At 35.7% G+C, this 144,179-nt stretch overlaps 1 protein-coding gene and 2 pseudogenes across 1 annotated transcript; 1 reads left to right on the top strand and 2 right to left on the bottom strand.

Annotated features, from left to right (window-relative positions):
• Nucleotides 1–49,842: 49,842 nt before the first annotated feature.
• Nucleotides 49,843–116,589, bottom strand: LOC102916121 (60 kDa heat shock protein, mitochondrial pseudogene; annotated as a pseudogene).
• A 14,628-nt stretch (nt 116,590–131,217) lies between these two features.
• LOC102915807 (26S proteasome regulatory subunit 8 pseudogene) lies at nt 131,218–134,240 on the top strand (annotated as a pseudogene).
• A 1,622-nt stretch (nt 134,241–135,862) lies between these two features.
• On the bottom strand, nt 135,863–138,668 carry LOC102915501 (melanoma-associated antigen B5-like). The gene is made up of 2 exons (XM_016008391.3): nt 138,548–138,668; nt 135,863–137,213 (listed from the first exon to the last, which is right to left on the bottom strand). The coding sequence occupies exon 2, from the start codon at nt 137,025–137,027 to the stop codon at nt 135,942–135,944; it is 1,086 nt and encodes a 361-aa protein (XP_015863877.1). The 5' UTR covers nt 137,028–137,213; nt 138,548–138,668; the 3' UTR covers nt 135,863–135,941.
• Nucleotides 138,669–144,179: the final 5,511 nt, after the last annotated feature.

Genomic DNA, 144,179 nt, shown 5'->3' with positions numbered 1-144,179 from the left:
AGGGGAACTATGGTACTCTACAGTTTATTTATAACCTAAATGTTTCTAAATCTATAAAACTCACTAATAGATTTTTTTTCAGTGTTTTAAACTGAATCCCTTGTAGTTACATTTTGGTTTTTATTTATTTATTTATTTATTTTACAATACTATTCAGTTCTACATAATAGCCACAGATTCCCTTGTTCTCTCCCTTCCTGTCCCCCTCCCCTTCCCCCCAGCCCACTCCTCATTCCCACCTCCTGTTAGTTATTTAGCTGCGTTGTATTCTTACCCTGCAAGGAAGTGTCATGAAACACGACAGAATCTGCTTATAAGAGTTTATTAGAGATAAAGGGATAGAGTGCGCAGGCCTGTGGGAGAGACACGTGCATGGAGAAGAGGGAGAGAGAGAGAACCAGGAATATGGCGCTACGCTTTAAAACCGGCTGGGGGCGTGGCCAGGTCACATCACTACTCCACACGTGTGCGTAGATCACATGGTAATGTTGCGCGCTTACGTGGCCATGTAACGTCACGGATCCTGTTTACACGAGACACCTTGACCCGGAACTTGCTAGGCGGAGGTGTCCAGGTCCGCCAGGTATCCTGGTTACAAGAGACGCCCTGACCCGGAAATGCCTATCCTGACCTGGAATTGGCTAGGCAGAAGTGTCCGCCTGGTATATGCGACCGTGGGGGCGTGTTGTGAACCCTTCACCTCCAGCAGATCAAGGTCTTTTGGGAGGCATCTAGGCAGTGGCACCAGGTCCTGGGCTCATTGCATGAGTTAGCTGTTTGAAACCTGGGACTTGTGCAGGGACGCTTGGCTCAGTCTGGGAGGAGGGGACTGGACCTGCTTGGACTGAGTCTAACAGGTCGATCCCAGTCCTCGGGGGAGACTAATAGATTTTTTGTGCAAGGATTCACCAATAACAATTTGTGAAATAAACCAATGTAGTAACACCAATAAATTCCCATTTAAAAACTAAAAATACCTTTTAAAAATGCATCATTACCAGTTATTTGATTTTATAATTTTTTTATATACTGTGTACATAATACTTCATTTTATTGAAACATTTCATTTATTGAGACATAAACTAAGGATATGGTATTGTAGATTTTATTTTACATATTATTGATGTTGTTGTTGCATGGCAAACAGTAATTTTCAGATAAAAATTCAAACTTCATAATCAATTTTCTGATTAAATAAACTAAGCCTGACTCTATCTACCAGCTCTTATATCAACAAAAATGTTGACAAATAAAAGTTCCCCATGGGAGAACTTACCCTTTTAGAGGAGGGGAGGAGGGGTGGGTTGGGGAGGGGAAGGCAGGGGGGAGAGCAGGAGGTGGGATGAGAGATGGATCTGTAGTTGGTATGTACAATGAATAAAAAATAAATTAAAAAATAATGATCCGAGGCTCAGAAGACAGGATTGATTCAAATATTTAATAGCCAAATGTGCAACACAAAACAGAGAAAGGTCTACAGGCTAAAAGAAAGACCTGTTTGTACTTTGACTAATTATCTTTCCTAACTCTTGTCAATTTGTAGACTTCAGACCACTTTTGTCTCTGTCCCTAAAGAATTTGTTACAAATGTAAACTATTCACCTACATCCTAGACCAACTGAATCAAAACTTTTTGATGATAGGGCTCCAAGAATTGAATTCTTACAAATATGTGGAATTGCAATGCAAGATAAAATCAGATAACTAATACTTTCACCCATTTGTAATTGTATATTTTTTCATTCATCCATCACATATTGCTGAGTTTTTATCATGTTCTGTGTGCTAGGAAAATAATAGGAGCATGAATAAAAAAATAAAGGTTTTAAGAGCAACCATTTCCCATGACAAGAAATTTTTATAACTAAGGTCATAGTATAAGCATTATAACTCACAAATTATTTTCACCATATTATAGCTGGAAGATTTTTTTCCACCCAGCTCCCTGATTTCACATTCCTCTGGTCCCGCCTGGCCCCACAGCTCCTCAGCCACCTATAAAATAATCATTCAGAGGCTTAATATTAATTACCAATTGTATGGCCTATGGCAGGCTTCTTGCTAGCTAGCTCTTATAACTTAACCCATTTCTATTAACCCATAAGTTGCCATATAGCAGTGACATTACCAGTCTGATGGCAGCTTGCTGCTCCTTTGGCAGCAGATGGCATCTCTTCTGACTCTACCTTTCTCTTTACCATCTCTGTCCTTAGATTTCCCACCTGCCTCTAAGCTGCCTTGCCATAGACCAAAGCAGCTTTTTTTTTAATCAACCAATCAGAGGAACACATATTCACAGCATGCAGAAAGACATCCCACAGCACAGTACTGTTTAAAACCCCACTTCCATATAATATAAATACATAACAGTAGTCAACTTTGTTAGAAAAGTGCCTAGTTCTGCTTCAGACAATCTAGTATGGTTGTCTGGTGGAAGAAATATGAATTATCTTAAAATTTTAATTGTACTTTTCAAGAAAAATCAAGTTAAAAAAAAGCAAGAGAGAATAGATATCTGATTAAGTTTGACCTAACTTCAGTCATTTAAGTTGGAGCTGTTTTAGAAAAACTCAGTCCTAATATAGGAGGTAGGACCATCATGAACGTGTTATGAGTCTGATGAAAGAGAGACAAAGAGATTCAACATTGCATAGAGTATATTTTGAGTGATTTGCAAGAGAATGTTTCTCAATGGCATCAATAGCATTTGGATTCATACAAGTGGGATCAATTAGATGTGTTAGAACAAAAGTGGCTTCATCAGTGCTGGAACTCACCTAATTTGTCTTAAAAATGGGAGAATCAGTTTGACAGAGGATTACGAAAACTCTAACTACATATATGGGGGAGTTTAAGCATTAAGAAGAGAGAAAGAGAAAACAGAGCTTTTGAATAATAGTAATGCGGAGCCTTGGAATTAGTAAGATTTTACAAGATGGAGGAAGGGAAAAGTTGATGAGCTGAGCAGTCCATTTCCTATTCCACTTCAGACAAATTCAGCACCAATCAAAATCTTACATGAGGATCTAAGTCAGGCCCACTGAGTAAAACTGAGTTAAAATTCCTAACCAATGGAAATTGTTAAGAAAAAAAAAGACTGCTGAATCAATTTCTGGTGTTTGAGGTGATTAGTTATCCAGCATCTAGGGACTGCGACAAATTGAAAATTTGGAAATACAAACTAGTTTTGTTTCCATGTTAAAGCTTTCAGTGACCCCTATTTGATTGCTCTTAGAAATCTCACCATCTTAGGCATACGTTGTTTCATCCCTGAACAAATTTTGCTCCACACATACAGGCTTACACATATAGGTGCCTGTGTATGATATTCTTATTTGTACTTTGGTAAAACTCTTGTTTTTACTTATTGGACTATCTATATGAGCTTATCTACCTAAGCTATATTATGCACATGTATCACCATTTCTTTGTAGTTCTTTTGGATTTCACCTTTAAGTTTTTGCTATACCGTACACATATCCACTAGTATAATAAATATCATATTCAAAATAATGTGTATCTGTCTATGCTTTATACTTTCTACTAATAAACTTAAGACATTTAGAATCATAATTAATACTTAATAAATTTCAATAAATAGTTGCTGAGAAGTTGAATTTAAAAATTGTCTTTGATAAAAAGTTTCTCTGAAGGAATCAAAACAATTATGTAATTCTGTCTTTTAAAATAATATATTTATTTTTCATTTTATGTGTATGTGTATGAGTGTTTTGTGTGCATGTATGTACATATCTGCATACAGTTGTTGGCATGGCCAGGAGAGGGAACCTGATTCCGATGGAGCTGAAGTTACTGAGAGTGTGTGCTGTCGTGTGTGGTGGGAACTGAACCCTCATCCTCTGTAAGAACAGCAAGTGCTCTTAGCCGCTTAGCTATCTCTCCAGCTCACCAGTTTTCAACCATTGAATTATATCTTCAGTTTCAACAATATACATCTCCATGTGAGAGAGAATCTTATGTGAGATAGAGTAATCCTCTCCCTCTCTATCTATCTCTCTATATATGTATATATACACACATATATAAACATATATGTATGTAAAGAATATATATATATATATATATATATTGAACAAAATTCTTGACATTGACCCTTGGGTTCTAACAAATTCCCATTGCTTAAGATTAGAGACAAAGTTAAATCATATTTCAATTTCATTTCTTCACTCTATAATATAATATGTCAGTGTTTGGAGGTTCTCATTAGTTCACTATATTTGATTTTCCCCATGGAACTTAGCTATTTTGGTGTTGGCAGAGGTTTTTATGAAACTTCACAGCTAATTCATAGCAGGCAATTTGTAAGCTAGAAAAGAGAATACTAGCCAGAATTTGGAATGTTTTTCATTTTATTGCATATCACTGATTTAAAATATTTAATTTCCTCTAATGTAAGTGACATGAAGAAGTATCACAACTGTTATAAAAACAAAATGGACAATTATACTAAATGTTTTTAAAAGTTTATTAGAAAAAAATTTGATTAAATTGATATAAGTGTGCTTCCAACATAATTTAGATTAAAAATGAAATTTTGCTTCAGTCAAGATATTTAAATACTCATAAAGCTCTTATTTAATGACTCCAAGCTACTTAAAATTTTAACTCATTCATTAACATGTTCCTTCTCAGAAATACTTGAACTAAAATCTTCAATGAAAAGTGGCTTTTCAAATAGTTAAACAAAATTATCATTGTTTACAGCAGATATATTAAAAGTTTATTTACTAAGAAAATAAAAGAGTTTTGAAGTAGAATGTTTCTCTCAGAGCATAATTCAAATTGGACTTTTTCAAAACATTGGAAATTAGCAAACATGTCTTATGAGATCTTACAGTAATAATCAAAATCCTGTCAGAAATTGAAATAGAAGAATATTATCTTCATTAAATGTCTTTTGTTGTTATTTTAAATATCTTGCATATATGTTTATTTGGTTAATTTTGTTTGCAAAATGTACCTACAAATCAATCTAATGTTGAATGTAAGAAACATATGAGTTAAAAGCTATTCTTACACAGAATATATTTAATAGAAATCAATAAATAGTTACTGAACACTTGAATACATATATCTTAAATGTCTATATAATTTCAAGCCAGACATATGTGTATTCAAACTCAAGTTCCACCATATAGTAGTGAATCATTCAAAAAATAGTTCTGGGACCTGAACAGAATTATCAAAAAAGAAAAAATGGCTAATAAATACCTCAGAAATGTTATTCACCCCTAATAATTAGAGAAATGCAAATCAAGACAACCTTGAGATTTCATTGTACCCTCTCTTACAGAATGGCAAAGATCAATGGAATATTTGACAACAAATACTGGGTTGGAAGTGTGGGGAAAAACAAAACCTTATCACTGTTTGTGGAATCACAACTTGTGTAACCACCATAGAAATCTACAAAAGCTAAACATAAATCTAGAGTAAGACCAACTACACTACTTGGCATTTTCCCAAGACTTGGAATCCTACTCCATAGATACTTACTCAGCCATTTTGATTGCTGCTCTATTCACAGTAGCTAGAAAGTGGAAACAACCTAAATGTCCTTCAACTGCTGAATGGATAATGAAAATGTGCCACATAAATACTATGGAACTCTATTCAGCTCTAAAGAAAAATAAAATCATGAACTTTGCAGGTAAATGAATGAAAGTAGAATAGATGATAATGGGTAACATAATACAGACCTAGAAAGACAAACATCACATTTTCTCTATAGTCTGAGTCTCCTAGCTCCAAATCTTAATATATGGGTGGAATAACTGTACAAACAAGGAATCTAAAATGTGCTGGTGTAGAAAAGTAATAAAGAGTGAAATACCAGGATACAAAGAATCTGATGGAGGAAATGAGGAAGATGGGTGGGCTGTAATTAAGGAGGACAGAGGAAAAAATACAAAAGAAGGAGGGAAGAGGGTAAAATAAAGTAAAAATGTCTAAAAAATGTCATAAGGAATCATACTATTGACTATCTACCCCAAAATATTTATAGTACACTTAAGTCAGTGTATACATATGCACATACATATTCAATTACACATACACATAAATATATAGTTTAAGTGAAATTTTCTCATCTGGGCTGACAATACTCCTTCCAAGGGCCAAAGATCATCTAACAAAAACTCCATCACCAGGCATGAGAAGGCCTCTTTCAAGGTATTATTCAAGGTTGTCTAATGGATTCCCAAAACATTAGAGGCTATTGCTATTGTCTTTATTGATCCTCAGAAATGGAAGGTAATTCCCTACTGCTAAAGACATCATGCACTTCAGAAGTAGGGCCCAGAAGTTCCTGAGCTAGAACTGACCCAAAATCCTCTTCCCTAGCTTTCATGTTATCAGAAGGCAACACACAAGCTTTTAAAGGAGAGAAGCAACCAACAGTCTTACCCAACAAGCATATTTTTTATTATTAAGGATTTTTTTATTCATTTTACATACCAATCACAGATCCCCCTCTTCCCTCCTCCTGCCCCTCCTGCATCCCCTACAACCCACCTCCCATTCCCACTTCCTCCAAGGTGGAGCCTCCCATGGGGAGTCAGCAGAGCCTGGTACATTCAGTAGAGGCAGGGCCAAGCCCCTCCCCTTGCATCAAGGCTGTGCAAGGTGTCCTACAATAGGTAATGGGCTCCAAAAAGCCAGCTCATGCACCAGGGATGGACCCTGATCATACTGCCAGGGGTCCCCTGAAGCAGATAAAGCTACACAACTGTCTCACTTATGCAGAGAGCCTAGTCCAGTCTCATGGAGGTTCTGAAGGTGTTGGTCTAAATTTCATGAGTTCCCACTAGTTTGACTTGGTTGTCTCTATAGGTTTCTCCATCATAATCTTGAATACACATCCTTAAATTAAATGAGAGGTATTTAATTTAAACTATTTCAACAACAAATGATAGTTTTGTGCTGACTATGTGCCAGGAAAACTGAGTAGACTATGATTTCTAGAAAAATAGGATCCAAATTCAAATTATCCCAATATCCTCAGAAACTTCAACAACAAAAATAAGATAGATTTTATTCAAGAAATATATGTGTCCTGGTTATATTTGGTGTTAACTTGACAAGCTAAAGTCATCTGGGAAGAGGAAACTTCAATTGAGAAAATTCCTCCATGATATTGGCCTGTAGGCAAGACTCTGGGACATTTTTTTGATTAATGATTGTTGTGGAAGAGCTTGGCCTACTGTGGCTGGTACCACCCCTGAGTAGGTGGTATTCGGTGATACAAGAAAGCAAACTGAGCAAGCCATGAAGAGCAAATCAGTAATCAACATTCCTTAATGGTCTGTTCTTCAGTTCTTGACTAGAGGTTCCTGCCTTAAGTTCTTCCTGCATTGACTTCCCTTCATGATGAACTATAAGCTGTAAAATGTGTAAACTGCTTCCTCCTCAAGTTGCTTTTGGTCACAGTCTTCACCATGTGATAGAAAAACTAGAACAATCTCCAAGTATATAATTGAGTAAGAATAACTTGTAGTAACCCACTAACTTCAACACAGATACCTAAAAGACATAAATTAGCTGATTTCTAAATCAGATGGTGTATGTACAATGACTTCCATGATGATATACACTATAGAAATGGATATATGGTTTGAATCACATTCTCCAGATAGCTCAATTCAAATAATGTTAAGAGGAAATTTCACAGACTTTGTACAATATACTGTCAGAGTTTCTTTGAGAAATACCTTGAGCCAAATAAAGCCCCAAAGGCTTGCCTCACACCGCTGTGTACAGTGAGAAGAAACAAATCTAGAAGAGGGTCCTGCTGGGATCAATACCACAAAATTTCCTCTTATCATTGGGCAAGTTTTAGATAGTATACACCTAGCTTATTCAACCTGGCTGCCTCTTCTGCCTCTAAACTCAAGGTTCTGAGAAAGCCACCTAAAGTTATACACAAAAGAAAGCGATGAAAGTGTCATTGTAGAATGCCCTGAGGTCTTATTCATTTTGATAGGAGCATAGAAGAGATGCCTCTATACAACATATCATATTTCCTCACCCCAATGTTTTCCAAGATGGTATCCAAAGACCTTAACTTGACTACTTTTTTGTTCTTAATAAATAGGATCTTTTTGACCATTATTGTTTCTTCCTGTCAGAAGGGTTGACTTACTTTCTGGCAACAACTGTAGGTATAAAACATAATTATTGTATAAAATTGATAATGTTAGAACATCACAAATTGTTTTCATTGGAATAGACATCAACAGTAAACTTAACTTTTAATCACTATCTCAGTTCAACATTCTAAACAATTGACTGTTGACTGATTTTTTTTCACTATACCATACTGGTCAATTACACAGTTTTCACTATCTTCTAATTATCAGCTTCAAAACGGCACACATATAGGTAGAATCTTCATAGCTCTTTTTCCTTCTGGCTTAGTTTAGTAGTAAAATTGAAGCTATTTCAATCACCATGACATTGCTCTACTTGATGCCAAAGCTTCATCCATCCTTTTAGACTGCATTGCTCACAAGTCTATCTTAACACCATATTCATCCACACTTATTTTTCTCTTTCCAGAGTAAGATTATTCCATTCATTGTTCTTAGTACAGACTTAGTTGAAAATTGAGCTTTTGAAAACATTTCAAATTAGCATAGATATTCACAGATAAGAAAGGAACAAAATAAATAGTTCTACTGAGTAGCTATAAATGAGTTTACATGCTTGTGCATCCTAGTTGGAGATATAAAAGGGGACCTTCTATATGCATTTGTATATTTGTATGTTATACAAAGACTTTTACTATTAAAAAGTACAATTCATGTTTTAAATAGGTGTGTGCTTAATCTATATTTAGAGACAAAGGCTCATTTATAAAAAATAGTCTGAAATTATCAGTAATCTGAAATTTATCAAATTGGCTTTTTCTAAAGCCAATTTGTATGGGAATCATTACTTTTACATTTCTTGTCACCATCATAAACAAACATGTTTTACCAACACATTCAAAGAATTTGGGCTATTGTTACATTCAAAATGTGAGTGACCTACCATTGAAGATTAACATTTGTTTCACAAATGGGAAATATCACTTAGCAATATTTAGGAAGCACATATAAACTGCTGGGCAAAATTAACACTGATGCACAGATACAGTAAAGACAAAAACACCTTTTCATAAAATAACAGCTTCAAACAAATTCCCTATCTTCCTCCCTCTTCCCCTCTAACAAAGTGCTGAAAGTCTGGGTACATTGACTCTATTTAATCTTTGGCATCTTTACTGTCCATATTCTTGTTGATCACTTTAATTCACTTAAGCAGCTTAGTAGCCTATTTGTCTCTAAAAATTAAAAAAAACAAAGCCTTTCCCTTATGAATAATTCAAAACTTTGCTGGTTATGAAATTGCCTCTTTGGCTCTTACCACATCCAACTGCTTCTTTCAAGCAGCAGATTTCAACCCTCTAGTTTTATCATGGGTCTAACATCTGGGAGAAAAGAAAACCCAAGATTTGTTTTAAACAAACTTTCATTTTCTTTTCACAGATGCCAAGATTTGCTTTGTCAGAAAACAACATAGATAATATTATCTACAGAGGTGCTGGAGTTCTTTTTGTGTGCTAAAATTTAAAGAGGAACAAAGCAGGGTTAGGGAGATGTAAATAAATGACATAGGATGGAGAACATCTGCAAGATTTGGATGATGCTATATCTGTTATTTTATTGTCCCATATAAAAAAAAAGAACTGTTAATTTTCACAAATTGGACAGTATCATATTGAAAATGTACTTAGAAAACTAATTTTGCAAAGATGAGAAACATTCTTACTCTCAAGGTAACAATTTTATTTCTAAATTCTTTAAAGATATTATTGATTTGAATATAAAGCATGTGTAAATTTCTAAAAATTTGTATTTTTATCATCACATTACTTGATTATTTTAGTTACAAAGTCTATATGCCTTGACACTTGAAATTCTAGTGTATGTGGATGGTTTAGTATTCATTTTTCATAAGAGTAAGTAAATAAAGTACTTACATTTTTTAGCACAATATTTCATATTTAAACTTTCAGAGTTGTCTGACATTGCCCCACTATCTAGTCCAGTAACAATTTACTTAAAAATGGATTTTAAATTTCTCTATTTCCATTTTAATACATTCTGCTTTATCCCTTTAAAGCATATTTGTCAAGACCAAGGTTAATCTCATTTTATCTTCATGAAGGAGATCAGTAATGACTCATTCTGCAAAGGAAATATTGGATGGCATGTCCCATAATAGTACTCAAAATTATACTAGTGTGTAGGGAGGCTCTGCTGCTCAGAGATTTCAGTCTACCATAGCCTGGCAGCTTTCTTTAAGCTCGACAACATGGAGGACTCCCTCCCCACCACACACACACACACACACACACACACAGTGATACTTCCTTTTCTCTACCTGCCTTTATCTAGAGAATGTCTCTGGGCCCAGAGGAGGCCTAGCCTTATCTGAAAGCTGTCTCTAAAGCAGGATGCCTGATTTATCTTTAGTGTGACCCTTGGCACAGTTTCCTTCTAGAAGCCTCTCCCCTGCTGCACATATGGTAACTAAGACTCGCACTAGGTACTTTGCTATAGGACCTAGCTGTCACTTATGAAGCCTTATAATACGGGTGTGCCACTTAATGCAAATTAGGGTTTATCCCTGGGCTTCCTAATCCTATATATTCCCTATACTCTGGAATAAAGCTAATTCACCAAAGAAGTCAACTCCCAGAGGACTGTCTCCATTGTACCCTCAGCCATCCAAACCCTGTTCCCTGCTTCTACTCCCTCCACCCTCGTGGACCAATGCACCAACGATCTGGAGGAAGAAGCAGAACCTATACTAGTGAAGTGTCAGTATATGTAAAAACCTTAATTATTTTATTTTTTTAGCCGTTCCTCCACAATTCCTATATTTCTGTTCTACTAACCGTAAGTTACAGTTAGTAATGAAATTAAACTATATTATACATTATGTTAGAACCAATAGCTTCTGACTTATTGCCATATGAATTGTGTTCAACTCTGCCTTTAAAATATATCTTCCACTTGTACAAGCATATTCAAAGCAGATTTATTTGCTGTAAGGCAATTACAACCAAAAGATCCTTGCAAAGGCATTGTTTTCATTCTTATTTTGGAAAAAGAAGGCTTATCTTTGTGTGATATTTTTTATCACTTTGGTAAATAGCCCATTTGATTCCATTTTTATTGCTATATGTAGAAGAGAAAAGAATTAATTCCTCTGGGCACAACAAAAATGTTCTTTGTAGCATGTGTTTCTTGACAAAAGCAAAGCTTTGGGGACATGGGTGTAGAATAGTGTCAAGAACATCATGACATTAAGAGGTAATACTATCTATATAGCAAGTCTTCTTTTGAGACACTGTAAATTTCCAATTGGGTTGTATTTTTAATTCCCCTTTATGTTTTACATTGTGATAAAATAATAACAGCTTCCAAAATATTAATATTTATATGTGTTCTGACTGCTAATTTCAGTTATAAACTTGATTGATTAGAAGATGCCAAATGAGACATATCTTTAGGTGTATATGTGAGGGCACTTCCAGATAGGATTAGCTGAATATGGGCAGCACCATGCCATGGGCTGGAGTCTTGGACTGAATAAAAAGTGAAAAAAAAAAAAAGCTGCCTGAGTACCAACACTCATCTTTCTGTTTCCTCATCTGCCAAAGTATGAGCAGGCAGCTTCTCTTTCCTCCAAAATAGCCTTGAGCTACTCCTAATGTTATGCAGTCCCACCACAATCTATGAATCAATGATTCTATCCTCAGATATGTTGCTTCTTGGTCACAACAATGAGAAATGTATGTAACATGAATGCATATAGCTATGCTCTGGTGTCCCATGGTCCAAGATCCACTTTCTGCCTTTTAAACTAAAGCAAATGAAAATTCTAAAATAAAGGCAAATCAAACAAGTAATATGCACATTTTTTGTTGTAGAAGCAAATTCAGGTTTAAAAAACCTGTGATATTAACTTGCACAATATATTGATGTAAAATTCTGTTACTTAGGGTGGTGATCACATTTTCTAAGCCAATTAAGGCAACATTTGGAAGAATAATAACAATGACTTACATGGGAGTGGTTTGTATAAGGCAATGAAGAATGAAGGGAACTTCATTGCACCTGAACTTTAATAAATTAAGACAAATAATAATTATTATTATTTGGAGCAAGTAGGTAGTATGGTGCTTATTCTTCTGTTACTTGTCTTCCTGTGATAGTATTTCCCAAGTCCACTAGTGTCCACAGTGATAGGATTAATGGTGAAAACAGTGAGGCATGGAGGTCAATTACTTTAGTTTGTATTGGAGTAGCTGTTGTATAGCAATAGTCAAGTTTTATAAATTCAGAGCACTCTTCTTATGTTTTGTTTCCAATCTCTAAATGAGGTACTATATTTACCATACTCCAAACAACATAGGTCCAAGGACCTCAAGCAATAGCTCTTGACCAAAAATATTGACATGTCTTTAAGGTTCAAATGTTATGAAACTAAATGACTTTTATCCACTTGTACTTATGTGACATGACCTATTTATTGCTATCAACAAAGATAGTGATGTCCTTAAGGAATCTCTACTTCCATATTATCAGCACTAATATGTTAAATTTAGTACATGGCAGGATAACTTACATTATTCGTTCCTTGTGAGAATTAAGATATTGTTGAAACTCAGTAAATTTTCTTTTTGGATTTGGACTATTAATTAATGTAGTAGCTCATTTGGGGAAGATAAGTTTAAGCATGTGGAATGGTCAAATTAGAAAGCCCTTAGTCTACTTAGTTGCTGCCTTTTCCTCCTCCTCTACCTCCTTCTTTTTCTCTTCTTCATTCTTCCTTGTGGTGTTTATTTTGTATCTAGAGTTACATTGCCAGGGGGAGCATCTTAATCCATGTGCTTCCAAATAATTAGATGATTGTAAACAAGATAATTAGTATTTGCCTTATTTTTCATACAGAATTGGAAGCAATATGATTATAAAAATAGAATGATATTTGCAGTTTTATGTACTCCACATGTTGTTATATTTGCAAATGAGGACATGCATCAGTAACTTTTAAAAACAGTTTCAAAGAAAATAGAACAATATAAACTGGTACAAATGAATTTAGATGGTTGCATAATTTAAATTTAATCCACTGTTTGATAAAGATATATTAACTCTAGTCTAATCCTGGAAGCATCAAATTCTACTTGGCCACTGCCTTTCTTATGCATTTTTTTCTAAGCAGAAAATGTATTTAAAGCATTCTATTCATTTTCTTTCCAATAATACAATAATGAGCCTTATGATTCCCTACTGAAAAAACCCTTTGGGTATGGTTAGAGCTATATGGGAAGAACAGTTTCATTCTGCTAGTATATTTATTATTTTGTGTATGTCTGTATATGAATGAGTGTGCATGCAACTTTTGAGAGTCAGTCAGTAATATTCTTCCACCATGTTTTTCCTAGGTCAGGAGCCAATATGTCTTTACTCATTGAGCCATCTCAACAGTCCTAAGAAAAGAATTTCATATTCTTTACTAATTGAGACATGGTATTTGTATGTCTTCATTGAGATAAATTATGAGCATGTGTGTGTGTGTGTGTGTGTGTGTGTGTGTGTGTGTGTGTGTGTGTACTGTACTGTACTGCACTGTACTGTAGTGTAGTAGGGTGTAAAAATCACTTCAGGATAAGAATCATTTGTATCTCTGCAAACATTCTTGATTTTTTTGTGTTGGGAATTTTATATGCTGCTTTCCCATTCATTTTAAAATGTATTGTGTTTTGATATAACCTCTAGTTATATTATTGTGCTAATGAAGAGTCAAGACTGGATAGCCCAGAGACCTAGGGTAGAACCAAGCATGTCTGAAAAAAAAAGGATAAGATTCCTAATGACAGTTTGCAATACTCATAGTATTCATAGATTGATGCCTTGTCCAGTCATCATCATCAGATGGGAACAGGTGCAGAAACTCACAGTCAGACATTATGAAGAAAGAAAATCTAAATTGGAGTTCTCCATTGGGTCCCTCCCATTGAAGAATGGGGAACCCCACAGAAGAGGGGGAGGAAAGACTATGGGAGTCAGAAGAGACAGAGTATACGAGGAAAACATAGCCCACAGAATCACCTAGACAGATACAGAAGAGGCAAGCATGGGGCCTGCATGGATCTGCCCAGGTCCTCTGCATATATGTTACACCTGTGAGTTCGGTGTTCTTGTGAGACCCCTAATAGTGGGAGCTGGTGTATCTCTGACTCTTTTGCCCATTCTTGGGCCTCTTTTCTTCCTATAGGGTTGCCTCACCCAGCCTCCATATGAGGTCTTTTGTCTTGCTTATATCTGGTTTTATCCCATTTTAACTGCTGTCTCTTGAAGGCCCACTATTTCTGGAGAGGAAATGGAAGAGGGGTGGATCTGGGGTAAGGGTAAAGGAGAGTTGGAGGGTAGCTGGGAGGAGTGGAGGGAGGGGAAACTGTGGTCAGAATGTGTGTATTAGAGAAGAATCTATTTTCAATAAAAGAGACAAATGCACAGAAAGATGTGCATAGGTAATATGTAAACACTACAGTATTTTATATATGGGAATTGCACATGTGTTCATCTTGGTGTCTGTGGGGGTTCCTGAAGTCAGTCTCTCATGAAAGCCAATGTATTACTATATGTACTGACAGGAAAAACCTTTCATGAAACATCAAACAGAATAAAGGCATAATATTACATATAGAGTGTTCTATTTAAAATATGTTCTAAAGCACTTAGCTGTAGATGAATTTGTTTTAATTAACCTCCTCCCATCCAAGGCTCAGAGAACTCTGCTGAAGAATGAGCAGAAAGAATATAAGACTTGGAGGATAAGGAGGAAAGCTATGAAATGTTGAATTCTATACAAGACCTGGTGGTTGCACACATCAACTCACAGAAACTTTGGTTACACCATGTACATATAGGTATCACCAGTTGGATTCATGGGGTTATCAATACTATAAACGGAAAATAATAATTTGAGTGGTAAATGGATAGGGAGCATTAGTAGGGGGATTTTGAGGGAGGTACTAAAAGATGGATATGATCAAAATACATTATACATATTTGTGGAATTTCTAAGAACAAATAAAAAATATTATTAAGTATGTGTGTTCTATATTTTTACATTTATATGCTTAAACAAAACTAGAGAAATTCTAGGAAAAAAATGCCCCAAAAATAAGTCAGAAGTAATTCCTTCATTCTGTGCATTCCATTGTATTTTCTCTTACTGAACTTCTTTTCCACACTCCCACTGGATCAAGCCTCTAGAAAGCAATTAAGAAAGAAATTTTGTAATCAACCTTGTTACATGATAAAAATATCACTAACAATTGATCTAGGACACTTCATTTGCTCAAAATCAATGTAATATTTCAGAGAGAAAAAGAGAGATTTCTCTATGGTACAAAGATATAAATAGTGAATAATACTAATACTAATAGTGACTAATGTAAAGGAGGAAATTCCCATCATACAAGGGCTTGTCATTTTGGAATTAACTATTCAATGAATTGAGTGTTCTACATCAGGACAGAGACATGGGCAAGCTGTAGTTATACCACAGAAAGGAAGCTGAATTCATTTAGAAAGAAAGATGTGTTCGTACTTTGTTCTAAGAGAAGTAAAAGGGGAGAAAATACAACCAGTTAAAACTATTACATTATTCAAAAGTATGTACACTATTGAAAAAAACTCTAGTTGATTGGAAGCTAGATTGCTAGGGGATTATAATGGTAAATGACAGGTTTGTGTCATAGTCTTTTTTCCCTATAATTAAAAGCTATATCAATTTTTCCAACATACAGTTAATGACCATTATAAATAAGGCACTGGGTCATGCTGTAGGGACCATGTAGAGAGTGATTAGATAGCTACAGGTGCTGCTTTCATGTTCCTTATGCCTACTACAATTATCTATTAGTATTGTATTATATAGCAAGAGAAAGCTACAAGACAAAGATAGTAAGTCTGTACTGATAAGAAACAGTGACTCCAAATATCCTTGTATTTCCATAACATTATCATATATGTTACAGTTTTCTAATATATCTAATGAGCATATAGTAGGGAATATTAGATTGCAGAGTTTAAGGGAAATTTAAAATTACCTAAGTCTTCTTATACCTGGGGTCCAAATGAACTGTGCCCAACTGGGCAGTGGATTGTTGTCATTCTCAAGTAAGGAATCCTCTAACACTTTACAGTTCATGTAAAGCCAGTTATCCTACTTCCCTCAGAGCTAAATACACTAGTCATCAAAGCAGACATATACTTTGTCTTCATGAGGTTCAGTATCCAGTTGGAAAAAACACTATAATCTATAGAATAAAACAGTGTCGTTTGTTTTGCTTATGTTTTTTAAAACACACTGCATGCCATCTTACACTCTAATTGGGGAGAGAATAAAACAAATATTAAGAGAAAACATTTCTATAGATGCTGTCCTTTGGAATGTACTAACAGCTACTGACACTAAGGGTCTCTCTCTCTCTCCCTGTGAGTGTGTGTGTGTGTGTGTAATAGCCTTGATGTTGTCGTCATTTTATAGAATATATATGAATGGTGGAATTAAAAGAACTGATTGCAAGTTGTCCTCTGTGCTCTGATACACACACTAAACAAAATGAAATGAAATGTGTTTAAAATTAACCCGCATGAAATCACATATTTTTATTTCTGGCCCATCTCCACTCTCTCCTACCATCAAAAATACCTACTTTTAATTTTAAATATCATAAAAAAAAATTGGTGTTAGTTGTTGTTTAATGGTATTGAAGTGTTCCTTAGCAAAGTCTGCTTTTCAAAATATAAAAGATTAATAAGAACATACATTAACTTAAATTGTTCTCAAACTCTAGTGGTATTTAAACTTAGACTTTAGATTGAGATACAATGCTGAAAAAATAAACCTTTTAGCCATATTGTATTTTATATAGTTTAATGTATTTTAATAGCAAACTTACAGGAACAGCACAGAAGACATACAACATTAAAAACATGTGCTTGCATGAAGGATGACTCAGAAAAGTACAGTGAATGAATGGAATGTACATATAATAAAAATGCTACAAACACCATTTAGTTGCCGCAAATAAGAAATTTTCTTATTTTTTAAACTTCAAAATGCTGGCATTGTCCAGAAAATTTTAAGAGGTCTATTTATAATTGCTATAAAATTGAACTTTTGGAATGTGTTCACTGAAACATTTTGCTTGTGTTAATATTAATATTAAAAATTCACACATGAATAAAAAAAGCTGCCAATACCTGATTTCTGTCCTCTATTTTTCCACTTGTAGTAATATACTGAGGAATCTTTTGACCACATGAACTCTAATATTCAGAACTACTAATAACATGAAGAAGAGGATGTAGTTGGAGTTTTCTCCAGTACTGCTCAGACCCACACTCAGACCCAAATAAACACACAGACGCTCATATTATTTAAACTGTTTGGCCTGATGGTTCAGAATTCTTGCTATCCAGTTCTTATGTCTTAAATTAACCCATTTCTATCAATTTATAAGTTGCCACGTGGCTTATGGTTTACTGGTACTTTCACCTCATGCTTCCTCTGTCTCTGACTGGAGATTCCTGACTCAGCCTTCCTGTTCCAAGTATTCTCTTCTTTGCTTATCCTGCCTATACTGTACTTCATGCTTGGCTACTGGCCAATCAGAGTTTATTTATCAATCAGTAAGAGCAACACACACACAGCATCCCCAGCACTTTAACTTTTCTTATTTTTCAAAAGGGAAGGTTTTAACTTTAGCATAGTAAAATTACATATAACAGAAAAATTATCAAGCAAGAAGTACAGTTACAATATCTAGTCTATTTATAATTACTAGTCTATTTGTATTTGGCAAAATTAAAGGAGATATTCTATCTGTCCTATATTTGTGAGTCCAAGGTTTCATATCTTATTTTTTAATCATGATGAAGAATATTATAACTATCTAGTCTTCAACTACATCAAAGACCTCAGAAGGATATAATATTACCCGAGAAATGGGAGAAAGATGCTAGCAACTTTAAGGAGTCTTGAGAGAGTAGACAGAGACAGCAGGCAGCCTGGCCAGTCATCCAAAGTTCCTCTGTAAAGTTGGGGCATCTGTAGTTGGAGTTTTCTCCAGTCCTGCTCAGACCCGTAGCCCCTCAGACCCAAATAAGCACACAAATGCTTATATTATTAAAACTGCTTGGCCTAATGGCTCAGGCTTCATGCTATCCAGTTCTTATATCTTAAATTAACCTATTTCTATCAATCTATTAAGTTGTTACGTGGCTTGTGGCTTCACATCATGCTTCCTCTCTCTCTGGCTGGCCACTCCTGACTCAGCCTTCCTGTTCTCAGAATTCTCTTCTCTGCTAATCCCACCTACACTATACTTCCTGCTTGGATACTGGCCAATCAGTATTTTATTTATCAGTCAATTAGAGCAACATACAGCATCCTCAGCAAGATGAAAAAAAATATTTTTGAGAATGCAACATTTCCCCTCACAGTGGACTCTTAAACATATTCTCTGTGTCTGTAGCATGCTAGCTGGGTATCTTTTGACATAATTGTTACACATTTGGCATGGATAGACCACATGCTGATATCTTCAAAAATGCTAACCAGGTAGGTCTCATTTGCATCCTGCAAAGCACCAATAGCTGCACTCTGGAAACGTAGATCTGTCTAGAAGTCTCACATCAGATGTTGGAAGAGGAGCTTGTAAATGAGAAGTTCAGTGGACTTCTGGTTTCAGGGAGTGTCATATCAGGCCTGTAAGAATGAGATTTCTTCACCCCTCCAGTAGATAGCATGCTCTTGTGAGGAGCTTTTGTAGCCAGTTGTTTCCTGGGCACTTTACCACCAGTGGATTTGTGGGCAGTCGGCCTTGTACAAGCCATGGAACAGGCACCTTCTTACATACCCCTTTCTTCTTGGAGCTTGGAGAGGCAGGGGTGGTGCTGGGTCTAGAGAGCAGCAGCGACTTGGTGGTGGCTCCAAACACCATATTGTATTTTTATTAAATGAATAAAAGTCTGCTAAATGACTTACTGAAACTAAGTGAAAATGTGTTCCTACTAGAACTGGCTAAATATATGTAAGAAAGTAGACCATTGGTAGAGGACAGAAAGAAAGAATTGGTATTTTGTTCTCTATTTTCTTGTACAAATATTCTTTAGTACATGATTTTTTTTAATCCTGAAGAGAAATAAAGAAACAAAGACTCTCAGATTTTAGGCAGTTATTGCTGCATTCAAGTGTCTAAATTGCTTCAGGATAGAAAGGTTACCAAAGACACGTAGACTAACACTATGGTTCCTGCATAACATGTGCTGAGAGTTACAGGTTGCTGTAGAAAAGATGATACAGCAAAGAATTATTACAATACAATTAATAATGCCTATCTGACAATGCTAAATGCCATCTAGAAGGCTCAGTACAAATACTTAGTGTCAAGATATCATACAGATTGCTGCTACTGGCAATCTATGCCATGGAAAGAGCAAAAAAAGTCAGAAGTTTGAAACCTGCTGCAGTAAAACTAAATCGACTGGCAATGTCTAAATCTTTGAGGCAATTGAAATTAGATGTAATATTTTCTACTTGCCACAAAAGACTATGTTCAGAGGGAAGATTTCTGCTGACTGAGCAGTGGGTAAGTTAACAAGTAGATGAATGGTATGTGATATTTAACATTATTCTTGTGCAAATTGTACTTGTACATCCCAACCAGTTTTCTCTTCTTTCACTCCTCCTAGCTCTTCCTATCTCCCTTCTCCAACAGATCCACTTCTCCTCCATTTTCTCTTCAGCAAAAAGCAGGTCTCCAAGAGAAGACAGCCAGACTGGACAAAACAAGATACAATAATACAATGGAAAAGATCTAATATTGAGTCTGGATAAGGCAACCCATTAGGAGTAAAGGAGTCTCAAGAGCAGGCAAAAGCATCAGAGACACACCTGCTCTCCTACTGCCAGGAGTCCCGTGAGATAAACAAGTTAACAGCCATAATAAATTTATATATTGCCTGGTACAGACCCTGACAGGCCCATGCTTGCTGTTTCAGTCTCAGTGAGCCCATATGAGTCCTGCTAAAATTTTTTCATACAACATTATTTTAATGATATTATCAAAACAGATCTTTAAAATTTCCTGAAAGTTTCTCATGATTCTGTGAAGCAAATGCCAATAAAATTACAAAACTCCAAAGCCCAAGACAAACCACAGACCAACTTAATTAAAAGTTTGAATGAGAATCTAAGCTTCCTTACATTTTAGAGGATCCTGGGGATTTCCAATATTGCATTGATGTCTGAGATCCATGATCTAGTACCAAAAAATTTGTCTTTGTCCTTGATGAAATTTATAATTGAAATGTATCCTTTTACTTGTTTCACGTAACATTTACCCTTTACTTTTCTATAATAATCACATGGAAGTAACTTTTATTGTAGTAGTTTCTACACCAGTAGACTGGGATTTCTTGAAAGCAAGACACCATTTCATTAATCTGTGTGTCACCAGCACTTACTATGTATAAATATCTGTTCAGGGATATAAATAATGAGTTGTTTTAAAATATGAATCAGTGTGAACAGGTTTTCTTCATCTAGGCATGATAGAAAAATTAAAGCTAGAATAAATAACTATAAAACAGAAAAATACATGGAAGAACTGTTTTGTAAATTAATTTATTCATTCATGTATTAATGTGTGCCATTTTGCAAGTATGGAGGTCAGAGGACAACTTGCAGTAGTTTGTTCTCTTTTAACTCAATTCATCAGGTTTGGCAAATGCCCTTACCTACTGAGCTCCCTCTCTCTCGTCTCTTGAAAGTATGGTTTATAGACATTGTACAGACTGAAAAGGGCTATGCAGCCTGGTCTACATACATATTTAGTTGCAGGACAGCCAGGGCTATCCTGTCTCAAAAAGAATCTGAGGGAAGAAAAATATATGAATATTGGCTTAATATCTAAAAACATCCTGAAAATGATGACATGGAAATGGTAATGGCCCTTGGTTAATCATTGGACATTGTATACATGAATTATCATCCTGTACACCACTGTATTTGTAATTTTTAAAGTAAAATAATTTGAATGAAAAAAGTGGAGATTCCTTTCTGAGGTGGTAAAATAGGAAATTGCATTTCAGGGCTACTGAAGCAGGATTTTAGAAAGGAAGACATTACAAAAAATCAGCTTAAATCTTTGGCTAAATATTAGCTTTACATATTCGCACATAGTATATTCTAGGCCAAGAAAAGAAGTACAAAAATGTGACCTGCAATCAGGCAAGTTAGTCCATATAAATAGATGTGGAAGTAGAATTAGCAAAATAGTACAAAGAAACATTTAAATTTATTTTAAAAGTTTTCCTAAGTTAATGAAATGTCAAGAACATATTCTCATGGAGAAGCAAAAAGTATGAGGAAAAATATTATACTAATCCTCTAACAGAAAGATACATTATCTGAAATGAAAAATGAGTGGAACAGACTCACAGAAGATAAGAAAAATTTGGCACACATGAAAAGATGTGTTAACCAGAGATAGAGATTAGAAATTATCCAAGCTGGAACACAGAAAGATGTTGGGCAACCAATTATCATGTACAAAGATATAAGCACATGAACATATGCATAAATATTGTAGCGGAATAGCCAAGAGCAACACTTATATAAGAAATATATAGATATCATGTTCTTGCATAATATATGAAGTTAAATAATATTTTTATAAATTATAATATATGAAGGTTACATATTACAAACAACATAGAAAGAAGGAAAATTACAAAAGTGATTATAATATTATTTTTATAGGGAATAAAATAAAATTTAAGAAAATCCAAAAGCTATGATAAAAGAGGAAATAAGAGAAAAATAAAATAAATAAGAGCATTGTATAATGAAGCATAACTTTATTGACTACTAAGATAAATATATGTAGACTAAAAATTTCAAATAAAAGACAGAAATTACAAAACAGTGTGGCCTAATTATGGAGCTAAAATATAAAAGAGAAACTACCAAAACTAAAAGCAGTAAAAAAATCCCCTGATTATATTTACAATGTTGACACTTCTCTTTAACATTTTAGAGAACAACTGAATATACAATTTCTAAGGACATAAAATATTATAATTCTAAATAAATTATCCAACATTGTCAAATTAATATTTCATAGGAACAGTATATACAACAGTTATAGAACACTCATTCTTCTCAAGTACACATGGCATACCCACCTAGATGTGTTATTCTTGGAGACACAAAATAAGCATTAAGAAATTCTGATAAATTTTGAAAAATTACAAGACATAATTGATGACCAAACAGAAACAAATTGAATGCAATAGTAAAAGAGAGCAAAAAAAAAAAAACAAAAAACAAAAACAAAAACAAAACAAAGAAGTTAGTCAAAATTAAGCAGTAAATATCTACATGGCACATAAATAAAAGAGGTTATCATGAATAAAGTTTTAAAAATTCAACATCATTAAAATAAACTAAACACTAAAATTTTTGGAATATAATAAAGCAATGATTAAAGAACAATGTAGAGCACTAGATACTTATGTTAGAAGCTGCAAAATAAAGTGTATATGAAATATTAGAGACTTAATACCAATTCAACGTAAATTCTTCCTGAAAAAATATTTTAAAATTGTTAATTATTTCTGTTAGCCAAACAAAATGAACATATAATGAGCAAGGAAAAGCACAAATACATTTACCTAGTGAATAAATATAAATAGGGATAGAAAATATTAGCATCATTCATTTTGAAATATGGACCTTAATATAAGATATTAAAGCAAGTTTCACCACAAAATTAAGGTTTATATATCATTGGAATTTTAAGGGATATAATTCCTATAACATTAGAAATATATCCAAAAATTATGATTATTTCTCTAACTTCAGTAAAGCATTTGATGATACAGAAATAGTAATGTGTCAGCAGTGTAAGAACAATTAGAATATAATCCTTAACCTGGTAAAAAGTACTTAAGAAAAATGGAAAGCTACCATATTTGATGATGAAAACTATAAAATTGTATCCTTAACACTGGCACTTGAGTCCCACAGTTTATAGTCATCTTTTCATCGTAGGTCCTAGCTCTTCAATAAGTCAAAAGTAAGACATAAAAATTCCTGACAGTTTTGGAGGATAAAGTAAAAGTGTCTTTATTTGCAGACATCATAATAACATTTGTGCAACACCCTAGAGAATCTAAACTTAACTAAAATAAAAAGTGAATATAGTGGTCACAGAACACAAAATATTTTTTTATTTATTACAAATATAGATATACATATTTCCAATAATATAAGTATTTCCATATGTATAGTATAACACAAATGTTATTACTAATATATGTCCATGTCCTAAATGAAGAATTTAGAACTAAATTTAGAAGTTCATGTTTAATGTAACTTCATTGATGTTAAGCAAAGCATTGAAGTAAAAACTTTAAAAGATCCTAAATAATCTTTTAAAGACACTACTATCCCATATTGCCATATGCATGGACTATAGTAATCAATTTTCTATAGATGTAAGTTGTTTACAAATTGATCTGCAGTTTCTATCTGAACTCAGTCAAAATCTTAGTACTATATACATAAAATAATTGATTCTAAAGTCAATACAGAGTGCATGTGTTCTATGATAATAGAAATATGAATGTAAAGGAAAAACTAAACCAAAGAACTTACAAAGCTTCATCTAAATTCATACTAACTATGAAAGGATTGTATTGGCATCAAAACAAAGAAAAATATCAACCAAATATAATACAGACTGTAAAGCCACAGGCAAATTTTCATAGCAAATTGATATTTTGGCAAAAACCTCAAAACAATATACTGTAGAAATAATTTTTGAACAAATAGTGCTGCAGCAAATGTATAATAAATATATGAATAAAAATGAATGTAAATATATTCCAAATACTTCAGACATAAAATATTCAGAGATATCATATACATCTACAACAAAACCCCTACATGTAAGGTTCAGAGAACATTTTAGAAGAGAGAAGAGGAAATACTAAGAGCCAGAGTACCAAGTTGTCTGCTGGGAGGTGGCATACCAATGTGGTGGGGAAAATCTCACAAGGTTCCACACTTAGATGAATTATGTATATGTGTGTATGTATATGTATATATGTATGTGTCTATACGTGTATATTATATATTTCACCTATTTACCTCATTTAATGCTGCTTGTATGTATATGTTTAGGGCTGATCACTTGGGTTAGGATAACTCATTAAGTGCTCATCCCTAGAGACAGATTCTCCCTGTCTGAGCAGCCATTACATTCCTATAACTCTTCATCTAGGTGTGGACCTTCTGTGATTTCCTTCACCTGTATTGGCATATTACCTGATATTATGATTGTGCATGTCTTGTTTAGGAGGCATTATTGTCAAGATTTTGTAGGTTGAGCTCCACATCACGTATAGAAGACAGTACTTTATATGGAAGAAGTCATAAATTTGAGAAGTGGAGAGGGACACAGGAAGAGTTGGAGATAAAAAAGGGATTGAAATTAATGTAAGTAAATACAGTATTTGTTTATAAAATTCTTATAAATAAGTGTAAAAAAACAGGTCTCACAGAACTTCCAGGCATATTTTATTTTAAAATCCATCACATTGTTAATAAGAAAGCAGAATATATTAATTATCCTCTATGCAGGAATTTATTAGATGAAACTTAAGAGGCATTACAATAATAAACAAAGGACAGAGATGATGGCATATAACACCCACTCTAGAACTGGTAGATTCTCTGAGGCAGTGGTTCTCAACCCCTTTGACAAACCTCCATCTCCAAAAATATTTACATTAAGATTCAAGACAGTAACAAGATTATAGTTATGAAGGAGCAATGAAAGTAATTTTATAGTTGGATTCACCACAACATGAAGAAATGTATTAAATGGTCACAGCGTTAGGGCGGTTGAGAAGCACTGAGTCTGAGGGAAAAAACAGGGCTTGTAGGAGAACTGCTATACTGGGTAGAGAGTGATACCAAAGGTAAGTGAAGAAATGAAACTTTAGAAAGCAGAACAGGAGAGTCCAGACTCCATTCCTGAAGGTTGTGCTCAGTGATGGAGTAATGGCCTTCCCTTGTGTGGGCAGTATTTTATAGATCCTTGCCCTCAGATAAAGAGAAACCTTCAGGAAATTTTCACTCTGTTCTCAGTACCAGATCACCCATAGGAGCTATGGAAAGAAAGAGAGAGACGGAAAGAAGAGAGGGAAGAGGAGAGAGAGGGGAGGAGAGCTAGAGAGAAAGAGAGCAAGAGCTAGAGAGCTAGAGGGAGGGCAAAGCTGCTGTCTGTGTTAGATGCACCCAATAGAGGGTAGAACTTTTAAAAACCAAAGGGGTATATTAGAAAGCCAAAACCACAATCATGGAGTCCGTATACCATGTAGCTGCAGAACAGTACTTTTTTCTCCAACAATTAGCAAGAGCAGTAACAACGTGCTGTTTTAAAAAGAATGAATTTAAAGAGAATAAAAATAATGAACTGAATGAAACTGATTAAAAGGCATGAAAGAGCAATACTGCAAATATTCAAATGGAAAGTTTTGAAACTAATAACTATGTTAGCCAAATCAAAAGTCAATGGAAATCTTAAACAGCAAAGTGGATCAAGGGGAAGACAAAAGAAGCAAAAATAAAATATTAAAAAGGTATAAATAGAACATGAAATATATGTGTAAGATAGGATTAAAAGACAAAATTTACAGATTATAGGCTTTACCTATTTCTGGAGAGGTCATAGACCATTGAAGATAACCTGCTGCTGCCATTTTCCTAACCATTATTCTTAGTCCCACAGATATGTGTAGCTCTCAACTATCATCAAAGAGGAGTATTTTTGCAGCAGAGACCAACTGCTACAGAGATCCACACCTGGTCAAAATGCAGAAAACAACTGACTGGGGATCATCAATCCCCAATTGATACATTTGTAACACTTATCCTACATCCAAGGTTCAGAGAACATTTTGGAAGAGGAGGAAGAAACACTGTAAGCTGTAAGCGCTTGAAGACCAAGGCATCTGTTATGAGATAGTACCTCCTATATTTGACAGGGACCTGATAAGTGACAGCATGACTGGCATGCCAACATGGATTGGGGAAATCTCGTAAGACCCCACCAATAGATGAAGATCTACTGACAATGAATGATGGCTGAAAGAGGGAGAATCAATCTTTCCAGGGACAAAGTCACCAATAGTTTATCCAATCGCAAGAATCAGCTCTAAACTCAAGAGCTACACTAAATGAACTTAGCAGGTTGTATTTATAAATTTATATGTATCTGTAACAGTAATAAAGAATAATATGTCATGTATTTAAGAAGGAGTAATGGGGTACACATGAGAAGACAGAAGGAGAAAAGAGAAGATGGCAATTGTGTAAAAATACTGTACTTATAAAAAATGTTTAGGAGATAAAAAATGTTCAAAAATTATATCATACATAGCAACTCATTAAAAACTGCAGAAGTCTTTTCTCTATCACTTCCATACTGTTTTCTTTGGATAAAATTATAAATTTCTAAAAGTGAAATCAAGGTAATATTTGCATACACAAGTAACTGCAAATAACAGTTAAAATATTTTTACTTGAACATGAAACATACATGTATTTACATACAAAATAGAGTATTGAATTTATTTTCTTGTTGATCATAATATAACTTCAAATCAATATCTTTTTCATTCAGAATAAAATTTAATTTGGTGACAAAATGGTTATAGACTATTTTCTATGACTACTGAGACTACATGTTTTTGTTTGTTTGTTTTGAGGAGAAGTTGATTATTTTTGTTCATTAAAGTGCTTGAAGCAATCCATTGGTTGCCACTTCTCTCTTTTTGGCCCCATTTTACCAATATCCATCAGATCTGTCAAGAAAGAAAAAGTTAATCAAAAGATGCAAACCCAAAATGAGATTAGATTCACATTCAAGGAATGGAACACAAGTTTTAAAACTTGAAAAGAAGCCCTTCAAGGGTCATGCAATTACTAGGGTGTTATCAAAAAATTATTACTGCCACGCATTCCTCATTTGGAAGGCAGGTGCTGCAATGCCACAGGGAAGTGCAAAGTTATAAGTGGTGACATGCAAATGAGTCAGGAGAGCACATACATTGGTGTTCTGCTGCCCCATTTGTTAATGGAAAATGCAACATCAGACAGCATGCCTTTCATGGAGAATGACATATCTAGGACATTGGCTGGGATTTATAGTCAACCATCTTTATGCTGCCTCATTGGCTTTTACAATTCATTTCAATTTCCACTTATAGAAAAGAAATCATGGTGCATAGATTAGCATATTTCCCTGCAATGCTTCTTTTGGCTGCTTCTTTTACGTGTGATTAATTTTTTAAAATTTTTACTAATTTATTTATGTGGTGGTTCCTGAGATCATGACTTGCAAAATAATCTTGCCTTCCTCAAAACATCCTCATTGCAATATTCTTCTTAAGCAATTGATCTGCACTTTAAATTCTACCTTGACTTTAATACCCTCTCTCATTTTTAATTAAAGAGTCCAATTTTAGGGTTTTTTCATTACCTAGAGGAAGGTTTAAAAAGAGTAAATAAAAAATGACATGCTTCAGGGCTAATATCTAAAAGGCCTGAAAATTGAAAATCACTTTAGTGTTTCCTCTATTAGAAAATTAATTCTTAGGGAAAAAGGCATTATTCAGATTTAATCAGCATCTTAGAGATGTCATTTGAACCTTTTGAGTATTGCAGCCTTTATTCTGACCCAGTTTTAAATTTTTTTTAATTTTTCCTATGTTAATTAACTATTATTTTTTTTGCCTGTAAATAGGAATCAAAACCACTTTGGATAAGCTATCTGTTATTATTATTAGCCTAGTAGATTCAGGCATTTTATTTTACTTTTACCAGTAATAATAATGCCGTCACAAATTAGATGCCCTGAATCCAAATAATTAAAATATGAAGAGATAAATTTTATTTACAGGGGCTGGGTTTTTTTTTTTTTTTGCAAAACTCTAAGAAAGTGCAGGATGTGAAAATAAATTAAAAGGAGTTCTTTTTTTTTTTTTTTTTTTTTTTTGGTTTTTTCGAGACAGGGTTTCTCTGTGTAGCTTTTGCGCCTTTCCTGGAGCTCACTTGGTAGCCCAGGCTGGCCTCGAACTCACAAAGATCCGCCTGCCTCTGCCTCCCAAGTGCTGGGATTAAAGGCGTGCGCCACCACGCCCGGCGCAAAAGGAGTTCTTAATTGTTACATTTCTGAATATGATATCACAGCAAACTTTTAATAATTATTTTACATAAAATATAAGGCCAAATTCTATTAATCATTAAACAGCACTGAAACAAGTAATGGAAGCCGTTCTGCCCACTCCTTAAAGAGGAATATTTGGGAAACAGAGGTTAGTATGAAGGAATCAGGTTGACTCAAGGGAAGTTAATAATGAGAAGATAGAGGATCTGTCAAATCAAATCTCTATTCACGAACTTGCTGATGTACAGAAAAGGCTTTTATGGGGAGGGAAAGAAGGTACAGCAAGATAATGGGCCAAAAGTTCCATACTGAACAAGATCTTTCTCATTCAGAAGTTAGAGTCTCCTTTTCTCTTGCCCGTGGTGCAAGGAGCCTTGACCTTGTGTGGCTAATTTATTTACTTTCCAACAGATACATTTCCTTTCTGCAAGTTCATCCTTGTGTTAGCTGTTGCATGGAACTGAAAATGACGAAGAGTTATTACAAAGGTCATTAGATGTTTAAGGGCCCCAGATCATTTAGCTCTAGGTAGGCCCTCTCTATAATTTAGAATTCCAAGGAAACATACAAGGGTTAGAGAACACAGGCAGATATAGTTCTGTCCGATATAACTTCAAAAAAAAAAGCTACCCTGTACAAGCCACAAAGTATATTTGCTATTAAATGTCTAGTTTCAATAAATATAGTGCTAACATACTGCCTATTTTTTCAGTCTCAGAAACATTTTATTCTCTTTTCACTTTTTTTTAAAAACCTATAAACCGTCATATCTATTGTTTGCTCTACAAATTCTACAAAATCTTGCATTATAGTAATCAAATAATTCTTCTAGAAATAAACATAAAACAGAACATTTTCTCTATGCCAGGGATGAGAGGTGTTTGAGAAGCTATACTTTATCACTCTATACAAGAATCCATCTGTTATCATAGCCAGATCGTGTTAGGTTTTTAGACCAAAACTGCATGTTCTTTTAAAACAGAGGATTTGTTCAAGCACATTGTTGTCCTCTCTGCTAAACAGTTTGAATCAGAAAATCTGGCTGGTGTCCTAAGAATTTGCACCTGTTACAAGATCTTGTTGGTGCTGATGCTGGATCACATGTTTAAAAATTGATACATTGATGAAAATAAAATGGTAAGAGACTAAAATAACAATATGAAGGTATGGCTTTTTTAAGATTATTTTTATTTTTATGTATTTAAGAGTGTCTATATGTATATATGCAATGTGTGTGCAGGTATCCACAGAAACCTGAAGAGTGCATCAGATCCCCTGTAGCTACAGTTCTGAATTGTTGTAAGCCACTCAATGTGAGTGTTGGGAACCAAACTTGGGTTCTCTGAAAGAGCAGCACTTGTTCTTATCTACTGAGAAATATCCAGCTTCAAGGCGTAATCAGTAGTAAGGATAGAATTTTAAAAGTTTAGAGAGATTTTTTTTTACCATCTTGATGTTTCTACCTTAAGCAACACTTTATAAGAGACAGCATGCTTATTATATTTCTATTAAAGATAGGGAAATAATGAAAAGGAAACTTTGAAATATAACTTGGAATAAAAGAGTTCTCAGAATGGAGATGAGGAATAATTGAACAACACAAACTGTTCTTTTCTTTCTGATACTATGGTTTTATTGACTTGTGTCTGTGTGAGTGTGTGTGTGGGGGGGGTGTGGTGTGCATGCACTTTCCTCTCTATACTATTTTCCTTTTAGATTTTTCTGTTTTGCATGATCTTTCTTAAGAAATTTGTTCCTTTTCCAATTTTTTCAAACAGAAATTAACATTAAAAAGAAACTAAGAAATTTCATTTGGATTGCATATATATATATATGATATATATATATATATATATATATATATATATATATCATATATATATATTAGTTTTTCATGCTACCACTCAAATGCACTTAATTTTACCCTTTTCCTCCTACTGGGTTGCCTCATCAAGCCTTGATATGAGTACTTGTGCCTAGTCTTATTGTAAGTTGTTATGACATACTCAATTGATATCACTGGGAAACTTGCCTTTTTCTATAAAGGAAACAGAGGGTAAGTGTGTCTGTGGGGGAGGTGAGATGGGGGGAGCTGCAAGGAGTGGAGGGAAGGGAAACTGTGGTCATGATATAATATATGAGAGAAGAATAACTTGAAAAAAAAAGAAAGTCCTGGCTGAGCAAAGTGTGATTAGTACTTTAAATTCCTTTTGATAACATAAAAAAGGGAACTTGTAATAACAAATTAGAATCCTGGCTCTTCACTTGGGTCTCTATATGCTAATGGATAACTTCAAGCATGATATAATCATGGTATCTTTTGGGATAACTTTTCCCCAGCAATTACAGAGATAAAAATTGCAACCAAAACAAGGACATTCTGTCATGTCTTAATAGGAAGGAAAACAGAATTGAAGAAATGAGAAACAGCATTGATTGAGGGAGATCCACAATGTCCACTGACAGAAATGAACAGGTACTTTATCAGGTTGTTGGAGGTTGGCTAATTTTTGTTAGTCATGAGGATGGAATTGCCAAAAGTGGCCATAAGATAGACCTTAATGTAGTGGCCAGCAACCTGAGGAGTTTCTTCCTGTGAATCCTTGAGACAGTGGAATGAAGTTATGATAAAGAATTCATTAAATAGCCGGGCGTTGGTGGCGCACGCCTTTAATCCCAGCACTCGGGAGGCAGAGGCAGGCGGATCTCTGTGAGTTCGAGGCCAGCCTGGGCTACCAAGTGAGCTCCAGGAAAGGCGCAAAGCTACACAGAGAAACCCTGTCTCGAAAAAACCAAAAAAAAAAAAAAAAGAATTCATTAAATATTTAGAAAAAGAATAATATAGAAAAAGAATGGTATACAACCTAGATATGAATATGCCTTCTCGGGTCATTCTTAGGTGTCTTTACAATCTAGATGATCTTGTAGCTTTCTATATTACATTACTCAAAATATATCTTTCACAGCAAAACTTGAAGATTAAGTTTAAAATTTAAGTAAAATATATTTGAGATGGTGGCTAAGGAGGTAGCTCTCTCAGAAAAGTGCCTGCCATGAAAACATGAAGATCAGGGTACAGATTCATGATAAGCACGCATATCTATAACCCCAGAACTGAGGGATAGAGACAGGCAGATACCTACCAGTCATGAGCCAGCTAGCCTAACTAATCAGTGAGCTCTAGGTTCAGCAAGAGACTGTAACTCAATAAACAAAATAGAGAGTGGGAGTGAAAGGCATCAGACATTGACTTCTGACCTCCAAGTGTATGTGCACAAACATGTACAAGCATACACATGTGCATGTGCACACACACAAACACACACATACACACTCAGAGAGAGAGAGAGAGAGAGAGAGAGAGAGAGAGAGAGAGAGAGAGAGAGAGAGAGAGAGAGAGAGAATGAGAATGTGAGCTGACTTACTAGTTTTCTTAAGAATTTTTCTTTTGGCCGGGCGGTGGTGGCGCACACCTTTAATTCCAGCACTCCGGAAGCAGAGGCAGGCAGATCTCTGTGAGTTCGAGGCCAGCCTGGGCTACCAAGTGAGTTCCAGGAAAGGCGCAAAAGCTACACAGAGAAACCATGTCTCGAAAAAAAAAAAAGAATTTTTCTTTTGTAAATTAAATTGTAAGGTGGATTTATAAGCTGCTTAGATTAAGGGATGAGGTAGGAGTCCTAATATGATAAAACTCGATTACTAGCATTCTAGACCTATGTAAATATAGAAAATTTGCTTCTTTTCACATCTTTAGTGAGATATCTTTAGGAAAGCACACATCTCTTTAGACAAGTTTAGCATGATCAGCTGTCTAGAGGTTTCTTGGTTCTCAGTCAGCAAGAAAGGTAAAATAGATCCAAAGGTGGGGACCTGATTTCTCTTTTCATGCCCCCTTAATTTTCTTCACCTTTTTATCCTGCTTCAATCAGTATTATTTTAGATTTTTTTCCCTCAGGTGTTAAGGAAATTTTCCCATGTCATTGACCAATTTAACCTTAGAGATATCCTGACCTAATCCTACTCCTGGTGAGGTTTTTGTTTTGTGTTTTTCTTACAATAATATAGGAGGCAGGCATACTTCATGCAATTCTGAGGAAAGGGTAGAAACAAATTATGATAGAGTGGTTTCATGGAGTAAGAGCATAAAAAAGTTGTCATCTCTCACCCCCATTTTGCATTGGTCTTCTTGCTACATTAAATTTTGGGTCAGATCCTTGCTCAAATTTATATTCAAAAATGTGGACCATGTAAGGTGTGTCCATCTAAAGCTAGTGATTGTCCACTTTCAAGAAACCTCTAAGATAAAAATCGATAATGTATGTTCAGTATTTGCAATTACATCATCTATCAACATATTATAAGCCAGATTTTCCAGTGTCATTTTCCAGTGAGAGCTGGAAGTCTTCAGAGTCTGAATGAAACTGGTCCATCTTGCCTTTACAACTTATTTTTAATGAGAACTGGAGATAGAAAATGGTCAGTCAGTATCAGAACAGGGATGCTGAAAGTGGACACTCCTAATTCTTGTATTTGACCAGAAGCTGGAAATGCCCTTGGTTCTGTCTTGGCCAGAAGAGAGCTCTTGTTCCTGATTTGGTTTCTTGTTCCCTTTTTTCCATTTTACATAACTTGAGTAGGTACCTCTGCATCTGTGGCTCTTAAAGATCCCACTTTTTCTGTATCAATCTTCTTTGAATCTTTGTCTCTTAAAGGCACATTGCATTCTAGAAAAAATAAGTTTGATCAATACATATCTTGTGTCAAGAATGAAACTAATCCCCAAAAAGCAGCAACTTTCTTGCCATTGACAAAAATCCTTTGGTCTATCTTACAATAATGGTCAACCAGGATAATTTGGCAAGGCTGCCTAACTATGCATACATCTTGCTGTGCTCCATTCCATTTTCCTTTAGTTTCCTTGGCCGAGTGGCTGGATCTGGTCTGTCCTTTCTGCCTCTCATCACAAAATCAGGATCCTTGACTAGTACCATAATTATTCTGCTACTTAAGCATAATTTTTATAACCATACTTTCCTAGTTTCAGGTAAAGCAGGAACTTTTGCCATTAAACACTGGTTTTAAAAAGCCATTTTTTGCACCTTGATGTAGAGTCATGAGATATAGCTCAGGAAGTCTGTGAGTTTACCATCTAGAATTTATTTCTATAACACAAGGATTAGAAGTTACTTATAATTAGTAACTTAAAATTTTTGCTTCTGTAAGAATTAAAATTTAGCAAGACAGTGGTGGCCCCTACCTTTAATCCCAGCACTTGGAAGGCAGAGGCAGGCAGATCAGTGTGAGTTCAAGGCCAGCCTGGTCTACAGAGCTAGTTCCAGGACAGTTAGGGCTGTTACACAGAGAAATTTTGTCTCAAAAATAAAAAACAACAAAAGTATTGAAATTTAAAACATCAATCATCTTTGTGTGAACATTTAATCTTCAATTATATAAATCAACTGTAAGAATAATATAATACTAGTAAACATGGAAGATGTACTATGTTGCTCTTGAATAACAGTTTCTACTTGTTATTTTACTGTTACAACAATGCTGTAAGTTTAAAGTCATCTCCAAATTATTTATTATGAAATTGATGCTTAGTTTATAAGTATTGTCAAGATTCACACATAATAAGTATCAAAGGAGAAGCCATATTCATGTATTTCTGACTCGAAGTGTTGGCATTAGATTAATTTGTGGTATGCATTGTTTCCTTGGATAAAGAACTTGGCTTGATTCAACATCAAAGGGACTGACAGCTGTGTCATAACAGCTCTGTGATAGCATTTTTGTATTGCTAAAGTTAGGTTGTTACAGTAGAACCAAAAAATAGTTTGCTTATCACATGACTTGCTAATAGTGAATCCAATTCATAATATATATGTGTATATACATATATTGGAATATTAATAGAACTTTTATGAAAAGAAATATTTCATGAAAATTCAAGGGATATAAAAACTGAAGGAATTGCATGGGATTTAAGACTCATGACAAAGACAAATAGATTATTTCCAACCTTCTAGAAACGAACCATCATTTTTAAATGTCTATTTGGTGCAAAAAATACCTGATCCTATTTTTAGGGTTTTTGAAATAACTTGTCTCATCACTAATGTTCTTTCTTTATTACCACTATTTGTTTCAAAAACAAAGACATTTCCCCAGAGCTACATTATGCTGTACTATTCCCAGGTCTGTAAACTTATTTTTGAGCTAATACACACCATACATGATTTCCCATTAAATAGTTCAGTGACAGGGCACCTTAAAGCACTTGAAATATGTTCTAAAATCTATAACTAGGAGACATCCAATTCTTAATATAATTCTTTTCTCATTTGTTACATTTTCAGATCATTGAGATTATTGTTATTTTTAAGAAAGTAGAGGAAAAGAGTTTTTAGAGAGAGGTGTTGAGTCAAATCATCCTTGGTATTATGGGGTAGAGGTCTGAAAGAGAGATTCAGCTTTGCAAGGCAATTTATCTTAGATACTTTTAAAGGTTCATGAGAGAAGCTGAGGTTTTGTACTTTAAGAAAGCAGGTTAAGCCGGGCGGTGGTGGTGCACGCCCAGCACTCCGGAGGCAGAGGCAGGCGGATCTCTGTGAGTTCGAGGCCAGCCTGGGCTACCAAGTGAGTTCCAGGAAAGGCGCGCAAAGCTACACAGAGAAACCCTGTCTCGAAAAACCAAAAAAAAAAAAAAAAAAAAAAAAGAAAGCAGGTTAGTTATTTAGTATATGACCTGTGCTACATGACAGAGGTAGGAAAGTGAGACCTGTATAACTTAAGCTATGTGATAGAGGCCACTCTTTCTCAGGGTAGCAGATGAGGGTATTTTTTTACATATGACCCATATAAACATGACAGTGGTCAGGCTGGTTCTATACCCCATTGGGGAGGAGGAAGATATTAATGTGTTTTTGTCCTGCTTACAGCCCTCTCTGCTCAGGAACTGATAATCAGGAAGGTTATTTAATGGCAAAATAAGCACAGTGTAAGTAAGAACTCTGAATGGCAGATGAAAATCCTTTTCTTCTATTTTAATATTAAGTGATTTCTTTAATTGTATGTTTGTGGTTTTAAAATTGAAGCATCAGTGTGTACATTCAATTTTTCTTACTTATTGATCACTTACCACTTTTCTTTCATCCTTATTTCCTTCCTTCCTCCCATCATCACTTTCCTTATTTTCTAAATTAAAATTTTACTTTCAGACTAGCATCAAAAATAATACCTTTCATTATGGTGTCTTCATATAGACATAGTACACATAAAACTGTAGAAAACAATATTGATAAAATATCTATATGTGCTAGTAAATATTAATAGCTGAACTTTCCTAACCTAGGAATACATCTCAGTTACTATTTCATAGTTAAAATGGTATTTATTAATGGCCCAGCATATAGGATGGCTTTAGACCTCAAATGTATATAAGAGTCTTCCTTGTCACTGTCTATACAGACTTCCAGGTCTCTATGGTTGGCACTGGGATTAAAGGTGTGTGTTCAACCACCTTGGCTCTGTTCCCTAGTATGGCCTTGAACACATAGAGACCCTGCCTGATAAGTGATAAAATTAAAGGCATGTGCTGCCTGACTTTGTTTACTTAAAATGGTTGGCCTTTATCCCCTTGATCTCTAGGCAAGCTTTATTTATCAAAGCACAAATAAAATATCACCACATTTTAGCACAAATAAAATATCACCACATTTCCCCTTTTTTGTCTAATAAAAATAAAAAAAATTAAAAAGTTATAATTAATAAAAGAAAAACTATACACAATAAGTACAATAACTATATACAATATATATAAGCAATATGTCTAGTCCATTTGCATTGACCAATTCAGAGAAAATATTCCATTATCTATCCTATTTTGGTGAGTCCAAAATGTCACTAATTTACTTTCTAGAAGACAGGACTTATGAGAAAGAGAGAGAAAGAGTTCAGGGGTTAATAACACATGCTGCTCTTGGAGAAGGTTCTGATTCTGTTCCAAACATCCGTGTCAAGAGGCTCTATGAGGATCTGACACCTCTGTCTTCCACAGGTACCTGCACTCGTGTACGTATTGAAACACACACACACACACACACACACACACACACACTTTGAAGTAACAAAACAAACCTTTAAAAAGTATGTAAGATGGGGGCTGAGGAAGACATTAACTACAAGGAACTCTGGCACACTATTGATAGGAATGCAAATTTGTACTGCTATTGTGAAAAATAGTACAAAGTCCCTTCACAAAAAAAAATACAAACAGAACTACCATGTGATATAGCAATCCTACTTCTCTATATATTAGAGATTAGAGGTATTTGCACTATTCAGTTTGCTGAAGCTTTATTCTGAAAAACTAAGGCATGGGAAGAACATAAGTGTCCATAAAGGAACAATTAAATAAAATTTGCATCTTTATACAATAACATATTGTTTAGCTTTTAAAAAGAAAGAAGTCTTTTCATTTGTTACAGCATAAGTAGACATAGAGGAAAACATACTAAGTGAAATGAGCCAGCCAGACACAGGAAGATGGCCTTACCTATATATGTGATCTGAGCGAGGGAGACCTACAGTAACAAAGGCATGGAAGATAGATAAATGGTAAGGTGATGACAGAAGAGCCCAAGTTTGAGTTGTGCAAGATATATAAGACCTAGAGGTTGGTCATATAGCTTAGCTTCCATAACAATGATACAGTGTATATTTAAAATTTCCTAGGAGGGAAGATAATATATCAAAATAATGAGAACAAAAGAAGGAATATTGAATGATTATGAATATGTTATGGTTTCATACACATATTTTTATTCTCTAAGTAATAGAGACATATACATTAAATATGTACAGCTTTTGAGATATCAATCCCAGTTCTAAAATGGCTTTTAAAAAATGATGATTCTTGTTAACATTAAAGCAGTATGTTTATATATTCAGAATTCATTCTCAAATCAGTAGTAGACTCGCCCTTTCACTTTACCTTTAGCAAGAGGATTTAAAATTCTGCAGACTCTAATTTATTAAAATTTACTACTGAAGTGGGAATGACAGGGATTTCTTTTTACTTCTCGGTATGGGACTGCAGTTTTATTAGAATGCTTGCCCTGTGAGCTCAGCAAGGAGCACGTTATAATTAGATGAGTATTACAATGGAGACTCTGTTAATGGGATTTTTGAGAAACAGTACAAAGGAAAACCTACAAGAGTACCGCTATTAGACTCTGTATAAGTCAGGAAAACCTGTCTTATGGGACTACTAAAGAAACCAGCATAAATTAGTTAACTGAAGGTCAAATAAAATGACACGATATGCCGTTGGGAACACTATGAAAGTAATCATTGCAGATAGGGGACTGATGGTCATAGTTGCCTCTGCATAGTTCTAATATGAAAGTGAAGATGGCCATTGGAATATCAGAGAGTCTCTATTTTGGTATAAACTTGCATGCCACTTATCAACAAACACTATCAAAAATATACTTTTCTACATATTATAAGTATGAAATAATGAAACGTCTTATAAAGGAAATATTTCCTTACAGTGTATTTGATGTTACTTTGCTTTGAGATGAAATAAACAATGCATATTTCAAGCATTTACATTTTTCTGGATATATGTAAAATATGCTAATTGCTTTAAAAGTCAGAATATAAAGAAAATATAAGAATACAAATCATGTATAATGCCACAATTGAGAAAATTTTCTGGTTGTTGCTAATGTTTTTGCATTTGTATTCATTTATATAATATTAATGTACCTTTTATGTGTGCCTATTTTTCTGCCCATCAATTCCATTGACTATTTTTAGTTTGTCATTTTATTTCTGTAATTTACTTTTTTCCCATTATCTTGGAAAAATCATATAAAGCAGTCTTAGAAATAATTACAGAAACTTTCATCTAATCAGTTTGAATTTCCTCCAAGGGAAGTTAAAGAAAAGAAAGGGGTTTTTGTTGTTGTTTTTCTTCTTTATTCAGCACAAGTCTGTACTGACCTTGTTAGGATGCAAAAGATAATCAGGTTCCCAAAGAAGAATAAGAACAAATAACATGAGATGTGTCACACTAGATGCTTCATTTTCAGTGCCTGGTTTCTATTTAGGATGGCTCTACATGTCCTTTAGGGATGTGAGAGCAGGAAAAGTAAGAACAAAGGGTTGAGCAGGGAATTTAAATCTTCAGATTTTTTTTTATTTCAGCATGAGATTAATTTAGAGTCAGACTCTTAGCTCATACGTGGTAGTCACAACACACCTATCTATTCACCCCAGAAAGGGAACTTATGACAGACCAAAGTGATGATTGCAAGAAAATCCATCTTTGTGAACCAATGAACCCATATCAGGGTTGCTAACAGGAATATGAATGAGGGGCTGTTTAAAATGAGCAGGAATGACTCAAAATCAGCTGCATCACCAGAAAGCCCACATTAACACAGATGATGATTCACCAATCTGCCACCACGGAGCTCTCTGCACAGCTTGTGAACAGCTCAATAGTCAATCAGAATATCTTTTCTCTCTGCAGTTAGGCTGATCACAGTTCCCCAACCCTCAGCAATTGTTTACTCCTTTTACATTGCTGGAGAGAAATCTTAACAAATTTTTTATCTTGGACTTAGGAGGACCTTTGGTTTACCACCTGAGACTCATGAGCTTCTTTCTTCCCTCCCAAAGAAAATGTTTCAATTTAGAGGAGCAACACACGGTGAACTTCAAATTATCAATGCATACCCTAAGATGAAATGGGTTCCATGTGGATTTGAGGGTTCCTTACTGTTTATATTTGAGCAATCACAGGGTATTCAAAGTAACATAATTTTATTTTTTTCTGTTCAATATTTGTTGTTATTTACAGAAAAAGGAAAAAAAATGAATGGTACTGCTGCAGCACAAAAGTATTTTTTTTCTATTTCCTTGAGAAGAAAGCTGGTAACTAAGCTAGAGAAAATGACAGCTAGCACCTATGAGAGTGAAGAAATGTGGGAATGCTGTGTGTTTGTCCCCCAAACAGCAAGAAGGAAGGCTGCTAATTATTTTAAACTATTGTCTATTATCAATAGTACCTCTTCTTCTTCATTTGGAACTGCATGTCACCTAAGGAGTTGTTTGCATGGAAGTTATATGCAAACACTAAGAGATAAGTGGCTTATTATTTTTATTGTTATTGCTTCTTTAAGACAAGTCTCACTTGACTGGCCTGGAGCTTGCTATGTAGATCAGGCTGACCTCAGACTCAGACATATGCCTGTCTCTGCTTCATGAGTACTAGGATTAAATTAAAGGCATGCACCACCATTCCAAGCCCATACTTTTATTATTGTTAATGTTGAAATTAAAAGTACATTACAGGATATATGTATATAAATATGTATATATGTATGTATATGTATATGTTCAGATTTGTTGCCGAAACCTGTATGAATACATGAAATTGGTCTTAACTTTTAAGGATGTAATAGTTACTATGACTCTAGGGAATTTTGCTCTTCTATTTAAAGTGAAGATTTGAGCAATGTATTAGCTACTTTTCCTTTTGCTGTGACAAAAATACCTGACAAAGTCAGTTTAATGAATGATGGGGTTGTTTTAGTTCACAATTTAAGAAGATATAATCCATCATGGAAGATATGAGAAAATTCATGGTGGCAGGGACTGCTTTTAGGACTGCATACTCATAGAGCTTGTGAAGTGGAGATCAGGGAATCTTAGCATTCAGCACACTTTATCTTTTTTGTTGTTTTTCCTTTTTATTCATTCTGTGACCCAACCCATAGGATAACACACTCCACATTCAGGTTGTGTTCTCTGTCTTGCATTAAGACCCTCAGGAATTACCCTCATAGATATGTCAAAGATCTGGGTCCTAGGTGATTCCAAATCCAATCAAGCTTCACAAACTATCACATATATATTTATATATCCTCAAAGGGCTTTAAAAATACACCTGGGCATGGCTAGGGGGAGATGGCTCAGCAGTTAATATCATTAGCTGTTTATTCAGAGGAACAGGGCTCGTTTCCCAGCACCCACCTTATGCAGTTGACAACCATCTGTAACTCTAGCTCAAGGACTCTAATGCCGTCTTGTGATCTCCACAGGTACATTCCAGTGGTGCATATTTGTACATATGGACAAGACACGAGTATACATATATTTTTTAAATCACATTTTGATATATTTGTCGTGGTTATATCAAATAAAAACTTGGAAGCTTCTTGCAATATTATTATACATTTTGTTGTAACCAATATTAATAATTAAAATTATTTGCATTTATGCTATTCATGTTTAATTATTGGTACATGAATTTATACTTGCTGATACTTTCATACCACAGTGGACCTGTTTGTCAATATTAGAATCTATCTAACTTTTGTGCTTCACTTATGCTTTCCTCAAAATGCTTTGGGGTTTTCTTTGTGTCTGTTGAGCTTAGGGGTTCAGAATAGTGCTGGGGAAATATTTACTTCACAATTTTTTTTGACAGGGTTTCTCTGTGTATCTTTGTGCCTCACAGAGATCCGCCTGGCTCTGCCTCCTGAGTACTGGAATTAAAGGCCCGGCTATACAAATGTTTTAAGAGAAGTAATTTTAATGAAATCTGTCTGTCTAGATACCATCTAATTAATTTCCTTTACTTGAAAACTGAACTGAATCATAAGCACTATGAAAGAGAGGAATGGAGGGAGGGAGGGAGAGAGATACAGAGAAAGAGACAGAGACAGAGACAGAGAGATGGAACGTGAGAATTAAATATTCTTCCTTCTTCACATCATATCTGTTAGAAGCACACTCAAAGCAATTATTTGTCTGCACCTTTAAAAATGCAACTTCTCAGTCAGGAGGCAGAGGCAGATGATCTCTAAGTTCAAGGCCATCCTCATCTACAGAGTAAGTTCAGTACAGCCAGAGCTACACAAAGACAAACCCTGTTTCCACTCACCCCAAGAAAGGAATTTCTCTAGATGTCACCATGGTAGAACTGTCCTTCTCTTTTTCTTCCAAGTTGATGTACTTTTGACAGCTGACCCTTTAAAATTTGCTTTGGTTATAAAAATACTCCAGGTTATATGATTGTTTCATGGTATAGCACTTCTAGTTTTCTTCTGTTCTCACATTATAAAATGATAATACCTAATACTTTCTGATAAGCTAATTACCTTTGGTTGTGAATACAAACAGGAATCCTGGAATAGGGTTGCTGATGTCAAATTCTGGCTCTGCTAGTAACTCTTGAGAGCATGCTCCTAAACATCTCTGTATTAATGTCGACTACATGTTACAGTTTATGATAAGGGAAATAATTTTACCTACCTCTTATGGTTTTCATGAATATAAAGTAAGGTAAATATTCAGATTCTACAGTAAATAGTCACCATATATATTCAATACGTATTGAATATGAGACATGAAGAACAATACTTAAACACAGTACATATTTATAATCCCAAATCCTGACATAGGTGTAACTGTCACTTTCATTTTCATCCCTCATTCTGTCATTCATTCAGTTACAAAATTGGTGCTTTGTCTGATAAAATATTAGATGATTCTAGCCTTCAGTTTTTCAGAAATGAGCATGGTTGTGTGGCACTGAGTTTGATGATGGCAGCAGGCAGAAACAAATGTGTCAACAGTAGATGTTTATTTCATTTAATATTTCCATCAGTAATCTGAGATACTATTTTAAATATTCAGTAGAAGTTCCTAAAGCTCAGATGGGCCAACCACCCTGACCCAAATAACACAGTTAATAAGTGTAGTAGAAATTTCCTTTTAATATCAGATTATATACACTTTGTTTCAACAAGATGAAGGGAAAATACATTTGGAGGATTTTTTTTCAGGGAAAATTGAGTTCTATATGTGGTTTGAAAGGTCACAGGTACTGGCATTTCTCAAACTTCACAGCTTATGAAGAGATTTCTAGAAGCTGGATTAGACAAAATTGTAAACCTCCCTCAGTTCAACTGGACCTCTCCCGAAAAAAAAAAATAGTTTGAAACCATACCATTCTTTATATATCATGATATACACTGTTTCAATTTATTTACTTACAAATTTAATAAGTACAATTCTGCAAGGCAAGTACATTATGTACTACAGAAGTACACATTAATACCTGGCATAAAAAGATGTATTTAACATGGAATGCAATGCGAGGCACTGAACTTACTCTGCTTTGTCTTGATCACCAAATAGGCAGTCAGAATATAATCCAAATACTTAATTGCCAAATGAGATTTCATCTTACGATGTTCATAACATTAGAACTATGACATAAGGACCCAAATCTAGGAAATGACTACAAGGACTTCAGAAATATTTTTAGCAAAACTATGCCCTTATTTCACGAATAACACAGTTCATGGTGTTATTTTTTGCTTAGATATTTGAGGGTTTTATAAAAATAATTTTAAGAAATCACTAAAATGAACTATTTTCATAGAATTTTCCACATAAAAAGGAGAAATATAAATTCTTGAATATAGTGCATGTTATTAAATTAAAGTTAATATTTACTATTTAAATTTATTACAGCAGATGCCCTCAATTCCTATTATAGTACAAGTCATACATACATACATACATAATTTTAAAAGATCATGTACTCCTATCAAATTATCCCTTTAGAACATCATATTTGATTCCATGATGAAAAAGGAACAATTTTTTCCATATTTGCAGGAAACCTTAATAAACATATGGCACACTACAAAATGGAAATTTTTCATTTTTTGCATTGTGTGACCCAATTTTCTTTTTTTTTTCTTTTTTTTTTTGTGTAGTTTTAGTGCCTGTCCTGGTTCTTGCTCTGTAGACAAGATTGGCCTTGAACTCACAGAGATCCACTTGGCTCTGCTTCTCGAGTGCGATTAAAGGTGTGTGCCACCACCACCCAGCTCCAGTTTTCTTTATTACTGATCTTGTGTAGTTTTAGCAGCTGTGTACTATACTAATGCTTGTATAAATCTGTAGTTTTTCTGTTCCCTCATTTGGCACTAAAGATATGAAAAAAAAACTGCAATGCATATAAGTTGAACCACAATTTCATAGTTATATATGTAATGATATTCAATTTTTTTCAGTTTTCTCTTGTTAAATGGCAAATAGATAATAGGTGATTTTAATAATTATTTAATGAAAGTTAATGTGTCCTGGTTACTATTGCTGTGTACCAAACCACTGCATAACTTTTAAAATAAGTTTACAATTTTATTTTGTGCCCAGATTGTGTGAATTAGAAATTTAGATACCAGAGCAGACATGGTGTAACTTTGCTCTTTGAATTCTGGGAGCTAAGCTGTGAAACCCAAGACATCCCTCAAACATTTGTCTTACTTTAAGTTTCTCTATAGTTACATGCCACTTCAGCCACTATTCCAGGAAGCATAGATAAGAAAGTAAAGGAAATTATAAAACCTGACATTATGTTAATTGGCAGATTATCATTATGGACAGTTGGGAACAATCTGCTGGGGCCCATCTCTCTACAGAGGACTAAGAAGCTAGAATATTTAACCAAATACAATTTTTATCATTTGCGGACTGACACCAAGCTAGTTTGCAGCAAGCATTTGCTCCCGCTGGCAAGGAAACCTTCAAATAGAGAAGAGAGACTTTCCAAGCCCTTGAGGCAAGGAGCTGTCAAACTATGTGGGAATCATCTACCACAGCTGCCAATGGAGTCCATGTGGACCTGGGGAATATAGCATAGGATTCCAACAACATCTGTTCCATCTATTTTATTCTTTGATAATTATTTTTATGAATAGAATATTTGCACACATTTTATAATAAGCATATGATCTACAAGATTTACAAAAATGAATAACTTTTTTTATTCCACATATTTTGACCCCTAAACTTCATCCCTCTAGAGGTAATTTCCAACTCTTAGTATTGACATCTATTTACTTCCACATTTCTAAGCAATATAAACATTTTGATATCTCAGTTTTCTATCTCATGTGTTGCTCTGCTATTACAGCAATTAAGAATGGTAAATTGTTTTGAGAATAAATTGTTTCCAAGAAGAGGAAATATCATTTGATCATCCCAGTTAATTGCCAATTTGAATAATTATAACATTCTAGCTCAAATATAATCTTATCATAATTTCAAAGATAGTCTTTAATTGTCTTCTAGTTTACAGATGTGAGTATTGAGAATTAGTATGCCATTATAAGCACCACATCTTTTCAGTGTCTATATTCAACTGTTTTTGCTTATTTTAACATTCTTTGTTAGAGAATTTATGGTGTTCCCATTAATGCTCACATACTAGTACTTTCTGAATTTTGTAGTTGGTATGTTCAGTATTCTCTAATCTGGCCCATTGTGCCTATTAATCTTTATGTTTGTGCCCTTAATTTCTGGAAAAGTATTTTGTTTTGTTTTGATTTTTATGCTTATTGGAAAAATTTACTTCTAGTGATTTTCTCCTGTATACTCCTTCTATATAAGTTTCATGAATTAAATATAAACTTTCTGGCTTGAGCTTTTCCTTTATTCTCCTATTTTCCAGATCTTACTGATTTTCCTACTTATTGACTTTATTGAATCTGCATTTTGGTGTGGGTGGTTTTAATTTCAATGAAAATATTTTCAAACTATTATTCGAATTAGAATTTATTTTTCAGTTCCATTTATGTCATATTTCCATGAATACTATCACAGCAACATTTTGTTTAATTTCCTGAGTGCATTATTACAATTTACCAGAATTTTCTATTTCATTCATGAAGATTTCCTCTGCAATATCTTTTTGTACCTGTGTTTCATTTTCTTCCTTTCACATTAGAAGCTTTACTTCTAATTAGAAGTATTGCTGTCAACTCATATCAAGAAGAGATCAAGTATACATGCAATTGCTTCAGCATAATAACAGTTTCACTTAAGGCTGACCAGAGAGTAGGTGAGCAATCAGAAGAACAGTTCTGTGCTGTAGTCCTGAATGCCACAGAACTCTCCCCGTGGAATACATTATTCTGTATCATCCTGATATATGTGACTTCTGTGATATATGATTTTAGATTTAAAACTTTTTCCAAGAGTACTGCCCACATTTTCAGTTTTAATCTTTTCATTTATTTGCTTTGCTGCTTTGCTTTGCTTTCTTTGGGATTTTATAGAGAAGGCTTCCCCATATAGTTCAAATCAATTTGGAACTTGTTATACAGACCAAGTCAGCCTGTCGCAGCCTCCAAATTGCTGCCATTATAGGTGTGTGCCACAATACCCAGCTTAACTGATGCTTAAAAGGTAGTCTCATTCAAAAAATTAATGGCTCTGGAGATATGGTTCAGCATACAAAAACACTTGTTTCTCTTCCAAGAAGACCCAGGTCTGGTTTCTAGTACTCATATTAGTCAGATCACAACTACCTATAATCTTAGTTTGGAGAGACCCAACATCCTCCTCTGGCCTCTGTTGGCAACTTCAGGTAAGAAGTGCACTCAGGCCCATACATATACATATAAAATAATAAAATAAATGTTTTGAGTACCTATGAGTTATATGATGATAGATAAGTATCAACTGTGTTTTAATAATGCATTCATACAGAAGGTACCAGAAATAATCATCAGGGATTAGTTCTAATCATGAGATGGGAAATTGGTTTGGTATTCTTTAAAATTAGATATAAACGGTATATTAGGGACTATATGTATTTTTTTTAACCAAAACTAAAAAATATAAGAAAAAAAAGCAAAACAAAGAGAAATACTGATTTTTGAAGATACTGAACATGTAGCAAAAAGTACAATGATCCTTGAGAAGTGAGTAACAAATTTGGAGTTTCTGCTTTTATTTCAATTTCCAAGGCACAGTGCATGTGAGAAGATCCAGGCACATCTTCCAAGACTCCTTCAAATTAGACAAGAAGCTGAGAATACAATAAGGTATCTTAGTATTTAGGAGAGAGTAATAAAGGGGTAGTTTCATAGAAAGAAATAGGTATCTAAACACGAGAGGCACAAAGAACTCTAAATAAACATGATCAGATACGAAACTTTCCAAGACACATTAGAATCAGGATATCAAAAATGCAAAGTAAACAAATAACCCTAAAAATATCACAAGAAAAAACAACTTACATACAAAAGTATAAATATCAGAATAACTCCAGAGTTTGCAGCACAAAATAAATTATTTTAAGCTCTGAAAGTAAGCAGTGATGATCTAAGAATGTCACACCCTGCAAACTCTCTTTCAAAATTGATGAAGAAATAAAGGTATTTCAAGACAAACAAAATTAAAGCAATTCACAAATACCAAGACAACTTTGCGGATATTCTTTATTATTATTATTATTATTATTATTATTATTATCATCATCATCCTGAACACAGGATGTAAACTCCCTTCTTCCTCTCCTCCCAGTCCCCCCCCCCAACATCCCTCTGTCCCCTCATCCCTAGTTTCTCTTCAGAAAAGGGCAGGATTCCCATGGATATCAACCAATCATAGCATATCAAGTTACAGTAAGACTAGCACCTCCCCTAGTATTAAGGCTGGGCAAGGTGACCCAGTAGGAAGAATAGGGTCCCAAAAGCCAGCAGAAGAGTAAGAGACAGTCCTGGCTCCAACTACTAGGAGTCTTTCACAGGAACACCAAGCTACATAACCATAACATATATGCAGAATACCTAGGAGCCCCTAGGAGCCAAGGTTAGTTGATTCTGAGGGTTTACTTGTGGTGTCCTTGACCCCTCTGGCTCCTACAATCCTTCCTCCCTCCACAGGAATCTCCGTGCTAGGCCTATTGTCTCCCTGTGTGTCTCTGTGTCTGTTTCCATCAATTACTGGGTGAAGCCTCTTTGATGACAATTGGGATAGGCATTAGTAGAATACTTTATAGGGAGAAAAATGTTAAAATAGCTTAACTACAGCTAAACAAATTAGACTTGAAAAGAGAACAGCCAAATTTAACAAATCAACTTAGCAAAACTCTCAAAATTGTTATACAAGCAGAAAAAGAAATAACAATAATCCAGCAAAATAGAACATCACCTAACAAATTCATAGGAAATAACATGCCCCTTTATATAGTGACCTTATTTGTAAATTGACTCAATTTATCACTAAAATGGTACAAACTTATGGACTGGATTAAAAAACAAAACATAACAAAAAATAAGCAAAAACTAAACACACACACACACACACACACACACATACACACACAAACAAACTCAAGAGCTTGACTATATGCTATGTTCAAGAAACATAGCTAACCAGTAAAGGTACATGTCTTAGTTACTGTTCTATTGCTGTGAAGAGACATCATGACCAAGGCAACTCATAAAAGAGGACATTTAATTTGAGGTTTCCTTACAGTTTCAGAGGGTGAGTCTCTTATAATAGTGGGAAACAGACAGCAGGGCACTGAAATAGTAGCTGAGAGCTTTATATCCATATCCACAGGGAGTAAGCAGGGCAAGAGAGACACATGCCTAACATGGGCTTTTGAAACCTCAAATCTCAACCTCAGTGATATGCCTCCTCTAACAAGGCCATACCTCTTACTTCTTCCCAAATAGTTCATCAAGGGGGTCTAGGGGTTACTAAGCATGCAAATATATGAGCCTAAAAGGGCCATTCTAATTCAAGCAACCACAATATCCCAAAACTTAGTATTAAATGATGGAAAACAAACTATCAAGCTAATGGAAAAGGCAAACAAGTTGATGTAGCCAACCTTATATTAGCCAAAGTAAACTTCAAACCCAAACTAATTTGAAGAGCTAAAATGGGACACTACAGGAAATAACTACAGAAAGCCACAACCAATCAAAATGCAGTTTTGTGGAGCCTAGTCTCAATGGATACATTTACAAAACAAAAAATCCCCACCTAAGGCTCAGGGAACATTGCAGAAGATGGGGTAAAAATATTCTAAGAACCAGAAGATCAGGGAGTTTGTGAGATCATGTCTCCCAATAATGTCACCAGCTACACACATAAAATCTAACTAGCATGACTGCCTGAAAGTGAGTTTAACAAGGATGATTCCCATAGAGACACCAAAGTGTACAGGGGAAAGCCTATGAAACCTCAGTCCTACATAAAGAACTATGAGCTTTAAGGAATGCTGAGAGTAGGAGAAATAGTCTTCTAAGAAAAAAGTACAACCATTGGCTTTCCAATACCAAATGGTCAGCCCTGAAAATGTACATACAACTACATTATACAAACTGAATAGGTTATATTATATGTTATATTACATATTATTTTATATTATATAATTAAATATTGGGATTAATTCATGGAGTCTATTTCATGATAAAAGGGATTTATTTGGGGGTAAACTCACAACCATGGGTGATTTATCATAGGGTCATGGGAAAGCTGAACTATATCGCACACTGAATGGCTTAGTCCAAGATTTCAGCATCCAGAACCACGAGGTAGCCAAGAAGAAGAGCAAATGTACATCCCAGGTCTTCAGGGTCCCCAGTGGCCACACCCCAGAGGCCAGTACTTCAAGGTCATAGACAGGAGCATCAGCTTCAGCTGCCTTGCTAGGGGCGGTGCTTTAGAGCATGGCTCAATCAGCTACCCGCCATAATTACACATTATAAATTATATATTATTATATTATATATTATATATGTATGCAATAAAATTTAGTGAAAAAGAGGCCATGGTTTTGAAAGAGAGCAAGGGAGGATGAGGGAGAGTGTGGAAGGAGGCAAGAGAAAGAAAAAAGTTTGTAAATATTTTAAAATCCCCAAATTTAATGAAAATTAAGAAGGTACACTACATATTAATGAAAATAACAATTCATCACAAATATGTAACTATTATAAACCTTTATGCGCCAAATATTGGAGTCCATCATTGAATAAAACAAACACTAAAAGACAATAAATACTACATATATCCCAACACAATTACAGTAGGAAATTTTTTCTTTTTTTTAAACTTTAAACAAAATTTTGACTATAACAGAATCATAGTATAAGTATTCAAAAGTACAAGATCAATTGTCTACAGCAGTAAAACATTATACATTGTAAACATTATATAATGTCAAAGGAAACCAGTAATTGATGTGATCAGCCAGCCAGCCCCTTCTTCAGTCACAATTAATTGCTAAGGGCAAAACAATCTTCTTGGAGTTAGAACATACCACCTTCCCTATCCCCTCTCATCCCACACATTGCTTCCATTCCAGGGACATTCTCTTCTGTAGAATTTTCTGTCACTATAACTTCCACTGTACTTCTCAATTAGGCTGCCCCAGCAGCATCCAGTGTTGCAGTTCTTCCAAACATTGTGGGATCAATGATTCCCTTTTCCATCATGTGCACTAGAATCCAAGGCTTGGATTCACTGAAACAATCCCCTCCTAGAACAATGTCTTCTTCCAGAGCTGCTCTTGTAGAATTAGGGCATTTGTAACTCTGTCTTTTCTTTCACTTCAACATCACTTGTCCCTCCAACCTTAACACGGCTGCTCCATGGGAAGATTTAGCCAGTCGATCATTTAGCTTTTCCTTTTCACATTCAGTAGTTGTGATGTGTATCTGCCCAGTTATTTCTTGAATACAATTTTTAATTTGAGCTTTGTCATCCTTTCCTTTCAAAAGCATAGCATCATCTTTGATGACAATGACCTCTCCTACTTTTCTTAAGTCATGAGCTTGAACATCTTTAAGATTTAGATTCAACCTCTCTTCTTTAAATACTGCACCACCAGTAACTACAGCCATTATTTTTAAGCTGGTTCTTTTTACTGTTGTGCAAACCTGGAGCTTTGGCTGCTACAACTGAAGACCAGTGTTTAGCCTCTTTAATACCAGTGTGCTTTGGAGCTTCTGCACCAACAGCTTCAGTGTTTATGGCCAGGGGCTTCCCATGAGCACTAGCAATTTCAAAAGCAGGTACAATGTACTGAACACAGAAATTTTCTTTTCATTCAACAGAACATAGGCATCTTGGAATTCACAACTTAACCTTTTGATGCTTTAGAAAAATATGGATAAATACAGCATCCATCAAACTTCATTCCTTCAATTATTTGTAATTCATCATTCAGGGTTTTTCTGCACTTCACTGTGATGACACCTTTGCTTCCAACCATTTTCATTGCAGCAGAAATGATATTTCCAATGTCTTTGTCTCCATTCCCAGAAAACATATCAGCGAGAGCAATTTCTTTGGGGGTTGTCACAAATTTAGACTGTTTTTTGTTTGATTGTTTGTTTTAAATTTGGCGATTACAGCATCAACAGCCAACATCACACCTCTCCTGATTTCTGCTGGGTTATCAACTTGGTGATCTTCTCAAAGCATTCCTTAGCAATAGAACTTGCCAGAATAGTAGCAGTGACGGTGCCGTCAACAGCCTTTTCATTTCTGTTATTGACAACATCTTTAGCAACTTTAGTTGAGATTATTTTTATATTTATCTTGTAAATCAATTGATTTTGCAACAGTGACCCCATTTTTAGTAACTCTGAGACTTCCCCATCTCTGTTCAATAATCTTTGCTCGCACTTGAGAGACAGAGGCAGACAAATCTCAGTGGGTTCCAGGCCAGGCTAGTCTACAAAGGGAGATCCAGGACAGCCAGGACTGTTGCACAGAGAAACCCCATCTCAGAAAAAAAATCAGAGCTAAAATATATTATAGATGAATTGGAATTACAAACAGAGACAGACATAGACAGGGACACAGAAACAGGCATAGACATAGATATAGATGGTACAGATATATATATATATATAGATATAGATATAGATATAGATATAGATATAGATATATATATATAATATTTCACACAACAGAGAGGGAATCAACATTTTTTGCAGTAGCATATGTGTGCGGGCTAGTTTTATGTCAACTTGACTCAAGCTAGAATTGTCAGGGAGGAGGGAGCCTCAAATGAGAAAAGGTCACCGTAAGATCTGGCTGTAGGCAAACCTGTAGGGTATTTTCTTAATTAATTATTGATGGGATGGGCTAAATCCATTGTGGGTGGGGCCATCCCTGGGCTGGTGGTCCTGGGTTCTGAGAAGTAAGCTGAGTAAGGCAGGATAGCAAGCCAGTAAGCAGCACTCCTCCATGGTTTCTTTATCAATTCCTGCCTTCAGGGTTCTGCTGTGCTTGAGTTCCTGCCCCCATTGCTTTGATGATAAACTGTTATATGGAACTGTGAGTAAAATAAACCCATTCCTTACCAAGTTGCTTTTTGTCATGGTGTTTCATAATAGCAGTAGTAATCCTACAACAACATGAAACCTTCTCCAAAACTGAAAACAGCATAAGATACAGGTCAAGGCTTAGCAAATACAAAATATTGAGATGACTCCTTGTCTGCTATTAGGCCATAATACAACAAAACTAGAAATCAACAACAAAATAAGCTACAGAAGCCACAAAATACTTGGAGACTAAATGGCACGTTTTGAATGAACAGTGGGTCATCTAAGAAACTGGATAAGAAATTAAAAAATCCTAGAGACAAATAAATATCAAAACATGAACATCCTATCAGAACCTCTGGGATACAGCAAAGGTCATGACTAAAAAGAAAGTTTATGGAAATAAATACTCATATTTTAAAAACTGAGAAAATAAATCACCTAATGATACATCTAAAAGTTCTTGAAAAACAATAAGCAGCTAAACACAAACAATAGATGGCAAGAAATAATAAAGATTACATAATAAATTAATGAAATCAAGATTAAAATACTAATATAAAAAATAACCGGAGTTGGCTCATTCTAAAAGTTAATAACATAGACCAACCCTTATTTAATATGACAAAAAGAGAAAAGAAAACAAATTAATAAAATTAGAGATCAAAAGTGTGTCATTACAATTGAGTCCAGTGAAATTCAGAACATCACTAGAAATTACCATGAAAATTTTAAAGGAATGTCTCATACCAGTTCTTAACTTGCTCCATAAAATAGAATGTGAAGGAACACTGCCAAATTCATTCTATGAAAGCAATATCATCTTGATACCAAACCCAGTTAAAGACACTACAGTTTTTGTTTTTGTTTGTTTGTTTTTTAAAGAATATAGGTGCAAAAAAATCTAAACAAAATACTTACAAACTGAATTCAGGATTACATTAAGATTATACATTATGACCCAATGATCTCTTCATTTTAGAAATGCAAGGTTGGTACAACACATGAAAATCAATAAATCTAATACACCATGCATACAAAACTCAAGGAAAAGAACTACATAAATATTTCAATTTATGCTGAAAAAGCATGTGACAAAGTCCAACATGTTCTCATCATAAAAGTTCTAGAGACTTTAGGAATATATGTAATATACTTCAAATTAATAAAGCCTGCATACAACAATCCTATAGCAAATATTATGGAGAAAAATGAGAACCTATCCTTTAAAACTAGAAATGAATTAAGAATGTCCACTTCCCCTCTCTTTCTTGATATAGTGCTCAAACTCTTACCTAAAGTAATTAGACAAGAAAGACATAAAAGGGATAACAATAGGAAGGGGAGTAGTCAAATTACTCCTATTTGAATATGACATTATTCTTACTTAAAGACCCTAGTGAGTCTACTAAAAGCATTTGGACCTAATACACACTTACAGTTGAGCTACACTATACAAAATCAATACAAAAAATAGCCTTAATGTATTCTAATGGTCTATTCTCTGTGAAAGAAAGTAAGAAAAATATTCCATTCATAATAATCCCTTCCAAATAAAGTATTTAGGAATATTTCTAACTAAAGAAATGAAAATTTTCTGCAAAGAAAACTTCAAGATATTGAAAAAGGAATTCACATAAGTAACTAGATAATGGAAAATTATTCCATGTTTCTGGAAAGACAATATTAATATTGTAGAAATGTTTGTCCTACCAAAATCAATATATAGAATCAATGCAACACCTATCAAAATCCCTGCCATATTTTTCAGGTTTAGAAAACTAATAAAAGAATTCATATGAAACGACAAAAAATCAAACATAGCCAAAGCAATCTTAAGGATTAAGAACAGTGTTGGAGGTAACATAATATCCACCCTCAAATTATGTTATAGTGATGAAGAAAGCCTGGTAATGGTACAAAAATAGACAGGTAGAGAAAAAGAATATAATAGAGGACCTGGTAATAAAACAGCAATTTTTAACAAAGGTTTAAAAAAACATATTTTGGACAACTATAGCCTATTCAATAAATCGTTCTGACAAAAACTGGATTGCTACCTGCTGAATAACGAAATTAAATTTATATATTTCACATTGTATACAAATGCAGTCAGAATGGATCAAAGACCTCAACTTCAATCCTGGAACTCTGAAGCTTTTAGGTACCTTAAAGGATACCCTTCAAGATACTGAGGCAGGCAAGGGCTTTTAAAATACATCAACAGAAGATGAATTAACCTCCAGTATCAACAGATGAGTCTACATGAAAACACAGGTCTCTGTATAGCAAAAGAAACAATCAGCTGAGTAAATAGATAACCCACAGAATGGAAGAAAATCTTTACTAGCCACACCAGACAAAGGCCTAATACCCCAAATTTAGAAAGAATTACAGAAATTAAATCTCGAGGGAATAAAAAAATTGTCAATTAACAAATGGCCAAAAAGAAATACAAATGGGCAAAATATGGTTTAAAATGTGTTCATTATCCCTATCTATCAGGAAAATGCAAATTAAAACTGTATTGAAACACCACCTAGTTATAGAATGTGAAGAAGTGTATCTCTTATGTTGGTGCGGGTGCAAATAATACAGCCATTGTGGAAATGAGTTTGAAGTTTTATCAAAAAAATATATAATATAACCACCATATGACCCAGCAATTTCAAGCCTGGTCATAAGCACAGAAAACTCCATACCCTACCATAGAGATATTTGCATACCACATGCTTATTGTTGCTTTATTCACTATAGCAAAAAATTATAATCAACTTAGTTGTTCATCTATAGGTGAATGGATAACAATAATTTGGTATATATGTAACTGGAAGTTTTCCTGTGTTTCTGCCAGGGCCCTGCAGTCAGGACGAATCTCTCCCACCCATGTCCCTCAGCCACTTGGTTCCAAATAAACACACAGAGGCTTATATTATTTTCAAACTGTATAGTCTATGGCAGGCCTCTTGTTATCTAGTTCTTACATCTTAAATTAACCCAAAAATGTTCATCTATGTATCACCACATGTTCTGTAGGTTTATTGACATCCCATTACATCCCTCCCTGGGTGGCTGGCTTGCATCTATTCCCTTCTGCCTTTCTTCTTCTTGTCTATCTGCTTGTATTTCTTGCCTGCCTCTAAGCTGCCTCGCCATAGGCCAATACAGCTTTATTTATCAACCAATCAGAGCAACACATATTCACAGCATACAGAAAGACATCCTACAGCATATATATATATATATATATATATATATATATATATATATATCTGTATGTATCTATATCTATACCTATATTATATCATCTCTATCTCTTCTCTGTATCTATGAATATAACTTACTTTTAAAGAAGAATGAAGTTTAAGTTTTTTTCAAGAAAAAGGTGGAATTAAAATGTGTAATACTAAGCAAAGTTAAACCATCTCAGAAAAAAAGATGTATGTTCTCTCTCATATTCAGAGTCTAGACTATATGAATCTGGTTAATTAAGGTATGTAATGTTTTTATTTATTTTCAAGATTTTGTTCACTGTGAAATTCATAAAATTAAGAAAAAATAAAATGGTTTCTTACTTGAGAGAGAAAATCCAGAAGATCTGAAGATGGATCTCTTCAATGTTCCATAACTCAGATAACTCAGATGGCTACTAATGATTGCTGCTTCCTTAGCCACTATAAATCTAATCCTGTGTGTGTGTGTGTGTGTGTGTGTGTGTGTGTAATCTGTGTCTCATAACTTGATTTGAACACGGCAAATGTAATAGACTATTACATCTGCAATTAGTTTACAAAGGACTCTTCCTTCTGTCTTATTTGTGCTCTCTTTTGCTGTTTCTTTTTGTCTGTAACCATATGTCATTTTGTGAACTACCTAGTAAGGAAGCCCAAATAGCAGGGAATTAACTGAGGGAGACTGATAGCCAACAGGCAGTGAGAAACTGATCCCTGAAAACATCAGTGTGAATGAGATTGAAAGCATCTTTCCTTATTCAAGCCTTGAGTTGTTCACAGTTCTAGCTGACTGCAGATTTGTAAGAGTCCTTAAGTTCATGACACTTAGCTAAGATTTACCTGGGTTCCCATTCCACAGGAATTGTGAGATAATAAATGTTGTTTGAAGGCACTGAGAATAAATTTTTAAGCGAGAGTAGACAATTTGAAAAGAGCTGCCTGATACTTATTGAATGTGTCATTTTTGAGTAAAACAGAACAACAAATTGATAGATTGAAGAGTCAACAAACAAGAACATCCTTGAATTTGTGCTTCGAAGAATTACAATGTTACTCATTCTGCTAGGTGTTGGCATCTGCCACAAACTGTCACTAACTTCCTGTATGCTGTAAACATGCTATTCTCAAAACCAATTTTCTGAACTCTTGTTATATAACCTCACAGTGGAAATCAATAACCAAAGCAGTAGGTGACATACCAATATAGCATGTAGCAATTTTTAGGAAATTCCACAACTTGCACAAACTTAACATAGTGCCCATTCTTCCAAAACTCTCCATGGCAGCTAATTCTGACTACAAGGGCAGAAACTTCAAATTTACTCAAACTGAGATAAAATAATCTATCATGCACACACCTGTGTAGGATACAGAGTACTTTGGGAATCGCCCTGGAAGTAGTATAACCAGATAATATGGTAGATCTATTTCTAACTTTTTGAGGAATCCCCATGTTGATATCCATATTGACCATACCAGTTTGCACTCCCATCAGTGTTCACTAAGTGTTCTTATTTCCCCATATCCATGCCAGCATTTGTCATTTTTTAACAGCCATTTGAAACAGGTAACTTGGAATTACAGTCACTTTAGTTTGCATTTCACTGATTGCTAAGAAAGTTGAACATTAAAATAAATATTTATCAACCATTTTTATTTCTTCTTTTGAGAACTCTCTGGTTAATTACATGTTCCAATTTTAATTAGATTGTTTTCATACTATTTGTTTATTAGATTCTCTTTTTAGGGTTTTGTATATTTATATACTAACCTTCTGTTCGATGTCATAGTTTATTTTTCTGTTGCTGTGATAAAGACCATGACCAAAAGTAACTTGGGAAGGAAAGGATTTATTTCATCATAAAAGTTACAATCTATCTCTTAGGGAAGGCAAGGCAGGAACCTGGAGACAGGAACCAAAGCAGAGATCATTGTGGAACATTGCTTACTGGCTCTTTCCTTGGTTTGGTCAGCCTGTTTTCTTGTACAGTCCAGGACCACTTGCCAGCATTGAGCTCTCTCACACCAATCACCAATCAAGGAAATCCCCCATAGACTTGCCTACAAGTCAATGTAATGGAGGTATTTTCTCCACTAAGGTCAGCATCACAACAGAAAACAGACTAGTGTAGTTTTATATTCAGTACTTTGCTGGATGTGGTTATCAGTTGTAGCAGTTTTCTATTATTGATATGGACTTAAAACATCTTAACTCTTTAGACATACTCTGCAATTTAGGCAGATAGTAGACAAAGAATGTGTTAAGATTAGAAAGTGACTGCAGTTAGTGTAGCTATCCAAAGAAAAACAGTTTCTTTCTACAGTACGACTGGTTTTATTTTATTTTAAATATCTGAAGCTATGTTTTCTTGAGATATGTCTTCCAAAAATTTACTGCAGAAGTTAATTAATGATGTGATAAAAGAATATAACATAATGTGTTTTTATTTCATTTAGATTAATCCTTTGAGGCAATAGGTTAATTTAACTTCTCTTCTTTTTGGTTTTTATTAGAGTTGGGTTAAATAAAAAGGCATACATTTAAGGATGAGAACAATTGCACTGGATGTTGTGTTCTCATAAACTTTAAGAGAGTTTAAAAGGAAATATTTATGCTGCAAAGTGTAGAATTCTCATTATTATGTGATAAGTAATTTCATGTAACTAAAGATGCTATAATAAAGCATAAGCAATAATGCTCATATTTTGCACAGTTTTGTAAGTTTTTTAAATTCAGGTAATGTCCTTTGCAGCTTTTTTAATGTTTCATTTTGCTTTGTTTTATGTACCACTGAACTATTTAAGTGATAATTTTAAAACAAACTTTATCAAATAAATTTCACTTATTTCTAAAAACAATATGTTTAAAAACATAAAAGACTGGTTTTTTGTAGTGCCTACCTGTAATTCAAGCATTTTGGACGTGCAGGAAGGGTGATTAGGAACTCAAGGTCATCTTTTGGCTACATAACATCTTTGAAGGCAGCCTGGGATATTATAAGCCCTCATATCGAAGAAGAGAGATGGAGTGGAGAGAAAATACAAGATAGAAAATAAAATCATGACATAATTCTGTGATTTCAGATATATTTTAATTTTGCTATTAGACCTTAGTCTCATAATTACGCTTGGATAGTTTGTCATTTATATTTTTGTAATAAATCTCCCAAATTTGGTATTTTGTTTGACACAAATCTCCCCAAATTTAGCATTTAGTGGCCTAAACAACAAGCATTTGTATCTTGGTTTCTGAAATTAGTGAATTATAAGTGGTTCTGGCTCAGATGCTGGCTGGAGCTTCAGTTACCAACATCATGACTCTGGCTAGAGAATCTACATAAAATTCATCTACCTGGCTCTTTTCAACAATCTTCCATTTCTCCAAATGTGAACTATTCTATAGGATTTTTCAGAATGTGGCAATCATCTTTCCCCTAAACAAGCAAATCCAGAAAAGTGGGGAGAGAATACAAGAAAGTAGGGAATGTTAGGAACCGTCTTAGAGGCCAGTATTTATAAATAATGTGCAATTTAAACTTGTTTGGGCAAGCAGAGCCACAATGAATAATATAAAATAATCTTTTTTGATGATATGCTTCATGCTAGTATTTATAAAGTTCATGATTAAATATCTGATCTTGTGTATAAAGTTAGGAGGGCTAATAGTCAACAAGAAAACATAGACTTGAAGTGAGATAGTACATGCCTAGTACTGTAAACCTGATAAAAACAAACAAACATATAGTTGATGAAGTCATAGGCACTAAGGCAGACATTATTATTGTTGTTAGCTAAAATGATACCATCAAACTGCTTTTTAAACATCCATACTCTTAACTATAACAAATGCTACTCTCAGCCTTAATCAGAGAAGCTCTATTTGCAATAAATGGTGGTGACTACAGAGACTAGTAGCTTCTCAAGATGCTGATAATAACTTAACAGTTAGGGCTTAGCCTTAACAATGCATCTATATTATACCCTCTATGGCTCAGGAAACGCCTTGAAAGAGAGGACAGAAAAAACAAACTCAAAGATAGAGAGAAAAGCTTCAAAATACCATTTTCTGAGTACAACATTGTAATTTTAATCATGAATTCATAGAAGTTGTGATTGCCTATACTTTATCTGCACTAGACTGGGCTTGTCAACAATCAATCATGGCTAAGGGACATGCTCATTAGACCCTACCACTGCCCCATGAACTATTGGCTATTGATAGATTCTGAAAGAGAAGCAGGCATTGTCTTTGTTTGCATACCAGTTGGTGAGTCCCTTGGCTCCAAGGGATAGTTCCAAATCTGTGTAGTCACACAGGTATCCTCAGTTAAGCAAAGCAAAATGATATGAATTTGGGAAATGACTTTTAGGATTTGCTGTCATCAAAATAAGAATGATAAGAAAAAGAAGAGAAGGAAGAAGGAGGAGGAGGAAGAAGAAAAGGAGAAGGAGAGGGAAAGAGAGAGGGAGAGAGAGAGAGAGAGAGAGGGAGAGAGAGGGAGAGAGAGAGAGAGAGAGAGAGAGAGAGAGAGAGAGAGAGAGAGAGAGAGAGAGAGAAAGAAATTGGCCTTGTTTTCTGAAGAATTTAAGGCTCATTCTGTAAAGTCCCCTACTAATCCATACAGAATGGAGTCAAACAAAAATACAAATGATAGTTATAGAGTGAAAAAAAAATCTTAGAAACCAAAAATAACTGCACCTTATTTAATTGATTTTGTTGTTTATCTAATGTTTCTTGTAGTGAGTAGCCATTCCTGCTTTGATCTGGAAGTTCCAACCCCCATTGAGGCTTCGGCAACTGTCACACCTACAAGGCAGGGCCAAGGGAGGCACCTGGAAACCCGAGATCTGGATGGGCCAGCGCTCTCTCTGTTCTTGGACCCTTGACAGTGGAGGTTGACCAAGCAGAGCTCCAGAGAACACCGCTGGACTGCGATACACCTTCCCCAGACCCCACGACCTACCTATCCCTTCATTTGTAAGTTACCTCCTAAATAAATCTTCCTTTTAACTATGTGGAGTGGCCTTAATAATTTCACCAATAGTTTCTTTTCACTCAGCAGATAAATGTTTTCGCATGTAGTAATTCAAGGAGTACAGTTATTCTGATAGCCATGTGTTCTAGATCACTTTCTAACTGGTCATTCCAATACTTCTTTTATGTGTGAAGTTGTGACAGTTTCTAATGGCTCACATTGTATACAGAGTCCATTTCCCATTTTCATGCATTTATACAAGATCGTAACTCCTTTGAGGAATAGAATCCAAAGGATATCAGGATGCTGCTTCCATTAAGAAACAGGCCCACCATACTAAAAGGGCCAATTTAGATGTTCCAGTTTGTAGCTACAAATAATCCCCTAGACAACACTACCAGAGGTTAACCCAGTTAATGAGCAATTTTGGAGATTGGAGTCTTCAGATGACAGGCATGCCAGCTGACAAGTGGGAGTTTCCAGCAAAGAATTACTCAAAGAGCAATTCCTAATTGCTCCAATATTCAAATGATATGCCACATAAAATTAAATAACCTAAGTTTAATTTCTAACACAAATAAATGTTTAGTGGAGATTTCCTTCTTTGGGTCCTTCCACTACATAATTAATTAAAATTTAATTCCAATGCTGGCTTATTAATTTTGATATTTATGTGAGAGTTTAGACTTACTCAAGAGATATTGTAAAAGAAACAATTCATTCACCTGAATTCTTAACTTAATATTCAGTTTGAGAACTGAGTTAGCTCACACAGTTTTTTCAGTGTTCATTCTTATTTTATTCCTCAGAATCCAATGAAGAAATTTATTACACAGCACATATGCTCATGTTTTACATCTTTGCTTGGCCTTTCTGTTTCTATAAATATTATACTGCAACAATTCAGTATTGGCTTCCAGATATTTATATTAATTTCTCCAGAAGTCAAAATGATTGACAAGTATTCTATTGTCAAGCCTGGTACTGATTATTTCATAGAAGAAGACATGATACTATATTCTGCTTCCTTTTCTTCTCCTTTATATTTTTGTTACTAAGACTCACTTCTAAATGCGCCATTGAATTTCCTAGCCATGGAGTGAGCTGTTATATATGCATACTCTCTTATAAAAAGAAATATTATTACACACTGTGGGAACATTTATGAATTTGAAACTTAAAGTGCAATATATCAGAATATTTCAAAAGTGAAAGATTCTATGTATTTTTTTATCAGTAGTCTCAACTTAAGCCAGGACTCATAAAAATGTTAGCAAAATTTTACTTCAGATATTTCTCAGCTCCTCTCCTCACCCTTCAACACTCCATACACTACTGGAAAAGAGTTGAAAGAAAGAGCTTGCTCACATTTATCTGATTCAAAATAAATGATTAATGTGAGTATTATCGTTTCTTTTGCATACCATACATATAGAAAGTAAAGTTTTAAATTTTTATAAATCACAAATGTCAGACCCAGAGATATAATTATCACATGTTTTCTTGCATTTACAGATCCTAGATTATGCAGATTCATGGAAGCAGAAGTGAGAATGTTTGTGGGAACAAAGGAAAAAAACAGGATTTGGGTGAGGAAAGAAAGAGAAGAGTGGCAGGGTGAATTTGGTCAAAGATCTTAACAAACATTTATGAAAATATCTTTATGAAACTCACCATTATGTTCATTAATATATTCCATCAAATGTTTTATGATATAAAAAGTTGAAATCTTGGACCTAGGAATATAGTTCACTGGCAAAACTCTTGCTTAAAATGGGTAAGGCACTAAAGTGAATTCCCAGCACCTACAATAAGCTATTTTTAAAGGGAGGAGCTATATAAATGGTTCAGCCATTAAGCATGCTTGCTACTTTTCCAGAGGACTGGATTTCAGTTCCTAGCACTCACATTTGGAGGCCCATAACTACCTCTAACTCTAGCTCCAGAGAGATTAATCCACTCTGGCCTTCTCAGGCACACATATTCATGTGCACTTACACATAATAAAAATTGAAATAAATTTTAAAAAGTAGTAAAATAACTTGGAATCTTACTTATTATCACAATTTCTTCCACATTTCCAGTACAGATGATTTAGAGCATTCTGGGAATAAAATATATAAAAAAATCTAGTGCTTACCAAAGCATCATTTCTTGGACTTAAAAGTTTACTTGCAAATTGATTTCCCTTTTTCTGTTTTAACTGTTTTCTTTCACAGAAGATGCTGATTTGAGCATCTCTAACTCTTTATATCAGGCATACTTGATGTATACATTAATTTAAATGATCAAAATTGTAGGGTTACTTCATTGACAAATCATGAAAATATACATGGGTATTTTAACAGTTTAAAAAGCCAATCACAGAGCACTTAAGCATATACACTAAACAAAATATAACACACTGTATCTATACTAACCTTCAGAAATGATATTAGAAGTACTTTTCTTTTTAGTCCAACAAACATGCTAACAGAGAGCTACATTACAGCCCTTTCTGTAAAATATTCAAATTTTCTTTAAGATAAAAACTAAACATTTGCATCCTCTAAAATTTTGAGCCAAGTATTATGTAGGGAATGTTCATTATGTTGGATTATGAATCCCTGAAAATAAAACTCTATAAAAGAAATGTTGGCATAAACTTAATTGTAGTTCAAAATGTTGACATTTTATTTAAATACTCTAATAAGATCCTCCTTTTTGTGTATCTAAGTAGCTCAAACTTTATTTATACTTTGATATTTGTGTATTGAAAGTTTGTAGGAACTTTGTAAGAGAAATCCTTGTCAGAACAAAATAATTCAGGCTGACTAGATGAAAAGCATGAGCAAATAAGCACTCACATCCATCCAGTTGTTTTCTCAGCATCATGATTATTGGAATTTCCTAAAGTCCAATTCCTATGGGAGATAGGAAAATACTTTGCAGAATTGCTGATGTTTGTACATAGTCCTGAGTTCTGCTTCTGTGCCCCAAACAAATTTCTCTGCATGTTCTACTGAAACTTACTTAATTTGGTGTGCATGCATACTACACATACTGTCACTGAATACAACTTTTATGTTTGCTTTTTAATTAAAACACAGGGAGATATGGAGGATTATGCAAGGAATGATAACTTTAGCCCAGTGAAAGAGGCACCATATTGAGCTCATATTCATGAAGCTTACACTGACTGTACCTTGTCCTGGAATCAAACATTTGGAAACAAAAAGCTATATATTTCTGACTTCCCTTGCAATCAAGTACTGTGTAAGCAATGGTTTATAAAACAACAAAGAGCATTTGAAAAGTTATCTTTAAAATATATCACCTAAATTTATAGTGTTACATGATGATACTGAATAGCCTCATAAAATTGGGTTCATGTCTTTCTTGACTAATCACCTTAAATAATGACCTAGAAAACAGAAACCACACTATGCATACACTGAAGCTTATGGTTCACCATCATGGATTTTCTTGGCCATGTGTCTAACAATAATTCTGTACTTAAACATAATGCACTCAACAGATTATTTGGAATTTTCTGCATTTTAATTGTTTGAATATTTTTAAACAGTTCACGTATTGAAATACAAATTACATAGGTTACAATGTGTCTATAAGTATATGTACCACATTTTTTATCTATTCTGTTGTGGGACATCTAGGTTGTTTCCAGTTTCTGGCTATTATGAATAAATCAATTGATGAAAACAGGTGCAGTAATAAATTGCTGTTAACTAAAAGTGGTTTCTAATGAAAACTAAATGATTTACATTAAGATGTAGTCTTTATTTTGTACAATCTCATGAGAAATAGATAATTCCACATGTGCAGCATTCCAGTAGCACAAAAAAAAATAGTTTGACCACTCTGAAACTCCTCTGTACTTTATCCATTCCACTGTCCCTTGCTTCACCCTAATCCTAGGCTACAACTGCTTTTTGCTTTGACATACCAGATTTTAGTAACTAGCATGCATATAATGCTGCTAGCATCATTTTTTTCTTTTTTAAATTAAATTTATTCATTTATTTTACAACCAAACTGCAGTTTCCCCTCCCTCCTCTCCTCCCATGCTCTCCCCCTACCTCCTTTCTGCCCCACACCTATCCACTCCTCCTCTGTTTCTGTTCAGAAAGTGGCAAGCCTCCTATTGGTGTCAACAAAGCATTGCATTTCAAGTTGAGGTAAGACTAAGCTCGTCCCCTCTTATTAAGGCTGGGCAAGGCAACCCAGTACAATGAATAGGTTCCTGAAAGCCTGCTAAAGAGTCAGGGACAGACCCTGCTCCCACTGCTAGGAGTCTCACAAGTAAATCAAGCTATACAACTCTCTCTCTCTCTCATAGAAGGCCTAAATTGGTCCTCTTCAGGCTCCTTAGCTGTCAATCCAATGTCTGTGAGCTCCTATGAGCCCAGGTTAGTTGTCTGTGTAGATTCCTTTGTGATGACCTTGATCCCTGTGGTTCTTACAAACCAATCCTCCCTCTCTTCAACAGGATTACCAGAGTTCAGCCCAGTGCTTGGCTGTGAATATCTGCATCTGCTTCCATCAGTTACTGAACTAAGCCTCTCTGATGACAATTAGGGTAGTTACAAATCTGATCAGAAGAGATGACCAGTTCAGACTACCTATCCACTATTGCTAGGAGTCTTGGCTGGGGACACTTTTGTGGATTTGTGGGAGTTTCCTTTGCACCAGATTTCTACCTGATGCTGAAATGCCCACCCCCATCAAGATATTTCTTTCATTACTCTCACCCTCTAGCCCACCCCAAGCTGATCTTTTATGTTCCCATTACCACCCACTCCTAGTTTACCCAGAAGGTCTCTTCTATTTCCCCTTTGAAGAGAAATCCATGCATCTCTCTTTGGGTCCTCCTTGTTATCTAGCCTCTCTGGGGCTGTGGATTGTAGCATGGTTATCCTTCACTTTACAGCTAATATCTACTTATGAGTGAGTGCATATCATGTTTGTCTCTTTGGGTCTGGATTACCTCACTCAGGATGCTTTTTTTATAGTTCCATCCATTTGCCTTCAAATTTTCTGATATCACTGTTTTTAACAGCTGAGTAATACTCTATTGTGTAAATGTACTACATTTTCATTATCCATTCCTCAGATGAGGGACATCTAGGTTGTTTCCAGGTCCTGGCTATTCTGAATAACATTGAACATAGTTGAACAAGTGTCCTTGTAGTATGATTGAGCATCCTTCGGGTATATGGCCAATATGACTGTAGCTGGGTCTTTAGGTATATTGATTCCCAATTTTCTGAGAAACTGCCATATTGATTTTCAAAGTGGCTGTACAAGTTTGCACTCCCACCAGCAGTGGAAGAGTGTTCCCCTTATTCATTATCCTCTCCAACATATGTTATCATCAGTGTTTTTTATCTTAGCAATTTTGAAAGGTGTAAGATGGTATCTCAGAGTCATTTTGATTTGCATTTCCCTGATGGCTAAGGATGTTGAACAATTATTTAAGTGTATTTTGGTCATTTAAGATTCTTATGTTGAGAATTCTCTCTCTAGAACTGTACCTCATCTTTTAAATTGTATTATTTATATTTTATGTCTAGTTACTTGAGTTCTTAATATATTTTGAAGGTCAGCCCTCTGTCAGATGTAGAGATGAAGATCTTTTCACATTCTGTAGGCTGCTAATTTGTATTATTGACTATATCCTTTGACTTACAGAAGTTTCTCTATTTCGGGTCCCATTTATTAATTGTTGATCTTAGAGTCTGTGCTACTGGTATTATAGTGAGTATTATATTGTATTACATTATATTATATTATATTATATTATATTATATTATATTATATTATATTATATTATATTATATTATATTATAATGTTATATAAGAAGTGATCTCCTGTGCCAAGGCATTTAAGGCTACTTCCCACTTTCTTTTCTATCAGGCTCTGTGTAACTGAATTTATGTTGAGGTCTTTGATCCACCTGGACTTGAGTTTTGTGTAGGGAGGAGACACATATGTATCTATTTGCATTCTTCTGCATGCTGACATCCAGTTTTGTCAGCATCATTTGTTTAAGATGCTCTCTTTTTTCTATTGTATAGTTTTGGCTTTTGCCAAAAGGAGGTATTCATAGGTGTGTGGATTTATGTCAGGGTCTTCCATTTGGTTTTATTGATTCACCTGTCTGTTTTTATGCCAATATCATGCAGTTTTTCTTACTATAGCTCTGTAGTAGAGCTTGAAATCAGGCATGGTGGTACCTTTGAAAGTTCTTTTATTGTACAGAATTGTTTTATCTCTCCTAGGTTTTTTGGTTTTTTTTCCATATACAGTTGAAGATTATTCTTTCCAGGTCTGTAGAGAATTGCATTGGAATTTTGATGGGGATTACATTAAATAAGTAGATTGCTTTTGGTGAGATGATCATTTTTACTATGTTAATCCTACTAATTCAAGAGCATGGGAGATCTTTCCATCTTTTGATATCTTCTCCAATTTCTTTCTTCAAAAGACTTAAAGTTCTTGTCATACAGGTCTTTCACTTGCTTGCTTAAAGTTACTCCAAGATATTTTTATTTGTGGCTATTGTGAAGTCATGGTTTCCCTGATTTCTTTCTCAGCCCCTGCTGTGGGATGTTCTGTATGTCCTGTGGGAGCTCGTTCTTGGGTTCCTCGTGGCTTTACCCAGAAGGTCTACATAGAGGATGATTAGGACCACGGGCCTGAGTGCAGGTGTTTGAGATGGTCTGCACTTGGCTGTGCTGTGGGATGGTCTGTATGTCAAGTTGCTCTGATTGGTCAATGAATAAAACCTGATTGGCCGTGGCTAAGCAGGAAGTATAGGCAGGACTAACAGAGAGGAGAAATAAAAGAATAGGAAGGCAGGAGTCACTGCCTGCAGCAGCTGCCAGGACAAGGAAGATGTAAAGTACTGGTAAGCCACGAGCCACGTGGCAAGGTATAGATTTATAGAAATGGACTAATTTAAGATATAAGAACAGTTAGCAAGAAGCCTGCCACGGCCATACAGTTTGTAAACAAAATAAGTCTCTGTGTTTACTTGGTTAGGTCTGAGTGGCTGTGGGACTGGTGGGTGAGAGAGATTTGTCCTGACTGTGGGCAAGACAGGAAAACTCTAGCTACAAGCCCCTTATTGTTTGTAGGTAGGAAGGCTACTAATTTTTTGAGTTAATCTTGTATCTAGTCACATCACTAAAGATATTTATCAGCTGTAGGAGTTCCCTGGTGGAATTTTGGGGACAGCTTATGTAAAGTATGATATCATCTGCAAATAGTAACACTTCTTCCTTTCCAATTTATATCTCCCTGATGTCCTTTTGCTGTCTTATTGCTCTATCTAGAACTCAGAGTACTATATTGAATAGGTATGTAGAAAGTATCTTGTCTTATTCCTGATTTTAGTGGAATTGCTTTGAGTTTCTCTACATTTAGTTTGTTGTTCGCTGTCAGCTTGCTGTATTTGACTTTTATTATGTTTAGATGTGTATTCCTGATCTCTCTAAGACATTTATCATGGAAAGGTGTTGGATTTTGTCAAAGGCATTTTTGGCATCTAATGAGATGATTCTGTTTTTTTTCTTTCAGTTTGTTTATGCGGTGAATTATATTGACAGATTTTCATATGTTGAACCATCTTTGTCTCTGGGATGAAGCATATTTGATCATGGTGAATGATCTTTGTGATGTGTTCTTAGATTCATTTTTTGAATATTTTATTGAGTATTTTTGCATCAATATTCATGAGGGAAATGATCTGTAATTATCTTTGTTGAATCTTTGGTTTGGGTATCAGGGTGACTGTAGCTTCATAAAAAGAATTTTGCAATGTTCCTCCTGCAGATTATGTTATATAATATGCATTAAGAATTATAAACAATGAGCAAAACAAAGTGAAACTTAGCTTAAAAAGAAAATTGTTGGTATCTTGAATCACAACATGTTTAAATTGATTTTAGCAACACCTTGGAAATAGGTCATTTTTAGGAGTTCCCAACATACAAATGATTTTGCTCTTGTCCATAGGTTTACTGTTTTGTTTCAGGTAGCCATGCTTTAACTTGGACAATGTTAGCTCAGAGGAATTGAAACATAATGGCTAAATTTTATCACCTATGAGCTAAAGCAAGCATGAAAATGACCTTTGCTTTCATCTTCTAAGGAAAAATATTGTGTACATTCTAAGAGAGTCTATAATATTAATTCCAGATTGCTCACAATAGTGATCACTAATATTCAAATACTGAATATTTCTTTCTCCATTTTTGCTTTATTTCTTTATTTCTTGGAATCAAGCCCAAATGCTTGTTTATTTATTTATTTATTTATTTATTTATTTATTTATTTATTTATTTATTTATTTTGTTATTGGGGGGGCTTGTATTTTGTGTTTGTTTTTTGAGACAGGGTTTCTTCATCTTACAGTCCAGACTGTGTTGGAACTCACTTTGTAGACCAGGGTGGCCTGGAACTCACAGAGATCTGCCTGATTCTGAGATCTACCTGTTTCTGCCTCCCAAGTGCTGGGATTAAAGGCATATGCCACCACAACCTGACCCAAATATTTGTTACATCAACTCTTGTTTAAGGCTCTGTTTTGAGCAAAATATAAATAAAGGTGGAGTTTTATTAAGTAGTTGTTGTATTTCACTAGGGAAAATACTGAGTCACAGTAAATGACTCAGAGTCATTTGAAGTCCTGAATATACCTATGAACATTTAGTACGTAGGTAAAGTTTAAATCATTTGCTCATCTTATGAAAACTTGATGGAGCTAAATCACAAAAAAAAATACATTCACATAAGAACTTCTCATCAGATTTATACCTAGTTCATCCTTTCCTTTGAGTATTTTTAATATAATATGTTTATTAATTTATGAGAATTTCATATAATATATTTTGAACATATTTGCCCCCTATTCTGCCCCAACTCCTCCCTGATCCACCTCCTACCTTCCTACCCCTTTCAAATTCCTGTCCTTTTTTAAAATACCCTTCACTAAGTCCAATTTGTGGTGCAATACATTTATGGGTGCAGGGCTATGCACTAGTATATAGACAACTTACCAAGACCATACCCTTAAAGAAATCAGACCCTCCCTCCCCCATAAAGTAACCATAATTCCTCAAACAGCCATCAATATTCATGAGTCTCTTCTTCCTCTGTGCTAGAATGTTGATTGGCTGGATCTTGTGCATGTCTTATGCCAGCAAACACAGAAATTGTCAGTTCATGAGTGCAAAGGACCTGTAATATCCAAGAGACATTCTTGCTCTGATTCTCTCTAACCTGTGGTTCTAACTGTCTTCTTATTTCCACTTCCATGATGGTTCCTGAGCCTTGGTAGAGGAGGGCAATAGAATTGCCCCATTTGTAGATGAGCACACCAAATAAACTTACTCCTTGCACTTTGATAATCTGTGAATTACTACATAACCATCATCCACTATACAATGAAATTTCTATCACACAGTTTGAGAATGAATCTATGGGCATAAAGGGTAGATTGATACTAGATCTGCTTAGCAGAATAATACTAGTCAAAATGGCTAAGATTAATAATAAAAGACAACAAATGCTGTTGAGGATGAGGGGATTGTGACTACTCATGCATTGTTTGTGGGAGCAAAAATTGTTGCAGTCACAATGGAAATCAGTATGGTAGTTCCTCAAAAAGTATCAGAGATTGCATATGACCTAGATATACTACCTCCTGGGCATATACCCACAACTCTTTTTGACTATAGAGACACATGTTCATTTATATTCACAGCTACTGTGTTCACAAAAACTAGGCACTTTCATGTTTAGGATTTACTATCAACTTGATATAACCTAGAGTCACTTAGAAAGAGGGAACTTCAGCTGAAAAAATACCTTGATCAGATTGGTTTGTGGCCATGTTGATAGATTGTCCTAGTTGATGATTGATGTGGAAGAAACCAGTCAACTGTGGGTGGCACCATCCCTAGAGATATGGGCTTAGACTGTATTGAAAAATAGCTGACCACAAGCCAGTAAGCAATCATAATATGCAACATTCCTCCATAATTTCTGCTCTTGTTTGGGCTTGAGCACCTTCCCTGAATTCTATCAATGATGGATTTTGACCTGAAGTTATAAGCTGAAATAAAACCTTTACTCTTCAGGTTGCTTTGGGTCAGAATATTTATCACAGCAACAGAAACACAACCTGCAACAGACATGGAAACTGCTTAGATGTCCATAAGATGATGAATTAATAGTGAAAATGTGGTACTATGCACACAATGAAATTTTATCAGCTGCAAATTGAAATGAAAATTAAAGATAACTATATGGAACTGAACGTGTAATACTGAATGAGATAACTCAAACCCAGAAAGACAAACACTGTACATTCTCATTTATATGAGAATCTTAGTGTAAAATATTTAGATTTGTAGGTTTACCTGGAGTGCTCATAGAATCCAGGAAACTAGAAAGGAACAACTGACAGGTAAAGAGAGAAACTATCTTAAAGGAGTTAGAAATAGTAGAACACAGAAGATGTGAAGGGAAGAGGGAGAATGTACAATATTAAGATGTGTTACATTTGTTTATTCTGTGGAACATTTGTTTAATAATGCAAAAATGTGTTGTATTCTTTTACATTGTATTTGTTTAATTTTTTTGAAGCTGTGTTACTTTGCCTGTCTAAAACACCTAATGACCTAATAAATAGCTGAATGGCCAAAAGCAAGGCAGGAGAAAGGATAGGTGGGGCTGGCAGGCAGGGAGAATAAATAGAAGGAGAAATCCAGGAGGAAAAGAAGAAAGAGCAAGAGAAGGCAGAGGATGCAAGGGGCCAGCCACCATGCTACACAACCAGCAATGGTGAAAGAAAGAAAGAAAGAAAGAAAGAAAGAAAGAAAGAAAGAAAGAAAGAAAGAAAGAAAGAAAGAGAGAAATACAAAAACAGTAAAAGGTAAAATCCCAGAGGCAAAAGGTAGATGGTATAATTTAAAGTTAAGAAAAGCTGGCAAGAAACAAGCCAAGCTAAGGCTGGGTGTTTATTTTTTTCTTTTATTATTATTATTATTATTATTATTATTATTATTATTATTTTACAACACCATTCAGTTCAACATAATAGCCACAGAATCCCCTGTTCTCCCCCTCTCGCCCACCCCTCCCCCCCAGCCCACCCCCCATTCCCACCTCCTCCAGATCAAGGTCTCCCCCGAGGACCGGGGTTGACCTGGTAGACTCAGTCCAGGCAGGTCCATTCCCCCCTCCCAGACCGAGCCAAGTGTCCCTGCATAAGTCCCAGGATTCAAACAGCCAACTCATGCAACGAGCCCAGGACCTGGCACCAATGCACAGCTGCCTCCCAAACAGATCAAGCCAACTGACTGTCTCACCCGTTCAGGTGGCCTGATCCAGTTGGGGGCCCCTCAAAGGCTGGGTGTTTATAAGTAATAATAAGCCTCAGTGTGTGATTTACTTGAGAGCTGGGTGACGGGCTCCCCAAAAAAGCAAAAACAACCAAAAACAGAGGAATAATGGTGTTGGAGGTTTAAGTGTGGAGAGGAATATGAAAATAGGCCAGAAGAAGGGTTAGGAAGGGAAATAATACTAAGAGTATTTGAAAAAAATCTGTATGGAAACCTGAGAGAGAGAGAGAGAGAGAGAGAGAGAGAGAGAGAGAGAGAGAGAGAGAGAGAGATGTAGGTAGGTAGGTAGGTAGATAGATAGATAGATAGATAGATAGATAGATAGATAGATAGATAGATGGATGGATGGATGGGTGGGTGGGTGGGTGGGTGGGTGGGTGGGTGGGTGGGTGGGTGGGTGGGTGGGTGGATGGATGGATGGATGGATAGATAGATAGATAGATAGATAGATAGATAGATAGATAGATAGATAGATAGATAGATAGATAGATAGATGATAGACAGAGAGAGACATAGACAGAAATACAGAGACAGAAGGATTTATGTGTGTGTATGCATGTATGTATTGTTTAAGTAGAAGGGTATAATTGGAGTTAACCTACACAGGGGTTAATTCTCCTCACAGAAGGCATAGGTTGTTAAACAAAAGCCTAGTGCCAAGGGTGTGATTCTTCCCCTGAGTCAGAGGTGTCAAGGAGACTCCCTAAACAATACAAATTATTGCTTCTGGTGTAGTGGGTAGCCATTCCAGCTTGGATCTGGAAGTTTCAACCCCCATTGAGACTCTGGCAACTGTCACACCTACGAGGCGGGGCGAGGGGAGGCGCCTGGGGACCCGAGAGCTGGATGGGCCAGTGCTCTCTCTGTGCGTTCGCTCGGTGCCTGGACGCAGGACGGTGAAAGGTGGATTGTGCAGAGCTCCGGAGAACACCGCTGGATTGCAATACACCTTCCCCAGACCCTGCGACCTACCCATTACTTAATTTGTGAGTTACGCCATTAAATAAATATCCTTTTAACTACGTGGAGTGGCCAAAATAATTTCTCCAATATTCTGGTCTTAATTACCCACCAGAACTCAATGATAAGATCCTATTGCTGGGGACACCACATACATTGGGCATATGACATGGAAAAATAAAATTTCTGCTGACAAGTAAGCTTCCTCCATGATAGCCAGGTTTCTCACTACCAGAAGGTTCTATGTAGACTGTTGGAGAAAGAAAGGCATCAACAGTCTAACTGCCCTGTGAACCATAGTAGTGACTTACAAGGAAGGATATGTCCGTGGGTATAATAGTGGCATGAATGTTATGTGGATAGTCAAATCCTTCTGATTGGATTTAAGGCAAATTGCACAGATAGAAATATATGCCTAGTATTTTAAATCTGTCCAATAACCCATGATTAGGGAGCTCAAAGACCCCTGGGGTGAACTTACTATTACTATATTGAATTTCTTAAGTAATTTTTCATTATCCAGTTGAAGTTTTCTATAATTGTGTAATATCTGTTATTTGAAGATGGTGACATTTATTTTAAAATGGTTTTCAGTTTCTCAACTATCTTAAAATCAATTGTAACTTATAATTGTATATGGAGTTTAAGTGCTTCTCATAGAAAACTTATGAACACATCTATGTGAATCAGATATCCCTACATGAATTTGGCAGTTAATGAGATAAACTATTTTATTTACCTCACATATAACAGGTTTAAGACATGTGTGTGTGTGTGTGTGTGTGTGTGTGTGTGTGTGTGTGTGTGTGTCTTACATATACATGTCACACACATATATTAGCTAAAATTATTTTTTAAATTCACTATTCAGTTTGTTCAGTTAGTATTGTGGACAAATTAACCTGAAGATGTAAATTAACTTTTTAAAATATCAACTTGTTCCTAGCATTGGAAAAAGCTTCCCATACACTACTATTTAAACATAAATTAAAATAGGAAAAAGTTTATCTAATAGAGATAACATCAGACTTTTGTGAAGTCATTCACTGAAAATCATGAGGCATATGAAGTGATTTATGTATTGAGTTTTAATATCTTCTTTCCATCTGGCTTTGTCACAGAAATAAGTACTGGTGTCATAGATAAAAGAATATTTTCATGATAGCTTTTATTGTAGCTTTTATTATAGTGTTCATAATGTATTTAATTGAAAATTAAGTTAATCTAAATTGTAGCAATCCTTGTGGCTGTAGAAAATAATGCTGACATATTTCTTTTCTTTACACAATTTCATTCTCTAGTTTATTTTCCACTTGCTTATATTGATAGGGTATCTTGTAAAAATGTAGTGCATAATTACAAACAAGGTATTGCCTTTGATACAATCATTAATGCTTTTTTTTTTTTTTTTTTTTTTTTTGATTTTTCGAGACAGGGTTTCTCTGTGTAGCTTTGCGCCTTTCCTGGAACTCACTTGGTAGTCCAGGCTGGCCTCCAACTCACAGAGATCCGCCTGGCTCTGCCTCCCGAGTGCTGGGATTAAAGGCGTGCACCACCACCGCCCGGCTCCTCATTTTTTGAGAGTACAAAATGGTATGTATGTTTACACTCTACACAGTTTCACCACATGTATAAATTTGTGTAACCATTAACTTAGCCTAAGTAGATAGCAATTCTCTTGACCTAAGATTCTTTTATCATTCCCACCCACCTTGCCTTCATTTCTCTATGGTACATTTTGTGATATTCAACAATGAATAATCTGTTTTCCATTATTTTAATCTTTTAATTTTAAAACAGTTATATAAACAATGTCCCATAGATAACTGTGAGAATGGGTCTTTTTTTCTACCTGGCACAACTTTCTGAACCTTTATCCAAATTGTTGCATTTTTTAAAATTTTATAGTTGAATTAGTTTAGTGGATGATTCAGTTTCTGAATAATTCTTGGGCTCTTTGGTTTAAGATTATTATATAAGTTTATTTGCATGGGATAGTTATCTAAGATGAAAATCACAGGACTCATATGAAATTTCACTTCATGTTTTATAAGAAATTTCCAAACTATTTTATTATTTGAATTTATAATGTGATCACAATTATTTCTCCTTTTTCTTTCCTCACTCCAAACCCTCCCATATACTCCTCCCTGATCTCTTTCAAAATTCATGGCCTCTTTAAAAAAGTAATTGTTGTTTTATACACACACACACACACACACACACACACACACTAAATATATAATTCGTCTGTACAATGTTACTTGTATGTACGTTTTGGATGCTGATTGTTTGATATTAGGGAAAATGGTTGTTGGAGCTGCATAAGGAAGATGATTGGACCATGGGCCTGAGTACAGGTGTCTGAAATGGTCTGCACTTAACTGTGTGGGGGAAAGTCTTTTGCTCCATGCCTTGGCATTCCTTTATATACTCTAGGGCAGAGAAAGTCAGGGCCTGATTGATTGGGATCCAGGCCCTCCAGAGTCTATCCTGAACTTTCGAGCTTTTTCTCTCCCCTCTATCCTTCCAACTAATATTTCCTGCTGCTTCTATTCAAGAGTACTCTGAGGACATGTGAGAGTGAGGGATGCCCCCCCCCCCAGAGATCGCGCCACTGAACATGTACTAAGACAAAAAGAATATATATATATATATATATATATATATATATATATATATAGAGAGAGAGAGAGAGAGAGAGAGAGAGAGAGAGAGAGAGAGTATTTGGCAAAAGTAGTTTAGGTCCTGTCAGTTAAAATAGTTAGGCAGGTATGGTTTTGTAAAAAAAAAAAAAAAAAAAAAGGATTGGAAAGATGACCAAATATAAGGCTGCAGTGTATAATCTTCTCTATCAAGATTTCTCTCTTTCTGTCTCTCTCTTTATTTCTATCTATGAAAAATAAGGAAGGTATTGTGTAGCAATATAATACAGGAAGGAATTTAGAATAACGTAGTACTTAGAAATATTGGATTAGGAATATAGAAAGAAAAACAGAATAAACTACAAGACAGAGAAACTGTGTCTTTAATTTTCAGAAACTATGTCTTTAGTTTTCTAACTTTGGGGCTAGGAAGACAAGCAGGGAAAAATCTATCCTCTTTGAGGTTAAGAGGCAGAAAAAAGCTCCTATGGAAGCTTTTGGCCTGGGGAGAGCTAAAATTCTAAATCCAAGCAGCACTGTAAAGAGATTTTCCTTGCAGCAGATGCAGGCAGGTGAAACAAAAATCCTCTGCTCTGTTATCAATGCCTGAGAAAACTTTACAACACATTACCAACAGAACTAATTTCCTTTTGGCCATTGAAGCCAAAAAGTTTAGAGAATAGAAGTTTTGGGGAAATTTGGTGATCTTTCTCAAAAACTAAAAGCTTTCTCTTAGTAATCTCTCTCTAAAACCAAAAAGCCTTTTAGATCTTTGCATCTCAGATTTCTCAGTTTCTCTTTCTGTAAGGGCAAAATTATATTCACCTGGAAGAGTGCAAGAATTTACCCATGATTCACTCTAAGAAAAAAATAGAAAGACCTCTTGGAACAGGGCAAAACATCTCTGCTAAGTTCTGTTTTTCTGTCAAGTCGGGAAAATCAGCAGCCAGAAGTTCCCTATGGTTATAGCCTAGTAAAAAAGTGAAGGCAGAAACTGAAGCAGGGCAGCTTCCTTGAAAGGTGAAGAGACTGAGGGAAGGGTTGCTGGTGAGAAGGAAGCAATAGAAGCTTTAAAAATCCTCCCTGCAATGAGGAAATCAGGGCTTGAGTTCCCAAAAAGTCTCTCTTCTAAGCTCTGTCTCTTCTAGCCAGTACAAAACAGCAGTCAGAATCTGCTGAAGTTAAATAGAACTTAACCATAAATGCTTGGAAGAGTGCAGGCAAAGAGCCACAGGGAGCTGAATGGTACAGGAAACTGCTGGCTTGGAGGAAGCAGTAAAGTTGAGCCTTTAGGCTGCAGCTGAGCTGAGGTGTCAAGGGCTTTGTTTCTGGGTGGGCATCTATCAGAATGAAAAGGTTGCTCATAATCACCCTAGCACAAAGATCCCCTGAAGCAATGCAAACCCTCTCTGTTAGCATTGTATCTTCACTTCTAACCAACAGCTGAGAAGCAATTAGCCAGCACCTCTGGGTTTGAGTATATTTCAGGGATACTAGGGTTCCTGCAGTTGTCAACAGCTTACTCAAGTGTGGAACTGAATCAGGTAGATTCCTCCCTTATGGGAGGGGCTGCTGGGGAAAGCAGTAAAGCTGAGCCTTGGCAGTGGCTGCCCAGTCAAGAACACTATCTGGGGGAGGAGCCAAGCCAGGACAGAATGGAGAACTATCCAGGAGAAAAGCTCTCTTTTCCATCACACAAAGACCTTTCTGAAAAGCTTTGTTTCAAGCACTTTCCATTTCCCCTGTTGTGCCCAGATCGTAACCCCCCAGAAAGACCACCAAGGACAAGCATACCAGAATGCAAAAGCAAGGTTTACTTCTGCTGCAAGTCATGACAGGGAACTCATCTCAAGCCATCTCAAGTGAGGCAGGGAAGACTTACTCTTTCTTGGGGAAGTTAGTTTCTATAGGCAAAACCCATAAAATTTCTTAGAGGGGAGGGGGTTAGTACGGGTCCATCCTTGATTGGTTCAGTTTTTCCCGGGCCTGGACTTTATCTTATTCTAGCTTATCTGTTTTCCCTGTCAGGAGTTTTACAACTCATCTCGGGGTCTGGTCATGTTATCTCTGGAGAGGGGCATCTCCTGGTTAATTGGTTACCATCAGACATCCTGATTCTGTTCTTTTGAGTTCCTGGGGCTGGCGCCATGATTTCTGGGGACTTGAAACTGGCCTGGATCTACCTATATTGAGATATCTTTATCTAAAGCCCCTTTTTTGAGGCAATAGAGTGAGGGTCTTGTTGTGCCTAGATCGTGTCCCCAAAGCCGCCACTGGAGACTTTAGGTACAGAATGCAGAAGTAAGGTGTATTTTAAGTTTACAAGCCTCCAGGGAGGCTCTTCCAAATCTGTCACTCACAGCAGGGAGGTTGGAAGGAGCGGTCCCCTTTCTTTGTGAGGATAGTTCTTATCTTAAAGGCACAGACCATATAATTTATTTTAACCCACCTCCCTTTTTTAGTCTTTTGTTTGAATATCCTGACTCTGTTTTCCAAAGTCCCTGTAGCAGGTACAGCCACCTGGGGAAAAAGGGTCTAAGTTCTTACCTACACTTAGAATCCTGGTTTAAGCTTCTCTTTATCTGTAGGGGATAGAGTGGGGGGTTTCACACCCCCACTGACTCCTGGTGAGAAGGAGTGAGAGTTGATAAGAGCTGTCTGAGTGCATGAGGACAAATGAATGCAACCAGCTCAGAAACTAGGTCAGGTGAAAGGCCTGATTAAGGAAATACACCTGTCCTAATGAGAGCTTAGGGATAACAAAAACCTCCTTGTAGTTAAGGGAAAAGCTCATTTACTCTTGATTTTCAATATGAAAGCAAGGCCAGTAAAAGGGAACTGGAAGAATTATGGGAAATGGAGCTCATAACAGTGGGCTGATAAGAGAAATGCATTCTGGGAAAGGTGGTTTTTCCACTAAGGATGGAAATATTGCCTTGAAAATTTTTTTTTTCAGCTCGAATTGATGGTCATGGTAAACTTAAAATACAGCTTTTAAAAAATTAAGGAGGAAAATTGTCTGAGAGTTTGTTGAATGTCAGCTCCTATGCAAAACTGTAAGGAAATGGAGCTTGCAGCTGTGCCCCTTTAGGCTTTTACAGGCTTCTTTGAGAAAATGCCTTATATTGCCTAATAGCTGTGAACAATGTTTTTTACTTATTTTTTTATTTTATAATTTGATTTAATTTTATATATCAGCCACGGATTCCCCTGTCCTCCCACCCCCACCCCACCCTCCCCCCAGCCCATCCCCCATCCCCGTCTCCTCCAGGGCAAGGACTCCCCTGGGGATTCACCTCAACCTAGTAGATTCAGTCCAGGCAGGTCCAGTCCCCTCCTCCCTGCCTGAGCAAAGTGTCCCTGCATAGGCCCCAGGCCCCAAACAGCCAGCTCAGTTTTTTTATGGTTGCTGGATGACAAAGAGCTACCTATAAGAGCAATGAAGCCACTTAGAAATATATTAAGCCTTCAAGGCAAACAGTCTAGCAGGGAACCCTGCTGAACGTTGCATATCTGGAACCCCACCCCAATTTAGACAATTATCTTCTCCTGATGGGAAGTTGACTGTTATAGAATGACTAACTGAGCAATTCATAAAGAGAATGTTTCTTACAAGGATTTTCTTCTCATTCTCTTTTGGGATTGAAATGAAGTCTAAAGAAAATTACTCTCTGTCTTGTTGGAAGATAATTTAACGTTTCTTCTAAATGTGAAGAAATCTTTTTTAAGCTGGGCAGTGGTGGCACACGCCTTTAATCCCAGCACTTGGGAGGCAGAGGCAGGAGGATCTTTGTGAGTTCGAGGCCAACCTGGGCTACAGAGTGAGTTCCAGGAAAGGCACAAAGCTACATAGAGAAACCCTGTCTCAAAAAACAAAAACAAACAAACAAAAAAAAAAAGAAAGAAATCTTTTTTAAATCTCTTCGAGGTGTTAAGAAATCTTTAGGTGTTTGCTAAGTTAGTTATTTGCTAAGGGTAGCCCTATAGAGAGTTTGCTAAGAGAAAACTTTGCTAACTTCCTAGTGTAAGTTAGTTAAGAGTAAGTAGTAGCTTTGCTAAGGTAATCCTATAGATTTTCCTTATTAATATAAGTTTGTAGAATAGATCTATAGAATTTCTTTAAGAATATAAGCTTGTAAGAAGTATAAATAAGTATATGTGGAATGTGAGTCTAAATGCTTAATGTAAATACATGTAGTAAATGGCCATGCTAGTTGTAAATAAGAAGTGTAAATAGAGTAAGTCCGCGAAATGTAGGTTTAGAATGTTTAGGCTTTAGGTCTAAGGATATGGTGAAGGTTTAATAGAGGGATTACATTGTGGAGTTTTAATAAAAACATAATTTAGAGTAGAGTAGGAACCTGGGATGCAGAAAAGACTGTCCATAGCATATTGCAAATTGGCAATTCCAAAAGCCACCAATAAAAACAAAAACCGCTTTCAGAGACTGCTAGCTTCAGACAGTAGCAGCCAGGTGTCCACTGCTGGGACCCATGGAGCATTATAGCTTCCCAAGCAGCAGATGCCAAGAGCCAGCAAAAGCAGAGCCAGTACTAGTGGCAAGGGTCTGCAGGCTTTCTGCTATGAAGAATCCACAGTGAGAAGTGAACATGTTAAGTTAGGAGAAAGGTGAGTGGCAGAGCAGCTTGGAGAGCCCAATGTCTTGCATCATGGGAAAGGTGAACAGTGAGCAGCAGTGAGCAGTGGAAGCTGCAGAAACCAGACTGCTTCCAGGAGCAGAGAAGCAGTGTCAGTACCAGATGAGCAGCTTAGACATGCAGAAACTGTTGAGTGCTCCAGGCTGAACAGCAGACTGGGATTCTGCAGAAACTGCTGAATGCTACAGAGGATTCCTAGACCCAAGGTGCTGAGTACTTGGAGACTGTCAGTGAGGCAGGTAGTGGGATCCTCTAAGGGCAAGGGTTGCTGTGAGAGGGTCATGGTTCAGCTCCTGGCAGCTGAAAGAGCCCTGAGCCTATGTGGCTGTGAAGTAAAGCTCTCTAGCCTCAGGACACAGAAGTCTAGGAACAGCCTGGTTATGGAAGGCTACAGACTGCGAAGCTCAGTGGTATCTGAGTACAAAAGTTGCAGAAATGCTTGTTTTAACTAAAACTGTTAACTGCAAATTTTTGGTTATTGGATTCCTCACAATTGGAGCAGTTTACTATACACAGATTTATGGGCAGCTGACAAGACAGGCCCTGATTTCAGGCACTCAGAGGAACTTTTAGGAATGGTACCAGAACTCTTTTTGAACTTTAGAACTTAAACATTGCAATGGAAATTATGTATATAGACTCTATCAATGTTGATGATTTATGGAACTGTTTATGTAAAAATGGAACTGCTTAAAAATGGAACTGTTTAAATAGAGAAGTTTGGGGTTTTTTTCTGAAAACATTATAAAGAAAAGGAGGAGTGTTAATATTCCTCAGTCTATTTAATTTAAAAAATATTTTAGTGTTACTTGAGTGAATTAATGTTATGTTTTGTATAGTTCTATTAACAATTGCTTTTGAATGTAGGTTTCTAAGTGTTAATGGTTATAATGAGAGTAGGTTTGAAGGAATTATAATTGTGTATAGTAACGTTTATGTTAGAATTATTATGTTAACCTATTGATATTGATGCACCTTGGTTTGTTGAAGTTAAGGAAGTATTTCAGTTTGAAGTGAACACATCAGAAGTTTATTCTATGTTTTGTTAGCAAGAAATTCAAATTGTTCTATTAAGAGTTTGCTTTAAGTTATAAGATTGAGAGAACTGTAACTATGCATAGCAATATTTATGTTAGAATTATGTTAACCTGTTAATGTTAATAATGAAACTAAGAAAGGTTTTAAGTTTGATGCAGTTGCATCAAGAATTTTTTGATTTAAAGGGTTTTATGTAGCTAAGACTGCTGTAGTCATCTTAGTCCCATTCCAAAAAAAAAGAAATGCCATTTTTATCATCCTCTACTCCTATACTGGGAGGTGTGAAAGCTATGGAGATTACTGTGAGCTCTTAATGGGGAGTTGTTTTTTATATATTAAGAAGGGGGACCTGTTGGAGCCCATTTTTAGGTTTCCTAGTGGCTTTACCCACCAGGTCTGCATAAAGATGATGATTGGATCATTGGCCTGAGTAGAGATGTCTGGGATAGTCTGTACTTGGCTGTGCTGAGGAGAGGTCTTTTGCGCCACTCCTTGGCATTCCTTTAAATACTCTAGGGTAGAGACAGATGTCCCCCACAAATGGTTATTATTTTTTGGCATCCCTTCAGATCAACACACAGTGATTTAATCTTTTATTTTTAATAGACCCTTATGTTCTCCAGTGTGCATATAGTAGAAGTGATTACACTACTCAAATCACTTAAGTTTCTTTTACTCCAAACTAATGATGCTGTAGTATACAGCCTTGATAAAGATTGTTACATATTGGTGACTTGATTTTCACAGTGCAGATTTCAGAATCAATAAATTTAACAGATATTGTGTATTACTTAGCAAAGTTTTAAACTTTCACATTACTGCATTTGGAGCTCCAAGATGAAGCTCAAATCCATAAAGATTCAAATCCATAAAGACTGAAAATAGCACAGCATCACTTCCAATATAATCTATTCCTCACAGTAGTTGACATCTAGTCCATGTTCAACTACAGGATTTAGAGATTCAACCTCTCAATGGGAAGCATATCAATGAGTTGGTTTTATTTTGAATCTGTGGTTTTGAGTTAGCAAGTATCATTATACTCATATACTTCTTCATTTATGAAAACTGAGGAATCATACTTTGCTTTACATTACATAGGAGCTGTTCTGTGTTGAGAACATCAGTTTAAAAAAGGATTTTTCATTCCCCAAAACGTGGACATATAATGATATTGCTTTTGAGGCATTTAGAAGTACTATAATGTTATTAATGAGTTTATGGGCGTGTATGTATTTAACAACTGTAATTCTAAAACAAGAAGTATTAAATTATCAGAATTCATTGTTATTCACAGCTTTTATGTTAATGAGATGTAACTATGGTTTAAATATGAGTTATCTGCCTAAGTTCACATATTAGAACTTTTGTTTCCATTTCAATGATATTGAAAGGTGGTGAGACCTTTAAACCTTTAAAATATGGAGCTTTGTGTGAGATAATTGACTTATAATTGTTCTCATGAATAAATTAATGTACTTTAAGATTGAGTTAAGCCTCACAGACTTGATTAATTTTCTAAAAGATCATGATGCTATAAGTTGTACTGACCTCTCACTCTTCCTTTCTATGTCTCCATGAGACTTATATTCTCATGTACCTGAATTTATTTTAAAGTATAGCAAATACATGTCTAGTCAGTGAAAACAGAAAGGGGTCCCTGAGAGGGATAGAAGTCTTAAAGGATGAGGGTCAGGTAAAGAAATGTGCACAATGGAATACATGTGCCATGAATAAAGAAAAGGTCTATTGGAAGGAGGAAAATATGGAAAGGAAAAGAAAAGGGTTATAATGGAAGACTGTGTGTGGATTTAACAAACCATAAAAAATCGATCAATCAATCAATTAACTAATTACTTAAAATGCAGAAAACCTAGACGGCATGTCAGTTTTACAAACCTAAGTTTCTAATGACAAAGCTAGTAAAAACAAAACAAAACAACATTTGAGTGATTCCAAAGTTATGACTAGGTCTGTTTACCTAAATCTGCCTGATCCATGCACTGATGCTTCTTTTGGAGAGTAATGAGGAAATATATTTGGCGAACTCCTACAATATCTACGCTTTCATTTTTTATTTGTCTTGGACAAATTTGTCCAAGAAAATAGTCATCATTTATAATTACAAAAATTTAAGAAAACACAAATATACAATTTGGCATAAGTAATACACTACAGGTTTCTGTATACTTGTATTATATGACAATACATTCTTCAGTGGTATAGAAATATAATAATGATACTACTTCTAGATAATGTTATGTGAGTGATTATGTTCTTCTCCAAAATTCATATATAGAGGATATAATCTCCTGTAATACAGAATGTGACTATATTCACAGACAAAATAGATAAAAAATAATTAGATTGAGCTGAAATCATCAGCATGGGCCTTATCAATATACATATTATCTTCATATAAAAAATTTCAACATATATAAATTGAGATAAAACCATGTGAAGAAGGCAAGGAGAAAAGACTCAAAATAAGTCAACCCAGTCAACATTTGTTCTTGGACTCATAGCTTTAAAATTACAGAAAACTAACTTTTATGGTTAATGCCATAGAATTTTAGGAAATTAATTCTTAATGTTTGAAAATTTTCCACACTTTGATACTATTCATTCTTCTTCTGCAGCTTCTCTCATATCTCTCACCCATACACATTCTCATTTTTCTTTCTCTTAAAAATCAAACCAACCAAACAAACAAACACAAAATAAGCACACACACACACACACACACACACACACACACACACACACACTATGGTGTCTACCTTGTTTTGACCAAGTACACCTGAGCATAAAGCTTTCTCTATAGCGTGATTGATATAGCTAATGCCAAAGTCCTAATAAGAAGAAATAGAAATAGGCACAAAGTCCCACCCTTAGCAAAGAAGAAAATTAAATTTTTATTGTTAATGCCATATATTCTTTTGGAAATTTGACACGGTGGCCATAATAACCTTATATAAATGGGTGTGGTGGTTTGAAAGAGAATAGTCTCCCACAGGCTCAAATATTTGATATTTGGCTCTCAGTTGGGTAGACTATATAGGAAGGATTAGGAAGTATAACCTTATTGGAGAAGGTATGTCACTGGGGGTAGGTTTGAGGTTTCAAAATCCTAGCCAACTGTACCCCAGCTTTCTCTCTGACTGTAACTTGCCTATCAGAGATGAATTCTCAGCTACTGCACCAGCACCATATCTGCCTGCCTGCTGCCATGCTTTCCACCTTGATGATCATGGACTAACCATCTGAAACTGTAAGTAAGCCTCCAATTAGATGCCTCCTTTTATAAGTTGCCCTTGGTCATGGTGTCTTTTTATAGCATTATGACAATAAATAAGACAATATGAAAAATACTTTTTTATTTGGGCATATGAATATATTCAATGATATATATTTTTTTATTATTTGGAGCATTATACAAATTTGTGAATATATTCTATATTACCAATGTACTAGAAGTTAATATGATAGAATGCAAACACAAATCATTTCTAGATAGTAATATAGAATAATTTATGTTTTTTTCTCTGTATTTTACATATTTCTTACTACTTCCTCCCTAAAATGTGCATTCTGATAATTTATTCTAAATATTTAAAATCTAACTATTAGTAAGACCCCCATAAACTCAAAATTTATAAATATTTTAGCTAACAATTAATTAAAACCAATTTTCGTCATATAAAAATGCATTGCACTGTCAGAACTAGCCAACCTGTCAAGCAGCACCTAAATAGGGGAGTGAGGATTAAGAAAGAGACTAGAGACAGAAGATAGAATTGAGGAGGGATCTCAGTGAATACTGCAGCAGTCCTGAATTTATTACTCATAGCCTTTTTAGACCCAAAGAAACGTGGCAAAAAGACTTCCTTACCATGGTTCAAGGAACAAACAAGCATAAACACCTCCTTAATTCTCAAAACTTCTAGTAACCATGGCTTTGGCCAATCATCCTGTTATTTGGCTTTGGGGAGCAAAAACAATCTTGAACTCTCTGACCTTAAGTCAAGATGGAATCAAGCCATGAGCTGGAGTCACTGTGGGCTCCTACATTTTGCTGATAAGAAAATGACATGATTGTAATTTCCAGGAATGCATTATTCATCCACAATGAGAATGTTTTTGAAATATAGAAGGCTTCTATTACTTTTATTCAGTTTTGTTTTGTTTTGTTTGCAATGCTGAGTAGCAAACCACTGACCTGTCAAGATATTAAGCAAGTACTCCACCATTGAGTTACATCCTCACCACAGAGACTATTTGCTCTTAGCAGAAAATTCACATATATATATAATATATATATATGTGATATATGTTAAAGTCTTTCCATACTTATATTTTATTGTACTTTAGAGTAACACAATATTAATATCTAAAATGGATATTTTTGTTGAGTATATACTTTACTGCATAAGAATGAAGCTTCCTATCATCAGAGGACTCAGGTTTAAAGAGACTTTTAGTACTCTGAGTAATTCAAAAAATAAAGTCTCTTGAAGGTAACACATTTAATTTCAGAACATAAATCTATTTGAAGACAGTTTTGCAATTTTAAACTAATTAACACTTCAGCTAAATATCCATATACAACAAATAAAATGAAGTGTTAGGTTTTTCATTAAAGGTTTTGAATGTTGTACCACATGGTTTAATTTGTGGATTTCAAATGAAACTGGCATTCCTTGAATGTTCTAAGGTAGTACTAATTTGTAACTCTTTTCAGGCTAAATAAAAGTCATCTCCTACACCTTGTAGAGAATAATCAAAACCAAACTACCTGACATTTCCACTTAGTCCAAAGAACAGACTGAAAATACTGAATTGTCAGCAAAGCTTTGATGTAAATCAGTAATCACAAGAGAGCTGAGGAAGAACATAATGGAACTATCAGCTCATCAAAGGGAATCTTTCTTCTTTTAAAGAAAAAATATGTTCTGCCATTCATCTTCCAAATTAAGTGATCCTTTGCCTTATTACTTTAAGATAAATTTATTCATCAATCAGTATCAAGACAACCAACACCAAAAGGCATTGATTTTGAATAATTAAACAGAATTAAAACTTGTAAGTGAGAAATAAAATATTACTTTTCTAGTAAGGTTTTGTTTTCAATGTTTTTTAAAGTAATATTTAAGTTCATCATTATCTCCAGTGAATCAAAATTAAAGAAAAGGGGGGGAAATCTAGTATATTCTTGAAGTCATTTTCTGGGAAAAACTAAAAGCTTACTTCATCTCTTTTAAAAAACTACTTCTAAATCAGGCAGTAGTGGCGCACGCCTTTAATCCCAGCACTCGGGAGGCAGAGGCAGGCGGATCTTTGTGAGTTCTAGGCCAGCCTGGTATACAGAGCGAGATCCAGGAAAGGCGCAAAGCTACACAGAGAAACCCTGTCTCAAAAAAAACAAGCAAAAAAAAAAAAACCAAAAACAAACAAACAACAACAACAAAAAATAAAACTACTTCTAATAGACAAAATGTCCACATGTCTTCTTAACAATATGTGATCTTCAACAAATCATCACAGAGATTACTGTAGAGCTTGCTGGAAAATTCAGTTGCTTGGGTCTCAACTCTGACTACCAGAACCAGAAATTCACCCTAAAAGTGTCTTAAACATTATACACAGAGACAGAACTCCAATTTGAGAAACTCTAAAGTTTTCCAAAGCAATAACAAATTTTACTGGTTTTGCTCAAGCCAGTGCAGACTAAAGCCTGGGTAAACAGGAGCTGGTGAAGATGTTTCACTTTGCATATAATCTTTCCTGTTATTTTACCTATGTTCTTGGTGTTTTTGAAACTGATAATTGTAGCTATTTTTTTCTAGTTAGAAGGAAAAAAAAAACCTCAATGTTTTGCCCAACTCTTCACACAATCAAGATACTTTTCTGCTTAAAGATACTGTGTCAGACCAAGCATGATGGCACACATCTTTAATCTCAGTAGAGGGAGAGGTAGGTTGATTACTAGAAGTTCAATGTCAGGCTGGTCTGTATAGCTTATTCTATGCCTGCCATGGGGCTACTCAGCTAGAGAGATCTTGTCCCAACAAACCAATCAATCTAACAAACAAACTGTTTCATCAAGGTGTATTCAGATGCAAATAAGGAAATCCCCTTAAGAATGGCTGAACAATAGGAAAAAACAATCTCTCCCTCATTCCCCTCCTTCTCTCCCTCCTTCCATCTCTCGCCCCTTTTCCCCTCCTCCACCAGCCAAAAATGGTCTCAATTTTCTTAATCCTATGAAATAAACCACAGTCATAATAAATGCAGTAAAACTACACAAAACCAATCATAATATTGTTTATTGACCAGTCTATATATGATAAAAACTGTAACTAGCAAAGGACACATAAAAAAATTCCAGGATAGTGGTTGCAACTGGGGAAAAGGCAACAGATCCAAATGCATTATGATAGCATTTTAGTAAATAGAAATAATTTTATTATTCTTTAAATTTCTTATGTACAAAAATTTACAATATATGATGTACCTCACAATAAAGAGAAAATCAGTTAATAAAATTCAACCATTCCTCTTCTGTTATTTATGACAACATAAGCCTATGCTTTCATTTTTTTTTCTTCTAATACTGGGAATTGAATTGGGTCCTCATGTAAGCTTAGCAAGTTCCCTTTTTCTTAAACTATACCTTACTTGAAGAGCAAGCCCTCTACCATAAAATTGTATCTCTGGCCTTCTTCTCCTCCTCATCCTCCTTCTTCTCCCTAACTAGACAGTGACCTCTACAATGTAAGGGCCAGTTTTGACAATTACTGCCCACTCATCCCTTCTTACATCCATTCCTTGGCAAGTGACAGTTCACCAAGATCTCTGATCTTGCATTCTGATAAAAAGCAATGTGACTTGATGCTTCTTCCTACACAGTTGTGTTTGAAAAGGGTTGTTAAAAGGATAGACATTAGTCCTGGCTCATTGAATCCAGGTGACATTCTCCTTATAAATGATCTAGTGTCCAACTGGAAGTAAAGAAAATTTCTAGCACATTTGACTTCAGTCTATAGTTTGCCTGAGTCAAAATGTGGTTCCTAGTCCCTATTTTTCTTTTTCTAATAATGTTCTCTCTGAGTTTGGCCAAAGAATGTCTAGATTACCAGCCTAAGCATGCTGAGATTACTAACATAACAGCCATACAGTGATGAAATATAGGATCAAGCATACAGTTGATAGGGCAGATAATGACATAGCCAAGACTGACGTTTTCCAGAAAGCCCAAAATAAGTTTGAGCCTGCAAGGGTTTGACTTCTTTACTTGTGAACACTGAGCACATTCATAATTGTTGTATGTAATTTTGTTTTCTATACCAGATGCAAGGTAACTTCTGTAGTTGGAAGCTTTCCTGTGTCCTCACTGGCTGGTGGTCAGGACAAATCTCTCTCATTCACATCCACCAAGTAAGCACACAGAGGCTTACATTAATTACAACTGCTTGGCCATTACCTCAAGCTTATTACTGACTAGCTCTTACACTTAATTTAACTCATAATTCTCATCTATGTTTAGCCACATGACTTGGTATCTTTTCTCAGTTCTGCCTTGTCATCTTGTTTCTTCTGTGTCTGGCTGGTGACTTCTGACTCAGCCTTCCTCTTCCCAGAATTCTGCTTGCCTGCCTATTCCTTCTATACTTCCTGCCTGGCTACTAGCCAATCAGCATTTTATTTATCAACCAATCAGAGCAACACACATTCACAGCATACAGAACAACATTCCACATTTCATATGTTCCTGAATTACTAATGTACATCAAAGGGTATGACCACAGGTACATATAAAGGAGTGGGAGGTCCAACCTACATGAAGCACTTTTAGAAATCTTACTCCTTGAAACACCGTTTGGTTGTTATTTTACTCTTCACCATGCCACACTCTAGTCAGAGTTTTCCTGTCTGGCAGCCATTCTCAAATAATCACTCTGAGGCTTATATTAATTACAAATACTTGGCCAATAGCTCAGGCTTGTTACTAACACTTCCATTTAAATTAGCCCATATTTCTTACCTATGCTTTGCCACATGGCTCAATATCTTTTCTCAGTAGGGTATGCCCATCTTGCTTCTCTCCTTGTGACTCCACTGACTCTGCCCTTCCTCATTCCATCATTCTCAATTTGGCTTTCCCACCTAACATTATCCTGTTCAGCTATTGGCCAGTCAGATTCTTTATTAAACCAATCATAGTGACAAATATTCACATAGTATAGAGAAGGATTATTTGACAGCACCCCAAACAGGGCCTGGCCTCTGGGTATTGGAAACATGTGAGGTTGACTCTTCTCTTTTCCTGCGATGTCTTTTATCCTTCACTTACCTACCCAATTTATTTCAATGTTTGTTGAGTTACTAGATACTAAATTATCTTTAGAACCATTAGAAAGCCGTATTGACCACCCTCTTTAAGGGCCCCATGACGAACATGCTACTATGTCTGCTCCTAGACTAACACAGGTCCTTAAACATAGGTGTCAGACCTAACATCTTTCTGTGGCCAACACTTGACATAAGATTTGGCCTAAGTTAACAACAATAGAAGTAACCATCTTTTGTGATAGAGATCCACTTATAAGGCAGAATTCTAGTTGAGGTGTTAGATTTGCCACTTGATGGCTTGGCCAAGTTCCATTCCCACTGTTATCTTGTTGCCCAGTAAAATGGTCTGTGGACTCCATCAATGTAGTTCTAAATTATGTGGATAAGTTGACTTCAAGAGAAGTGGCGTATCATTGGCTCCGAATGGTTCTCAGCCTATGGGCTGCAACAACTTTGGGGATCAAATTTCCCTTTCACAGGGATTGAATGTCAGATATTTACATTGGGATTCATACCAGTAACAAAATTACAGTTATGAAGTAACAATGAAAATAATTTCTTGATCAGGAGTAACTACAACATGAGAAACTGTATTAAAGAGGTATAGAATTAGGAAGGTTGAGAACCACCAAGGTACATGGATTATGTAAGAGGAGAAATACCACTGGAATCTTTACTTCTCTATCTTACTCTTGTGTCTTCCTCTCCTATCAGCATCCTTGAGGCAACTAGAAAATTACTTAAAATTAAGAAATAAATACTTTTATATTTTATCAGAGAGGTTCAAACTCAAGGTATTACAAGCAAGAAAACTAAGCCTTTATAATATCCTTTTTATTTGCTTTACTCACATTTACTTCCCTTCATTTACATACATTATAAGCTATGATCCATAATGAGAGAGAATATATGGGATTTTGTCTTCTTTAGATTCATTTAACATACTTTCCAATCCCATCCATTTTCCTGCAAATTTTTAATTTATTTTTTTATAGCTGAGTAAAGTATCATTGTGTATATATCACATTTTCAATATCCAATCATTTGTTATTGGGTATCTAGGCTGGTACCATTTCTTTGGTGTTGTGAATAAAATAGCAATAAGCATAAATATCTTTATTGTGGGACATGGAGACAATGAGTGTTATGGAAGTTATATATATTTTAGAACATGCCATACTGGTATAATGTACTATTTTTCACTCCCATGAGCAGTAAGAAGAGTTCCCTTTTAAGGGCTTTGAGAATTCCTTAATGGAGATTGAAACTTAATTTGGGTGTTAACATTGCCTCCATTTCTACTTAAACCTACCAAAGAGATGAACGGAGGCAGTAGCATCTGAGTAGAGATGACAAAAGGAGAGTAAGAGAAGAGTTACCTGAAGGCCAATAACAAGATGATCACAATTTTTATGAGGTTCTAGGAATCCTAAAATCCTCTAATGAGTTATTTGATGTTGCCTGAGATGCTTAAATATAATAAACTGTCAGCTGTACTGATCTCATCTGCTTTGAACTCATGTGTCATCCACACTCATCAGAAATGAAAAAATAGTCTATACACAGTATTACAATGACTTCACTAACATTCTGCCTTGATGCTTTAGCAGATAGTAAACAATTCCCCAATGTCTTTGGTCCTGAGAAAAGTGTTAAATGACTCTTGAGTTATGGTTCCAATACCTGTGCATTTCAGCACTTCCTGAGGTGATATCCAAATTGGACATTGATATCCTCATCATTCAGGGAAAATTGCCTTGCAGTCTACCTCTGGCTTAACTCCTTCTCCTCATCTTCCACATTGGCCAGGAGCCAGCTTCATATTGGAACTAGAAATATTTAGTATGGACAATGTCCTACATTAGAAAGATCACAAGTTGGCTATGCCTCAGCACTATCATTAGGAGACAAAGCTCTTCTGATAAAATTTCCTTTTCCCCAATGATTTTGAATTTATGCTAGCTCATTTTCATGCTCATTAATGGCTTCTACTTCCTAACATAATAGTGAACTAACATAAAAAGAAATATTTCAGAGCCCTCTATGTTGGAATCCTCGTATGTAACTGACCAACTTAGGGTTATATATCCAATATAAGGAATTTCTATGACTGGTCTTAGACTAACCAGAATATAGATCCAAATCATACTGAGTAATAGGGAAATGGTAGAACATTTCTAATATTGACCTCAGTTCTTAGACATCATACTCTTGTGTAATCAGTATTCTTTTTATTAAGTGTTGGCCAGTTCTATTAATTTACTTCTAACAGGTACTATAACAGATAATATACTATATCTGAGATTGAGGTATAAAATTTAACTGATTTGCAATGTCTATTCCTCTACTTCTCTCTTGCTTGCTTACACTAATGGATACTGCTATCACATAGTGTGGTAATTTTAATGTAATTGGCTCCCATAATCTCATAGTGAGTAGCACTATCAGGAGGTGTGGCTTTGTTAGAATGGGTATGGTCTTGTTGGAGGAAGTGTGCTGCTGTGGGGGTGAGCTTTAAGGTTCCTATGCTCAGGATATTGCTCAATGTCTTAATTGACTTCATTTTTTTCCTGCAAGATACAGCACTCTCAGCTCCAGCACCACATTGGCCTGTATGCTGCCATGCTCCTATCATGATGACAATGGGCATGAACTTCTGAAAGTGTAAGTGAGCATGCCCCTAATTAAATGTTTTCTTTATAAGAATTGGCATTGTCATGGTGTATCTTCACAGCAATAAAAATCCTAACTAAGACACATGATCAGTATACTCACATGGCTAGAAATAGAAAGAGGCCTCCAGCCAAGAGCTGATGAGAAGCCAAGTCCTTAAGTCTACCATACTTTAATGAACTGATAGGAGTTTATGTTGTTAGCTTAGGAACAGTTCTTTTTTCAACTTGAATAAATGGCCACATTGTGAAAGTACAGATGACAAAGAGTCAAAGTGGTGCTTTCATTTACTTGATTAATGATGAAAATAAAAAATATAGTTACATTCAATTTTAATATATAATGTTAGTATATATTGTGAACTTAACATACTGTAACTACTAAATGTCTCTTGTGTGTGGTGCTATATGGTATACCCTAATAAAATTTGCCTGAATGGCCGAGAGAGAGCCGGGACTGACCTACTCTGGTGATGGGATAGCCAAACACCCTAATAGTTGTGCCAGAAACCCCATCCAAGGACTTAGGAATCTGGATGCAGAGATCCACAGCTAGGCCCTGGGTGGAGCACCGGGAGTCTAACTAGCAAGAAAGAGGAGGGTTTATATGAGCAAGAATTGTTGAAACCAAGGTTGGATAAAGCACAGGGACAAATAGCCAAATGAATGGAAACACATGAACTATGAACCAAAGGTTGAGGGGCCCCCAACTGGATCAGGCCCTCTGAATAGGTGAGACAGTTGATTGGCTTGATCTGTTTGGGAGGCATCCAGGCAGTGGTACCAGGTCCTGTGCTCATTGCATGAGTTAGCTGTTTGAAACCTGGGACTTATGCAGGGACGCTTGGCTCAATCTGGGAGGAGGGGACTGGACCTGCCTGGACTGAGTCTACCAGGTCGATCTCAGTCCTTGGGGGAGGCTTTGCTCTGGAGGATTTGGAATGGGGAATGTGCTTGGGGAGAAAGGGAGGGGGGCAGGAAGGGAGAGAACAAGGGAATCTGTGGCTGTTATGTAGAACTGAATAGTATTGTAAAATAAAATAAAATAATAAAAAAACTTAAAATAAATAAAATTTGCCTGAAGATCCGAGAACAGAACAAGCCAGTAGATTAAATAGAGGTCAGGCAGTGGTGACACACACCTTTAATCCTAGTACTCAGGATGCAGAGATCCATCTGGATCTCTGTGAGTTCAAAGCCACCATGGACTACATGAGATGACTCAGTCTAGGAGAGAAAACAGAGCCAGACAATGATGGCACATACCTTTAATCCCAGTACTGAAGCACACATGTCTTTAAAGCAGGAAGTGATGGTAGGCAGAGAAAGGAATATAAGACATGAGGAGACAGGAACTAAAAGCCCTTTGGGATGAGGAACCCCTTTTGGCTAGAATGCCTTTTCAGGCAGAGGAGTTGGTGAGGAAAGAGGTGGTGACTATGGCTTGTTCCTTTGTCTCTCTTACCTCTCAGCATTTACTCCAATATCAGGCTCCATGTTTTTTATTTAAAGACATTTTAACATTTGCGTTATATCTGTCATCTAACTTGTGGGGCATGAATCATGAAAAAGCCACTTCCCTGTGGCTTTGTAGTCCCTGGCTCAGACCCAAGCTGCACACAGCTAGAATCTCCACCCCACCTGGGCAGGAATCCCTACTCCACTGGCTAAATTTCTGTTTCAGCCTCTCTGCAGCAAACTCCCCAGGTCCAGGCTCCAAAAATGCCAAAATTAGTTGCTATTGCATGTCCCCTCCCCCATGCAGACAATTGGCTATTTAGTTTATTCCCTTTGTGTAGCTGGAGTTTTCTCTCCGGGCACCACCAAGCCCAAGCAGTTCCTTAGCCCACTTATAAAATAAACACACAGACGCTTATATTATTTAAACTGTTTGGCATAATGGCTCATCTAGCTATCTAGTTCTTACATCTTAAATTAACCCATTTCTATAAATCTATACCTTGCCATGTGGCTCGTGGCTTACCAGCATCTTCACATGCTACTTGTCATGGCAGCGGCTGGCAGTGTCTCCCTCTGTCTTCCTGTTCTCTCAATTCTCCTCTCTGGTAGTCCTTCCTATACTTCCTGCCTGGCCACTGGCCATTCAGTGTTTTATTTATTGACCAATGAGAGCAACACATTTAACATACAGACCATCCTACAGCACCTTTGGCTTTCTTTGGGCTCATTCCTAAGGCTGCTGCCACACCATCATCTGAATCATCACTGTCAGCAGATCTGGTGAATCAACTGGGATTTCTTAAAGGGAGGAATTAGTTAAAAGAAAGTTTTTTTTCCGCATGAAAAAATGAAAAACAGAAGGCATTTGGTCTCTGACTAGTAAATGGTCTGAAAATAGAACAATTAAATGAGAGGATAAATAATGTTGATGGGATAGATGCAATGTCAATTATAAATATTTGTTTGATCATTTATTGTTTTATCATTTAAAAAGTTAGTTTATATGAATGCTAAGATAAAAGTTTTAGAAAACCTTGTTAAAACAGATCATAGAGATATTCAGAACCAGACAGAAGAACTTAAAGGAGAATCAATCTTAACATTGCATTTTAAGGTAGAGAGAAACAGTCTAAGGCTTTCAAACAGGCAAACTTAATCTATCCAGTAACCTTACAGGAACTACCCAGTGATAGATATCCTTAGGGTAGTGTAAGAGCTGGCTGGACTCCTATGCAAATGATAGGTTTATGGAGATTCAATGAAGCAATAGTCTCATATGGCATCCACTCATCTTTTGTGGAACAGATGTTATACTCATGATCAAATTGTAATAGAATTATCCCTCAAGACTGGAGAGAATTGGTTACAGCAGTTTTAGAGGCTGGGTCCCCAATTACAATGGAGGACCTGGTGGAAATATGAGACTAAGACTATTGAACAATGGAGTAGGGCTAGAGATATTGAAATTTGCCAAGATCACCTTTTTGGAGAAGGTGATTATGCTGATATATGAAGAAAATATTTATATGATGATCACACCCTGGCTTTATGTTGCATGACAGCCTTGAGTGCTTGGGACAGAATTTAAGAAATAGGAAAATAATTCAGTAATTTATAAAAATTATACAGTGCCCAAAAAAAACCTTCACCGATTTCTTACAAAGATTGACTTCAGCAGTAAATAATGATACCAAATTCAGAAGCCAGACAGATAATAATTGAATCTCTGGCTTTTGAGAATGCTAAAGCACAATTCAAACAGATAATTAGGCTGTTAAAGGCAAGATCAGCACCCTTGGAGGAATGGATTCAACATAAAATTAATATTGAATCTCATAATCATTATGGTACTTGGATAGGAAAGGTGATTTCTAGAGCTTTTCAGAAAAATAGTAATGTCGAATGCTTCAATTGTAGTAAACAAGGTCACCTAGAAAGGGACAGTAAGCAGGGCATTTCTAGGAGCAATGTTTTTGCTAGGAATAATCCCAATAGAATGCTCCTCCCTTCTGGATTATGTAGAAGGTATGGTAAAGGCAGACATTGAACAAACAAATGTGGATCAACATGGGACAGTCTAGGTAATCCTTTGCAATTGGGAAACTCCCTGAGGGGCCTCTAGAAGGACCCCATGTCAAACTTGATTCAGTCCTTTCCTGTCACCATGGAAGAAATTCCTTCCCAGAACAATTAAAGCACCTAATGCCTGTTGTAAAAATGTATATATATATATATTGCTTAGCAATATATATATATTGCTTAGAGCAATAGAATAGAGAGAATAAAAAATTCAGGAGAAACCATAAAGTAAATTTTTTTGGCAAACTTCTATAAATAAAGACCAACATTAAAAATATGAATAAATGATGTTGTCATTGAAGGTCTTGTAGACACCAGTGCAGATGTAACAATAATTACACCAGAATCTTGGCATCCAAAATGTCCTCTTCAAGAAGTAAATGTTCGGCTTTTAGGGATTAGGACATTATACCAGGTAAAAAAAGAGAATGGGATGGATCAAATGTATAGGTCCAGAATGACAAAGAGGAAAATTAAAGCCATATGTTTCTAATATAGCTATGAATTTATGGGGCAGTGATCTACTACAACAATATAATAACCAGATTAACAGTCCTCCAATCTCAGAAACAAACCATAAATTAACATATGTTTCTGAGAAAAATATTAGGAGATATTATAAAGAGCACTCACCATCCATCCAGATTGTACAAGAACAGGGCACAACAACTTCTGATCTTTCAAAGACACCAACAGCCCTACCTTTAAAATGGTTAAGAGACAAGCCTGTATGAGTTCAGCAATAGCCTTTAACAACAGAGAAACTGCAGGCCTTAGAACAGCTGGTGCAAGAGCAGTTAAATGCTCAGCATATTGAAGAATCAACCAGAACTTAGAATTCTCCTATATTTGTTATTAAAAAGAAATCTGGTAAGTGGAGAATGGTAACAGATCCAAGAACTGTTAAGTAATTCAGCCAATGGACTCTCTACAACATGGAATTCTTTTGCCTTCTTTTATCCAAATGATGACCACTTATAGTTATTTTTTCAAAAGACTGTTTCTTCTCAATACCCTTACAAGAAAAAGACAGGGAAAAAATTACCTTTACGTTGCCTACTTATAATTCTCAGCCTGTTAAGAGATATCAATGGTAGGTTCTCACAGGGGAATGTTAAATAGCCCAACCCTGTGTCAATATTTTGTATGACAGCCATTGAAAGTAATACATAATCAATTTCCTCAATCTATAGTTTACCATTACATGGATGACATTTTACCAGCTAATCCAAAGGTAGATACTTCAGAAAGAATGCTTCAAAAAGTAAAAAAAAAAAATTGCTGTGTTGGGGATTACAAATTGCTCCTGAAAAGATACAAAGAGGAGATTTTATTAATTATTTAGGATATAAAATAGGTCTAGAAAAAAATTAGACCTTAAAAGGTACAAATTAGAAGAGATCAATGATGGACTCTTAATGACTTTCAAAGATTATCAAGAAACATTTCCAATCTATGGACCACTATTGGGGTAAAAAAAAATGATGAATTGAGTAATTTGTTCAAAACCTTAGAGGGTTACAAGGACTTAAATAGTCCAAGAGAATTATCAGCTGAAGCTAAGAGAGAATTGGCTTTTGTAGAAAAGAAAATACAGGATGCATATTTGGATTTTTTGAATCCAAGCTTGATTGGGTTTTGGTTATTTTACCCTCTAAGCATTCTCCTACAGGAATTTTAATGCAGAGGAAAGAAGTTGTATTGGAATGGCAATAATAATAATAATAATAATAATAATAAGAGTAAAAAATTAAAAACTTATGTGGAAAGCATCTCTGACTTGATTTTAAAAGGAAAATTGAGACTTTTATCAATTGATAGGAATAGACCCAGCAGATATTGTAGTACCTTTAACTAATTATGAAATTGAAAAATTTTGGGCAGAAAGTGAACCTTGGCAAAGGTCTTGCTATATTGTTTTGGGAAAGATTAACAATAAAAATCCCAAAAGCAATAGAATTGAACTTATAAAGAGAACTAACTGGATGCTTGTAGCTGAAAGTTTTCCTATGTCCCACCCAGTCCACAGCCACTCAGACACAAGTAAACATGCAGAGGCTTATATTAATTAAAACTGCTTAGTCATTAGTTCAAGCTAACTACTGACTAGCTCTTACACTTAAACTCAGCCAATTTATGTTAATCTATATGTCACCATGGTTTTCCTGGCTTTACCTGTGTGTCATTACATGCTGCTCTCTGGATGGCAGGCTGGCATCTCCTGACTCAACCTTCCTCTTCCCAGAATTCTCCTTATCTGCTTATTCCACATATACTTCCTGCCTGGCTATTGGCCAATCAGTGTTTAATTAAACCACTGTACAAAAGCATTATTCCACAGCAGATGTTGCCTCAAATTGTATGGGAAACACCCATATCTGGAGCCTGTACATTTTACGCTGATGCAAAGCATAAAGGAAAGGTAGGTTACAAATCAGAAAATTTAAGTAAAGTGGTTCAAAATCTTTATAATTCTGTCCCCAAATTAGAATTATATGCCATTCTAATGGTATTCATGTTTTTTTGGAAACTCTCAACATAGCTACTGACTCTCAGTATGCAGAAAGAGTGGTCTTACACACTGAAACTGCTGAATTTTTACCTGATGAGTCAGAACTAACTTTGTTATTTATTCAGTTACAAGAAATAATCAGGAATAGGAATCATCCCTTATATATAACACACATCTGTCCCCCATATGGGTTTTCCAGGCCCTATAGCAAATGGCAATGATGAGATTGATCAATTATTGATAGGAAATGTGCTGGAGGCCTTAGAATTTCATAAAGAACATCATGTCAATAGTAAGGGTTAAAAAAGAATTTTTCCATAATAAGGAAATGTCCTACTTCTTCTTTTCATAATCAGACTCTACTACCAGCAGGATGTAACTGAAAGGGTACTCAGAGAAATGAAATCTGGCAGACGGATGTATTTCATTTTGTAGAATTTGGAAAGTTGAAATATGTACACAATACCATTGATATCTATTCATAATTTCAATGGGCAACTTCTCTGAGTTCCAAAAAGGCTGATTCTGTAATCACACATTTGCTAGAAGTTATGGCCATCATGGGTATACCTGTACAAGTTAAAACTGACGATGCTCCAGCATATGTCTTTGGTAAAATAAACCGGTTTTAGTTTATTGCAATATAAAGCATACTACAGGTATACAACACAATCCTACAGGCCAAGCAGTCATAGAAAGATCAAATGAACTCGAAAAAATATGCTAAATAAACATAAAGGAGTAACAAAAACCCCCAGAAGTAGATTACACAATGCTTCATTAACTTTGAATTTTCTCAATGCTAATGAGAAAGGAACAACAACTGCAGAGAGATATTGGATAATAGGGGAAAAACTACAGAATTAAATCAGCCTACATACTTTAAAGATCTGCTGACCTCAGAATGGAAACCAGGATATATGTTATATTAGGGATGTGGTTTTGCTTTTGTTTCCATGAAAGAGGAAAGCTCTGGATACCATCAAAATTAATGAAGGTTTGATTTGAACAAGAGAGTCCACTTAATTAGAAGAGGTGATAGTTCATCAAGCAGCATGACCATTCAATTTAAACTAACTTACACCACTAACAAATGCTTTTAATTTGATCAGATATAACTTCTTAAAAGGGAACCTCCCAAAATTTAGGGTCAGGAGAATGGAGGATAAGGAATCTGAAGAACACTGGACAAATGAGACATCTGATGAAAAGGAACAAATCATCTAGAAAAATTGTCAAATAGATTTTCTGCAGTGGACCATGATCACACTTAACAGAAACTTTGAAGTTTCCAAAAAGATGCTGGGACCCCATAATGATGATTCCATTAGGACAATGATAACACCATTAAGCTGACCAACACCACCCAAAGATCAACTTTGGACTACAAACTGCTGAGGAGGATATTGAGATGGCTAGCTGAGATGATACAGTCTCACAGGCTACTCCAATCAGGACTTGACCATAATCCTAAATTTTCTTTGTGTTCCTGTAACACTACCAGCACCCCAATCAGCAGGAACTGGCCTAGTGGTGGTATTGTGTTCCCCAAAATATTGTGTACCCTAATAAACTTATCTGGGGTCAGAGAACAGAACATCCACCTTTTCAGCTAGAGGCCTTTTGGCTAGAAAGCCTTTTCAGGCAGAGGAGTTGGTGAGGAAAGAGGTTGTGGCTGTGGCTTGTTCCTTTGTCTCTCTGATCTCTCAGCATTTATCCCAATATCAGGCTCTGGGTTTTTTATTAAAAGACCTTTTAACATTCATGTTACACTTGTGGAAATTGAAGAAAAAATATTAAATTCCAGTTCATTCTGTGAATCTGTACAAACTTGGAAAATAAGGGGGGGGTGCTGTGGGATGTTCTGTATTACAGATGTGTTGCTCTGATTTGTCAATAAATAAAACACTGATTGACCAGTGGCTAGGCAGGAAGTATAGGCAGGACTAACAGAGAGGAGAAAAGAAAGAACAGGAAGGTGGAAGGAGTCACTGCCAGCTGCCGCCATGACAAGCAGCATGTGAAGATGTCGGTAAGCCACGAGCCACGTGGCAATGTATAGATTTATGGAAATGGATTAATTTAAGATATAAGAACAGTTAGCAAGAAGCCTGCCACGGCCATACAGTTTGTATTGCTTGGTTTGTATTGTATCTGTGTTTACTTGGTTGGGTCTGAGCAGCTGTGGGACTGGTGGGCGACAAAGATTTGTCCTGACTGTGGGCAAGGCAGGAAAACTCTAGCTACACAATTTTATTTCTGGCAGTTTCCTATTGCATTTGTGGTAGGACATTGCTCTGGAAACAATTCTTCAAGGATATTTAATTTGTTAACAGACACATGCTTTTAAAATTTTAGAAACATTTATGGATAACTATGATTTCACTTTTTTGGGGTAAATGCCTAAAATGAGAATTGTCTAGTTGCATCTTTAAATGTTCAACTGTATGGAAAATTTTCATATGTACATAAAATTCTAGGAAATGAAAATGAAAAAGTACTGATAAATAGTAGATCAGTTATTAGTAATATTAACTAATATCAACCAAAAGAAAAGCTTGTGGTTAGAGGGAGATGCAATAAATTAGCTTAGAAAAAGGGCAATAAGTATATTTTAGGGATGATCAATACAGCCATGTATTCTTAATGGCAGTGATAATTTCAAAGAATGTACATTTTATAAAACATATAAAATTATGTTCTCCAACCATATCAGTTTGCAATATCATAGTCTAAATTATGTTACCAAAAAGAAAATGAAGACTTCTATAATATACTCACCTAAAATAAAGGTTACAGCATTCCAAAATTAGTAAAATTGAGTTTTCTCAATCACTTAAATGTTTTATTTAATATCTATTTTGAAGATATGTTACTTTTTTATGTTGTGAAATATTTGTTTAATGATGAAAAATGTGTTGCATTCTTTTATGTTGCATTTATTTAACTCTGTGACACTGTCTTACTGTGCCTGTCTAAAACATCTGATTGGTCTAGTAAAGAGCTGAATGGCCAATAGCTAGGCAAGAGAAAAGATAGGTGGGGCTGCCAGCCAGAGAGAATAAAGGAGAGAAGAAGAAAGAAGAGTGAGGAGTGAGAAAAGGAGGACAGGAAGATGCCAGGGGCCAGGGGCAGTCACACAGCCAGCTACAGGAAAGAAGGGTATATAGAATAGAGAAGCGTAAAAGCCCAGAGGCAAAAGGTAGACAGGATAATTTAAGTTAAGAAAAGCTGGCTAGAAATAAGCCAAGCTAAAGCTGGGCATTCTTACGTAAGAATAAGTCTCTGTGTATTTATTTGGGAGCTGAACAGCAGGCCCCCAAAGAGTAACAACAACAACAACAACAAAGAACAACTACTAATACCTATTACTTGAAATATAAAAAATATACATTTTGCTGATGTATTATGTTTTGATTCATTAGTAGATGGGATAATGTTTAAATCAGATAGAGCATATTTCTTACTATACATTGATCATTTCTTCATGGCATTATTTTTTTCTTTGTGTGTGGAGAAGAGTATGATGTGTACATGTGTCAGAGGACAAACCAAGACAGGGATCCTTCCTTTCTCCTTTCTTGAGACACCATCTCTTTTTTGCTATTTGTTACTGCATAAGCCAGGAAAGCTGACCTATAAGCTTCTGGGGATTACCTTGTCTCTGCCTAACATCTTGCTTTAGGAGCATTGGAATTACAGATACATGCTAATGTGGTCAAGTTTGTGTGGTTTCTAAAAATTCAAATACAGGTACTTTATTCACTGAACCATCTCTTCAGCTGGGCATCACTCATTTATGTGTTCTTTATCTACTGATACTAAAGTCAACATGGTGCTACAACAATTTCATCTGTGTCTGATCCATAAAATATTCTGAAAAATTACTTTTTTTTCTTTCTGCTAGAGGCTCAATGTCAGTTCCCTAAATAACCTTAGATCATAAATGTATAGAATAGTTTTTTGGGAGTGTGTTGTTGTTGACAAAAGACTTGGACTTATTTTTTACAATTCAAAGGTTGAGCTTTTGTACAATTATAATCTCTTGACTCAAAAAAGCTGAGACAGGAAGACTATACATTTAAAGTCAACCTTAATTAAAGTCAACCTTAATTAGATAGTGAGTCCCTTCTTACATGTCATGTTGCTATAAGAACTTTCATAATACAAACAACATGAGAAAAAAAAGTTTATTTTCATTTACAGCTTGAGAGTACAGTCCATCAAAGACCTGATTTTACTGTAACCAGTGCTGGACCAGGACTTCTAGAATCTGGCTCAGGTCATTTTGCTTTATTCATGTTTAAGCACAGCACAATTTTTTTGAAAAAGTATTCAGATAACAACTCAGCCCCAAGTGTACAACAATTTAAGACATGTTTACATTGAGATTCCTTATAAAGTATACCTGGCTTCTTTCATGAGAATGGGTTCCATTGACTCAAAGATAGTGCCCAAGATTTAGGGTCTAGGGAGTTTGATTGAGGTAAGCATAATGCCTGTGGATGTTGGGATTGGCCTGGCCCTAAGATAACATAGAAATCACTTAGGCTGTTGCAAAAACACGATTGACATCACTCATAAGAGTTAATTTTATGGTCTAAAAACAGTGCTCAAAATTTAGGGGAAAAGGTATTGGATAAGTAAAAATTCTGGGAGATATGGGCAGAGCCTCTCTCATCAGACAGCAAAGAATCACCAGGTTCTATAAACTATATCATTCCTACGTTTCCAGGAAGAACAGCTGTGCTTATCTGTCTGTACAAGGCTTTTTGCCCTCTACACAAACTGCTACTAAGAATTTATTTTTGAATGTTTATTACTTTTTTTTGTGGTGCTGCCCTCATGCACACTGGGTAAGCACCATAACATGAGCTGCATTCAGAACTGCAATGACTAATTTTGTGGGAAGAAAAAGAAGATATGATACATTTTTGGAAGCAATATGGAATACTAGAATGCCTTAGGATAATTCTTTAAAAGTTTTGAGAGAAACATTTAGACTCTATAATTCCCTAACCACAAAACAAATAAATTTGCTGACATGTAATAATCTACTAACTTATTTTCAAAACATCCTTTCTGAGAATTTGCTATAGGTTGTACTTACAAAATGAGTATAAAACAAACAAAGAAGAAGACATAAGATTCAGAAAACAGCAGATGAGTTGTAGAATAGAATATTTGAAAATCATCTTTAATAACACACATCAGGCATAAAATTTCGGTAGTATTTTGAAACAGGCAGCAAAGACCTTTGTGGGAAAAAAAAGAACACCACTGTTTAGTTGGCTCCTCCAGCTCACCCATGCATGATCTAGAAAGCCCCTTTCCTGTCTCTCTCCCTCTCCAAACCCACCTGCTCACAGAGTCTCCTAACAAAAGAAAAGGCTCCAAAAAGCCCAGTTCTGCATTCTTAGAGGCTATTACAGCTTCTTCCCCTGAAGTTGACAGCAACCCAAGTCCCTTCCTAAAGCTTTCAGCTTTTGACCATTCTTGGACCCATACCCAAATAGAGATAGAAGATAGATAGATAGATAGATAGATAGATAGATAGATAGATAGATAGATAGATAGATAGATGGATGAATGGTGGGAACTTAACTTTGTCTACACACTCTGTAGGTATCATAGTCCCAGATATGTATGTGAATAACACACATTTATACATACACACATGTGGTTTGAATAAAAATAGCTCATATATTGAATGCTTAGTCAACAGGTAGTGGAAAACTTTGATAGGATTAGAAGGATTAGGAGTTGTTGCCTTCTTGGAGGAAGTATATCACTGGATATGGGCTTTGAGGTTTCAAAAGGCATTCCAGGTCCAACTCTCTCTCTGCTTGGAAATCAGAATTTAGCACTTAGCTACTTCTCTAGCCCCGTGCCAGCCTGCCTTGATAATAATGGACTGAACCTTTGAAACTTTAGACAAGTCCCCAATTGAATGCTTTTTTATGTGTTACCTTGATCATGGTGTCTCTTCACAGCAATAGAACAGTAACTAAAATAGAAATTGGTACCAGGGAACAGGGTATTCCTATGACAGTCCTGGCCATGCTGCTTGTTTGTGGGATGTGAAAATTGGGACTTTGGATAAGGAAAGCAGTTAAAAGCTTTAAGTGGGTCATAATGGGCCATACTAGAAAAAGCATGGAAGACAGTGGTACTGCTGAGAACAATGTAAATTATAATGACCTGATAGAAGATATTTCAGAGGGGAAGAATCTTAGTAAATGGTATAGAGACCATTCTTTTGATATTTTGCCAAATATGTGGCCACTTTTTGACTTCATCTTAAAAATCTTCCTGAGGCTAAATTAAAGAGTTTTTAATTAATAGCATTCATGGAAGAGATTTGAAGACAGTCTAATATTGACTCCTGTTGTGATGATTATCAGTAATCACTCATATACTGATGTGCAATGAAAAGGAACAAATTGAGCAAAGAGAAATACAAAATGTAGTTTGGGGAGAAAAGGAGAATCAGGAAGTGTAATGGAGCTCAATCCTGTTCTCAAAGAGATGAAAAGTTTAAAGAAAAGCCTGATGTTAAATGAAATAAAGGCTGTGATGACCTGAGGGCATGACCCCATCTACCTAAGCTTCCAACTTGTAAAAAGTAATTAATGAAAAACTTAAGCAATGAAGGAAAATATCAACAAGAGAAAGTTTATGCAAATGTAATTGAAGGAGGGAACCAAGTTCCAGCTCCGGGAATCAGCTTAGTTTAGTAGCTTCAGCCATAAGGTTCTGGCTTTAGAGTCAAGAATACAAAAAAAGGGGATGTGCAATCTTCCTTTGTGGCTTCTGAGGCCAGGCATATGTCAGGGGTATCCCAGAGAGGCCATTGTTTGAAGCTGTGAAGGTGAAGGTGGGATTGCCTTGGACTTCCCTGCTGGGATAATCTTTTTGTATACTCTAAGAAATTGTGTCTCTGTCCTTCCTCACCTGCCTAAGACTCCTTCTGATTGGTTTAATAAAGTGCTGAACGATGGCCAATAGCTAGGCAAGAGAGGATAGGTGAGACTTCCTGAGAGAGAGATAGTAACTCTGAGAAAGTATCTGAGGCACAGGAGATTCGACAGGAAGTTGGGGAGGAAGCCAGCTGTGTGGTACTGAGGAAAGGTAACGAGCCACATGGGAGAATGTAGATCAATGTAATCACATTAAGTTTTTTAGAGCTATTTGGGAATAAGCCTAAGGTAAGGTCAAGCTTTCATAATTAATTAAAAGTCTCTGTGTCATTATTTGGGAGCTCTATTAACACCCCCCCCAAATGTTGGAGATGCCAGAGCTGCATAGCAGGTCTGGAACCAGTTCAAAGAGAGAGAGAGAAGTGTGTTTCAGTCAACAAAGCTAAAAGGAGCTGGAGATCTGAATAGTACTTTGACATCAAACATGAAGATACAGAATTTGGTGATTTACCTACTGACATTTGTTCTTGTTCAGGTCCAGTATTTGCTCACTATGCTCCCTTTTCTCCTTTTTGAATGGTAATGTATATTTTTTGCTGTTGTATGTTGGAAGTATGTGATCTGCTTTTTTATTTTGATTTTATAAGGGGTCACAGTTAAGAGATTGCCTTGAGCTTCAGAAGAGACTTTTAACTGTACACTTTTTAAACTTAAGTTGGACTGAATGCATTTTTGCATCATGATATGGCTATAAGCCTATGGGGGGCAGAGAGTGGAATGTGGTGGCTTAAATAAAAATGACACCCATAGGCTTATATATTTGAATGCTTAGTCACCAGGGACTGGAACTCTTTGAAACAATTATAATGATTAGGAGGTGTGACATTCTTGGAGGAAGTATGTCACTGGAGGTGGGCTTTGAGGTTTCAAAAGCCTATGCCAGGTCTAATCTCTCTCTTTCATTTTGCAGATCAGGATGTATCTCTCATCTCCATCTCCAGTATCATGTCTGCCTGTTGCCATGCTCTCTGCCATAATGATAATGGGCTAAATTTAAGAAATTTTAAGTGAGTCCTCGATTAAATGCTTTCTTTAATAATGGTCATGGTGTTTTTTCACAGCAATAGAACAGTGGCTAAGACAACATGAATGCACATTTATGCCTGTGTGCATGTTCAAATATATTGATGCATGTACAGAGGTTGTTGGACTACTAGCTTTCAAGGTACTTTCCTAGGAATATTAGACAAAATGTTAAATACATGTAAATTATTTGAGATGGTGTTATAAACATTATAAAGTAGAAATGAATATATAGGGACATGGAGTAATTATAGTATTTGTTGTTTTTTTATTTTTTATTGTTGTTTTTATTTTTTCTCAACTGCTAATTAGGCCAAAACTCAAACTTTTAAGTGTATAAATAAGTACATAGAAGTTAGGATTAATGAGCATATGAGAAGGTACTAGATAATAAAGCAATGCCATTGGGATGTTATAGGGAAATTAAAGCTATAACAAACATTGGATTTCATTCTAAGTAGCATAGAAGACTAAAGGACAGTGGATGCCTTCATGCTGTAGTACACAAAATATGCTGTTATGAAGAATGAATGGAAGAAAGAGAACCAGTGTAATTCAGAGGAAAGACAAACAACTACTGGCAACTTATGATAGCTAAGAGTAGAATAATTAGTTTTCATCAGGGATGAGACCTATAATTGTTTATCTAACACCAAGTAGTCAGTCCTGAAACTGTATACACACAGCCACAATAAATGAACTCAGGAGGTTTTATTAATATATTTATGTATTTATATATGGATAATAATAATAAAGGAAAAGAGGCTATAACTTTGACAGGGAGATAGAGGGAAACATGGGAGGGACTGGAAGGAAAAAAGAGAAGAAAATGGTGTAATTATATTTTAACTAAATGATATTTTTTAAAAATTATGTACATTGAAAATTATTTTTCCAAGAAAAACCACTAAAAGGAAAATAGTATTAAAAGGTATAAGAGTCAACAGACAAAAACCAAATGCTTTGTCCTTTTCATATCTAAATGTTTTCTAAAACTGTTCAGATATGTCTATTTACATCTATTCAGTTACCTAGGTAAGAAACAATAGTGCATATTATATCATAAATTATAGGTTATAAACTTGGAGCATGTATCATTATAAAACTGTAAGATAATGTTGTATTTGATATAAAGATTTGTAAAAATAGAAATAACCCAAAAGTCTCTCTCAAATATTTGAAGATGTTAAGTGCTACTCTGAAATTTAGGGGAAATGAGAAAATATTGTCTATATCAGTCTAAGAGGGCAGTGTAACCTTGCCACCCAAACTTATAATATTAAATCAATCCCATATGAGCCAGCAAGACGTTTCAGTGAGTAGAAGTACTTGTACATAGGCCTGGTGACCTGAGTTCTTTTGTTGGATCCTACAAGGGGTCAGGAAATGCTGTCTTTCAAAAGGTATCTACTGATTTCACCACACTCTGTGCCATGTGTTGCCTGATTTCTCTTTCTGTGTATCTCTTTTTCACACACATTAAATAAAATAAATAAGCTTTGATAACTAACATTTACATAAATTTCTTTCATGAATGAACACACAAAAATCCTAAATAAATGTTTTAGAAACAAATTCAACCAATAAAAGGAATAAGAGAAGATGAGGCTGAATAATGCTTACATTTGCTTAACTATAGACCAACAAGATTGTTCATCGTATTCACTTGGAAATATAATATGCAAGATAAAACTATATACAGTCTTTGTTATAATGTTTACAATAAATGGTCTCACTCTTTAGTTGAGATTTCTTCAATATAAGAGGAAATATATAAATACAAATTGCTGAGTCTGATTTTGTTTTTTATGTCTCAAAGGTTGAAGGTAAAGGCCCTATTTCTAAAAAGACTACAGACTTAGGACATAGGACTTAGATGATTTGAACTGGATCTAACCTAAAAGCCTCCATCCTGCAGTATAGCTTTCATATTATCAGAAACTACTTTGTAAGCTGTCAATGAAGGGAAACAATAATTTTCTCCAACTGTGATGATTATTAACCACAGTGATGGCCAGCATGGCAAAATATCCCTAAGGGTGCAATAGTAGCACACATACCTTGGTGATAATCAACAGCACTCTAACTGGACTTTAGACCTTCTCAACAGAAGCGACAGATTTTCATATGTTGAACCACCCTTGTATCTCTGGGATGAAGCCTACTTGGTCATGGTCAATATTTTTTGATATGTTCTTGGATTCAGTTTGCCAATATTTTATTGAGTATTTTTGTGCCAGTGTTCATGATGGAGATTGGTTTGTAATTCTCTTTGTTGCATCTTTGTGTGGCTTGGGTATCAAAGTACCTGTACCATCATAAAAGGAGTTTGATAATGTTCCTTCTGTTTCTACTGTGTAGAACGATTTGAAAAGTATTGATATTAGCTCTTCTTTGAAAATCTGGTAGAATTCTGTGCTGAAACCATCTGGTCCTAGGCTTTTTTTGGTTGGGAGACTTTTAATGACTGTTTCTATTTCCTTAGGGGTTATTGGTCTATTTAAATGTTTATCTGGTCTTGATTTAATTTTTGTATGTGGTACCTATCCAGAAATTTGTCCATTTCTTTAAGATTTCCCAATTTTGTGGAGTACAGGTATTTGAAGTATGACCTGATGATTCTTTAGGTTTCCTCATTGTCTGTTGTTATGTCTCCCTTTTCATTTCTGATTTTGTTAATTTGCATTCTCTCTCTCTCTCTCTCTCTCTCTCTCTCTCTCTCTCTCTCTCTCTCTCTCTCTCTCTCTCTCTCTCTCTCTCTCTCTGCCTTATTGTTAGTTTGGATAAGGGCATGTCTATCTTGTTGATTTTCTGAAAGAACCAGCTCTTTGTTTCATTGATTCTTTGTATTGTTCTCTTTGTTTCTATTTTTGATTCAGCTCTCAATTTGATTATTTCCTGGGGTCTATTCCTCCTGGATGAGTTTGCTTCTAGAGCTTTTAGGTGTGCTGATAAGTCGCTAATGTGAGAATTCTCTAACTTCTTTATGTGGGCATTAGTGCTATGAATTTTCCTCTTAACAGTACTTTCATAGTGTCCCATAAGTTTGTGTATGTAGTACATTCATTTTCACTGAATTCTAGGAAATCTTTAATTTCTTTATTTCTTCCTTGACCCTTTGGTGATTCAGTTTCCATGTGATTGTAGGCTTTCTGTAACTTTTGTTGTTGTTGAAATCTAACTTTAAGTCATGGTGGTCTGATAAAATACAGGAGGTTATTCCAATTGTTTAGTATCTGTTGAGATTTGCTTTGTGACCGAACATGTGGTCGATTTTAAAGAAGGTTCCATGGGGGTGCTGAGAAGAAGGAATATTCTCTTTTGTTAGGGTGAAATGTTCTGTAGATATTAAGTCCATTTGAGCCATAACATCTGTTAGTTCCCGTATTTCTCTGTTAAGTTTCTGTTTTGTAGATCTGTTCATTGGTGAGAGTGGGGTTTGAAATTTCCCACTATTAACGTGTGGGATTTGATATGTGATTTAAGCTTTAGTAATGTTTCTTTTATATATGTGGGTGCACTTGTATTTGGGAATTAAATGTTCATAATTGAGACTTCATTTTGGTGGATCTTTCCTGTAATGAATATGTATGTCCTTCCTGATCTCTTTTGAGTGATTTTAGTTTGAAGTCTATTTTGTTGTATATTAGGATAGCGACTGCACCAGCTTGCTTAAGTCAATATGATTGGAAAATCTTTCCCCAGCCTTTTACTCTGAGGTAGTGTCTATCTTTGAAGTTGAGATGTGTTTCTTGTATGCAACAGAAGGACGGATCCTGATTTCCTATCCATTATTTTAGCCTGTGTCTTATTGTAGAAGAATTGAGTTCATTGATATTAAGGGATATTAACGGCCTGTTATTTTTTGGTGGTAGTGTGCATATATTTACCTTCTTTGGGATTTACTGCTGTGAGGCTATCTATTGCCTGTGATTTCATGGGTGCATCTAACTTCCTTACATTGAATTTTTCCTTCTAGTGCTTTCTGTAGGGCTGGATTTGTGGATAGTTATTGTTTAAATCTGGTTTTGTCTTGGAATGTCTTGTTCACTACGTCTATGATTATTGAAAGTTTTGCTGGGTATATTAGTCTAGGCTGGCATCCATGGTCTCTTAGTATCTACATTACATATGTCCAAGTCCTTCTGGCTTTCAGAGTCTCCATTGAGGAATTGGGTGTTATTCTGATGGGTCTGCCTTTATAAGTCACTTGGCCTTTTTCCTTTGCTGTGCTTAATATTCTTTCTTTATTCTGTATGTTTAGTGGTTTAATTATTATGTGGCAAGGGGACGTTTTGGGGGGTCTAGTCTATTTGGTGTTCTATAAGCTTCTTTTACCTTTATAGGCATTTTCTTCTTTAAGTTGGGAAAGTTTTCTTCCATGATTTTGTTCAATATATTTTCTGTGCCTTTGAGTTGTTATTCTTCTCCTTCTATCCCTATTATTCTTAGGTTTGGCCTTTTCATGGAGTCCCAGATTTCCTAGACATATTATGTTATGACTTTTTTGGCTTTGGTGTTTTCTTTGACTGATGAATCTATTTCCTCTATTGTGTCCTTTATGTCAAAGATTCTCTCTTCCATCTCTTGTATTCTGTTGGTTATGCTTGCATCTGTAGTTCCTGTTCATTTACTCATATTTTCTATTTCCAGCATTCCCTCAGTTTGTGTCTTCTTTATTGTTTCTATTTCAATACTCAAGTCTTAAACTGTTTCCTCCACATGTATAATTGCTTTTTCATGGTTTTCTTTAAGGGATTTATTGATTTCTTCCAATTTTTTCTTTGTCTTTTCCTCAATTTCTTTAAAGGGATTTTTTCATTTCTTTTTAAAAGACCTCTATTATCTTCAAGTTATTTTTAAGGTTGCCTCCTTCTGCTTCTTCTACTTGCAATGTTCAGGTCTTGCTGTTGTAGAACGGCAACATTCTGGTGATGTCATATTGCTCTTTATGTTACTGTATATATTTTTGCACTGGCATCTACCCATCTCTTTCTCCAATAGTTGCAGGAGGTGCCTGTGTCTGAGCAAGCTGCTCTTGGTCCAATCTGTGCTTGCTGTGTCTATGTCTCAGGGGCCAATCTGGGTCCATCTTAGCTTTTTGTCTAATTGGAGCTGGAGGATTCTTGTCTCAGGGAGCTGCTCTTGGTCCAATCAGAGCCAGGGGATTCTGTGTCTCAAGAAGCTACTCTCAGTCTAATAAGAACTGATGGTGTTTGTGTCTCAGGAGCCACTGGGGTCATAGGGGAATGGGAATGTTTGGGGTAAAGTGTGGGTCTTGTAGATTGCAGGGTCTTATGGGGGCATTGGTGGGGGAGCCTGCCCACAGGAATCTTCCCTGCTGGCTGAGATGGGTGGGGTTCCAGGGGACTGGCTGTGTCCCAGGGCCTAGGTCCTAGAGGCAGGACTCTGGGTAGGAGAAGAGTCACTCACTTCTTGGTCCAATGAGAACTGGCTGATTCCATGTCTCAGGATGCCACTGGGGTCGCAGAGAGATGGATATGTTTGGTGTAGGGAGTGGGTCTTGTAGATTGCAGGGTCCGATGGGGGGTTTTAGTGGAGGAGCCTGCCTGTAGGAGTCTTCCCTGCTGGTGGGCAACTAGGGCAGTAATGGGTCAGGTATATTTTCTATTGTGATAAAATGCATATTAAAGGTATTTGGCTATTCATGCATTCAGTGCAATGTCTTATGAACATCAGATTATAAATATGCATAAAATAACCAAAAGGGTCAATATATAAATCTAATATCCATATTTAATATCTAAAAGAATTAAAAGAACATGATAAATTAGGTCAAAAGGATTTTACTTCAGAAATACAATGCATGTATTTTATTAGAAATAGAGTAAGGACAAAATCAGATATTCAAATAAAATGCAAGATTTAAGTAGAACTAAATGGTCTTTCTAAAGAGTGACAATCATCAAATATTATACTGTATTTCTGAATGAACTTGTCAAATCATTTTCACATGTATTTGAAAATAAGATGGGAGTTTCATCTGCTTAGGATGCTTTAACTGTCTCTAAATTATGCCAAAACATCAACTAGTTCCAGTCAATAGTAAAATATTCCACACTGTCAATTCAAAGTATAAAATCAGCTCAATCATTTTTGGCATCATGGAACTCAGACAAGCCTGTTGATTGACAATTTTATTTCTTCAGATTATTTTGCTTTAATGAAAACTCCCAACTTTTATATTTCTAAGAGGCTGGAATAAATAATCAAAATTATCAAAATTTCTAAGTGCCTTTTCAGCTATGTATGCTTGGAATTATTTTATTCATAGTGTAAAATACATGTAACCCTTATATAATTTGAGCAAGTCATACTTTAAAAATACTTGAAAATATTTAAAACGAGAAAATGACATTGATGATATTTAAGTTAAAATGTAATTTGCTGGAACTCAAGATGTTGAAATAAACATTAAAAGCTGAGAGTATTTTGCATACTTCACTTGTTTAATTCACTATAAATAGTTACATGCATGGAAATGCTTTGGAAAGAATAGCAGTTATATTAGACATGAGCATAATGAGAAGGGAAATTACTTTTTGAAATTTTCTGGAGGAATTAGACTTTGGTGCCTGTTCAATGAATATTTATTGGATAGATTAATTGGCTGGTTGCTTTATGTGTTGAGACAATGAGATGAGGTATATGGTAAGTAATGTTATAATTCATCTGTCAATTGAATGTACTTAAAGGATAATTTAAATTTTTGACTAAAGAATTTTCCAGTGGAATGCAAAAGCTGAATGGTAATAACACACAAGGAAGGCAAGTACCATTTCTCTCATGCTCCGCTTGAGATTTTGTCTTGGTGACTTTTCTCCTCTAGTGATTATTTCTAATGAACAAAAGAAACTGACTCCTGTTTTTGTTTTATGTATGTACAAATCATTATTTTTTTTTTAATAATTGCTGTGGGACGGTCTGTATGTCAAATCTGTTGCTCCGATTGGTCAATAAATAAAACACTGATTGGCCAGTGGCCAGGCAGGAAGTAGGTGGGACAAGGAGAGAGGAGAATTCTGGGAAGCAGAAGGCCGAGGGGAGACACTGCAGCCGCCGCCATGACCAGCAGCATGTGAAGATGCTGGTAAGCCACCAGCCACATGGCAAGGTATAGATTTATAGAACTGGACTAATTTAAGCAATAAGAACAGTTAGCAAGAAGCCTGCCACAGCCATACAGTTTGTAAGCAATATAAGTCTCTGTGTTTACTTGTTTGGGTCTGAGCGGCTGTGGGACTGGCGGGTGACAAAGATTTGCCCTGACTGTGGGCAAGGCAGGAAAACTCTAGCTACAAATAATATTTATAATTTTAATAATAAAAATTTGCTCATGAGCACAGCATTATGTTGTGTTTTATTTTTCTTTTGTATTAATTAGATTACCAAATGAGGTAGCCTTTTTTACAGATGAAGTACTTACATTAAGAAGAATTCCTTGCCTGGCGGTGGTGGCACATGCCTCTAGGCAAAACTAGGTGGATCTCTGTGAGTTCTAGGCCAGCCTGGCATATAGAGCAAGATCCAGGACAGGAACCAAAACTACACAGAGAAACCTTGTCTCGAAAAACAAAACAAAATAAAAGAGCTGCAACACTGATTGTAACTGTCAGATATGCTATTACTAATAGTTGTAAGCCTTAAAACTTTTTCTTATAAAAGATTGTTCATTATTTATATAAAGTTCAAAATGTGTATTTTATATGTCAACAAATTTTGAAAAGTTTTAAAATTACATTTATTTATTTTGTTGTGTAGCAAATGTGTGGAAGTCAGAAGACAACTTGGGGGAGGTGGTTCTTTTTTTCCACCATGTGAGTTCTCAGGTATCAAACTTAGGTGATTAGGCTAGGTAGTATGCATCCTTACCAACTGAGTCATCTTTCTAGCTCCCTTTTAAAATTACTTATCACATCATTTCTCTATTATTTCTCCTCTATTCCTAGGGATAAGTATACTCCTTACCCCATATAAAGGAAAGTTCTCCTTGCAACAGATGCAGACCATTAAAGGAAACAACAACCAGTCAAAACACAGGATTGGCAGGCCAATCTCAAACAATACAACTCTCAAACCTAAGCATTAAAGATGATTGCATAAGAGGAGGCACAAAGATTGTAAGCACTGGGAAACAAGTAGTGTGCTGTGTGATTATGTCTCCTAAGAATATCAGAAACAACACCTTGAGTAATTCTTTAAATAATACCTAGGCACGTATTTCTTCTAGATTATAACCCTTCCACTCCGAATGTCATCTTTTGTTCCACTGCCTTCATTCAGAGAGCAAGTGTTTAGGTTGATGAATGAAGTTTTGGGGATAGAATTGGGACATATTTTGATTCTATTCACATTCCATATTTAAGTACTTATTTGTGTGGATACACCTAAAGGCAATTACTTCACAAAATGTGTTCTGTCTGATGCCTAAGGGAAAAATTTTTTTGTGGAAAACTAATATAACTGACACAACCATAAAATATTCTATGCAGAGCATGCTCCCAAAACAGAAACCTAAACCTCATTGAGTGATTGTGCCTAAATCCAAGTCTGATATCTCCAGATGTGCAGTACCTTGTGCATGCAGTTTCTTCTTATTTAGACATGTACTAGCCAGGAAAGCAAATTTGTCACTGTAAGATGGAGAAAAATAATCCCAATCCATTTCCATTTTTCCTCCAGAGATATTTACTCCTAAGACACAGAAACAAGGAATATTAGTGGTTTGAATGAGAAATGTAGTATCCAACATTTGAATGCTCTGTCCCCAGTTGGTGACACTGTTTAGAAAGGCTTAGGAGATATGGTCTTGTTGGTGGAAGCATCACTGGAGGCAGCATTTGAAAGTTTAAAGATTCTACTCAGTGCATGCTATAGTTCAAGATGTGAGCCCTCAGTTTCATTATGCTGATGCCATGTCTTTTGCCAACCATCATGAAGGCTAATCCTCTGGAGTCATAAGTTCAAATCCATTCTTTCTTCTATAAGCTGTCTTGGCCATAGCATTTTATCACAGCAGTAGAAAAATAACTAATCCAGGTATGTAACGAAGGAAAATAAAGGTGGCAGATGGAATTAAGTTTTCTAGTAAATTAATTTTAAGATAAAACCCAGTGTAATGATAGAGGCCCTTTGGAGTAGAAACAGAATTAGTCAGAGAGGAAGAAATATGGATGAAACAAGACTATGATATGATGACTAAACCTATCATTGAGAGTTTTAAGATGGAACAATGTAGAATAAGCTAGGAAATTTGGACAGTTTCTTGAGATTGGAATGGACAAGAAACTATATTCCCACATAAAGTCTACAGAAAATAATGTATCACTAATAATTTTACTTTGTCTTGGTAATACCAGTACTGATCATTTATCCTTTAAAATGGTAAGATAGTGTTTTTTATTTTATTTTGTTTGTCTGTTTCTTTTTTCTTTTGTGGAGCTGAGGATGGATACGGTGATATGATAACAAATGTATGTTGTCTTTGATGAATAAATTTGATGAGGTCTTATAATATCAATAGAAAATTAATGTGACTGTTTCCCTTCATAAATACTCAGTATACAATACCTAGAAAAAACATTTCCATAAATTAAGAAAAAATGAGATGACTCAGCAATACTCAAACATAGGAATAAGATAACCATGAGAAGAAGGTATGATGGATCTCTATACATGTTGGTAGTTAGGATTGCTCTTTGATGACAGATTATTTTGATTTGTTGATAGCAAATTCCTTATATTTTTAGTAGATACTGCTTCTACCTTTGCCTTTTTAAAGGTTCCATCCATGTCATGTTCTCTACCAGAACAGGCTTTGAGGATTATGGGGTTTGTTTGTTTTGTTTTTGTTTTTTCTGCCATGAAACTTTTAAAAAAGATTGTTGCTGTGTATTTGGCTCTTATTCTAAAGTCAAAATATTATTGGTTATGTAACTATCATGTAAGCCTCACAAACTTAAAAGGATTATTTTCTATATGATTTCAGTGTCTTTAAGTACGTTGAAATAGTTTTCTTGACAGACAGATATGATGTAGTTATTGAATATATACCTGTATTGTGTGGTGTAATCATACACTACTGCCTTCTGGGGACTAATCGGTATTTTTTTATAATTAAGGTGTCAGTTGACATCATGTTGATAGCTTGGAATTAGCTGTTGCAAGAGTAGATGTACCACATACATTGGAAAATATTATAAGTCATGGATTTCTACTTTTTGAGACACAGATATTAAAATTTTAATAACACAGCAGCGTCTCTCTCTATCAACTTAATGTATGGTAACTTGACTCTCTTTCTTTCTCTCTGAAGAAATCAGTGGAAATGCTGTATAACTTAATCTTACCTAAAAAAATGACTTATGTTGCTCAAATGAGAGGTCCTACTGAGCTTTTCATTCAATGTATATTAAATTCTTACCTACTACTCTTTGGCACTTAGACTAAGTTAGCTTTTCTAACTCTTTACGGTCCTAAATTCCCAGACTGAATGTATCTATATTTGTTAAAGTTCTGCTATCATGTCAGCCAATTATTTCCCTATCTTATCTCCTAATAATACCTAAATAAAAGTGAACCTTAAATGTTAACCTATCATTATCACAGTCATTCAATGTATTGCAAGTATCATTTTCACTAAATGTTTTCTCACAACGTCAGGTAGAGCTCACTACGATATTGATTTAACTGCCTTTCTAGTGTCCCAAAACAAAGTCACTTAATTTACCTTAAGGATTTTTTTAAATAGCACTGTTTCAAATTATCAGTTTCTCCATTAATTCAAATAATATTACTCACTCTAATTGATGAATCTAAAAGTGAATTGTTTTAAAATAGTGGAAGCTTATCTTAGAAATATATGTAAAATTTATGTTTACAATTTGTATGTAGTTTTTGTTCATGTAGTGATTCATGATCTCAGGCTCCCCATCTTCTAGCTCACCTGTGTTCACAATGTTTCTTTCTGGGTCATTATACTCTTCTGCTACCATCCAACCAAAAGCAAAATAAGGGCATTAGAATGGGCTAGTTTGGGAAATAGTATATTTTATTTCTGCTTGCATGTCTTAAGCTAAACACTTTAGGGGAAAAGAGGTAGTACATGTAGTTTAGTTACTGGTAGAGGAAAAGAAAAAAAGTAATGGAAGAAAACTACCTAGTGTCTGGCATAAGTGGTTTTGTTATTAAACCAAGGACCTACTAAGATTTACACAACATTAAATACAATTCTACAATGTCTGTTTGAAACCTAACAGAATACTGATTAACATTTTTAGAGTGCTTGTCATACACTGGGCATTTAGGTAAGATGGGTATCAAAGGCAGATGCATTAATTTAATCAATATTCACAAAAACATATAATTGGGCATTATTATCCTCAATTTTACAAATGATCATACTATGATATGAAAACTACAGGTAGCTGCATGAGATGTTAAATTAGAAATAGGATAAAACAATGTCTGATTTTCTTTTGGTCTTCCACCTTTGTTACCCTTCTCTTGCTCTTCCCACTCACTCCTCTTCCTCTTTTCTATGTATTTGTGAAGTTTGAATAGTTTTAAAACAGAAATTACAAAAGCAGATTTTGATGCCTAATCTAAAACCTGAAGGATATGCTCCCTACTTCCTCTTATCCCATGAAATTTTAATTTTTTTCCTGTTAATCTAAATAGGACATGAGTTTTGAGTGACCAAAACCTACATTAATAATCTCCTGTGAATGACTTCAACATATTTCTTCCTGTATGTAGGCCTCTGATAGACCTGTTCATAGATCATATAGAACATTTAATTAGAAGATTTACAATAGAAAATACCTTTTCTTGAGATATAAATAGTTTCCAAGGCTCTTGTCTATGTTCTAATCCATGGGTGTCTTTATTACAAAACTAGAAGTCATTCACTTAAAGTGTACCAATCAAGAAACACATCTCTCAATATACAGGAATGAATAGAAACTTAAACTTGATGAAAGTTAATTAGCCAATAAACACTGATCAAAATGACCAGTCTCCCCAGTGTCCTCCATTGGCTTAGTGTAAGTGTATGTGTCTGAAAATAGAAATCACCCCAACTCTCTTTTTTTTTTCCTGAGACAGGGTTTCTCTGTGTAGCTTTGTGCCTTTCCTGGAACTCACTTGGTAGCCCAGGCTGGCCTCAAATTCACAGAGATCCACCTGGCTCTGAAAGCACCCTCAATCTTAACAGTGATATTTAGCCATACACAGAAGAGGAGGAACATGAACCAACAGCATGTTTTTAATACTCCATGCTTCTTGATTCTAAATAAGGATAGTTTTCTTTCTTCTCTGAGGTTCCATCCTGTTTTCTGGTTCAACACATTTAAGCTCTACTCAAAGATGCCCACTTACCATTCCAGACTTATCATAGTTCATTTCTGTTCTTTGTATTTTCCTACACTTTGCTAAATAAATAGAATTTGGAAAGTGTTCTAGGATATTTATGCTGCCTCAGGTAATAGTGATTTACTAAGATATAAATTGAGGAAATACACTCACAAATACACTCAGAATACTGTTCTGAAAACTAAGACTTTAATGCACTGAATAGGATAACTAAAGCTGCTTTAAGGCTCCCAGAGTAAATAAAGTCAAGCAGGCTACCAGCCATACCCCTTCCCCTATATCTGTCAATTTTAACACAACAGATCATTTTTACACAAACTATACTAGAATATATTAATCAACTGTCTGACACAACCATTGATTTATTTTAAACTTATTTCAAACCTGTGAATTTGGTATTTATGTATTATCTGACTAAATGAATAAATGTAGTTCCATCCTAGAAGCTTAGAAAATTCTACAACTTAATTTCCATATACTCTTTTAAAAAGATCTACTCTCAGCATCCTTTACTTGACTGTAGTTCTTTGTCTAGGGCTCAGACCCTCACCCATTTTCTTCTTCCTGTTCTATTGGTGTCCTCCTTGTTCATGTCTTAGTAACAACAATAAAAAAGAGGCCATGAATTTAAGAGAGAGCAAGGCAAGGAGTAAGTAAAGGACACTGGAGAAAAAAAAAACAGAAGGGTGAAAATGATGCAATTAAACTTTCATTAAAAAATAAATAGAATGAAGTTTGAAAAAAAGTTTTTGAAGTACTTTCCCATTATTTCACTGATAATCTAATCTTTTATCTTTTATAGTTTTTAGGTACTTGATTCATGGTGATATTTGGGTCTGAAATCCAGTCTTCTAAATGCCAACTTTTATTCTTTTTCTTTTTTTTTTTTTTTTTTTTGGTTTTTCGAGACAGGGTTTCTCTGCATAGTTTTGCGCCTTTTCCTGGAGCTCACTTGGTAGCCCAGGCTGGCCTCGAACTCACAGCGATCCGCCTGGCTCTGCCTCCCGAGTGCTGGGATTAAAGGCGTGCGCCACCACCGCCCGGCTCCAACTTTTATTCTTAAAACAGAGAAATTGGCATTGATTCAGAGATCCAGAATCAAAACTCTGTTACAAATAAGTAGATAGAATAAAGAAAAATTAATTTATACATTAAAATAATGTTACTCAATTTAAAGCAACTAAACTTGTTTTTTTCCTAGCAGATTTTTTCCTCATTATTCCTTTGAGGGAAAAAAATTCAGTGAAAGTGAAAACATTTCTCAGCTATAGGCTTTTATTTTCCATACTTGAAATTTAAACAATACCTACCAGAAAATTAATGACTACTGGGCTAGAATTATCTATCCTTTTGAGTCTGGCATCACTTAGAAAAACAAATATTTCATATATCTTCTTCATCATATATACTTATTATATATATATGGTGTATTATGATATTAAATAAAAGGGGGGCTATTTGGAGAAAGGAAAGGGTCTAAGAGGATAGGCAAAAAAAGAGAAGAACATAAGGGCATGAATATGATTTAAGTGCATGATATACATAAACTAAAATGTTTATGAAATCCATCACTTTGCCCAATCTAGTATATACTAATAAAAATTACAGTGCTCCTTTTTTTCTTACCATTACTTTTGTTGAATAAGTAATTTCCCATGACCCCAAATAAGAAAGACTACCATGACTTATAACATATAGGCTATATAAATTGTTTTTGCTTGCTTATGTTAGCGCAGTATTTAAGTTAAATTGTTGAGCTGATCTAGATGTGGTGGTGTGTACCTATAAGCCCAGCACAAGATTTCTGGGACAGTGTAGGCTATAAACAAATAGTATGTTTCAAATAAATAAGGAAGTAAGTAAATAATAAATACATGAAATAAATTGATAAGCTAAATTGGTTAAGAATATTGATTTTTTATTCACCTTTATTACATGATTTTTTTTCAAAAGTTTATTGGCAGTACATATTCAGAGTTAATGTAGAAATATTCCAAATTACAGTTAAATTTTTCTTTAATGTATTTTGAGAGCATTGCTATGAATTTTTGTTAATCATATTTGTATGATATACAAAAATGCATTTTTATATATTCTTTGGAATATATTTATATCATATATGTATTTAATTTATTTCCTCTAACTCCATGAACAATATTGGAAACATGAAATTGGTACATTCATATATTCAAATATATATATATATATACATTACTATACATAATATACAGGCTTTAATATATAAATATATGTCTATGTACATATTTATTTTTTACTAGTTTATTATATGCATTATGTGTTACCTTTGTGACTATATATACATACATATGCATAATGTGTATATATGACTTAGATCTTAGAGATTATATAAGACAGAAATACATGTAATACAAAAATGCATATAAAAATTATCTTTCATTGATTCCTGGATATCTACTGTATTGACTTTGTTATTTAAAAAAAATTTAAGCCCCATTTAGTAAGTTGCATACCATATTTCCATTGCTAGAAAATCATAGAATGTACTACTTGACTTGAATACTGAATATTAGTTAAGTTCAGTGTATGAATTTTCCCATATTTTTCTTCATCTAATATGTGTATTCTGCCAAATTTTCTTCTTAGGAAAGTGCAGTTTTTATCACTTTTATTTTACTCTTGCCATTGATGCAGGGGAAATATCCTTTCATTTTTATTTACAAATATTTCTTTTACTATATTTGTATATAACTGTAATGAAAGCTTTCTTTTCTGATCATTCTACAGAATCAGACTTCTTCTTACGAAGGGTTTTCTCCCCTGCTGTATATATTCAACTCTGCTCCAGTGCTTCTTCTGTTTATTTACTTCTTCCAGAACAATGTGAATGGATACAGTGAATTCTCACTGTCCATAATCATGTACACTTGTGTACATCTATGCTGACATCTATATTTCTGTATTTATGCTCTGACATTCTGATATAGGTGTCACTAAGTCCTAATTAGTGTTCATTTCATTATTGTGTCACAATTTATCTAGATTATTATTTTTATTTCATAATTGTACTTAAATGTATGTTCCTTTAGTTGTTTCATTTTGTCTGTTACATTTTCATAATTATTTAATTCTTGAATTTTTAATAACTAATTGTATATACATTTAAATTTTAAATTAGCAGAGAAAATAAAAATGGGATACTTAGTGTTGGATTAGATTGAAATATTATATAAAATGTAAGTGATTGCTTATAAACAGTGGTAAACTTAAGGAACTATTTTAAGGTTTACGAACTATGAAACTGGGCAGTTTTACTGAATTAATGTGATCAAACACATTGGAATACCAAAAGTGGAATAAAATATTAAAATTATTCTCCACATTTTGTAGCAGTGTGCAGGAGAGAAGGTTCAGCAGTTAAGAGTACTTGCTGTTCTTATTGAAGACGTGGGCATTCACATCAGGAAGTTCCTAATCATGTGAAACTCCTGTTCCAAGGGATTCAATACCTTCCTCTGGCCTCCATGATCATCAGGCACGCATGCAGGGCATACAAGCACTCAGACATACACATAAAATTAAAATAAATCTTTCTAAATTACTGATTGTCTATAAGAGGCTTTAATGCCTTCTGATAAAATATCACAGTATTTTATTTATTTATAAATTTACATATTTTTGTCTAGAAATTATTTCTAGATTGAGATTCATTACAGAATACAAAAGCACATTCCTACTATAAAATCAGTGGCTACTGAAATCTAATATGCATGGATCAACAACAATGAGAATTGGCTAAACTTAATAGTGTCATGACAGGAGATGGATTGATATTTATGTTTTAAACTTATCAAACATAGAAGATTTAAGATACAGGTAAAACCACCTGACAGCTCCATGTGTTCATGGTAAAAAGTGGATTTTGCTTTTTCATAAACACAATAATTTTAACATTTGTTTGAGGGTTAACAAAAATAACAGAACGTACTTTTTCCATTTCAGATTTAGGAATCAACCGAAAATAGTAGTAGAACTGTGTGAAACAAAGCCTAATCCACAGAGCTGGGTGAGGATGCTAGTCAAGAAGATACCTGGGCAAAAACTGCTTAGGAAAAAAGTCAGAGCACATAGTGGTTTTGTGGATGCATTTGTTGTATAGGCTTTAGATTGCAAAAGCAAACATTTTTCAAAGAAAGAGGAATGGAAGAAGAGAGGGAATGAAAGAAGGGAGGAAGGAAGAAATGAGGGAGAGAAGGAAAGAAAGAGGGACAGAGGGGTAAAGAATGAAAATAAAGACACTCTTTGTCTTTTCACATGAAATTTAATAACATCACATAATCAGAGCTTAGTAATCACTTCTCTAATGATTAAATGACCTAATCAAGATTTTATTATTGAATATATGAAAGTGTTCTTGGTAAAAAATGTTTTAATGTACACTTTGAATGTAATCTGTTATACTGAGTTATAGTTTTGTATATGGGCTTCAGTTTTATATGATAATAATATAAACTATTGTAATTAAAGTTATTTTGTATTTAATAATTGAGATAATAAAGCAAACATTAAATATTAAATGTGTACATGAAAGAAACAAAACACAAAAGTAATGAAATGTTCTAATATTTTACTATAATAAATATCCAAATAAATAATAGTATTTCCAGTTTTATACTAAATTTGAAACCACCTAGGCATCTGGTACAATTTAAAAAAGCATTACTCTTTTAAAAAAATTATTCATAGAAATGTTATGTGACAGATTCATGAAAATAATTAAAAAACAATAATATTAAAAACAACTTTTACAAGTGAGTGGACAGTGACAGTGTGCTCATGAATGGTCAGTCAATACTGTCAACATGATGGTTTTCCACCAATTAATAATTCAGGGAAAACCAAATTAACAACAAAAGATACATTATACTTTTCACGGAACAGATAATCGGTTCTTTGCGAGTTTTATTATTATTATGCTTTGTTTAGTTTGTTGTTGTTTGCCCATTTGTTTTCTAAAGAGAGATAGAAAGAAAGGGTGTGTAGTTGGGTGGGTCAGTAGATTGGAAAGAACTGGGAGGAGGTTGGGGAGGGGAAACCATGATCAGAATATATTGCATGAAATTTTTTCAATAAAAAAGTTACAGGAAAATACAGGGAGAGTATCTTTTCTGTCAGTAATCAAAATAAGAAGTTTTCATAGTAAATTTAAAGCATTTTAATCTCAACTTTGCCCCATTACTTCATAGAGTCAACCGTGGAAGCTTTACTGCCTCCAAATCAGTCTTAGGTTCAACTAAATCCAAGGACTTTGCTTCATCCAGCAGGATATAAAGAACAACAGTCACAAAGAATCAAATTAAGCACTGAGCGCTATGACTCATGCACACAATCTGACAGATGTATTCATTAGCATCACCAGTGGATTCTGATTTTAGTCAAACCATGTGAGCAAGGTGCATGGAAACAGTGTGATATATATACACTTACTCAAACTTTCCCACAACTTGTGCAAAGAATGTCATGCAAAATTTATCAACATCGAAAACAAATGAATTAACATCTTATATTGAGAATATCAGCCAGAGAATAATATTGCCAAAGCCACAACTTGGAAGCAAACAACAACTGCATTAAGAAAACATTAAAAACGGGATGGCTTAAAACACGTCATGATGTTGAAATTCTTATCAAAAGGATGATGCTAATAAAAAAATAATTTTCTTATCTATTCTGTCTGATGGAAAGGACCTTTATCAATGTTATTTCACCAGATCCAGCTTACATAGCCATAGCTACAGCATTTCTAGAGTAGTTTTTAATTTAGATAATCTTCCACTGTATTTCAAGCAGCACCTTGAGCTTAAGAACTTCTGTTTTTTCAACAAACAAATATTTCTAATGGAATGGAGCTAAACAGTGGGTATTCATTAGATCATGTATCATACAATGTAGACAAATACAGAGAAGTTCATAGATAACAAATATAGAAATGCCTAATATTACTTAGGATTATAGCAGACAGCATGGCTAGTAGAGGGAATATAAATGTTACCAAATAAAAGAGACATAATCTATAGTACACTAGGAAAAAAAGTTGGTATCCACCCATTGTAATAAATTAACATGGATTCCAGATATTTAATAAATATATATGTTAAAATTAAAATCATCAAACCATCTTGAAAATCATATAATGGAATAATAATAATAATGATCAATGTTAAATAAGAAATAATAATAAATACAAATAATAAATTTCTATAGTGGCAGAAGCCAAAAAACTATCAGAGGAAAGATAAAGGCATTTTCAAATATCAACTATGCAAAAATATACCATAAAACAATCCACAGGTTGGACTATAAGAAAAAGAAACACAACATTTGCTTAATTTCTATAAAATAGGAAATATACTAATAAATTGACATGAAAAATGCATATGATACAAAAAATGTAAATAGACATCTCATTGAAGGAGAGTTGTATAAAAGCCAATATACATGTGAAAGTGTCAAAGACATAGTAGCAATGAACTATCACACTGCCTACAATAAAAGTAAGTATTGATAGTGCCTGAGAAATAGTAATCTCATAATTGGTGGTGGTTTTATTTTTTGTTGTTTTGTTTTTGTGTTTTTGTTATGTTTGTGGTTTTTATTTTGTTTTGTTTTGTTTTAAAAAGATTCTCACTATGTAACCCTGCTTGTCCTGAAACTCATTTTGTAGACCAAGCAGCAGATATTTAACTCATATAGATCAGCCTCACTCTGCCTTCCAAGTGCTGGGATTAAAGGCTTGTATCAGGAGGTCAAATTTATCAGTTAAAGTGTGTGATTTTAATGAGATAGTATTGTGTGGGCAAAAAAGCAAAATGCAGGCATGTCTATATAATGTGGCACAATCATTATAACATCAAGAGTACCAAAAATAAATTATGTACAATGACATGTATGATTACTTATCCAGAATAAGTGAGGCTTTAGACTATTGTACATTAGTCACCTAGCAGATAGTGAAAGGGGGATCACACTCATGATAATATTGTAGGAAATAAAAAAGTGGATGAGGAGAGCCAAATAAAGCAGGAAATGATTTAAAAGACTGCTAAAATAAAGTATTTCTATTCATTTTGAGTACTGATTAAAAATTACACATTAACTTCTGGATGTTATTGAATGCCACAATGTTGTAGGGGAACCTTGAGTGACTGTCCAGGAAGTCAGACATCTGTCATTTATATAATTTTGGAAGTGGCTTGCACTGCACTTCCTGTTTACTCAGGTAATACTATATGCTTCTGGGGTCTTTGATGGAGTTGAAGACTAAATAGATATAGCTATAACTTTCCTTAGTTATGATAGAAGATAAATTAGGTACAGAGCTTTAGACTCATCAAGATAGAATAGATAGCAGAATGATTTCTCCCAGTTTGCCAAATGCAAATGGACTGGATATTGTAAATGTAATCCTTACTTGATAATTGTTCTTGTTATATATAGCTTTACTATGTTAAAGTCAAAACCCTTTCTTTTTAGACAAAAAAGGAGGAAGTGTGGAATATTATTTTAACTAGGCAAAGATGTGCTACATTTTTTATGCTGTGGGATATTACTTTAACTGTGTAAGTATGTGTTATATTTGTTTATGCTGTGTTTGTTTGACAGTGTAATGATGTGTGAGTGATTATGTAAAGATGTTTTGCATTTGTTTCACGTTGCCTGTCTGAGGCACCTGATTGGTCTGCTAATAAGAACCTGAACATCCAATAGCCACACAGAAAAGGATAGGCATGGCTGGCAGGGAAAGAATAAATAGGAGAATTCTAGGTCCTAGAAGAAGAGGAAGGGAAGAGAACAGGAGAAAGAGAGGGACATGCCCAGGGTCATAAGCCATGCATCCACCAGCAAGATAGGAGAAGCAATGAAAGTAAGATAAACAGAAATAAAGAAAAGTAAAAAGCCCAAGGCAAAAGGTAGCTAAAGAGAAAGAGGTTAAGTTAAAAGAGCTAGTCAGAAACAAGCCTAAGCTAGTTCTAGCAATCATAAATAATAATAAAATTTTTAAAAAAAGAGAGAGAAAGTACATGGATACTCGAATGTCAATAACAATAAGCATGTAATTCTTACAAGGTTGTTTTAGCTACATGTGAACAAGTAACTGGGATGATGTAGATTGTGCTTCACTGAAGGGAACACATTGTTACTGTGGGATGCAAAAATAAACTGAAATGTGTCTTGGGTGTTTGATACTTACCACTTTTGAACTTCTGCTTACATTCCTTTGTTCACAATAGTGTTGCATGGATGGTTATTTCCTCCCATGTACTCCACAATAAGAAAATGAACACGTGTTTGATGAATTTGTAGCATGATCACTCATAGCCATCATTATAGTATATTTGCTAAAACATCATATCTAGTACTCCCAAAAGCATTGTAATAGGGAAGAAAGGAGCTAAGGATGTAGCTCAGTGGCAAACTACTTGCTTAGCTTATGTGCAATTTCTAGGTTCAATCCTTAGTAACAGCAAAAACAGAAGGAAAAAAATATCCAGCATAATATTGATGGTGACTGTGTCCCATCCATGTTCATATCAGCATTGTGTGTAATAGCCAAAACCTGGAAACAACCTAGATGCCCTTCAACTGAAGAATGGATAAATAAATTGTGGTACATATACACAATGGAATACTACTCAGCAGAGAAAAACAATGACATCATACGGTTTGCAGGCAAATGGATGGATCTAGAAAAAATCATCCTGAGTGAGGTAACCCAGACTCAGAAAGACAAATATGGTACTCACTCATAGGAAGGTGCTAGATGTGGAACAAGGATGACTGGACTGCTACTCACATCACCAGTGAGACTACCTGAAAAACGGGACCGCAAAAAAGACACGGAGAAATGGATGAGATCTACATGAACAGCCTGGTCGTGAGTGGGAACAATGAAGAGCAATGGTCGAGGGAAAGAGAGTGGGAGATCCTAGCTGGATCAAGAAAAGAGAGGGAGAACAAGGAATAGGAGACCATGGTAAATGAAGACCACATGAGAAAAGGAGGAAGCAGAGAGCTAGGGAGGCCCACGGAGATCCACAAAGATACCCCCGCAAAAGACTGCTGGCAATGGTCGAGAGACGGCAGGGACTGACCTACTCTGGTGATGGGATGGCCAGACACCCTGATAGTTGTGCCATAAACCCCATCCAAGGACTGAGGAATCTGGATGCAGACATCCACGGCTGGGCCCCTGGTGGAGCACTGGGAGTCTAATTAGTGAGAAAGAAGAAGGATTATATGAGCGAGAATTGTTGAAGCCAAGGTTGAATAAAGCACAGGGACAAATAACCAAATGAATGGAAGCACAGGATCTATGAACCAAAGGCTGAGGGGCCCCCAACTGGATCAGGCCCCCTGAATGGGTGAGACAGTCTTTTGGCTTGATCTGTTTGGGAGGCAGCTGTGCGTTGGTACCGGGTCCCGAGCTCGTTGAATGAGTTGGCTGTTTGAATCCTGGGACTTATGCAGGGACGCTTGGCTCGGTCTGGGAGGGGGTACTGGACCTGCCTGGACTGAGTCTACCAGGTCGACCCCGGTCCTCAGGGGAGACCTTGATCTGGAGGAGGTGGGAATTGGGGAGTGGGCTGGGGGGAGGGGGAGGGGGCGAGAGGGAGAGAACAGGGGAATCTGTGGCTATTATGTTGAACTGAATGTTGTTGTAAAATAAATTAAAAAAAAAACTCAAGACCCTCTAAAGTGAAATAGAAAATTAAGTCACCTTTTAAAAAAAGTCAGAAAATGTATACAGGTATACTGACTTTAACCCTCCATTGGGAATGTTAACTAAAATAAAAATGGTTATTTTGTAAGCAAACTCTAAAATAAATATAAACTCCAAAATCTATTTGGAAATTTAACAAATGTAAATGCTTGGTTAACACTGCTCCCTAGATATTGGATACTATATGATAATTCATACATTTTAGTTATTCTTGGTAATCCAAAATATCAGCATTTTGATGACTTTAACATATTTACATTTTTCCACTGATTAAGTTTAGAAAATGGAGTTCACATACCTATTTCTCATGTCTTAGGAGATTTTGATATCTTAATTTAGTATTTAGTATTTAAATGTGTTACAGATGTTAGTTTAACTGTCTGAGCAATTTAGAGACTAATTAGTACCTAAACATTACTTCCTATGACAGTAATAAAAGCTTTGAAAGCAGCAAAACAAAATATGTATCAGATGAAATTTATGTTTTAATAATGTAATTTAAATGAACAAAGGAATCTGACATCCATCAAAAGGAATTTCTTTAGCATATCAAAACCATTTATACCAAAAGAGGTGAAATTGATTTACAAGTTCATATTTTGTTTCTAAATTGATAGATGATAGATTACTTAGCATATATTTTTATTTAAAATGAATTAAAAATAAAAAGATTAAATTAAAAACAAAACTTATTTTTTAATTTCTCTATGATTTTCTTAAGCTTTTTGAATATTTTGCTGTTACTCATACTTCTTTATCATATTGAATGGAATTGAGCAATGATGAAATTTGAAGTTCATCAATCTTTTTTATATTTTTAGGATCCTTGCGTATTTCTCCATTCTATTTATTTTTATTGTTATGAAATTTTAAATATTTGTTCTACATAGAACTCCTTCAATTATGTGACTTGGAAGGACATGCACTGATGTATTTATCTACTTGTTGAAAGAAGTTAACAAAAATCTCCGTGTGTAACCAATTCTAAGAGAATGATTCAATACAATAACACCAAGTATAATCAAATGCCATGACATTAATGAGATTATTTAGCAACTCGCAGAAGTTATTAATTCTGTTCAGAATACTGAGAACAGATTTTATTTAAACAGGGGATTAATAGTATTCAACATATTTTGACTTTTCAATTTATGAATCAACAAAATAAGACCTAATTTGGACCAATTAACAATTACTGTTTAAGCCAGGTGGTGATGGCACATGCCTTTAATCCCAGCACTTGCAAGGCAAAGATAGGCAGATTTCTGAGTTTCAGGCCAGCCTGGTCTACAAAGTGAGTTCCAGAACAGCCAGGGATACACAGAAAAATCCTGTCTTGAAAAACAAAACATTGTGTGTGTGTGTGTGTGTGTGTGTGTGTGTATGTTGAATATATATATATATATATATATATATATATATATATATATATATATTAAGATGAATTAATGAAGTGAAGTATTTGTATTTTCATGATAATTATATATATATATATACATATGTATTAGTGGTAAACATTAATGAGATCCATTCTAATATTTGTCTATGTATACACATAGTGCATTGATCATGTACATCTAGTCTGTGTTAAGCTTTGTCTCTCACCATTCAACCTTACCTGTTCAAGTCAATTTGTAGTCCCTAATAATCCTTCTGCTTTCAGCTATATATGTATTTTTCTGCTTTCATATATATAATTTTAATTTCCACATATGAAAGAAAACCTGAAATATTGTCTTTCTGTGTCTGGATTATTTTTTTTTTCTTTTCATGTTTATGTTAGCATCCAAAGTAATAGATTTCACTATGCTGTTCTAATTCATCCCCTACCCCTACTACCCTCATCCTCCTTACCTACTTTTCGTTGGTGCCCTTTGACAATAAATAGAGCATTTTTCTGCTTTCACATCACATGATCCATTTGCCAGGAGCCATCCATGACAGTGAACAGGTCCCAGCAGAGGATTTAAGAAGTTTACAGGGGACAGAGGTGAGCCAAGCTATGGTGGTGGATAGTATCTTGCAGCTTGGCTGACTAGCAGACAGACTGCTTATTTGTTTATACAGAATTTAGTAAGCAGGGATAGATTCATTTTGTTCCAAAACATAGATCATATCATTTTTGTTTTTGGACATGTGTTTCACTTCCTTTTGCTCATATTTTAGACGTCATTAATAAACTATAACCTGACATAGTTATTTCCAAACATTTTCCCTCAAGTTTTGACATCATTGATAAACAGAGTCATCATTTATAACCATTTTTGCTGAAACCCATAAGTCAATTTTTAAGAATCTAGAGGCATATGATAGTTTGTTTTCAGGACAGTAGCTTTCATGGCTACAAGGACACTAAACCCTAACAAAATCTTCAAGCTAGCCCAGCATATTGCCATGTCCCAAGCAGTGTATTATTAACTCTTACTAGTCAGAGTACAAAAGAAAAATCCTCAGATCAAAGCTGTTGCAAGTATTATTCAAATTCTGGCATAATACAATGTTTTTATTTTATATCTATATAGAATTTGTTTATAGGTCTAATCCGGGCATTTTGTTGTTCTTTGGTCATAAGACATCACAGGGACTCTGCATGTGCTAACTTTTCTAAGAAACGGAGGTCCTGACATCTCATTCTTTCCTCATTTATCCACTCCATTCCTTGCCATCAATATAAGTCTCTGTGTAGGGCAGAGGCAACTTCAGCTAATCTAACTTTATTGCTGAATATGCCATGTAATTGCCTGATTGTATAGTGGGAAGAGGCTTGCAGTCTGATCTGTAGCAAACTTGTCTAGCCCACTGAATCTTGTTGACCTTTTAAAGCTCACTTTCTTTTGAATATCTTGTTCCTGAGTAAGGATGGGACAGGTGTTTTTAAGAATGTTTTATAGCATCATGAAGAGACCTCTGGCTTGTTTATGAGTGTCATAACCTCCAAGACATAAGGAAGACCTTCAAGTAAATAAGGATTTCTCCCCAAAAGTAGAAGGGGTAGTATGTTCAGGACTTTCCTGGGGAAGCTTAGAAGCAATACTACTGGGAGAAGTAATAAATAATTCATAAGAAATTTTCCATCAATCCAATATCACATAGCAGCACCCAAATGGCAGGAAGATCCATAGTTTGGTATATAGAGTAAGATCTTGACTCATAAAGCAAACTAAATAAAAAACAAATAAATCATGTTTTATGACAAGTTTTTTTCTCTTTTAGAGGATTAATCCAATAGGATTCTAATGAATACTGAGAATTAAAAACTCATTCATAAATAAGTTAAATGTTGTTTAAATTCCTACTATTTGATGAATTGTATTTATCATTTCCCCTCAAATAAGCAATATGGAGCCACTGATCATCACTATTTGGACAACTTGTGAGGAAAAAATTGTGAAACACTTCAGAGCCACAGAAGTTCAGGTTGCTTCTTCTTAAAAATAGAACAGTGAAGTGAGACAAAAGAAGGAAGAGGGCACTTGATGGGCCAGAGCAGATGTAACTGGAAGAGGGGAAGATAGATGGTGGACTCTCCCAGTATTATCTGTCCAAGATTGAAGAACTCCAGTTGATAAAACTCAGTAAATGATAAAAGCCATAATCTCCAGAGACTGCAGGCACAGAGGAATGAGCTAAATACAAATGTTTACCTATTGCCAGAAGAGCTGCAGCTGCTGCAGGTACAGCTCCTATGTTGGAGAAGTAGTGTAGGCCATAAGAAAGAAGTGTTGGTGAAGGTCCATCCTGAGGGCAAATTGGCTGTCTATGTGGACACCCAATTGCTCTAAGTAATGACAGCTACACTCTGCATAAAATTCTATCTAGTAAGTGGGACCCTCTGGTGTCACTAATAATGATGGAAAGGGTGCCAGACTCAACTTATGAGATGAATTGTGGGCTGGACAAACAGATCAAAGAAGTGATCAAGCTGCCTGTGAAGCACTGTGAGCTCTTTGAAGCACTGGCCCATGGCATAGCCAGGCACTGGGGAGGCATTGTTGGCTCATCATATGAACTGTACCTTTATTCGTGTCTCTGGTTCTGAACTGGGGAAGGGGCAAGAATGTGAGGGAGCTGTTTTGCATGGCAGGAAACTGTATTGGCTGTATTGACTATATTGGCTCTTCACCACTGGAGGGAAGCTCTGGAGGGGACAGTGAAGTGCAGTGCACAGTGCTGGAACTATCTGGATAGCTCTGAGGCCACCAAGAATATCAAGTTTATCATAGCTATTACTAGGATTGATATCATGGACTCTGCCCTGCTTCGTCCTGTGAGGATCAAAAGAAAAATTGAATTCCCACCTCCTAGTAAGGAGGCCTTGCTGGACATTTTGAAAATTTACTCTCAGAAAAATACCCTTGACCAGGGGGATTAACCTGAGAAAAATTGCTGAATTGATGCTGGAAGCGTCACGGCTAAAGTGAAGGGTATGGGCACAGAAGAAGACATGTATGCTCTGTTACTCAAGAGGACTTTGAGACAGCAGTAGCCAAGGTCATGCAAAGGGACAGTGAGAAAAATATGTTCACAAAGAAGCTATGGCTCTTACAACCTAGATGCCCCTCAACCGAAGAATGGATAAAGAAAATGTGGTACGTATACACAATGGAGTACTACTCAGCTGTAAAAAAAACAATGAAATCATGAAATTTCCAGGGAAATGGATGGAACTAGAAAATATCATCCTGAGTGAGGTAACCCTGACTCAGAAGGACAAACATAGTATGTGTTCACTCATAAGTGGATACTAGATGTAAAGCAAAGGATAATCAGACTACAACCCACAGCTCCAGAGAAGCTAGGAAACAAGGAGGACCCTAAGAGGGATGCATAGATTGCCTTGGGAAGAGGAAACAGATGAAATGTCCATGAGTGAACTGGGCATGAGGGGTGGGCAATAGAGGGGAGGGGATGGAGGATGAGAACATGAGGAAACAGGATAGTTGACCTAGGGAAGGAACAGGGTAGGAGAGCAATGAAAGAGATACATTGATAGAGGGAGACATTGTGGGGTTAGGGAGAAACTTGATGCTAGGGAAATTCCCAGGAATCCACAAGGACTACCCCAAATTAGACTACTAGCAACAGTGGAGAGGGTGGTTTACCCCAGTAGTCATATCAGTGAGTACCCTGTCATCATAGAGCCTTCATACAGTAACTGATGGAAGCAGATGCAGAGATCCATAGCCAAGCACCAGGCTGAGCTCCAGGAGTCCAGTCAAAGACAGGGAAGAGGGACTCTATGAGCAAGAGCGATCAAGATCACAATGGGGAACCTACAGAGACAGCTGAACCAAGCTCATAGGAATTCATGAATTTTAGACCAACAGCTGTGGAACCTGCATGGGACTGGATTAGGCCCTCTGCATACAGGAGACAATTGTGTAGCTTAGTCTATTTGATCCCCTGGCAGTAGGATCAGGATCTATCCCTGGTGCATGAACTGGCTTTCTGGATCCCATTACCTAAGGTCAGATGACTTGCTCACCCTTTATGCAGGGGGGAGGGCTTGGTCCTGCCTCAACTGAATGTACCAGGCTTTGTTGACCCCCCATGGGAGGCCTTACCCTTTTGGAGGAGGGGATCTATGGTTGGTATGTAAAATGAATAAAAAAAATTCAAATAAAATTTTAAAAAAGCTATGAAAGTGAGGATATGGCCTTTTTGTGGATCCCTCAAATAAAGGTTTGTGAGGAAAAACAAATAAACAAACAAACAACAAAATAAAATAAAATAAACAACAAAAAACAGTAGAATCGATTGAATGAAGATAGTGAGAACTAACATCTAATAAAAGGCGGGCGTTTTATCATCATATCCACAGCTCTATTTTCCATGACATAAATAAATTTAAAGTTTAAATAGCTGTATTTCAAAGTTCAAATTTGGGAATTTCCACCTTTCTAAATGGAGTGGCCTTGGAAAAAAATTAGCTCAGTTACTGCTCTGCTAGAATTAAATGACTGTGCCAACATTCTTCACAGTTACTTCTTTTCAACTGTCTCTCTTGTCTATCATATTTTACCTTAATCTTTGTTTTATAAATAATTTGGGGATTACCTTTTCGGGGGGGGAATGTAGCAATTAGGGCATTATTCTTTCATTAAAGCTGCTTTTCTCCCATTTGGCTGACCTCCAACTTGCCTTAACTTAAACAGAATTTTTTTCTTCACTTTCTGTGCTCTATCTTACTCCGCCAGGTAGATGCCAAGACTTAAAGCTTGCTTATCCCAGAGTTTTTCTTTTAAATACTAATAAAATTGTCCTCAAAATTTAAAAAATATTTTCCCTTTTATTGTTTAATTAGCATGCATGTTATCAAGTTTATATATGAGATTTTCATACATATTTCACGCTGATGGATTTTCCCTACCTCCTGTTTGTCTTGCTCCCTTTAAATGCTAGTAGCCCCCTTTGACTTTGTTCTACAGTCTTACCGACCTCCTCTTCTTAAAAGATCTTATTTTCCAGCCTCAAGGATCCTTTTCTAGTTTCCTGGACTTCATTCATATTTAATGTCACATGGATACTGCCCACAAATACATATTTAATAGTTGGACACTAGGATTTGCATGTAGGAGAGAACACACCGTATTTGTCTTTCTTAGCCTTGGTTATATCACTTAATATAATGCAAAATTTCTACATTTATACTTGATAGAGATAAATAAGTTTATAAAGAAAAGATTAAGAATCTTATACCCAGAAATTTAAATAATCTATGTTTGAAAAAAATAGTGAAAAAAAGACATAACAAGAAGTGCAAAGAATTAGGAAGGAGAAAGGAAGAAATATTTCTATTAGTAATTTGCCTCATAATTTACAATCTATACACAATACACATCCATGCTGAAAAAGAGGACCACCAGGGAATTGCTATGTTCTACATCATATTTAGATACATAGAATTTTGAAGCTAACTTTTCCACTAAGATCACAGTGTAACTTTTAGAAGAACATGTGGTAAAGAGCTGGTCACTAAGTCGGGCTCCATATTGATGGTTCAGGCACCAAGCCACACAACTCTCCAGAAATAGGAAATTCCCTCATAACTGACTTAAGAAACCTTGAAAATTCTTTGTTTAATTACCCAGAGAGCATTGGGCTCTGAATTTTGGGGACCTTGGGCTGCTCTATCCTCAGTAAGTCACTTATACCATCAAATCAGATGGAGCTTGTATCCATCCAACAGCCATATTTGTGCATCTGGGATACATGCACTGAATCAGTGATGTATCTTCACCTAACTGATACACATTTCCTGGGGCAAATTGCAGATTTTTTCATTGTGAAAACAAATCCTTCAATACATCCCATCTATCTACCCCAACTCTATGTTATGTTCATTCTTTTCTTTCTTATGAAAATGTGGCCAACCATTTGAATTTTTAAAACTATACTCAATAAGTCTTAGTTAGAATGCCTTTTCAATATAGTGAGTTGCATTTTCTCTAGTTTGGTAGTAAGCTAAATAAGTTTAAAACTTAGGAACAAAGAAGATGCCTCTGGTTCCTTAGAAGAAATTGTTTGTTCTGTAAATGGATTTTTTTTCTAAAAATTAGAGTCTAGCTGGGAACTGGCACATAGATCAATTTGATGTTCTACTGCTTTCCTCAATGTCAAGGTAGTGCATAATATTGGACCTTGATTATAGATCTCTTGCAGTTTAGTTTTCTATTTAAGGATATTCTCTCTCAACATTGGGATATGTACTCCGAAGTCTGGCCTCTGTTAACTAGTCCCAACAACCTCGCATAGCCCACCATGTAGCATGATTTCAAATTACATAATGGTTTATTGCCTTAAAATTTTCCAAAATTCAAACTGTCTTGTCTTAGGAAATTTAACTTCCTTCTCACTATTTCTTCCCACTCCCTTGCAATTTACAGACAGATGTCTAAACATTTTTCTCCTAAGATTGTTAATTCTGGATTCTAAAATTCTATGGTCAGAAACTAGATGTGCTCCTCAGTGTCCCAAAGAGCAGATACACAGTTGACAGCTGGTTTAAGAAGTATACTGATTAAAAGCCTAATTTCATAAGACTTAATGCCTCCTACATATTTAATAACTTAAACCTATTAATATATAAAACATTTATTTTTATGTAACAAAATACTAAAACAGATAAGCAAAAATCCTCATTGGTCATTCTTTATTAATTGATATTACATTCTCTTGTTCCTTGTGATTTTCTCTCTTGCTTCAAAGATAACATCAATTGTGATGTTGTGTTTTCTTGTCTGAGGATAAAGTCTCATAATTTACTGAGGTTTCAGAACCCTCTGGACACGGTGATGGTTTGGGCCTGGCATTAGTGCCAGGATTGCCTCCAGTTTCTTCTCTCACAGTTTCTCCATGTTGTGTAAAGAACTGACTGGGTTCAATGTCACTGAGTTTACGAATAAATTCTAGGACTTTCATCTTGACAGTTTCATTGTAAGCTTTTGGACCCCAAAGGAACTCATATTGTGGAGGAGCACTATTGGGTATCTGCTGGTACTTCAGGTACTCGAGTCTCACAAAATCTTTAGTGATGAGCTTCCTGGGCTCTCTATAGATGAAATGCTTCCTCCCTGGGTACACTTGCATCATATTCAGGAATTTCCACACCTCTTTCTCAGCAATAGAGTTACCCTTCACCAAAATCAGAGCCAAAAGAGTCATAAGAAGAAAAGTTTTTGGTAAACCCCTGCCAGGACAAACCCTTCCTTTGTTAGGGAGTTTTATCTTGCTGACTAGGTCATATAAGTGATTAGTTGAGTCAATTTCTATCACATCAACTGCAAACACAATTTCAATGTGCTCAAAAGCTCTCTTAAATATTTCCTGAAATCTGAACTGGTAATCTGGGCCAATAACATTTAGTAAATCTTCTCTTGTAATGGGTTGTTTCATTTTAAATTTGTAGAGTACAGACTGCTCTACAAAAGCCACATACATATCTAGACAATCTTTGCATGGATTATCATGGCAAGGTCGATATTCTGAGTGAAGTGAGTGTCTCGCATTATGGCAGTATTCACCCTCATCAAATTCTGTATCGTCATTGCTAGTAGTGATGGGTAAAGGTACACAGGAAGGCCACTCAATTGTAGCACTACTTGATTCAGAAGCAGGTGACTTCTCAGAAATTTCCCCAAGCACAGAAGAGGAAGAGCAGGAAGGCTTTTCTTCCACTGCTGCACTATCCAGGGCTCCCTTGTTATCCTCAGAATAATCTCTTTCATGATGACATTTCTCACGGTTGCGTTTTTTATTCTTCACACGGTTGCGATGCTTATTCTTTTTTCCCCTAGGCATAGTGCCTGCAGTCAGAGGAAGTTGGTAGGAGTATAGGTAAGAGGACAAGGGATGAATGTCTGATATATGAGAGATAGGCTGTATAGATCTTCAGCATGCAAATTCTACCACAGCAGCTTTCTGTGGTGGATCTTAAGAAATCCATTGTGTTCCTGTTCTCCCCATCACCCTGATGTGCTCAGAAACCTGAAAAAGAATACATATTAACTGGCTGTCTGTAATCACTGCCTCACTCATGAGCTTGTGATAGAACATGGGAACCATTCACTCTTCTGTTGTTGACATAAAAAATCTCCTTAGGTACCAAAACAAGGAAAGGAAAGGAGCTTTTCAGTTTGTCACTCCTATGCAGAACTCTGTAGTGCTAGCTCAGGAAATAAGAATTTCTGTTTTAGACTCTCTGAGTCTATCTTGACTGTAGTCAGGTTTCTCCAGTCCTGTCCAGCCCCACGGACCCACAGCCACTTATAAAATAATTATTCAGAGGCTTAATGTTATGTACAAACTGTATAGTCTATGGCAGGTCTCTTGCTAGCTAGCTCTTGTATCTTAAATTAACCCATTTCTATTTATCTATGTTTTGCCACATATTTTGTGGCTTACCACTCTGCTGGCATGTTGTCCCTTGGGTGGCAGGCTGGCATCTCTCCTGACTCCACCTTTCTCTTTCCTATCTCTTGTTGGAGTCCATTTTCAGATTTCTTAGTGGCTTTACTCAGCATAAAGATGATTGGACCACGGGCCTGAGTGCAGGTGTCTGAGATGGTCTGCACTTGGCTGTGCTGGGGGGAGGTCGTTTGCTCCACCCCTTGGCATTCCTTTAAATACCCTAGGGCAGAGACAGTCAAGGCCTGATGGATTAGGATCCAGGCCCTCTTGAGGCTATTTTGTATTTTCTATCTGTTTCTCTCCCCTCTATCCTTCTAATGTTTCCTGCTACTCAGCAGTAGTCATGGGAAATGTGGGGGTGAGGGAATGGCCCCCCACAGTCTCTCCTTGGATTTCCCACCTGCCTCTAAGCTGCCTTGCCATAGACCAAAGCCACTTATTTTTTAACCAATGGGAACAACATATATATTCACAGAGTACAGAAAGACATCTGTACTGACCAGAACTTTCTCAGGGTCACTACATAAGCACACAGACATTGAAAACACCTACACTCTCATTTTAATTGTGGCTGCACATTCACTTTAATGATCTCACCTCATATGACTTGCTATAATAAGTAGTGGGGGGTAGAGCTTCACAGTCCTGCTCTGAGTTTTCAAGCGAAAATTCTAGAGCAAGTCTAGATTATCTGTTGTGCCATCTATTTAGCTAGTATATATGGCCCCCTCAGTCATTCCTTTCGTGCCTGGTATGGGGCCAGACTCATTTTTAATACTCTTTATCCCGTGGTCTAGAGAACACTACCCTTACTTCCCCAAACCCGAGGTAATAAGAGGTTATTTACTGACTATTCCTGTCCCATCTCCCCAGAGGCTGAGAATAAGGACTAGATTGTGTGAAATACTCACTGTTATGAAGCACACGATTCTCCCAATTGTCAGAATATATTCAGTTGCCTTTTAACAAACCTAACCTGGCAGTATTCCTAAGATGAAGTAGTAGGCCACAGTGACACTTAGGCCAAGTTCTAACTCCTCTTATGTCACAATAGGAGAAAATCTGTCACATCATGTCTCTAGTGCTCAGGAATTCTGATACTTCCCAACAGGGGTAGAAGTATAAAGACCACATAAGTGGTCCTCTCAGTTCTAAAGGTAAAGAATTGCCTACAAACTTATTCAGAATCCTTACCATAATGATTGTCAGGGACTGAATCCTTTCTTTGATTCCTAAATGTCTTCCTCTCTGGTCACATCCTTCACTTTCTTATAGCCCCTCCTTCACAAGTCAACCTGACAGCCTTGCCAGAGGTGTCTCAGTGAACATAAGACTGAACTCAGCACTTTTTAGATCTTCAGAGTATCGCCACTCTCAGAAGACACCTGCTTTTTTTTTGTTTGTTTGTTTGCTTTTTGTTTTGTCTCAAAACCTCAAACCAATATTTTTTATTTATTTATTTTACATCCTGACTGTAGTTTTCCCTCCCTCTCCTCCTCCCATTTCCTTCCCTCACTTACTGCCCCTCCCCAATCTGTGTTCAGAAAGTGGCAGGCCTACCATGGGTATCAACAAAGCATGCCATATCAAGTTGCAGTAAGACTAAACACCTCCCCATGTATTTAGACTGGATTGCAAGAGCCAGCCAAAGCATTAGAGACAGCCCCTGTTCCCATTTTCAGGAGTCCCACAAGAGGACCAAGCTACACAACTGTCACATATGTGTAGAGAGCCTAGGTCAGTCCCCGGCAGGCTCCCTGTCAAACCAATATTTTTATTTATTAATACTACCACAAAAGAAAAATTCAGAGAATGTCACATTGGTGATACTGTTTTGGTAGGTTATGCAAAGGTGCAACTTTCCTACAGGAAGTTTATCACTAGAGGCACACTTTGAGAGTTTTCCCCTTACCCCTCACTTTCCAGTGTGCCTTCTCAGTTTCCTGCATGTTGATGGAAATATCTCTGAGATTCCTGCTCCTGCCATTGTGTCTGATACTTGCTGTCATGCATCTCTCCCTGACTAACTCTTATTATTTTGGAAACATAGGCCAAAAGAAACTCTTTCTTATGTTGCTTTTGGTTATGCTGTTTTATCACAGCAATAAAAAGCAGCTAATATACTTACTATTAAATTTATTTTTTAAAATATATATATATAAACTATATATATATATATATATATATATATATATATATATATATATATATTAAGGGAGTGATGTGATGTTTCTGACTATGCATACATCTGAAGTTTAAAACTGATTAAGCATATTCGTATATGGTGAAATAATTTAAAATAATTTCTTACAGCTTTTTCAAATTGCAGCTGTTCATTGTTACTATAATCATCCTTCCATGTAAGATCACACCAGAACTTCTTGTTCCTGTCTAACTGTAATTTACTTCCCAGTAATCAGTCTTGCCTGGTCTGTTCCCCCATATATACACATGACATCGGGATACTAATTCTATTCAAAATTTCCAATGTTTTGATTTTATAAATGAGTGAAATAATAAAACAAGGTAATCACAGAATGATACTCCCCTAATTTCAGATAACCCCTATATAGAACACAGTTCATGTGCCATTCAGAACCCTGGACATTGAGTAATGGGATAGCCTAATAGCCTGGCCTTACCCTTTTAGAACTAGAAACAGGAATTCTCTGGGATCAATATGACTCCTTTTATTAAGAGGTCATTGTTGTTTTCTTTCTCATTCATTTTCTAGGAGAATGCCACATTGCTTCCAACCTTGATCTCTCTGTATACCTGGCAGAGGACAGAAGTATCTAGAGAGGGATATGACAGAAGTACTAAGCAGAGATCCCAACACAGGAGTTAAGTTGTCACATATAAAGCATGGTGATCTGTATCTTCCCTTCACCAGCCAGACTTGGTCTCTCATGTAACTTCTATGCAGGTACATACACTTTCTAAAGGGAAGAGGCTGCAACTTTCAATATTTCAGATCCTAGTTGGTTGAAGTTTACTGGTTATTGACTGTGTAGGCAATGGTAATATCGAGCAGTTTCTCTGTCTTTTCTTTTAAGGTGAGCCTTGTTAAGCAGCCTAGACTGGTGTGAACCTCTAACACAATCCTCCTGCCTCAATCTCTCTCTTTATTCACACTTAATATTTTTATTGCTCATTCCTTAGGCCAGATATTCCAAATCAGTATTTTGAGTTTGAAGTCATGCATTTATCACCAGAAATACATTTTGATGTAATGAACAAAAAATGAGTGACACAGGGTTGTCTTCAGGCTTGGAGAAATGCAAAGGTATTGATTTGAGAGAAATTCGGAGCCAGTATCTGTTGTGTAGCAGTTTTATGAACTTGAGAAAATTTCAATTTGTTTATGTGTAAAGGGAATACATTTCTGATAAATCCCCACATGTAAGATTTCAATATAATGGATGTAAATCATCCAACAAGTTTACAAAAAAAATTGAATTTTTAGATAACATCAGTTAATACTGAGATGATTTTTACCCAACATAGTAACCACCTTACCTTACAGAATTTAGTTGACAAATGAGGGCATAGAGCAGGCAATGTGCTATTCATCTATAAAACTGGTGTTTATGAATTAGGCAATGATATTTAATTCTTTTGTTCTTTTTTGGCTGTAGGCAAATCAACGTTGCTGTTTTGAGACAAAGACCAACATCCTCTCTACTTAATGCTTTGGGTTCAAATTATTCTTTTTCTTTCCTTTCATCATTACTTCAGTATGAAGCCCTCTCTTATTGCTTGACAAACTATACTCTAAGTAACCTGATGGAAATGTTCCTTTAATAGAACATAATATGGCTCAATTTATTTTTATTTATTCTTTGAAAATTTTGTGTATTATGCAATATATCTTTATTGTATTCACATCTCTTTTTCCTCAAACTCCTCCCCAGGACCCCCATCTCAACTCCCAACTTTATGTTATCTTCTTATAATTATTTTATTTTTATTTGTTTTATTGTTTTATGCTTTTTCTACTATTTGAGAATTTCTTGTGTGCATATAATGTTTTGGTTTGAAATAAAATAGCTCTTGGGCTGGAGAGATGGCTCAGTGGTTAAGAGCAGTGGCTGCTGTTCCAGAGGTTCTGAGTTCAATTCCCAGCAACCACATTGTGGCTCACAATCATCTGTAATGAGACCTGATGCTCTCTTCTGGCCTGCAGGCATTTATGCAGACATAACAGTGTATACATAATAAATAAATAAATCTTTTAAAAGTTTTGTAGCTTGATCTGAATAAGGGGCCCCCTGGCAATGGAACCAGGACCCATCCCTAGGGCATGAGCTGGCTTTTTGGAGCCCACTGCCTATGGTGGGACACCTTACACAACCTTGGTGCAGAGGGATGTGCTTGGACCTGCCTCAACTGAATCCACCAGGCTGGGCTGACTCCCCAGGGGAGACCTTGCCTTGGAGGAGGTGGGAATGGGTTGGGGGGTGGAAGGAGGAAGGGGAGGGGATCTGTGCTTGGTATGCAAAATGAATAAAAATTTTTTAGTAATAATATAAAAAAAGAAGAGAAAGAAAGAAAGAAAGAGAAAGAGAGAGAGAGAGAGAGAGAGAGAGAGAGAGAGAGAAAGAGAGAGAGAAAAAGAGAAAACAGGCCTCACACACTCATAGGGAGTGGCATTATTAGGACCAGTGATCTTGTTGGAGTAGGTGTGGTCTTGTTAAAGGAAGTGTGTCACTAAGGTGGACTTTGAGGTTTTAGAAGCTCAAGCCAGACCCAGTGGCTCACACTCTCTTCCTGCAACCTGCAGATCCAGATGTAGAACTGTCAGCTACCTCCCCAGCATCTTGTCTGCTGGTGTGCTACCATACTTCCCATCATGATGATAATAGACTAAACTTCTGAACTTTAAGCCAATCCTAATTAAATATTTTCATTTCTGAGTTGTGGAGATCATGGTGTTTCTTCAAACAATGGAAATCTCAATTAAGATAGTTTTATCAAATCTACCTATCATTTCCTAATGTGCAATTATACCCCTATCCCTCCAACCATTTTTCTTTTTTTATTCCTTTTACATACCAACAACAGATCCCTCTCTCATCCCTTCTCCCGTCCCCCCTCTTCTTCTCCCCCAAACCACCCCTCATCCCCTCCTCCAAAAGGGTAAGTTCTCCCATGGGGAGACAGCTAAGGCTGACATCCAGTTGAGGCAGGACCAAGCCCTTCCCCATTGCATCAAGGGTGAGCAAAGTGTCTGACCCCAGGTAATGGAATCCAGAATGCCAGCCCATGCACCAGGGGTAGATCCTGATCTCACTGCCAGAGCCCCCTCTCTCCTATATGCTTAGGGTCTAGTCTGGTCCCATGAAGGTTCCACATCTGTCAGTCTCATGTTCATGAGTTCCTACGAGCTTGGTTCAGTTGTCTCTATAGATTTCCCCATCATGATCTCGCCCCCACCCCACCCCACCCCCTGCTTGTTCATATAATCCCTCTTCCCTCCTTCAACTGAACTCCCAGAGCTCAGCCTGGTGCTTAGTTGTGGATCTCTGCATCTGCTTCCATCAGATACTGGATAAAGGCTCTATGATGATAGTTAGGTTATTCATGGATCTGATCTCTGTGAGTTCAAGGCCACACTTGAAACAGAGCCAGGCAGTGGTGGCACACACCTTTAATCCAAGTACTGGGAAGCACACATGCCTTTAATCACAGGAAGTGACAGCATGGAGGAGAAAGGTACATAAGGCACGAGGAAACAGGAACTAAAGCAGTTCAGCTGAGATCCTTTTGAGTGAAGAATGAGAGGCTTTCAGTCTGAGGAAACAGGATTGGCTGAGGAATTGGCAAGGTGACAATGGCTGTGGCTTGCACTGCTTCTCTGATCTTTCAGCTTCTACTCCAATATCTGGCACCGGATTTTTTCTTATTATAAGACCATTTAAGATTCCGTCAACACTTATCACCTACCCAGTCAAGGGTTCTTGGTCCATTTAAGGGAACCTGGGAGGAGTTCAGTCTTGTGGACTGAGCTTTAAATACAGACAGAAAGTGATGGGTTAGTCCCATATCATTCATGCCACTATTGAACCAGTGGGCATATCTTGCCAGGCCAGTCATTGTTTTAGCTCATAGCATTTACAGCCAGGAAAGACTGTTAATGTTTTTGTTTTGTTTTGGTTTGGTTTGGTTTTTGTCCCCCAGTAGCATTTATACCATCTTCCAGCTTTCTCTGAAATCTCTGAAATAGAGATGAAGCTTTCAAGTCATTGCCAGCTTGATTTCTCCTTGGGCTATCATTTATGTATGTGGTGTTTTCATGGTCTTAACACTAAGTTCTGGAGGGCAACCAAGAACAATCACAGTAGTCTGTTATGTTTGCAGAAGTCTTTATGACCTTATTGACTAACAACATGTTACTCTATGCATGGCACTAAGTAGTTTATTTGTTGTCTGGAAAGGCATTGTGCCTCTTTTGCTGGTAACTTCAGGTAAACTGTATTTATAGATGCATATAGCTATATTTTACGAAGTTTCTACAGGAGTAGGTTTCCATATGGCTTTTCC

This window comes from Peromyscus maniculatus, chromosome X (assembly GCF_049852395.1).
Source record: "Peromyscus maniculatus bairdii isolate BWxNUB_F1_BW_parent chromosome X, HU_Pman_BW_mat_3.1, whole genome shotgun sequence".
NCBI classification, from domain to species: Eukaryota; Metazoa; Chordata; class Mammalia; order Rodentia; family Cricetidae; genus Peromyscus; species Peromyscus maniculatus.
Note: the sequence above shows the minus strand (reverse complement) of the source record. Positions and strands in the feature narration are given on the sequence as shown.

Coding starts and splice junctions, on each gene's coding strand:
- LOC102915501 (XM_016008391.3), bottom strand. CDS start 137,027: ATGCCTAGGGGAAAAAAGAATAAGCATCGCAACCGTGTGAAGAATAAA.